The sequence below is a fragment of the Histomonas meleagridis genome (genome assembly GCF_020186115.1).
Source record: "Histomonas meleagridis strain 2922-C6/04-10x chromosome Unknown contig_4, whole genome shotgun sequence".
Classification (NCBI taxonomy): domain Eukaryota; phylum Parabasalia; order Tritrichomonadida; family Dientamoebidae; genus Histomonas; species Histomonas meleagridis.
Window position 1 is genome coordinate 597,439 of NW_027150883.1, and position 142,287 is coordinate 739,725.

At 28.6% G+C, this 142,287-nt stretch overlaps 32 protein-coding genes across 32 annotated transcripts in view; 19 read left to right on the forward strand and 13 right to left on the reverse strand.

Annotated features, from left to right (window-relative positions):
• GO595_005944 (uncharacterized protein) overlaps nt 1-274 on the reverse strand; it is a gene marked incomplete at both ends in the record, with an annotated part of 375 nt that extends 101 nt beyond the window's left edge. The window contains one exon of the mRNA XM_067919242.1: nt 1-274. This exon is cut by the window's left edge and continues 101 nt beyond it. Within this exon, the coding sequence (XP_067773980.1) occupies nt 1-274 (274 nt within the window).
• A 567-nt stretch (nt 275-841) lies between these two features.
• On the reverse strand, nt 842-1,570 carry GO595_005945 (60S ribosomal protein L7a; the record flags this gene model as incomplete). Its single annotated transcript, XM_067919243.1, has 1 exon — nt 842-1,570. The coding sequence occupies one exon, from the start codon at nt 1,568-1,570 to the stop codon at nt 842-844; it is 729 nt and encodes a 242-aa protein (XP_067773981.1).
• Nucleotides 1,571-8,159: 6,589 nt separating this feature from the next.
• Nucleotides 8,160-12,518, forward strand: GO595_005946 (XMAP215 family protein; the record flags this gene model as incomplete). Its single annotated transcript, XM_067919244.1, has 2 exons — nt 8,160-10,332; nt 10,465-12,518. The coding sequence occupies 2 exons, from the start codon at nt 8,160-8,162 to the stop codon at nt 12,516-12,518; spliced, it is 4,227 nt and encodes a 1,408-aa protein (XP_067773982.1).
• Nucleotides 12,519-20,558: 8,040 nt separating this feature from the next.
• On the forward strand, nt 20,559-22,688 carry GO595_005947 (Kinesin-like protein KIF6; the record flags this gene model as incomplete). Its single annotated transcript, XM_067919245.1, has 1 exon — nt 20,559-22,688. One exon carries the CDS (start codon nt 20,559-20,561, stop codon nt 22,686-22,688), a length of 2,130 nt encoding a protein of 709 aa, XP_067773983.1.
• Nucleotides 22,689-23,134: 446 nt separating this feature from the next.
• GO595_005948 (Adenylate and Guanylate cyclase catalytic domain containing protein) lies at nt 23,135-24,922 on the reverse strand (the record flags this gene model as incomplete). The annotated part of the gene is made up of 1 exon (XM_067919246.1): nt 23,135-24,922. The coding sequence occupies one exon, from the start codon at nt 24,920-24,922 to the stop codon at nt 23,135-23,137; it is 1,788 nt and encodes a 595-aa protein (XP_067773984.1).
• Nucleotides 24,923-30,578: 5,656 nt separating this feature from the next.
• GO595_005949 (Ras family protein) lies at nt 30,579-31,190 on the reverse strand (the record flags this gene model as incomplete). The annotated part of the gene is made up of 1 exon (XM_067919247.1): nt 30,579-31,190. The coding sequence occupies one exon, from the start codon at nt 31,188-31,190 to the stop codon at nt 30,579-30,581; it is 612 nt and encodes a 203-aa protein (XP_067773985.1).
• A 7,551-nt stretch (nt 31,191-38,741) lies between these two features.
• Nucleotides 38,742-39,998, reverse strand: GO595_005950 (uncharacterized protein; the record flags this gene model as incomplete). Its single annotated transcript, XM_067919248.1, has 1 exon — nt 38,742-39,998. One exon carries the CDS (start codon nt 39,996-39,998, stop codon nt 38,742-38,744), a length of 1,257 nt encoding a protein of 418 aa, XP_067773986.1.
• A 430-nt stretch (nt 39,999-40,428) lies between these two features.
• GO595_005951 (transcription initiation factor TFIID subunit 7) lies at nt 40,429-41,550 on the forward strand (the record flags this gene model as incomplete). Its single annotated transcript, XM_067919249.1, has 1 exon — nt 40,429-41,550. One exon carries the CDS (start codon nt 40,429-40,431, stop codon nt 41,548-41,550), a length of 1,122 nt encoding a protein of 373 aa, XP_067773987.1.
• A 1,940-nt stretch (nt 41,551-43,490) lies between these two features.
• Nucleotides 43,491-44,933, reverse strand: GO595_005952 (protein transporter Sec61 subunit alpha; the record flags this gene model as incomplete). Its single annotated transcript, XM_067919250.1, has 1 exon — nt 43,491-44,933. The coding sequence occupies one exon, from the start codon at nt 44,931-44,933 to the stop codon at nt 43,491-43,493; it is 1,443 nt and encodes a 480-aa protein (XP_067773988.1).
• A 4,843-nt stretch (nt 44,934-49,776) lies between these two features.
• GO595_005953 (uncharacterized protein) lies at nt 49,777-50,358 on the forward strand (the record flags this gene model as incomplete). The annotated part of the gene is made up of 1 exon (XM_067919252.1): nt 49,777-50,358. The coding sequence occupies one exon, from the start codon at nt 49,777-49,779 to the stop codon at nt 50,356-50,358; it is 582 nt and encodes a 193-aa protein (XP_067773989.1).
• A 123-nt stretch (nt 50,359-50,481) lies between these two features.
• On the forward strand, nt 50,482-51,654 carry GO595_005954 (eukaryotic translation initiation factor 3 subunit M; the record flags this gene model as incomplete). The annotated part of the gene is made up of 1 exon (XM_067919253.1): nt 50,482-51,654. The coding sequence occupies one exon, from the start codon at nt 50,482-50,484 to the stop codon at nt 51,652-51,654; it is 1,173 nt and encodes a 390-aa protein (XP_067773990.1).
• A 700-nt stretch (nt 51,655-52,354) lies between these two features.
• GO595_005955 (uncharacterized protein) lies at nt 52,355-52,606 on the reverse strand (the record flags this gene model as incomplete). Its single annotated transcript, XM_067919254.1, has 1 exon — nt 52,355-52,606. One exon carries the CDS (start codon nt 52,604-52,606, stop codon nt 52,355-52,357), a length of 252 nt encoding a protein of 83 aa, XP_067773991.1.
• A 157-nt stretch (nt 52,607-52,763) lies between these two features.
• GO595_005956 (uncharacterized protein) lies at nt 52,764-54,290 on the reverse strand (the record flags this gene model as incomplete). The annotated part of the gene is made up of 1 exon (XM_067919255.1): nt 52,764-54,290. The coding sequence occupies one exon, from the start codon at nt 54,288-54,290 to the stop codon at nt 52,764-52,766; it is 1,527 nt and encodes a 508-aa protein (XP_067773992.1).
• Nucleotides 54,291-54,591: 301 nt separating this feature from the next.
• On the reverse strand, nt 54,592-55,203 carry GO595_005957 (ras-related protein Rab-5B; the record flags this gene model as incomplete). The annotated part of the gene is made up of 1 exon (XM_067919256.1): nt 54,592-55,203. One exon carries the CDS (start codon nt 55,201-55,203, stop codon nt 54,592-54,594), a length of 612 nt encoding a protein of 203 aa, XP_067773993.1.
• A 122-nt stretch (nt 55,204-55,325) lies between these two features.
• Nucleotides 55,326-55,874, reverse strand: GO595_005958 (HMG box family protein; the record flags this gene model as incomplete). The annotated part of the gene is made up of 1 exon (XM_067919257.1): nt 55,326-55,874. The coding sequence occupies one exon, from the start codon at nt 55,872-55,874 to the stop codon at nt 55,326-55,328; it is 549 nt and encodes a 182-aa protein (XP_067773994.1).
• Nucleotides 55,875-57,440: 1,566 nt separating this feature from the next.
• GO595_005959 (uncharacterized protein) lies at nt 57,441-58,037 on the forward strand (the record flags this gene model as incomplete). Its single annotated transcript, XM_067919258.1, has 1 exon — nt 57,441-58,037. One exon carries the CDS (start codon nt 57,441-57,443, stop codon nt 58,035-58,037), a length of 597 nt encoding a protein of 198 aa, XP_067773995.1.
• A 9,481-nt stretch (nt 58,038-67,518) lies between these two features.
• On the forward strand, nt 67,519-68,799 carry GO595_005960 (CAMK family protein kinase; the record flags this gene model as incomplete). Its single annotated transcript, XM_067919259.1, has 1 exon — nt 67,519-68,799. The coding sequence occupies one exon, from the start codon at nt 67,519-67,521 to the stop codon at nt 68,797-68,799; it is 1,281 nt and encodes a 426-aa protein (XP_067773996.1).
• A 744-nt stretch (nt 68,800-69,543) lies between these two features.
• GO595_005961 (sel1 repeat family protein) lies at nt 69,544-71,922 on the forward strand (the record flags this gene model as incomplete). The annotated part of the gene is made up of 1 exon (XM_067919260.1): nt 69,544-71,922. One exon carries the CDS (start codon nt 69,544-69,546, stop codon nt 71,920-71,922), a length of 2,379 nt encoding a protein of 792 aa, XP_067773997.1.
• Nucleotides 71,923-74,673: 2,751 nt separating this feature from the next.
• GO595_005962 (60S ribosomal protein L30) lies at nt 74,674-75,012 on the forward strand (the record flags this gene model as incomplete). Its single annotated transcript, XM_067919261.1, has 1 exon — nt 74,674-75,012. The coding sequence occupies one exon, from the start codon at nt 74,674-74,676 to the stop codon at nt 75,010-75,012; it is 339 nt and encodes a 112-aa protein (XP_067773998.1).
• Nucleotides 75,013-76,412: 1,400 nt separating this feature from the next.
• On the forward strand, nt 76,413-76,886 carry GO595_005963 (actin; the record flags this gene model as incomplete). The annotated part of the gene is made up of 1 exon (XM_067919263.1): nt 76,413-76,886. One exon carries the CDS (start codon nt 76,413-76,415, stop codon nt 76,884-76,886), a length of 474 nt encoding a protein of 157 aa, XP_067773999.1.
• Nucleotides 76,887-76,941: 55 nt separating this feature from the next.
• Nucleotides 76,942-77,424, forward strand: GO595_005964 (actin; the record flags this gene model as incomplete). Its single annotated transcript, XM_067919264.1, has 1 exon — nt 76,942-77,424. One exon carries the CDS (start codon nt 76,942-76,944, stop codon nt 77,422-77,424), a length of 483 nt encoding a protein of 160 aa, XP_067774000.1.
• A 10,434-nt stretch (nt 77,425-87,858) lies between these two features.
• GO595_005965 (uncharacterized protein) lies at nt 87,859-88,971 on the forward strand (the record flags this gene model as incomplete). Its single annotated transcript, XM_067919265.1, has 1 exon — nt 87,859-88,971. One exon carries the CDS (start codon nt 87,859-87,861, stop codon nt 88,969-88,971), a length of 1,113 nt encoding a protein of 370 aa, XP_067774001.1.
• Nucleotides 88,972-102,887: 13,916 nt separating this feature from the next.
• GO595_005966 (uncharacterized protein) lies at nt 102,888-103,697 on the forward strand (the record flags this gene model as incomplete). The annotated part of the gene is made up of 1 exon (XM_067919266.1): nt 102,888-103,697. The coding sequence occupies one exon, from the start codon at nt 102,888-102,890 to the stop codon at nt 103,695-103,697; it is 810 nt and encodes a 269-aa protein (XP_067774002.1).
• A 592-nt stretch (nt 103,698-104,289) lies between these two features.
• On the forward strand, nt 104,290-104,757 carry GO595_005967 (Archaeal ribosomal protein S17P; the record flags this gene model as incomplete). Its single annotated transcript, XM_067919267.1, has 1 exon — nt 104,290-104,757. The coding sequence occupies one exon, from the start codon at nt 104,290-104,292 to the stop codon at nt 104,755-104,757; it is 468 nt and encodes a 155-aa protein (XP_067774003.1).
• A 105-nt stretch (nt 104,758-104,862) lies between these two features.
• GO595_005968 (mitochondrial processing peptidase beta subunit) lies at nt 104,863-106,146 on the forward strand (the record flags this gene model as incomplete). Its single annotated transcript, XM_067919268.1, has 1 exon — nt 104,863-106,146. The coding sequence occupies one exon, from the start codon at nt 104,863-104,865 to the stop codon at nt 106,144-106,146; it is 1,284 nt and encodes a 427-aa protein (XP_067774004.1).
• A 3,785-nt stretch (nt 106,147-109,931) lies between these two features.
• Nucleotides 109,932-111,407, reverse strand: GO595_005969 (DNA-directed RNA polymerase III subunit rpc3; the record flags this gene model as incomplete). Its single annotated transcript, XM_067919269.1, has 1 exon — nt 109,932-111,407. One exon carries the CDS (start codon nt 111,405-111,407, stop codon nt 109,932-109,934), a length of 1,476 nt encoding a protein of 491 aa, XP_067774005.1.
• A 114-nt stretch (nt 111,408-111,521) lies between these two features.
• On the forward strand, nt 111,522-112,118 carry GO595_005970 (uncharacterized protein; the record flags this gene model as incomplete). The annotated part of the gene is made up of 1 exon (XM_067919270.1): nt 111,522-112,118. The coding sequence occupies one exon, from the start codon at nt 111,522-111,524 to the stop codon at nt 112,116-112,118; it is 597 nt and encodes a 198-aa protein (XP_067774006.1).
• Nucleotides 112,119-112,253: 135 nt separating this feature from the next.
• On the reverse strand, nt 112,254-112,526 carry GO595_005971 (uncharacterized protein; the record flags this gene model as incomplete). The annotated part of the gene is made up of 1 exon (XM_067919271.1): nt 112,254-112,526. One exon carries the CDS (start codon nt 112,524-112,526, stop codon nt 112,254-112,256), a length of 273 nt encoding a protein of 90 aa, XP_067774007.1.
• An 8,416-nt stretch (nt 112,527-120,942) lies between these two features.
• Nucleotides 120,943-122,271, reverse strand: GO595_005972 (eukaryotic translation initiation factor 3 subunit D; the record flags this gene model as incomplete). The annotated part of the gene is made up of 1 exon (XM_067919272.1): nt 120,943-122,271. One exon carries the CDS (start codon nt 122,269-122,271, stop codon nt 120,943-120,945), a length of 1,329 nt encoding a protein of 442 aa, XP_067774008.1.
• Nucleotides 122,272-123,378: 1,107 nt separating this feature from the next.
• On the forward strand, nt 123,379-123,897 carry GO595_005973 (RNA polymerase II subunit A C-terminal domain phosphatase SSU72; the record flags this gene model as incomplete). Its single annotated transcript, XM_067919274.1, has 1 exon — nt 123,379-123,897. One exon carries the CDS (start codon nt 123,379-123,381, stop codon nt 123,895-123,897), a length of 519 nt encoding a protein of 172 aa, XP_067774009.1.
• Nucleotides 123,898-125,339: 1,442 nt separating this feature from the next.
• On the forward strand, nt 125,340-126,506 carry GO595_005974 (Dipeptidyl-peptidase III; the record flags this gene model as incomplete). Its single annotated transcript, XM_067919275.1, has 1 exon — nt 125,340-126,506. One exon carries the CDS (start codon nt 125,340-125,342, stop codon nt 126,504-126,506), a length of 1,167 nt encoding a protein of 388 aa, XP_067774010.1.
• Nucleotides 126,507-132,543: 6,037 nt separating this feature from the next.
• Nucleotides 132,544-132,972, forward strand: GO595_005975 (maltose O-acetyltransferase; the record flags this gene model as incomplete). The annotated part of the gene is made up of 1 exon (XM_067919276.1): nt 132,544-132,972. One exon carries the CDS (start codon nt 132,544-132,546, stop codon nt 132,970-132,972), a length of 429 nt encoding a protein of 142 aa, XP_067774011.1.
• Between the last annotated feature and the right edge of the window lie 9,315 nt (nt 132,973-142,287).

The following is a 142,287-nucleotide window of genomic DNA, read 5'->3' on the forward strand; positions in this document are numbered from 1 at the left end:
TAGAGCTATCCCAATCGTTGCGGTCCTGGTTCTCTTCGTCGACAATGTCAACAGCCTTCTGAACCTTTTTAATGATCTTTTTGAGCTTTAGCTTGTTCGCGCCAGTGGCCTCTGGATCTCTTTCAAGAACATAATATGTTTCCTCTTCTTCTTCATCATCATTTTGGAATAAAACTGGTTTGACTGGAGCGTCGGTTGGTTTTGTTGGCGTATAAATAACAATTGGCTTTGTCGGTACCCTAATAGAACGCAAAGCAATGAGCGCTAAGATCATATGTGGCAAATGACAAAAAATCATTAATAAATCTCTGAATGTTTGATCCCGGAAGCACGTTCATGTGGGCAAAAATTGCTTGGAGCGATTTTAATCGGTTTTAATAGAATCGCATTCAAAAAGTCAATGTGATAATAGTTTGTGAAAAAAACAAACACAAAGAATTTTCAGGAACAGACTACTTTCAATTTTGAGTACGTTTATTAATGTTCCAAAAGAAGATAATAACTGCAGAAACCAAAATGCAATTCCAAACTCCCAAGTCAATATCTGCTCTATGATGATTGCAACACAAAATTGAGTTTTTCTTGAAGCTCATCAATTGCACCACCCTAATAAGTAAACAATTCAAAAAAAATTTTGCACGATTTTGTCACTTTTATGTGAATTTTCAATTGTTTTGCCGGTTATCAAAGGTTACATAGTTATGCAAAAAGTGGGAATGTGCGTTGATACCTTTATTTGCTCAACCTCTGTTTTATACATGATGAATGGATAACAACAGATTGTCCTTGAAACCAATAAAGAAATTGTTTGAGTTGAGAAAAATATTGTGAAATTTCCTATTTACTCGTGCTTACCTTGAGCGCGAAGCTTTGCGATTGTCTTTTCGCTAAGTTCACCACCACCCCAATGGTGCATTTCTTCCTTGTACTTCATGAGGAAGTTAGCATTGACAGAATCAACAATTTGTGAAAGTGCCTTACGGTCTTCTGGACGAACATCAGAGAGAGCAATGCATGTGCATGTTTTCATGCCAACAACTTTGCCGAGACGGGCCTTTGACTTGACAATGACATATGGGATATCAAGTTTGCGGCAAAGAGCTGGAAGCCAAATGACAATTTCGATTGGATCAACATCATGAGCAATGACAACAAGGCTTGCTTTCTTTGCTTCGACAAGAGATGTTACGTCCTTGATACCATAAGCAAGGGCTTTCTTGGCTGAAACATCAGCTGGGGCAAGAGATTTTTCAGATTTCTCAGCAGCAGCTTTAAGACGGAGTTTCTTTTCAGCTTTTGTCTCTGGACGATACTTTTCAAGGAACTTGAAGATTTGAACAGCTGTAGCCTTATCAACAGCATGATTGAAATGGTTCACTGGAGGTGGTACCTTAAGACGCTTCATAAGAATACGGCGTTGGCGTTGGATGCGAACATACTTGGGGAAACGAACTCTGGATGTTGGGACAACCTTAGCTTGCTTCTTTTCTTGGGTGAATAAGAAGTCTTGGTTCTTGATATCAGCATCTAAGATAACTTTTTCTTGTGCACGGGCTGTTCTGCGTGACATCGGAAAGGTCGACCAAACCGGAGAAAAACCGTTTCATAAATTAAACGGTCATTGTTTGGTAAGTTTACATGATGACTTTTTGTATTTTATCGTGATTTTGTAAACCATTCATAGAGGAAAATGCTTCAAGAAGGAATTGCTTCAAATCTCGAGTCTATTATCGATTTAATGTACACATCAAACAATGAAACGTTGAATTTTTCAGATTCTAATAGATCATTGTCAGTTAAGGTAAACTTAAAGCAAGGATCAATGATGAATATAGAATTTTCACTAAACAAGGACAAGCAAATTTCATTCAAGACAGAAGATTTTCCTATTTTTTCCTATCATAATTCTATTGCGCGTTTAACCCCTATTTACAATCAATTATTATTCCTTGAAAAACATCCGAAACTTGCAAACTCAAACCTACTTTTATCATTTGCAGCAACAGTAAGCAACGTGATTCTAATGTTAAATGAACAATCTTTGATAAAAACAGAAAATCTGATTTCTGATTTTATACCTCAACAATACAGAAATGACATTATTATAGTTTCTGGTCCAATTGGTGAAAACTTTGTTTTCACTGTTCATTTTGTCAAATTGCTTGATCGATCATCATCTAAAGAAGTCGATGGACCAACATATTGGAAGCAATTTGCACAAGATACCATAATAAGTCATTGTGGAAATGATTATGTCGTACTTGACAGCTGTTTAATGAAATCTAAATCCAAAATACAGCCAAAAATTATCAATCAACTTCGGTCATTACAGATGCTTTTATCTTCAATTTCTACAAACATGAGTGTAGAAGAAGATGAAATTAATGCTGGTAGTACTTAACTCTTACTTTCAATAAATTTTTATGTTTTAAATAATAATCTTATTTTCTCTCAATAAATTTTCTTCATTCGTATTAATTTCTAATAGCTTGTATTTTTGATCAAAAATTATAATTTGCAATTCTTTTAAAAACTAATTTTGCTTAGAATTGTTCAAAATATATTTCAATACATATGCTGAGAAAGATTATGCTAAAAAAAAGTCCGAAATACCTATTGAAATCTAAATCGATAAATTAATTTCTGAATTTTAATTTATTGATTGAGATCGAAATCCCAAATTCAAAATTCGTTTACAAAAAATTCAATTCATTTTGATCACCTTGAAAATTGAAAGGATAATTGGTCGGATGTACAACGGCTTACGATTAAATGCAATTCAATTACAAACTTTTTCATAGCAAATTTTGACCTGTCAGGAGTTTTTCAATAGGGTAATTAGTTTGTGGAAATAGCGCTGACGGTTTGTTGTAACGATAATGTTGCTGCCATCATTCAAAAAGATTGGTGGAGCGAGGTTTTGTATTAGCTCATATAATTTATGATAAGAATGGTATTCAAAAAGTGAAGTTACTTGTTCCTACAGAAGTTTATACTTTTTTTCATGTTGCTCATAAGTTTCAACGATATTTTTGACTAACAAGAAAGCACTAAGTTCATTACGAACAAATTTTTATAGAGATTCAAAAAACAAACGTCATCACAAATTTGCAAATAATTGTGGACATGGTCTCATTCAAGATAAATCAAAAAATGGAAACGCAAAGTATTTAACCATCTGGAAAAAATAAAAAGATATGCTATCCACAACTATTCATACTTTTAATTTGCTGCTGTAAATTTTCTTATTTAAATAAGTCTACTTATTTAATGGTGAAATGGAAGTGACTTTATGTTGCAATTCAATTATGAGTCGACAAAACAATTTTATGCCACTTGACTCCGAACCTGACAAAATAATTAACGGTTTCCGACTGTAGTTCTTAATATCAGGACGGGCCTTAACGGATCCTTGACTTCACAAAAATTGATCGACTCTCTCACAAATTATTTGAGTTTTCAATGGAGCAATCTCAATTTTTGAATACTTAACATTTTGGCTGAGCAGCAAGGGGAACTTCCAGCTTCACACCCTTGTGTAAGTATCTTTAAGCTTGTTGTCTTATTCTTAGCCCCAATTATTTCATTTTTTATTTTCTATACATATCTATTTCAAAGTTCGTTTAATATTCAGTTTTCTTCAATCATTCAACATAAACAAGACAAAAGCACGAACAGAATGATGTTTATTATACTCACGATGCTGAACAGAAGCGCTGCCAAATATATGAATAAAAATAATATTTATCATATCAATAAAATGCCAGAATTTCAAGCAATTTACATCAATTACTCGACAATAAACACAACGAGACCCGCTAACTTAACCCAAATTACAGATGAAGACATGTTTAATCTTTATCCACCTCAATATTATAGTGATCTTGTGTCACAAAACAATCGCACACATCCCAAAAATGTTGAGCTTTTAGCCAAAAATTTTTTTGGCCTCAAGTATTTTTATTATGAAACAAATTATCGCTGGGTATTTCGAGCCTGTGATGACACATATATTAACTACAGTCTCTTACATAACTATACTGATGAGCTCGAGAGCAAATACGATCCATTAGAAGAAGCAGTTATTCTTGGCAATTGTATATTTAATGAGCATGGTAACTATTTGCAAGGCGGATCTGGTTTCCTATACTCGCGAAAGGCTGTTGAGCTGATGCTTCCACATTTCCCTGAAGCTATTTTAACTGTGAACAAATTTGAAGATATGTTTCACAATATGTTTCTCAAGAGATTAAACATTAGCTTCGCAAAAGCAACTTCAACACACTTCATTGGACATAACTTCCACAAAACGGAACTAAATAAAATCCAAAAGAATAACTTGACGGATCTTCCGGAATGTCCAACGCAACCGATTAATCAGCCGGAGGACAAATGCGCGCCGTTTCATGCGCCTCTTAATAAAGTTCTGTTCCTCCACATGTTGGGGCACGAGCCATCAAATGGAAAATTCCTTAAAATAGTAAACGCTGCGTTAAGAGTAAATGATACAATACACTTCTGCATGGAAAGCACATCGCAGCGGGTGCCTTATTTGTGTAGATATGTAAAATAAAATTATTGTTGTGAATGAAATATTTGGATTACTCGCTTAATGATGAATTGAACCGCTTCGCATAAAGTTCTTCAACAGTAAATATGTTATTGATTGCACAAAAAGAATTTATTCAGGTGTACATCTCCCTGTGTTCAATTTTTTATCAGATACTGAAAATTTGGTAAGTTAAAATACTTAAGCTGTTATACGTAGATAGAATAGACCACGGATTTTTGGAAATAACCGTAAAAATGAATGTATCGGTAATACAAAAACTCAAAAATACGATTAAATCCAATTCAAAATAAACATGTTGATCAACGTCATCTGATAAAAATTTAAAAACATTCACTTTCCTTAAAATTTAAAAAGGTAATACTATAGGGTACCTTACTTTAATAGTTAAATAAAACAACCTAAACATTATGACATATTTTCCAAAATGGGCATCCGCTGGCAGTTAAGCATTTAAGTATTTGAAGAGGTACCATTTCAATAACACATACATATCATAAAAATAAGTTTGTAACACAAGTTTACTTTGAGAAATTAAAAAATTTCTTTTTCTTCTTTTTCATATTTTGCTTTATGATGTCCTTAGCAAATTTTACAAATGGTTGTTTGATGTTTACGTCAGAAAAGGCAGATGTCTCAACAAAGCGACAACTTAAGCGCGCTGCTAATTCAATTCCTTTGGATTGCGGAATACTGCGTTTTTCTTCAAGGTCACATTTGTTCCCTGAGATGATAATTGGAACTTTTGTACTATTTTTTATTGATACTATTGTGTTATAAAATTTTTCGACAAATTCAAAAGATATCGGATCATCAATTGCATAACAAATGATGAAGAAATCATTTTTCTTTATCCAATTTGATAACAAGAGTTCGTAGTCATCAGTGCCACTGAAGTCCCATATCTTAAACTCAACATTTTCATTTTCAATTTGAATAGTATATTGGAAAGCATCATATATTGTTGGAACATAGGCATCAGTAAAATATCCTTCTACAAGCCGTCTTATTAATGATGTTTTACCAACACCACCCATTCCAACAATAAGAACATTGCAGATTGCGCTCTGCATGCAAAGCGGTTTTTCGTTCTATTTGGCGCATCCCGAAATTTCCGTTTAAAAACCGATACCAGAAAAAACCAAATTGGAAAAAAATAGTCAGAATGAACACACAAAAAACCAACTTGGAGTGTCTCTCATCTATACACAAATTGAATCGATTTTTTATTAAAAATTGGTTTAAAAATACTTTCTATTTTGGTTGAACCACAAGAGAAAGAACAACGCTCTTGTATATATAAAATTAAAATTATCTGCATACTTATTATCCCAACTGTATCATTATTTCTTTTTTATATAAATATATTTCAAGCTTTGTATAATATTCAATTTTCTTCAATCAAACCAAATAAAGACAAAAGCAAAAACAAAATATTATTTATTATGCTGACTATGCAAAACAGAAGCATTGCTAAATATATGAATAAAAATAATATTTATCATATCAATAAAATGCCAGAATTTCAAGCAATTTACATCAATTACTCCACAATAAACATAACAAGACCCGCTAATTTAACCCAATTTACAGATGAAGACATATTTAATCTTTATCCACCTCAATATTATGAAGATCTTGTATCACAAAACACACTTACAGACATCAAAAATCCGCAACTTTTTGCTAAATCATATTTTGGCCTCAAGTATTTTTATTATGAAACAAATTATCGTTGGGTATTTCGAGCCTGTGATGATACTGCTATTAATTATAATCTCTTATATAATTATACCAATGAACTTGAAAACAAATACGATCCATTAGAAGAAGCAGTTATTCTTGGTAATTGTGTATTTAATGAGTATGGTAATTATTTGCAAGGTGGATCTGGTTTCCTATACTCGCGAAAGGCTGTTGAGCTGATGCTTCCACATTTCCCTGAAGCTATTATAAAGACAAACATTGGAGAAGACATATTTCACAATATGTTTCTCGAGAGATTAAACATTAGCTTAGAAAAAGCAACTTCAACACACTTCATTGGACATAACTTCCACAATTATGACGTTGCTAGAATTATGAATAATGACTTCTCGAATATTCCAATATGCCAAAAGATAATGACTCATAAACGGGAAAACCATTGTGCGCCATTTCATGCGCCTCTTAATAAAGTTATGTTTTTCCACATGCTATACCATGACCCAACGAATGGTGAATTCCTTAAAATCGCAAATTCTTTGTTTAATGCAAATGATACAATTCACTTCACACTTGTGAGTACTGGGATATGTAACCCACATTTATGTAGAAATATATAATAAAATGATTATTTAGAATGATTTGTTGTTAACAAAATTTTGCATTTATTATTATATTGTTATTGGTGAAAATGTTAAATCTATTGGATCTTTAGCATTTCAATACAATACATTGTATTGTTTATTCCTTCAATATATAAAAGTATCAAATGATAATAATTATTGTGCTAATTATATTGAAGGTATTCTTTTTATAAAAATCTTATGATACTTATTTGTTATTCAATAAGAAATCAAAATACTATTTATAAAAATATATTCCAAATTTTGTTGTTGAAATTGAAGACAATGTATTTACTGGATGTGAAAAATTGGAAACAATTTTCATAATTAATTTAATAATTCTGGTTAACTTAATAATTTTAAACAATACGTATATTTATTGTGATCAGATGAAACCTTCCAAAGATATTCCATTAATTATGGAATTTGAACACTTTTAATATTTCATATGGAACCATGTAACTGCTAAAATATCATCAATATAATCAAATTAGTTATATATAACTAAAACTTATTTAGTTATTATTTTCATAAAAAATCATATAAAATTATTTAGAAACACTTACGATGAACAACTCTAGGACCTTCATCTTCATATTCATCCCTTATAATAACCATTTGTGGGAATGTCGAAAGCGATGCAAGTTTGCTACCCCCGATCCACTTCAGCTGAAACTGCATTGATCTTCATTGTTGACGGCGAAACATTCAGTAATTCATTTTCTATACGTTCTTGAAATCCTTCGATCAATGTGTTACCACCAAAAAGAAAAACATTAGCATAGAGATCTTTAGGAATATTAGTGTCACATTCCGTGATGGAATTAAAAAGAGTTTCATAAATACCTTCTAAACCATCTTATTGTGGCTTGAATAGAAGCTCTGCACATTTGAAGAGAGCAACAGCTCATTTCCAACTGGAACAGGTGGTGATGACATTGCCATCAGGAAGTGTGGATGAGATATTATATTCGTATGTTACCATATGGTAGGATTTGATGAGTAAAGCGAAAGAACGGATTGAATGCCAACATATAATGCTGGAACATGAGAAATTTAATGGTGATCATAAAAAACAACATTGGTTTTAATTTTCATTTCGTGGTGTTTCAAAATTAATGAAATTTATTTCCCAGGTATCTAATTAATTATTTATAAAAAACACAGTTTAAACAAAAATTCTATTTCGTTTTTTGTGGAACGTTTATCGGTAACGTTCCCTATTATAGAATTCGTTACTCGAATAAATAATAAACGTATAAATGATGCAAGCGAATGAAGTGAGTTCTGGCGATTGGAAAATACGACTAAAAGCATATGAAGATATTTTCCAATTAATGTCAGATCCATCAGAACAAATATTAAGTCAACTTCTTACAGAACTCCCAAATTATCTTGCTGATGAAAATCCAAACTGTCAAAAAGTTGCAATTATGATTTGCGAAAAGTATTTTAAAGTATCTCCATATGTTAATTATTCCTTAGTTTCAAAAGTACTAATTGAAAAATGCCTTCCAGCAAAACAACAGATTTCTGATATTGCAATTAATTTATTAACACAATGCTTAAAAAAAGAAACTGATGAAGTATTAGATCAACTTTTTGATGGTCTTACAGAGAAACCTTCACAAATTATTTTATCTGTAATTTCAATTATTGTTGCATTTCTAGCAACTTTAACAACAAAAGATTCAACTGTTGCTTCCAAGGTGATAGATAAACTCAAACCTCTTCTTGATCATCCCGATCCGAAAGTATCGAAAGAAGTTTCAGCTGCTATTGCATCAGCACGGATTGTTTCAGGTTTAGACCTCGACACACTTACATCTTCATTACCCAGTTCACCGGTATCTTCCACTAATTCACCTCGTCGAAAACGAACTAATGATAATTGGATCACACTTATTACCAGCCAAAATTGGAAAGATCGTAAAACTGGGTATGAAGAACTCTTAGATTCCATTAATGAAAGCAGCCAACTAAGCGTAATTGAGCATGACTTTCTTGTGCCTGCATCAACCGAAAAAAACGTTCTCTGCGAAGGTGTCATCATTCAAATCATTGACAAACTTGCTCGAACCTTCAAAGCACAACTCACAAAGAAACTACGTGAATACATAACACCGTTAATGAACATGTTTATGCAAAAGCGTCAATCGCGAATTACGACTCTTCAAAAAGCGTTTGATTCATTAGCCACAAATGTAGTTACATCGCCATATAAGCCTCCTTTTTTAGAGTTTTTACTTAAGATGATGAACTCACCGAACGCGCGCCTCAAAGAAGAAGCGTTAGCATTTATCACACGAAATAATAACAACAATGAAATTAGTGCACAAATTCAAGAAGCTTTAAAAAACCTCACAACAGATTCCAATCAAAATGTCCGTGAATTAGCATCGAAAATACTTGGGAACATCGGAAACAATGATTTAAGTAATATTAAACATGAACAACACCCAAAAAGTAGAGCTGTTTCACCTGATCATGTTCGGAGGCCATTACGAAGGAAAACGAATTTCTTTAACTTGAAAACTGGTTTCGAAAGTTGGGTCTCACCTGAAATATTAACGCAATTAAACTCTAATCAATGGTCTTCAATTACACAAGGATTAACATCACTACAAGAACAATTCGATGATGACCCTTCGCAGCCTTCATCTGTTATTGTTGGCCTTTCTTCGATATTTACTGGGAAAACATTTACTCCGAAAGTGATGATAAATATTATGCAAAGTTTAATATATTATATGAAATCAGATACCGAAAAAATTCATGATGAAGCTTTAACTTCTGCAATATCATTTGCAATTGATAATATTCAAGAAAAACGATTTGAACAACAAGTTTTCGAGATTTTGGATTTAGCATCTGAAATTAATTCAGCACAATTCGTGTTCCAACTTTTATATCCACAAATTACAGCAAAAAACCCAATTTTACCATTAAGAATTGGAAATTATTTTTCACATTATTTAAAGAAATATGGAATTGATCAAAGTATTAATGTCGAAGAATTTGCAACACAAATTAAACCATTGTTTACACATGGAGATTCAGCAGTACGAAAAATCGGTAAAGAATGTTATGAATCCATAAAATCTTATAACAAAGAAATCGCAGAAAATTATTTTTCATATGTTAAAACTAATAAATCGATAAAACCTAAAAAATCATCGCCCATAAAACAACAAAATAATAACATTAATAATCAAGAAAAAGATATTTCTTATTCAAGAGAACAAATAAAACCTAAAATTCGATCTGAAATTCCGATACCAAAAGGAATTCGATCATTTTCGCCATCGAAATCATCAAATAATCAAAACCAAAACCAAAACATTGATAAATCATTTATACCTTCTCGAATAATACAGCAAATATCTAAAACAGGTTCAATTCTTGATACCCGTCGTGCGCTGGATGAAACAGAAAGTATATTAACTAAACAACTAGAACAAAAAGGAATTTCGACAATACAAAGTTCGGAATTCAATGAATTGTTTTCACGTTTAAGACAATGGTTAAAAGATCCGAATTCAAGTATAGTATTATCTGTTACGAAAGTTATTGGATTATCATTTAAAGTGATTATCAAAGATCAAATTGTTAATGTGTCAACCGATTTCTTAATCGACGTTTGTTTGTTACTTAACTTTTCAAATAAAGCAATTCGTAACTCAACAATTTCAACATTGACTTATTTGGATTCCATTTATCCCGAATTTGTTGACAAAATATTTCTTCAAGCATTCCCAAAGTTTAACGTCGAAGGTAAAAAAGCAGCAATTTCATTTCTTAAGACTTTAAACTTCGAGATGAATATTCAACAATATAACTCATTAATTGTTGGATTCTTAAGTGATAAATCGGATAATTATAAAGAAGCTGCTAAGCCTTTGATAGAGAAATATTTGATGCTTCCAAATTCGGTTGAATCCATTCATCAATCTGTTGAACAATTTCCACCTGCCCAAAAGAATCTTGTCATTTCACGTTTGGCAACATTTGGTAAGAACTCGATAATACCATTCGCACATACATGGAAAGAAATCCCGAAGCCCTCAGATAAAGAACAACGAGAACAAATGCTCGATCCGTTTTTGCCGCTGAAAGTATTGAATTCTGAGGAGCAAACCGAAACTTTGATTGAAATTCTGTATCGTTACTCGGAGAAATATTTTGACAATCCCGAAGAAATTATATCAAATGATCCGAATGCGATCCAAAATGTATGTCAAGAATTTTTAGAGTTAATGAATAATGACTTTAATAATTTCTCATTAATAATCGATATTATCTTTCTTTGGTGGTCAACGCAAGCACTTTTAATACAAGTTCAAGATGGATTTAATCAAATTATACATTTTTTATCGAAATTACTGAATGAATTATATATTAAAAATAGGAAACTTTCGATTTATGAACATTCAATTATATTACCAATAGTATTCGAATGTTTGGGAAGAAATGAAAGTTTATGGGAACCGATTCGAGTCGAATTACTTAAAGTATGTAATGAAAAAGAAGTAATTACAACATTAGTCCATTTATTAACAATTGCTTCTGCGATATTTACAATTGTTGCGACATTTAAAACGTTAATGATCGTGTTACCAACTATAGGTAACGAAGGCTTAAAATATGTAACTGAACTTCAAAGTTCAACAAAACGAATTCGTGACATCATTGGTGACAACAAAGAAAAGAACAAAGAATTATATGAAACAGTTATCCAATTTACTGAATTTTTAGAGAAATATAAGAAATCGAATGAAAATATTCCAATCAACAAAAACAATAACAATAAGCAAACAAAAGTATCAAAATGCGAATTAAGTAATGAAATATTACAAATGATTGACGAACCATTGTTTGCAATATATCAATGGATTATAGATATTAACTCAGATGATACAAATGTTTCAGTGTTAGCACTCAAATCAATTTCCTCACAAATGAAAAAGGATCCGTCTGTGTTCAAGCCGCACGTCGACGGGTTAATCATTGCGCTCATTAAGAAAATGCATTTCCAATTCAGCATTAATCCATTACCAATTCGTTTATGCAAATATATATCGTTTTGTTTGTTGACGTTTTTTAATGAAACAAATTTGAAAAATATTATTAGAGTCGAATTCGTTCATCAAATTTTTTATGAATTGTTGACGCATTTGTCAAATGGAATCGTGGAACCTGTGTTAAATCAGGTGCTAAACGCAATAATAGTGAAACTAATGGAGGATTGCCCAATGAAGTCATTCGCTGCTTTGTTGGAGGCAATCGGAGAATATAATAATTTGCAACAATTTAACGAAAAATGGATTAGATTGTCCATTAAATGTTTCGACGCATGCGGTGTAAGAATTTGTGAAATAGGTGACGCGCATCATATCGCTGCTGCAATAATTCAAATCGACCAATTTTATCTGAAAAACCCTGTGCAAAAAATAGCACAGGCGCAGTTCGGTCATAAGGTTATAAAGGCTTTCAACTCGTTCTTGTCGTTGGCTTTCAGAGATTTCGGTGATGAATTAAAAGATACAAATTTGTTCGAAAAAATTTCAAAGAATTCGCCAATATTAGAGTTTGCAGGAAATAATCAAAATGATTCGTTTTGATATGTTTTATAAAGAGATTACTTTAGATTTCTTTTTTTTTTGCAACTAAACAAACATTGTGAAATGATTTAAACGTTTTCTCTGGCTGAAGATGGAAAACACCGAAATTACAGTTCAATTTCCTGATGAAGAAAGAGTAACTTATTCTTTACCAATGGATTCAACTGTCTCAGATTTAATTTCAGCAATTAAAAATGATTCAAGAATTTCTATTCCGGAAAATAGTCAAATAAGTATCATGTTCCTTGGACATTTTTTAAAGGAGTCAATGCTAATAAAGGAAATTGATAATGATTCAGAATTTGTTGTAAGTTGTATTTTTAGAGCTCAAAAAAAATTTTATAGCTCAATGGAAATCACAGAAGAGGAAGAAGAAAATTCTAATTCGAGCCCAAGTTACGGTGGTTTTGAGTACACGGATGAAAATGAATTAGTATCTTATGAGATTAGTGATGATGAAGATGAAGAAGATCATGAAGAATCCCCAAAAGGATGGAGTCCTTTTATAGTTGGCACCATAATAGGCATGCTTTTTGGGTATCATTGGCTAATGTTTCTTTTATTAATTTATCCAAATATATTATTATTCATAGGTTATGCTTTTGGTGCTGGGCTAGTGATTTCAGTCAAAAACTGCATGTTTTTGTGATATTACTTAAGCCAAACTTTAAAATATTTTATTTGTTTAAAAATCAGAATTTATTTCATTTATATATTCAACTCGTAATGGAAAAAATTGTATTCACCTCCCATTTTCTTTAACAGGTTGCACTATCTTCTTAAAGAAAATAATGGATACTACTGCAATTCATTATACTGAACGAGAGTATTTTTTCAATGTTTTACACAGACGATCAAAACACAGTGAATTCCAAAAACCAAATTATATTTGATCACCAAAAAACAAAATTTCTAGGGTCTTTAGTGCCAAAATTTTAATTTTTTTTAAGCGAAAAATTGTTTTTTCAATAAAAAAAAAAGATTCGCAAAGTTTTTTATGAAAACCTTCTTCATATGAACAACACATATGTTTATGTATTAATGTTGTATAATTGCAAAATAAATTAAATTCCTCCATGTTCAAGAAGTAATAAAGCAATTTCTCCATAATTATTTTTTGTTGCCAAGAGGAGTGCTGTTTTAAAAGTTTTTAATAAGTGCCAAATATTATTTTGGAACTAAAAATCATTTTAATAAACATAATGTAAAAAGAAAAAACATTTTCTAGCTTTGTATTAGCTCCTAATTTAAGTAGTAATTCAACTATTTCCTTGTAACCATTTCTTGATGCGTACATGAGAGATGTGCAAAATATTTTTTATTTATTCCAAATGTTATATTTAAACCCAAAATGAATTAAAGAAATTTTAAATAAATTCAAAAAATATCTTGTTCATTGATATTAATAATATAATGATTTAAAAGATATTGCATTACTTCTATATTTCCAAATCTCGAAGCATATATAAATGCTGAGTCAAATACTTTAAAGAATTTCCGGAAATTGTTTTGAAATATTAAATAACGTTAATGAATATTTAATAGAATATATTAACATCAATGTTTTTAATATTAATTCCTTTTTCATTTAGAAGAATTTCTGCTATTATTGTATGACCATATTCAATTGCAATTTTTAATACTGTTTGAAATAATGTAAATAAATTCCAAATTTTATTGTGAAATTGCAAATTATTTAAATATACATTAAATATAATGATTAAATATCTCTTGCACCCAAATCATTGTTTGTAAATTTAAGTAATAACTTAACAATATCTGTATAGCCTTTTTCTGTTGCAAAGAAAAGTGCTGTATAAAATATTATTAATAAATTCCAAATATTATTTTGAAATTAAAAATTATTTCAAAAAACTCTGAACAATTTTAAAAAACAGATATAATTTCAGTGTTAACATTATGATCAAGTAATATTTTAACAATTTCCGTATAACCTTTAGTAACAGCGATTCGAAATGGTGTAAAAAACAATTTATTAAAACTCCAAATAAAATTTTGAAATACGAAATTATAAAAACAAACGAAAAAACAAATGAATTAATATCAATATTATTTATATTAACTCCTTTTTGATGAATTAATAGTTTAACAATTTCTGTGTTACCATTTTCTACAGCTACTGAAAACGCTGACTGAAATAATCTTAACATACACCAAATGAAATTTTGAAACAATAAATTATTAAAATAAACATGAAATCAAATAAATTAATGTCTTTATAATTGATGTCAATATCTTTTTGTTCAAGAAGTAATTTAACAACATCAATATTACCGTTTTTTGCTGCAGTCATTAGAGCAGTTTGAAATATTTTGAAGAAATCTCAAGTAATATTTTGATATACGAAATCATTGAAATATATATTAAAAATTATATATGAATATCTGTTTCATTAATGTCAACAATTTTTTGATCAATAATATACTTAACAAGTTCAACATTACCTGATTTTGAAGCTATAATTAAAATGTCATTTGGAATATAATTAATTTTGTAAAGGAATTCCTTAACAATATACAAATTACCAATTTCCACACATTCTTCGATAATAGGTAAAGTAATTTTTATTTTTTCCTCTAAATAGAAAAGAATTTCGTAATTGTGATATGAAATACATTTTAATATTAATTTTTCCAAATCATTAACTTCCACAATATCATTTTCATAAAGATATTTAAAGATATCATTTCTATGAAATTTCATTGCTGCTTCATATGCACCTTCAAATGATGAATGATTTTGTTCACACAAATAAATAATTTCTTCATTTCCACCTGCAACTGCATATTTGCCTGTTTTATTTACATTAGCATTATTCATAAGTAAATATTTAAAACATTTAACTGATCCAAAAAATGCTGCATAATCAATTAATGTAACATCATCTTGATTAATAAATGAATATCTTTCATAAGGTGATGGCTCAATTTTTTGATTAAAATCAAAATTTGTTTGTGATGATATTTCTTGAAATTTTTCTATTTCATCATTTCGAATTATTTTTGCAATTTCATTTGGATTATGTCCTTCTTTAATATATTTCTTATGAAGTTCCCAATCATTATTTGATAGTTCTTTGAGATTATTCGAAAAAAAACCAAAAGTGTAATCATAATCACCCTTTTCTATGTAATGCATAAAAAATTGTGATTTCATTTTTTTAATATTAGTTATATCAACCAAATTTCGTTCAAACATATGGTTAATTATATAAAGTGTTTCTTGGGATCTATTATTTGTTATGAATTTAGTAAAAATTTCCATGATTTTGGGAAGATTATTATTAATTCTTTCCTCTTCTATTTGAATAGATTCTAAATATTTCATATATTTATCAATTCCATTCATATGGGAGCAGATTGCATAATAAACTAGATTTTTAATGGTAAAATTAAATGAATGAGGATAATTTGGATCAAATAATTTCATTGATTGCGAAATTGACATATCAAGGTTTTCATCGTTCATGTTAAATATTATTTTTTCAAGCTTTAAAAGAAGTTTTTTAGTACTGGATATAGCTGAAGAAGACATCAATAAAAATGCCTTTGACAAAAATAGACAAAATAAGATTTTCAATGATTCCATATTTTGACAATATTGTTTGGTATTTTGAATACTTTTTGAATAGAATTTCTTTTTGATATTACATATATGTAAGAATCAACAAAAATTGTCAAATTTGCAAAGCACTTTTTTTTTTTGCAAAGAATGCCTTTGAATTTGAATTTCATAAACTTTCAGTATTAGAAAAAATAATATAGTATCAAATTAACATTAATGTGAATTAGAATTTTATTTAACATATGTTATATGATATTTCTAGATAATATAAAATTAAACAAGATATACGTTCATTTAGAAATGATCCATTAATCAAGCAAGTGATATCACATGTCATTTAAAGGAATTTAATTTTACATGTTGGTTAACAAATTATGTTATTTCAAGCCATTTTATACACAACATTTGTTTTAAAAAATGTTGGATACTTATTGTTTTATTTAAATAGATTTCTTTTTGTATTTAATCTATTGCACCCTTCTCACGAAGTAATTCAATTATTTCAGTATAATCATTATCCTCTGCACATGTAAGTGCTGTTTCAAATATTTTACACAAATTCCAAACATAAATTTCAAACATAAAATTTTATCAACAAATTTTAAACAAAATATTTAAATATCTTTTGCATTGATGTCAATTTGTTTTTGTTTAATGAGTAATTTAGCTATTTCAAGTTGACCATTTTCTAATGCAATCATAAGTGCTGTTTCAAATACTTCGAAAGTTCCCCATTTATTGTTTTGAAATATCAATTTGTTGGAATAAATATTAAATTAATCTAAAAAAGGTTTTTAATATTAACATCAATTCTATTTTCTTCAAGAAGTAATTTAACTATTTGTGTATTACCACTTTCACATGCAGACATTAGTACTGTAAAAAATATTTTACACAAATTCCAAACATAAATTTAAAACATAAAATTTTATCAACAAATTTTAAACAAAATATTTAAATATCTTTAGCATTGATGTCAATTTGTTTTTGTTGAATGAGTAATTTAACTAATTCAAGTTGACCATTTTCTAGTAAAGTAATGAGAGCTGTTTTAAAAATTATGTTTAATTTCCAAATATTGTTTTGATATTTTAAGTTTTTATAATAAATAACAAATAAAATAAACAAATATATCCAATGTTAACATCAATTTTTTCATTTTTGAGAAGTACTTTGACTATTTCAAAATGTTCAATTTCTAATGCACAGAAAAGTGCTGTTTTAAATAATTTTAATAATTTCCAAATATTATTTTGAATTAGCAAATCATGAGAATAAAGATTATATAAAACTTATTAATATTTTTAACATTAACATCAATTCCTTCTTGTTCGAGTAGTAATTTAACGAATTCCAATTAATTATTTGAAGATGATATAATAAGTGCTGTGTTAAATGGTATGAAAAATTTCCGAATATTACATTGAAATATCAAATTGTTGGAATAAATATTAGAATAACCTAAAAAAGATTTTTAATATTAACATCAATTTCATTTTTTTCAAGAAGTAATTTAACTATTTCATTTAGATCATTTTCAAATGTCATAATATTTGATGTATTAAATAATTCGAAAAAATTCCAAATATTATTTCGAGATATTATATTTATCTATTACATTGTACTTGATTTCTATCGCAATCATAAGTGTTGTTTTAAATAATTTAAATAATTTCCAAATATTATTTTGGAATATAAAATTATTAAAATAATTTTTAAATAAAACAAATAAATATTTTTAGCATTAATATCAATTCCTTCTTGTTCAAGAAGTAATTTAACTATTTCTGTATGACCACGATAAGATGCCAAAATAAGTGCTGTATTAAATAATTTAAATAATTTCCAAATATTATTTCTAAATATCAAATTATTAAAATAAATTTTGTTTTTAGCATTAATATCAATTCCTTCTTGCTCAAGAAGTAATTTAACTATTTCTGTATTACCACGATAAGATGCCAAAATAATTGCTGTTCTAAATTATTTAAATAATTTCCAAATTTTATTTTGAAATATAAAATTATTAAAATAAATTTTAAATAAAACAAATAAATATCTTTAACATTAATATCAATTCCTTCATACTCAAGAAGTAATTCAACTATTTCTGTATGACCATTTTCAGATGAAAATATAAGTGCTGTATTAAATAATTTAAATCATTTCCAAATATTATTTTGAAATAAGAAATTATTATAATAAATCTTAATTAAAATAAATAAATATCTTTAGCATTAATATCAATTTTTTCTTGTTCAAGAAGTAATTTAACGATTTCTTTATGGTCATTATAAGATGCGATCATAAGTGCTGTCCAAAATAATTTAAATAATTTCCAAATATTATTTAGAAATATCAAATTATTAAAATAAATTTTATATAAAACAAATAAATATTTTGAGCATTAATATCAATTCTTTTTGTTCAAGAAGATATATAACTATTTCTGTATAACCATTTGAAGATGAAAATATAAGTGCTGTATTAAATAATTTAAATAATTTTCAAATATTATTTAGAAATATCAAATTATTAAAATAAATTTTAAGTAAAACAAATAAATATCATTAACATCAATATTAATTCCTTTTTGTTCAAAAAGTAATTTAACTATTTCATTACCATTTTGATATGCTCTCATAAGTGAAGTCCAAAATAATTTAAATAATTATCAAATATTATTTAGAAATATCAAATTATTAAAATAAATATAAAATAAAACAAATAAATATCTGTAACATTAATGTTAATTTCTTTTTGTTTCAGTAAAAATAATAATAGTTTGACACTTATAATGTCTTTTTGGACAAACAAATACGAATTGTTAAGATTTTTGGTAAAGAAATAAAATGATATTCGAAATTTTTCGAATTTATTTTCATATAAATAATGAAAGATATCATTTCTATGAAATTTCATTGCTGCTTCATATGCACCTTCAAATGATGAATGATTTTGTTCACACAAATAAATAATTTCTTCATTTCCACCTGCAACTGCATATTTGCCTGTTTTATTTACATTAGCATTATTCATAAGCAAATATTTAAAACATTTAACTGATCCAAAAAATGCTGCATAATCAATTAATGTAACATCATCTTGATTAATAAATGAATATCTTTCATAAAGTGATGGTTCAATTTTCTGATTAAAATCAAAATTTGTTTGTGATGATATTTCTTGAAATTTTTCTATTTCATCATTTCGAATTATTTTTGCAATTTCATTTGGATTATGTCCTTCTTTAATATATTTCTTATGAAGTTCCCAATCATTATTTGATAGTTCTTTTATATTTTGAATGAAGTAAAGAAAAAATGGCATGGATTTTCCATCTACCCACATTGAATGGTTTAATTCTTCATCCGATAAATAATGTGCAAAATATAAAGTTTTCATGTTTAAGATAAATTCGATATTAATCATATTTAATTCAATCATTTTTCCTAGTAAAAATAAAGATCCTTCATTATTCAAGTATCGAAGATACTTAGAAAATGTATTCATTATTTCGTTTTTTTCGTTGAATTCTTTATCTTTATTCTCAAGTTTTTCCAGGAATTTAAAATATAGATGAAAATCTTTCATCTGTGATTGAAATAATGAATAAGTAAATTTACATATAACTATATTTAAATCCCGGGAAATAGTGTTATGAGATAAATCAATGATCGATTTAATTGTTTCTTGTATATTGTCTTCTCTTAGATTGAAAATAATTTCTTCAAGTGATTCATAGAATGTTCCAAAGTCAACATTAGGACAATTAAAATGTTCTATTGTATTGTTATTATCCATTTAAAACGACCTAATTAAAAAATGCCAATGATGTTTTGAATGGTGCAAAAACGGTTTATTTGCTTTTTGCCCATAATTTTCAATACATTATAATCGTCATCAATTAATAATTGTCATCTTCCCCTTCTTCTTATTCTAAAGCACAGAACAGGCGAAAGATATTGGAGATAACTAGGCTCTTTCATTGCCACCTGAAATTCTAAAAATATAGCGCTTATGCAAAGGCCAAATGCCATGGCAACACATTTTTTGAAAAGTGACTTCAAAAAACCCTATCGGAGCGGTTATCAACAAGATTAATTTGAGAAAGTGTGCTTGAATTTTGATATAAACAAGTAATATCACTTTTTGATGAATAATTACATGTTTGTTTTTATTAACTTAGAAAAAACAATAATTAATAAAATAATATTATTAACTCATAAAACATAAATATTATAACTATTTAACATATGTCTAATATCTGTGAGAGATAAAATAAATAATGAGGAAGAAATGTTCAGACGTGTATAAAGACAAATCAAAAATAACATTTATAATTAATATTTTGTCATCAATTTAAAAGTATTGGAAGATCAATTAACAGGAAAATCATTGTATTAATGAAAATTTTAAACGTTCATTTATATATAACGTTTTTTTCTGAATCAAATGACTGAGGATGAAAAAAACAAAACAGATCAAAATGAATCAAAAGTAAGTCGTAAAAATAGTTGGGCAATCCAAGTTGTTGCAAGGGTTCGCCCATGTTTTGATGAAATTGCTGATTATCAAGATTTTCAACCAAATGAATTAGTTGAAAATGGTATTCGGATTGAAGTTAAGCCTGGTACCAAGTTAGGCTGGATGACTAATCCTAAGCCTCACTATGAATATGGCTTCAACAAATTATTTTGGAAAGATTCCAATCAAGAGAACATTTTTAATACAGTTGCCAAGCCACTTATTGATCATGCACTTCAAGGGTACAATGCCACTCTTTTTGCTTATGGTCAAACCGGTTCTGGGAAGACCTATACATTATCTGGTGGTGATTCCTTTGAAGATCGCGGTATTATTCCACGCTCCATCTCTTATATTTATCAACAAGTACGTGAAAGCCGCGAATTCCAATATGATATTCGAGTCTCATACATTGAAATTTATAATAGTTTTATATATGATCTATTAACATCATCTGTACCATCACGGGAGAAAATCCTTGAAGGACTTTCCAAAGTTCGTCTCCATGATTCACCACAAGGCATTCAAATGGTCATTGATGGTCCCAAAGTTTCATATCCACTTGTTCCATGTCCAAATGATGAAACTGCTTTTTCGAATCTATTCTTAGGCGAAACAAATCGCGCGATTGCAGCCACAGCATCGAATGATGTCTCCTCACGTTCACATTGTATCTTTACGTTTTACTTAGAAGCGAAAAATGTCCAAACAGGCGAACTACGAACATCGAAAATGAATTTTGTCGATCTCGCAGGTTCCGAACGAATGGACAACTTAGACTCAAATGATCGAGTACAAGAAGCGCGTTTTATTAATCAATCATTGTTTTATCTTCATCGAGTCATTGAAGCGTTACGTGATCATAGTGACTTTATACCTTATCGCGACTCGAAGTTAACAATGATTTTAAAGGATTCTTTAGGCGGTAATTGCATGACAACTATGATTGCGACATTATCATCAAAGCTAAATCATATCCCAGAAACTATAGCTACTTGTAAATTCGCAAGAAGTGTTATGACGATTAAAAATAACGCAGTAGAAAACATATCAATGGACCCTAAAATATTAATAGAAAAACTTAGAGCCGAAATTTTAAGATTAAGAAAAGAATTGGCAGTCGCTAGAGGAGAAGAAGAAGATAAACCTATGACAGAAGAAGAAAAAGATCAGTTAAAAGATGCAATTAATGATTTCATGAAAGGAGTTTCTGATTTGCCAACAATTTCCCCATCAAAAATACCCTTTTGTCTGGAGTACGTTAGAGATAACGGTCTCGGTGGGGGTGCCTCAAAATCCGAGGCTCCCCAAATCGTGGGTGATAAAGAACTTAGAAAAGCTGTGAGCAAACTTGGAAAAAAACTACAAAGTAGAGAAAATGAAATATCTGTTCTTGTTAATATGTTGAACCAACGTAAAAATAGATCTGTTGCTTGGGTTCAAACAAATATGGATGGAAATGGAGGTGAAGCTATAGAAACAAAACCTCTTGATAAAAAAGAAGCCTTCAAACAATTCGTTCAAAATCATCCAAGATATCGTTCAATTGAACAAAATACAAATCTAATGAAGAAAAAATTAATTGAAGCAAAATCTTTGGCTGAAGAAGCCCATAAACTTAAAAACCAAGCGAGCGAACTCAAACAAACTCTTAAACAACGTTCAGAACAACTAAGTGATGAGGAACTTGTATCTGATGCACAAATGAGCGAACTAAAATCATCCATTTCAAAGTGTGCCGACAGCTACATGAAGATATGTGCTGATATGCAAGCTCGGAAGCGCGAAGTTGAGACAATTAAAACTATGGTCGAATCATATAAAAAACAGATCAAACGCGACTTTGCATCTTTTTGGCTTGGGCAGACGGAGTCTAGTGGCAGCACAGTGCCAGAAGGTGCGCGCGATGAGGAAGTTGGAGTTTTGATAAAATCAAATGAGTTTGAAGCAACCGGAGATGCACTGGCTGATGAAGCAATGAGAAGATTCAGGAAGTCAAAGGAATTGTTCATGAAAAAGGCGGAAGAAGTGCAAAGGAGACAGAATGCGAATGTTTAATAAATTGTGTGTTTGTTTTTGAAATGGCTGAGATAATAAATGTGTTGTGTTTAAATCAGCTGAAAAACGTTTTCTACTAATTTTTCCCTAAATAATAATTAATTGCTATGATCATAGTCATGATACACTTTGGTTATCCTTAAGCACTTAATAGAAATATTACAAATCTTTGCAATATAAAAAGACCTATGGACAAACAATTGAGCAATATAAAAGCAATGTACGAATTAATCTAATTGAAATAAGAAAATAAACAAAACACTAACACACTTATATGATCTATTCAAATATTCATAAACACATGTTGAAACAATTAAACATTGAGAAAGCCATTAAATAACAGAGACCATTTACAACATTTTAATATTTGCTATTCTCAAAATACGTTTCATCGATTTGGACTCCATATTTTCATTCAAACATTTGATATTATATATAACAAAATTTTATTCATTTGAATATCCGGTCACCACATACGTGTGATACATTTTCCCTTTAATTTCCACGTCTCCTCTTTCCTTAATTCTAAATATTGTGCCGAACACCAAATCATAACAATGCTGTGGGATATGCACATTCATTGGTACTCCGTGATGTTCCATCATTGCCGCCAAGCAAATTGCAGAGCCCAAAATATCGAATGTTGGCTTTTCGATACCTAAAACTCCAGCAACAATTGGCCCACCAGTGTTTACACCTACTCTAATTCTTAATGATTCATTTAATTCGATATCCAACAATTGTATTGCTTTAATTATATCAATACCGAATGAAATTGTTTGTTTTGTATGTTCTGCAGGTTGATTAATTTCATCGAATATACCTCCAGCGCACATATAACAATCGCCAATACATTTGATCTTCATCATTCGATCATATTTCTTAAGGATTCGATCGAATTCCAAAAACAATCGATTTAATGTTTTCATTACATAAGAAGCTGGATGTGAACCACACCATGGAGTGAAACTAACTATATCGACAAACATTATCGAAGCAGATTTAACAGAGAACGAAATATTTTTCTCTCCATTTTGTAATTTGGTGACAATTGAAGGCGGTAATATCATCGATAAAAGTTTTTCACTTTTAATACTTTCTTCTGTTAATAATTTATTTGCAATGATAGTCGAAGTCATATCTTTAATTAATAATGCAAAGAATGCAATCGAATCAATGTTTGTAGTTTTGTTTAACACATAACCATTAGATGATATTGCTGTTAATGATAATTCTAATGTGACTTCTTTTTGTTTGTTCATTACTTCGATTTGGATGACTAATGATGGAGTTCTTTGACTTTTAGAAATTCCGGAAATTGCTAAATAAAATGCAGATAATGAACTATCTTTACCATAAGGTGCTTCAAATATTTCATTAATGTTTTTACCAATTAATGATTGAGGATCTTTACCAATTATTGCTTCTATTGATCGATTACAACTAATAATATCAAAAGTATTTGTTAAAAAGATTACTCCATCAAGTAAATTCGAGACAACTGTTTCATAAAATGTTGAAGTTTCTTGTAAATTATTTATATCTTTATTCTTTGTAAAGTTATTCATTATAATTCGCATTATAGGTTTAGATTGCATTACAATATTTGGATCACAAAATAATAATAATCGTAAGATCCAACATGCGACATTAGCAGTAGCTATAAATTGTGGTATTAAACATGAACAACATAAAATGACATTAAGTGCTAATACTATAATTGGTATTACCATATTATATATTGTCCAATTACTTGAATATTGTTCAAATACACCATCTAAGATTTGAATTGCTGGTGTAAGAAATTCATTTTTAGCTCGTCCTAATAACCATACTATCATAAAGTTTAGTTTATCATCATCAAATGTTATAGTATTTACATTATATTCATTAAATGAAAATTCTTCAATAATTTGGAACCAAATATATGATATAATATTTTCATAACTTTCACAATTAAAAACTTGATAATCTTTTTCGATTTCATATGATGTAATTTCACATGTATTCTCTGTTAAATATCGTATCATTTCTTCGCCGCCAATTTCTAATCCTTGTGAATGCATATCTGTTGATCCTAATCTTAAATTATTAACTTTTTCGACAGCTTGTGATAATATCATTTTTAATTCATCTGTTACAACTTCATAATTTTCTTGTGAATTTATTGGTAATAAAACTTCTTCTTTTTCAAACTCCGATTTAGCTGATAAACGTAATGAATTAAATAACATGAAATTAAAGACTATTGCTGTACGAGGAGTTTCTGCATATAATGGTATAATTTGTTTAAATCGATTTATAGCACTATTAGTTTGTAATAAAAATATTAATACAATTATTATCATACAAACAGAAAATATTATAATTAATAATATAATTTTCCAAAATTGATTTGATAAATTAGTTTTGTTACTAACAGATGTCGATAATATTCGATATGCATTATCTTCTAAATCATTTTGTACTTTATTATTCGAATTAGCATCAAGTTCATCTTCTTCTTTATTTTGTTTCTTCTTATTTAAATTACTTACAATTGTTGAAATTACTGATTTAGGTAATGATTTAAATGATTCATAAATCATATTCTTTTCAGAGTTTAATGAAATTATTAAATATATTATATAAATAATAAATGCTATAAATATTAACAAAATTAAACATGTAGTAAATATATAAATTTTGTTTTGCGTCGAATTTAATTCTTCAAATATTCCTTCAATTGCTTCAATTTCAAATGTTTCACTATGAATAATCATATTATAAGTATTCTTTATCATTGTCCAAAACTCAAAATCTTCTAAAATCTTTAATGGGTCATTTGAATTAACAGCTATAATAGCAATATTCATTATATAAGTTATCATATATTCTAAAGAATAATTTTCGACGACATAATCATTTTGATTTAAATATGTATTCATTGTTAAATTATTAGAATATAATACATTAATTGTATTTAAGAAATTCGAATTTGTCGAAAAGTCTTGAATACGTTCATTAATTTCACTTAATAAACTAGAGACTTGTTTTACCATATTTAATGTTGCATTAGTATCAGTATCCCAACTATCAGGTAAATCATCAAATGTTTGATATATAATTTGCCAACGATCTTTTAATGATATCATATTAGTTAAACCAGTATTATGAAATACTGTATGATAAGTAAGTATCGGTAATTCTGATATATAATATGTTAATTCCGAAATCTTTCGTATTATAAAACTAACATCATTAATTGATGAAACTTCAGAAAATATAAATGCAAATACTCCAATAATACATGCACAAATACATATTATAAATAACACTATAATTAATGGGCCATATTTCATCGATGGTATTTGGATACTATTAATCATTGATTCAATATAACGATATTGTAATATATCTTCACTTTCATTAAGAAATGTTGAAGTAATTTCATTAGATGATGAATCTGATGAACCTAAACCAGAAGAACTATGTGATTTAATTGAACTTTCATGCGTCTTTTCTTCAATTAAATTATGTTTAGAATCTTTCTTTTGTATCATATTCTTTAACGCTATATGTTGTTCTTCATTAGGTATATTCGGATAATATTTAGATGCAAAGACATATCGTTTCTCGATCATTATCCTTGAGCCTTGTCGAAGTCGTTGATATACATAACCCATTTCTGTTACACGTGCTTGATCTTTAACAAATTCCTTTAAATATGCAAAATATCCTTGTGCTATATATGAGTTATTTGGATATATTAATCGAAGTTGTTCATAATCTCTTTCAACTGATTCTTGTAATATCTTTAGACGTGATCCTAATGTTTCTAATTCTTGTAAATTCCCTCGAATAATACATTCCCATATATATTTATTTTGGCCTCGACATTTATCAACTTTTTTGGATAATTTGGATAATGATTTCTTAATTGTGACTGATAATGCAACTTCTCTTTGTTGTAAGATTGAACGTATTTGAAATAGACAATGTTTAATAACAATCGAATGTTGTTTATGTTTAATTAGTTCTTGACATGAAATTTCTAATTCTCCTGCTTCATCTGGATATATAATCGCATAACGAGCAAATAAAATACGTAACTCTTTGTTGTTTGGATAACGATCTAATGCTTTATGAAATAAAACCCATTGATGTGCTATAGGTTTACCTTCTTCAAATGATATTTTACAGACTAACATTGTTTGAATGAATGTTAATGTATCAAAATAATTATCATCATGTTCAATCTCTTCAACCATTTGATGTAATTTATTAATAAAATATTTCATATAAAAATGTATTGTTAAATATATCGCAAATATTATTGCTGCAAATATAAATAACATAAATTCACGACCTTTAATGCCAATGATATTTAAGATAGAAACAATTAATGAATTTAAAAAAGCAGTGAAATATAATGAAATAAGTGACTTATAGATCGAAAAATTGGCTGTTACATATGGTCGGAAAAAAAATACTAATCCAATAACTAAATAGAAAAGTGAACTGATGAAACAGAGCACTTTTCCTATAATGCCAGGAAACCCGGCGCCTAAAAGCTGGAATGCACTTGCTAAGAATGTGAATATGTAATGGACACATGTGGCAAACGTAAACGTAAAGAGAAATGGTTGTGGCCGTAATGATAATGTAGGTGATACAAAAAATAATTGGATGAGAAAGAAAATTACAAAAAAGATGATGGAAAAAACAAATACAATACTGGAAATAGCAACTTGTGAACCTAGAAATAAACATATGATTGACTTACCAAAATAGACACCGAGTAAATTACTGAAATATTTTAATGTGCCATTAATAAAAAAAGAGGTAAAGGTGGTGCTTAAACTTGAAGTCTTAAGGCCACGTTTAAATCGGATATATTCAAAAACAATAGTAATAAATGCAATTAATATTATTGCTAAAACAATAAGTTCAACAATATTAAACGCAAAATCATTGACGCTGCCCGGAACAATTGCAGAAATAAACCCTCCAATGTTAATAATAATATGTGATAAAAATGAATCATTTGGCCAAAAAGATGTTAAATATGGCATAAATGAATTGGATATTATTTGTAATAATATTACAACTTGAATTACCTTCATTGGAAATGTAAATATTGGAGACATTGTATTGACATAATCCACAAAACGAAAAAGGTCATCACGAATATTCTTTCGAAAAGGCCTTGTTAATAAGCCTTTATACTTTCTTTGGCGAGAAATAAAAGTGCTTGAATTCCCTTGTACGTTGAAAGTGTATCCCCCCATCAAAAGTTTTTGAAAAAACGTTTTTTCTATCCCCTCAAAATTCCTTCGTTAATTGGTTTGGTTCATTGAAATTAGGACCAACAACAGAAATTTCAAATGAACTGGTTATTTTACACAAACACAAAAAATTCAAATTCCTCATGCAAAAAACCTCGTAAACTCATTTTTGGCTTTAAACAACATGAGAATTAATGCGTTTTTTAAAACTCGAAAATATTAAAAGTCGAACCAAAAATTAATTTTTAATTATTTCACAATTTTGGATTTTGTAAGAAATACAATACATCTCTAATAACTACATACAAAGTTAATCTTTCCTTATTATATATTTTGATATATCTTTAACGAGTATATTTATGGTTATAGATGAGGGGTTTTTTGTAAAAATTTGTTTTGAACTTTTGAATACATTCGATAAAATTTGGCTGAACCACCAAGAAAAACCGATTTAAACAATCTTTTCCTTTCAAAAAGTTTTGGATGATAAACCCATACGAAATCTTTGATACGATAAGCTTTATTCGGTCGGGCAGCTTATGGTCGTGTTTTTCAATAGTTTATGTCAACGCCAGAATTTAACTTTTTCCTTATGATAAATTTTGCCAAGTATCGTTCATTCCTGAAACCCACACAAAATTGGGAACTTTTTTTGTCAGCGATACATGAAGATTTATCTAGCGGTTTTTGGCCCCCTGCAAAAGTGTTTTTTGAAAAAAAAACGGCTGTGAAAAATGCCAGTTTCCGTTTCTGCAATTTTATGGAGAATTCCTTTTTCAATGAAACAGATCAAGAAATACAAAGGCTAAAGGCCAAAATCATCGAACTTACAATGGCCAACCTTTCCCTTTCTAACAATGTTTGTCAACGTTTAAACCGAATTAAATCAGATATAGACATAAACCAATCGCAGAAATCTCAGGCACCAATTCGTGAGCAGGAAAAAATAAGTAAAGATCTTGGTGAATTCGATTATAAAAAATCAAACGCTTGGAAAGAAATTGAAGCTCATAATTGGGGAAACCTTTCAAAATGCGAACTTCTACTTATTGCTCGTGTAATATCTGCTTACACACATATTCAGATTGACCGTGAGTCAAAGAGAAGAAAACCTGTATTGGTTAAATGGTTTGATGATCATCTGGATCAGATTAAGGACTGTTTTAATCTTATAACAATTCAGTAACTTCAGAGCTGAATCTTAATAAGATTTGATCAAATTTGAAAAGTATTAAATAATCATTTTATTTTCTCAATTTGTTGATTCATAAACTAAAAGTTTAATCTTTAGCATATTTTAAAAATATAATTTATTATTAAAAATTATTTTTTTTTGTAAAATTCTTTTAAACGTTGTTTTAAAAAATATTCTTAAACGCCATGAGTAAAAGCAAACTTCCAAAATCGAATCTATGTGCAAGTTGTTTGAAATTTGTTTACTATTATTAGTATGTAAAAGTATTTAAAATTAAATATGTTTTCATCAAATTACAATCTAGATTGAAATTAGCTCAATATTTTTCTCTAAAAATATTTTTTCACAAAAACAAAAATGAAGAAAAATTAATTATCATCCAATGTTTAAATCAAAAAGAAAGGAAAGTATTCATTTGTTTTGTAACTAGGTTATAAAAAAGATATTCAATCCAAAACAATGTCAAGAAAGGTCATAGTAAAGAAATTCCAACCAACTTTTAAATTTCTCTTTCCAAGTGTCATGATCTTATACGATTCTGCACATCTTATTCCAAATTTTATAGTAGCACGAATGCCAATATATCCTACATCATTGGTAGCACCTCACAGTTTCTTAATCTTTCTCAAAGGACTCTTAATTTGAAGAAGAATGATCCATCTGTTATTGAACATCATGGTAAGTGCTGTCTTTTTACAGCTGACTTCATTAATACACAACTTATTCTTAAGTCCTTTATTAATTCAGCCAGATGCGCCTCCTTATTAATATCATCAAAAGCCCAACGCTGAATCCATTTCTAAACAAGATTTCACCACAGCTGAAACGCACATTACAGAAAGTATTTCAAATGTTGAAAACTAGGATATAATGATACACTATTTTTAAAGTTATAACTTATGATAAAAAAGAAGAAGTCATTTGTTATATGAATGATTTTGTAAAAGGCCTCACCCACTAAAGCATGGCTCCAGCATGAATGATGCTTATAGGAAATGTGTATTTAAATGGAATCTTTATAAGTGGATCTTAAGAAACCAGAAATGAATTGAATTAATAGAATTATTGATCATAAATAATTTATAATCTTTACTCAGGTGGAATGAGAAGTGAATATTTCTATTTCACTGTTGAGAGAAAAATGTAGACTTTGGTAGTAAAGGAGGACAATAATAATTGAAGAAGAAGAACAAATAATAATTCCCGAAGAAGAAAATAAAAAAAGATTTGAATTCCTCATGATTTATTTTCTAGAAAAAAGATGTTTCAAATGAATTTGATATCATTCATATCACTTAAAAAAATCTTTTTAGTTAAAAGATTCATTACTTAAAGTAAAATAAAGTAAATTTTAATTCTTCAAAAGCAGAATTATTTGTAAGCATATAAAATAGATTGAAATAAATTTCCAATTAAAATTGTTTATAATCAGCAACATTTCTCCTTTTCTTGAACATAAAATTCACTTTCTCTAAATGGTGAAGGTTTTGCCAGAAGCGGAGGTTCAATTTGACCATTTGCGATTCTTTTAGAAATTCCAGCAGCAAGTCTGATGAATGTCTCATTAATATTTTCGCCAGAAAATGCCGAAGTTTCAATATACTCCATGAAATGTTGCATAGCAAAGTTCTTTGCTTCATATTCTCCGATTGATCTCTGTTTCAAGTCTGACTTATTACCTACAAGTAAAACATAAGCATTTGGATGACTTAGTTGCTGTAAATCATGCAGCCAACTTTCCAAACTTTCAAAAGATGCTTCATCCGTCACATCATAAACAAGGATTGCGCCTATTGCATTCCTAAAATATGCTTTAGAAACTGAACGAAAGCGCTCTTGGCCAGCTGTATCCCATATTTGTAATTTCACAGTTTCATTAATTAATGGACAAATATATGTTTTAAACTCAACACCAACAGTGCTTTGAGATTCTTCTCGAAAAATTCCTTCTGTTAAACGTTGGACTATTGCCGTTTTCCCAACACCCGATGAACCAAGAACAACAATCTTATAGACATTAATTAGCCTCTTTTGATTCATATTTTTTAAGTATTTTTATGGGATTTATGTAACCGTTCTATTCATGAAAAAAGATGAAAAGCAAAAGAAAATCATGTTTTTAAACATATGCATTAAATTTTTATTATAACATATGAAAAATCATGAAAACCTTAATTAGTTAAAAATTATATTTAATATTTAAATAATATTAACAATAATCATTATTTGTGTTGGAGAAAAGCTAAAGTATATAAAAATAGAACAGACGACTTATTGTTGTGGCTTTTAAATATATTAATTTAATTATGATAACAAAACAAACATTAAGGAATGAAATAGAATTTAAATTCATTGTTCATGAAAAACTCACTAAATCAAAAGTACTTTTAGAAAACTATAATATCATTTAATATTATAATTATTTAGTAAAATATCAAAAATTTAATGTGTTATTTGCAATGTAAAAGGAAGATCTTTCTAAGGAAAGATTTAATTTTTGAAAGTTGTTAAAAAGATCAAATAACCACAATAACATAAAACAATTCATTTAAGTAGCAATATAATACATACTATAAACATGGAAATTGCCAATTTTCGAAAATTAAAATGGTGAACAATTTATGTAAACTTGTATCTCCAACAGGAAATAAAAAGACAATATCCTACTGTAAAAAATGTATAGCGATCTGGAAAATAAGTTAAGTTGTTTACTATGTTTTTTTAGCTTTTGATGAATTAATAAACGTTTAAATTTAAAAGGCTTGATGACTGAAGAAGAAAAGGAAGCTATTAATCCACAATTGACATATGCAAGCCTTGCAGCAAGCCTTCTAGATGAAATACATTCGTTAACAGCAAATAATAATATACCAAAAATTTTAGAACAAGAAAAATCGATTTCAATTCAAAATGCATTAAAAGCTCAACAAGAGGAAATTGAAAATTTAAGAAAAGAAGCAATGTTTAATGCAAATAATGAAACATTTATAATCAATCGTATCCAACTTTTTTCACAAAATTTTCTCAAAAAATTTACCGAATTTGTTGATATAGAAATGAATACATTTAACAATATGCAAAATCAAATTCAAGAAAGTTTTGGAAGGATTTCTTCATTTAGACCAAAACAAAATAATTCAGAAGTTCTAAAATATCAGGAAACAATTTCTATTTTAAGGGCAGAGATTGAAAATATGCGAATGAACAATAAATCTGATGATATTGATATTCTAATGAAACAAAATAGGAATTTGCAAAATGAAAATAATTCTTTGAAAACACAGTTACAAGACATCCAAAACACATTAGAAGCTCTCCAAAATGAAAACAACCAATTGAGGAACAATAATAACGATCAAAAAATTCAACAATTAACAAATGAAATAGAAAAATGCCATCAAGTAATAAAGGATTTACAGACACAAAACGAGGAAAAATCGCGAATTACATCTTCCATTAATGAAGAAGTGCAAAATCTTCATCGATCAATCAATGAGCTTCAATCTGAGAATGAACAACTTAAAGCACAACAATCGATCTCAAACTCCAACTTTTCTTCTGACCTTGATTTAAAAGATTCCATTATCCGTTCTAAAGAAGCTCAAATTAATCAACTTCAACAACAAATAGATCAATTAAAAAATTCTTCTAAGGATTCTGAGATTAAAGAACTTACCCAAAAGGTTCAATCTCTTATTAGCGAAAACAGTCAAATGTCAATTTCTCGTCATGAGCTTTTAATTGAACTTGAAAATGTTAAAAACAAGCTTAAAGAATCAGAAGAATCCAAGTCCATTGTCAACGCAATGAACCTTGAAATGATTGCCAAAATCGAAGACCTTGAGCTTGAAATGGGGCACAAAAAGTCCGATCAAGATTCACAAGGACGATTAAATGAAATTCAACTTGAATTGAATAATGCTAAGGAAAGTATTAACGTTCTCCAGACGTCACTTTCCAAAAACCGTCAACAATATGATCAGCAAATTCAAATATATCAACAACAGATTCAAAGTGCACTAGAACATGCTGATTCATTCCGACAAAAATTCATTGCCTTATCAACAGAACATTCTAACTTAAAATTAGAATTCAAAATTTGTGATTCCGAGAAATCATCAATTCAACGGAATTTAGCTTCATCACAAAACAAAATTCATGAACTTGAGACAGAAATTAATATCAAAGATTTAATGATACAACAAATTCAACAACAAAAAGAAGAAATTGAAGAAGATTATGAAAACTTATTACAAGAAATAAACCAAAGGAAATCAAAAAACGAAATTTTCATTACATCAATTTCACATATTCTTCAATGTGATGATGAACAAATCTCCGAAAAAATCACAAAACTATTTGAACAGATTATATACTTAAAAGATAAATGTAGTAGTTATGAAACGAAAATGATCGAAAGCGAGTTCTATAAATCGAAATCGAAATCATTGGAAAAACAAATCGAAGTTTTTGATAAGTTTACAAAATCTGAACTTGAAAAGTCGATTTTAGTAAAAGAAGGCGAAGAATCAAAGATTGTTAATGGAATTCGAAATGATTTTAAGCAATTATATGAAGCTCATTCACAATTAATTCATGATCATAATGAATTACAAACGAATTTCTATGAGAATTCTGCAAAATTACAAAATTTAGAACAAAAATTAAAAAACGAAAAAAATTTAAACGAAGAAATTAATATAAAAATGAAAAAATTCGATGATTATCAATTTATGTATGATAAGATTATTCAAATGTTATCTAATTTGTCACAAAATTTAATTGCTAATTTGTCTTATGATGATAATCAACATATGAAAATCGAAATCATCGACAATTTATTAATCGAATTAAAGAAAAAAAATTTGTCAAAAAGTGAAATGTCAGAAAAGTTCGATTTCTTTGAAAAAGTGGTTTTGAATGAGTTGTCAAATGACGGTTTTGACAGGCTCGAAAGAAATGCAAATTCGATTATACAAAAGTTTAATAATAACTTTAAATTGATTTTAAAAAAAATAGAAAACGTAGAAAATAAAACAGATTTGATACAGACAAAATTAATGGGAAAGAGATCAATAACTCAAAATTTGACACCTACAAAAATGAAAGGAATTTCATATATGAAAAGAAGTCCAATGACACCAGCAACAACAAGAAGCAGAAAAGGTGGTGGGGTTAATTTAACACCAAGATTGAATCCACCAATGAGATATAAATAATATTGTTTAACTATAGTAATTGTATTAAAGCATTTGTTATGTTAATTTTTTTTTGTTTTATAATGTTAATTATAATGTTTTTGTATAAATTTTATTCTAAAATTGTTTAAATTTGTTTGATCGATTTTTAAGGTGCCCCAAATTAAATAAACGTGTTCTAATTGAAATCATTTTCTCCGATTTACATCTATCGTAATTATGAATTTGAGCGGTTAGATCACAATGAGCAATAAAAAATGGTCACGTACTTTGGAATCACTTGAAAATATCATTTTTGACTTAAATGAAACTAATGTTGATGATAGCGTTGAGGCAACAATAAAACTATTAGGTGATAATTTTTCGAATTGTTTGAATATGACAATCGTTCGACTGATATATTCATCATTTCTTTCACAAATGAAAGATTTTGATATCTATTTTGATTTCATGAAGAAACTTGAAATAAAAAAGCGCAACAAAAATAATTCGGAAATAATCAATTCATTTTCAAATTTTCTTCTTGACTTAAAAACACAAGAATCTTATTATCTTTTAGAAAGATTGATTAATTTAAATGTAATCTCATCAAATTTAATTGATAACACGAAAAATTTGTATTTTGCACATGAAATTCCAAGTGAATCAATAAGTGCAGTAATGTTCAACAGAATTCGATTTTCTAAATATTTCTCTAAAAACTTTAATGAACTATCGAAGAATGATTGGGAACTTCATAAAAAATATGTTAAAGAAGGACATAATCCAAGTGAAATTGCGAAAATACTTCGAAATGATGAAATAGAAAAACTTCAAGAAATATCATCACAAAATGATTTTGGTTTTAATCAAACAATCAAACCATCACTTTATGAAAGATGTTCATTTGTTAATGATTATCTTTCATTAATTGATTATGCAGCATTTTTTGGATCCATTAAATGTTTTAAATATTTACTTATGAACGGCGCAAACATTGAAGATACAGGTAAGTATGCAATTGCAGGAGGAAATCTTGAAATTGTTCATTTATGTGAACAGAATCATTGTTCATTTTATTTGGGATATGAAGCTGCTATTAAATATCATCGAAATGATATTTTTTATTATCTTTATGAAAATGAAATTATTGATCATTCCAACAAACAACTTTTTGAAATTATTTTATCTTCATCAAATGATTTTATAAATATTAAAATACTTAACTTTTTACTTGAAAAAGAAGAACTGAATATTGGATATGTTTAATTATTTTATTTTATATATATTTTTACGATTTGAAGTTTTAAAATAATATTCGGAATTTATTTAAGTTATTTTTACCATTACTAATATTTGTATACAATAAATGTTCGACAGAAATAATCCAAATACTGCTTGAACAAGAAGGAATAGATTTTAATGCTACAAATATACATTTTTTTTATATGATATTAATTTCAACTCTTTAAAATTTTAAAATAATATTTGGAATTTATATAAAATATTTTATACACCACTTTTATTTGCATCTAAATATGGCCATACTGAAGTTGCTGAATCTCTTCTTGAAAAAGATGGAATCATTTTCAATAATAAAGATATTGGTTTGAATTATTTTTGTATTTTTGTAATAATGTTTTGATGTTTCAAAGTTAATTTTAGAAATTCTTCATAAAATTTCAAACACCACTTATTTTGGCATCTAAAAATGGATATATTGATATAGTTAAGTTACTTCTTGCAAAGGAAGGAATTGATATCAATGCAAAAGATATTAATTTGTTTTATTAAGAATTTGTTATATGAATTATTAATTTCAAAATGATATTTGGAATTTATTTAAATTATTTTGTAATGCATTTATGTGGGCAGCAAAGAATGGTCATATTGACATAGTTAAGATATTTCTTGATCAAGGAATAAATGTTAATATGAAAGATATTTCTTTGCTTTATTATTTGTATATTTTAATAATTCTATATTTCAAAATAATTGTTGGAATTTAATCAAAATATTTGAAACAGCTCTAATGAAAACAATTGCAAATGGTTATATAGAAATTGTCAAATTATTTTTGAGTCAAAAAGGAACTGATGTTAATGACAGCGATGAAGTTAATATTTAATAATAATGATTGGAAATCCAAAATTTTATTTTATACTTCAATTATTTGGGCAGTAAACTATAATCACATCGAAATAGTTAAATTACTTCTTGAACAAGAAGAAATTGATATTAATGCTAAAGATATTTATTTGTTTTATTTAATGTATATTTTAACAATTTACAATTTAAAAACAATATTTGGAAATTATATAAATTATTTAACACAGCACTTATAATTGCAAGTAAAAAAGGTTATATTGAAATAGTTAAATTACTTCTTCAACAAGAAGAAATTGATATTAATGCTAAAGATATTTGTTTGTTTTATTTAATGTATATTTTAACAATTTACAATTTAAAAGCAATATTTGGAAATTATTTAAATTATATAAAACAGCACTTATGAATTCAATTTATTGTGAACATTTAGAAATAACTAAGTTACTTCTTGAACAAAAAGGATTTGATATTAATACTAAAGATATTTATTTACTTTATTTATATTTTATATTTATAACTTTCCATTCTAAAATAATATTTGGAAATTGTTCAAATAATTTGAAACATTGCTTACATATGCATCTGTTAAAGGATATACAGAGATAGTTAAACTACTTCTTGAAAAAGATTTAATTGATATCAATGCAAAAAATATTAATTAGTTTAATTTGAAATTTATTCCAATCTTAGTTTAATGTTTAAAAATAATATTTTCAAATTATTATATTTGTTTAAAACTGCACTTATTTATGCATCTGAAAAAGGTTATACAGAAATAGTACAATTGCTTCTTTCAAAAGAAAGAGTTGATATTAATGCGAAGGATATTTAATTATTATATTTGAAAATTGTTTCTATAAGTTGATGATTCAAAGTCTTATTGAGAAATATTACAAATTATTTAATACAGCACTTATTTGTGCATCTTCAAATGGTCATACAGAAATAGTTAAATTACTTCTTGAACAAGAAGGAATTGATATTAATGCTAAAGATATTTATTTGTTATTTTCAATATTTATTTTAATAATTTTATATTTCAAAATAATATTTGGAAATTATTTAAATTATTTGAAACATCACTTATTAGAGCATCTCAAAATGGTCATACAGAAATATTTAAATTACTTCTTGAACAAGAAGGTATTGATGTTATTACTAAAGATAAAATTTATTTGTTTTATTTAATATTTATTTTTATAATTTGATATTACAAAATAATATTTGGAAATTATTTAAATTATTTTGGACAGTACTTATGAATGCATCTGATGAAGGTTATACAGAAATGGTTAAATTACTTCTTGAACAAGAAGGAATTGATATTAATGCCAAAAATATTTATTTGTTTTGTTTAAAAATTATTTTAATAATTTGATATTTAGAAATAATATTTGGAAATTATTTAAATTATTTGAAACAGCACTTATTTTGGCATCTTATCGTGGTCATACAGAAATAGTTAAATTACTTCTTGAACAAGAAGGAATTGATATTAATGCTAAAAATATTTATTTGTTTTATTTGATATTTATTTTAATAATTTGGAAATTATTCAAAATATTTGGAACAGCACTAATGCTGGCATCTAAAATTGGTAATGTAGAAATTACTAAATTACTTCTTAAACATGAAGGGATTAACATTAATGATAAAAATATTTATTCGTTTTATTTAAAATTTATTTTGAAAATATAATAATTAATAATTATTTTTGGGAATCATTCAAATTATTTTCTACAGCACTTATGTGCGCAATTCAAAATTTCAACACAGAAATTGCCAAATTACTTATTGAACAAAAAGGAATTGATATTAATGCCAAAGATATTAATATATTTTATTTAATATTTGTATACATGTTTTAAAATTCTTTGATTATATTTGGTATTTCTGTAAAACATACAATACTGCACTTATGGTGGCAGCTAAAAGATGTAATAAAGAAATTATTAAATTGCTTCTTGAGCAAAAAGGAATTGATACTAATGCTAAAGATATTAATATGTTTTATATAATATTTATTTAAATATTATAAAATTCCTAAAAAATATTTGGTCATTGTTCAATATATTTAGAACTGCATCTGTGATGCTTTATAGTCGAAATCATGTATTATTTAAACAGGTTTTTGGACGTTTTTAAAAGCATCTAATTTTTTATGCGATATTGTTTATTATACTGTTATTTATTTATAAATAAACTAATGAAAATTTGTATATAAAATTGATTCTATACATTATATTATTATAATATTTTTCACATTTCTTGAATAAATATTACCAAAAATTTCTTTTAAATTAAATTAATTTTTATTATTCTTTTTTTCTTTTAATATTTCCACGAATTCTTCGATTGTCTTCTTTCTATCCATATTAACCAAAGCGTAATCCATTAACGAGAGCAAATTCCTCATTACATCGGAAGATATTCCTGTTAACCTATGAATCAAATGGTTATGCAGCACATTCTCATTACCATTATCCACACTATAACTCATTAAAACAATACTCGGCTGTGGCCCGACTGCCTGATGCACATTCAGCATTACATCTTTTATCATTTCGTTATGGACTTTAAATCTTCCAATGTTCGTTAGATACAATCCAAGTCCGCGCGGCGCTATATTAACAAATCGTTTATCATCAGGATGCAAAAGAGGCAACAAAAGATAACGCGTGTGCCCAATAAAAGCTTTAGTTTGAAGTTCATCTTTAAGACATTTATCAAGTGAGTCAATTAACTCACCAATCGTTCGAGGTTTAGTATCACCACAGTTTATTAATATGTTTCCAGATTGGTACCCGAAGCTAATCGAAGAGCAAAGAGGCTCAGAGAGATATGGACGAGCGTTAATCGCCGCTTGTAAGCCATAGCCATCATCAGAAAAGCCACTAAACGCTTTCACGGAAAGAACAAAGGACGAAACAAGCATGGCCGTGAGTTGATGGATATGTGAATTGGAACGATCATAACCTGGAAGTGTGGAAATGGGTATTGTTGAATAGACATAAGACGTGTCATCACCGTTGTACGATGAATCAGTTCGGAATTGTGTCATCGTGGAGTGAAAAGGTGATATGAATAAAGGTTCAGAGGATTCGATTTGGCGTTTGAAGGTGGTCTCACCAAAGAGTGAGGGAGGCATTGTAAGGGTTGGGATTGTAAAGTCGGGCTTTTGGATTTCTTCAACTATTCGTTGCCATTGACCACCATCAGACCAGGCATGATTGGAATTGTAGACAATAAAACGATCATTAGCAGAAAGGGTGGCAACTTGAGTAGTTTCATTAGGTTTGGCGTTTTCTATTGACCATTGAATTGCTTCTTCGAGTTTTGTAATAGTATTTGGCATAGAGAAAACAGTGTTATGATGGTGATCTAAATGAACAATTTTATTTTCTACATCAACAGTAATATGAAAAGAAACAGTGATTGCAAAAATACGATTACATATTTCTTCGATCTTTGAAGGATCAGAGATTTCAAGCGCAAGTTGAATATAACATGGTGCAACTGTTGAATATGGTGTCTCCATAATACACAGAGGACGTTCTGTCATGGTGGAAAAAGAACGAATTCGACCAGATTTAAATTGAAAAAAATTTGTATAAACAATAAACCTTTCAATAAATAAATACTTTACAGTTAAACAAAAGTGCTTTTATGCCAGTTTTTTTAGTCAGAAAAAAAAAATAAGCATATAATTTCCCAAAACCTGCTTCATTTATGCAAACATTGAATCTCGTCCATCACTTAAGGATGGAATTGATATTTTGTGGCATTAAAAGAAGCAAAAAATAAAATTGGAAACGATAGACAAATGATTAAGTACTGAATTAAAATTTGAGAAATAACATTAAATAAACAAAATATTACTGAAAAGCATTCATAAAAATCATTGTAATGTTTAAATGAATTTGTTCTAATGATAAAGTGAACAAGTAACGGTCGCCAACAATTGTCAATGTCTGTTCGTTTAAATCTTCTAAATGTCTAAATCTAAAGCAAAATCAAAGCCAAGCACAGCCGATGATAATGAGCCATATTACCATCCAGTTCTTGAAGAACAAATGATTATACGTTTTCCAAAGGATATTGCAGCAAGTCTTACTGCACTTATGGAAGATGATGAACCATTTAAAGATTTCACAATAAAATTCGTAGACGAACACCACGCAGTTGTTAAAATTTTTGACCAAACATTAAAAGCTGTTTTAGTATCACTTCCAACTATTGTTGAAACACACCGAACAGTTGATGGTTCACATTTATTTAAATCAGCCGACATTGGAGAAATGCTTATAGTTTATCACCCAAATTCAGAACCTGAAGATATTAATGAGGGTTATCTTTACGAACATGGACTAACACCTCCAACAAAGGACATTGTTTCCAAACGTAAAGCCAAACAAGAGACAGCTCGTGCTAACCAACCCGACAGCAGTTCTCTTGAAGGAATTGATTATTGGGAGATGGTTGAAATACAACTTTCTGCCTTATTATCCAAAGACAAAAGCACCAAGCCATATTGCCGACATGAATTTCTTGAAGAACCCGATATAGATGCCGTTGAACTTGAGAAAATATTACGTCGAGATGGGCATGAAGAATTCAAAGGATATTCAGGCATTGATATTCCTGAAGAAGAAATCCAATCAATATCACCCGAGAACGAACCTATAGTCCACATCCCGCAAGAAATCATCGACGAGATTGCGCCGAAAGAAGAAACAGAAGAAGAAACCGAAGCCGAAATAACGAAAAGTGACGAAGATGAAGTGATCCAAGATCAGCCTAAAACAGAAGCTACATCATCAACAGAGCTTGAGCCACAATCGGAAGTCTCTGAATCTTCATCGTATTATGAAGAAGAAGAGGAGGAAGAAGATATTCCCGAAATGAAAACTTATAAAGACCTTTTAAGACAATACGAAGTGATACAAAATGATATAAAGACAATGGAAAATAACTTGTTTAAGAATAAAGATAACGAGAGAGTGAAAAATATTATCGAAAATTCTCTGGAAGATAAGAAAAGGAAAATGGCTGACATAGAGGCACAGCTTCATGAAGCGGAAAGAGCTTTAAATGAGAGGAAGAACAAAAATTAGATGATAATAAAATATTTTTATATTTATAAAATCCAAAACTTAACAAAAAGAAACGATCAAAATAATTGAATGATTTACATATAGTTAATAGAAATTTGAAAGAGAATTGTTCGTTTTTTGTTGTTGGTTCAGATCCTCCTAATGAGTTATTGGAATAAGTTTCTTTTAATAACATGTTTACTATAATTAAAAGAGGGGGAATTTATTCAATCATAATATGAATAAAATTGAAAAAACTCAAAGCCTTTTTGTTACATTTTTATTTATTCTCTTTTTTTCGTATTCATTTGAAGCTTATGATCCATCAACTTTTACACTTACTATTTCAAATTATAGTGACTATATTAATAGAAGTGAGTATAAAACCAATACACAACATCTTATTTTTGATGTTGTTGCATTCAAGGGACTTGATTTCTATGGATGGCCTTCGCTAGTATCTGTTGCAATTGGTAATTCAGTCACTTCAATTGGGGATTTTATTTATACTCAAATCTTAAAACAGTAACAATTGGAGACAATGTGAAAACACTTGAAAATCTAGTATTTAGAGGATGTTTTAATTTAACAACATTTAATATTGGTAAAAATCTGGAAGTGATTGGAGATATGGTATTCAGTCAATGTAATTCACTAAAAGAAATTATTATACCTAACAAAGTCACTTCATTTGGGGATAGTACATTTTTACAATGTACAAGTTTGAAAACATTAGTCATTGGTAAAAATGTTACAACAATCGGAAATTACGTATTTCAATTTTGTACGTCATTAACAGAAATTACAATACCAGACTCAGTTACAACAATTGTATCAAACGTTTTCATGGATTTGTACAAATCTTCAATTTATTGAAGTATCTGATGGAAACAAATATTTTTCAGGAAGAAACGGAATTTTATCTAGTAAAAATGATACAGAGATTATATGTTATCCAGCTGGAATCTTTAATGAAACATTTGCAATACCAAATTCAACTTTAACAATTGGAAATTATTCATTTTATCAGTGCGTTTCATTAATAAGTATTACAATTCCGTATTCGGTCAATACAATCGGAAATAGTGCATTTCAAAACTGTGTCAATCTCAATTGCATTTATTTTACAGGTTATGAATCACCAACTATCGGCAATAATGCATTCGATGGTAAAATAAAATTCATTATGACATCGGATTTATATAAAAATGAAACATTTGGTACAATTGATGTATCTAAAGAATCTTCAATTGATGAATGCGGTCAATATCCTTGGGCAACACACACGTTCACAAATAGTTATTCTTTCTTAAATACATTTACTAAATCAAATACATATTCACAAAGTAATTTATTTACTAAATCAAATACATTTTCTAATTCGAATACATTTACTGTTTCACTTTTAACTAATTTAACATATGTTAGTACAGTTATTGGATGTTCATTATATATTTCATACCATTTCGGATTTTATACAATTTTTTATCAAAACGTTAACGAACAAAATGATAAATTTAATGAAATTATAATTATTGTTATTTGTGTTTGTATTGTAATAATTATTGGTATTTTAATTATTGTTACATTAATTCCTTATAAACGTAAGAAAAAGCAAAATAAAATATTTAAATTTCAATTATACTAATAATCATTAAAACGAATTTAGTTAGTGATATTTTTGCAGAACATAAAACGCGATATGTTTATTATTCTTAGTTTGATTTGATATTAAATTAACTTATTTTAATTATCAAGTTTGATTTCGAATTCCGATATCGTTCATCGGTTAGGATATGTGGTTTTCATCCACGGGAGCGGGGTTCGACTCCCCGTATCGGAATAAATTTTTGTTTTTTTTCTTTTTTTCCAAACATCAGCAAACAAATCACAACTTAAATCTTTGTGTGAGAACAAATACAAATAAATCTGTTAGAATTTACTTATGGAGTGGAACTAAATTAGAAAAGGAATGGGAGCGCTCCTCCTGTCTTAACGAATTCTTTGCTGACCTCTTCAGCGAACTGATAAAGGATTGATACGGCCAAAATGATACCCGTTCCAGAGCCGAATGCGCCAAGGAAGTCGGCGACGAATGAGAGAAGTCCAGTGAGGATACCGCCGAGTGCTGCCGCTGTTGGGATGTAATAGTTAAGTTTCTTAGCAATGGCATTCTTATCTTCACGATGTCCTTGGATTGTAAGGTGTTGTGCCTTAAGACTATTAGCGACATCTTTAGCAGATTGGCCACTAACGTTAATGTAATAATAAGCAATGATACCAGCAGAGCTCAAAATGATGATCAAATAAATGAGTGTATGTAATGGATCATTAAGTGTATGTTTGATTGATGTTGGCGCTTGAAGATAATATGCTAAGCCACTGATTGGTACTGCATATTCATCACCTAAACCTTGTTCTGGTGATCTCCAGACACCAAGAATACGTGTAACAATTGATTCGGGCCAACGTGAACAAATGATTCTTGAGAATGAGCAGATTTGTGAAATAACTGTGGATTGAACAATGATTGGTGTAGTGGATGCATAGAAAAGCTTAATCTCGAACGGTTTTGGATCGGCACGGTTAACGGTCGTCATTAAACGGACGTCAATTTTGATGTGCTCAAAGAAAATGACTGCGATGAAGACGAGAAGCGTCGAGAAGACATTGGAAAGGTTGGGAAGGTGTGAGCGGAACATAGCTTCGCGAATGGCTCTGAGCTTATCTTTACGTGTGATGATAAGATGGAAGAATGCAACAATTGCACCTTCATATTCTTTGCCACGGCCATAAGTGAAGGATTGGAATGAGAAAAGACGCCAAATGATTTGTTCACAGATATTTGTAGCAATGAATAATGAAATACCGGAGCCAATACCATAGCCATTTTGAAGCATTTCATCAAGAAGAATAACAACGATGGCTGCAACAAACAATTGAGCGATGATTGCAATTGATCCGAAAACACCAATATCTTTAAGAACGCCATACTGACCTGTGAAAAGAGCTGTGCATGCTTGGAATAATGTCATTACTAAACCAGCAAGTTTTTGAGCTGCATCGAAAAGTGCTGTTGATTCTTGATTTGTTTGATCGCGGTTGATAAGTCCGAAACCAGAAAGAAGTTGAAGAATCATGCCTGAGCTGACGATTGGGGAAATACCAAGTTCCATAAGTGTGTACTTGGATGAAGCAGTAAGAAGACGAAGGTGATACATTGGGTCTTGGTGAGCAACCTTACGAACGCCATAAAGTGGAGTTAATGTACAAACAAGATATAAAGCAAGTGCTGCAAATGTGTACATTAATCTCCTCTTAATGTCAATTTCGTTCTTTGGCTTGGGGACCGTAGGAACAAAGTTAAGAACTGGCTGAAGGAAGTGAAGGAGATCAAATCCCATTTCTTAAATGGCTCGTATTGGCGGTTATTTATTTTTAGTTTATTTCAAAATGGTAGTCAATTTTGTGTAATAACCGCCACATCAGCATGTTGTACTGTAAGAAAAATTATCAGCATGAGCTACGAATGTGAAATATTTGATTTTAGAATTCATTTGTATTAAAACTTATGTTCTATTTGAATCTTTTTAATAATGCATTCAACAAATTTTGTTGTTTTCTGATTTTGGAAATATTTTGGAGTTATGAAAGTGAAATAATTTTTGAAGTTTTAATGTAATTTCATTATTAATTTTTGTATAAAAAGAAATTTTATATATTATAAGCAATGATGAATTCACAGTAGGAAAATTTATATAAATTGCTTAAGTAAAACAAAAAGATTAAAATTTTATTAGTTGTTAATACTTTTTTGTTTCTTTGCTTCTTTTCCTTTCATCAATAACAAAATCAATGTCAGTAAAGTAACCAACGAAATGAACACATTTGCAACCTTAAATATTACTATCACGTCAGCATCTTTTAATAACATCAAAATTATCGAAACACATGCAGAAGTTGGTACTCTCAATAATCCCAAGATATAACCACGCACATCTTTAGGGTAAGTATTAGCTCGAAGTATACGCATGAAAGTTCCTGCGCCCCCATCACTTATCGCAGCGATTACATAACATGTGAAAACAACATTTTTTATTATCGAAAAAAATCACAATTCCATACATACAAAACGTATAAAAAAGATAACAAATAAATAAAACATTTTTCTGTGAAAACATGTTTGAAAAAGCGCCGAATATCTGTGCTCCATTCATAAGCGCTAAACTACTTGTAGTATTCATTTGTGACAACGGAAGTTTTTCCTTTTTATCAACTTGATGAATTCGTAACCAACGCGGTGTATATAATAAAACAAATGTATTATAAAGAAAATCAATAAGTAAAACAAGCGTCAATTCTTTCGATTGTTGGATATGATGGAAAATAAGTTTAACCGCTTGTAAGTAACTTTGTTTACGTGTTTTGATTTCTTTGTTTTTAGTTTCAGGTAAAAAGAAATAAATTATTATCGAAGAAATGAAAAACATTAACGAACTGATGAAAAAGACGCCTGATGTGCCATAATGCTTGGTGATGGATGTGGACATTGGTGTACATAAAAGAGTAAGAATTAACTTGATTAAAGCCGAGTTTTCTTGAATGGTGATTTGGGAATTTTCGGGTGCTTCCTTGTTTTGGAGTTGTTGAATAAGCCAATCTTCAAAAACAACTTTGTTGGATGCAGTCGAAACGCCCATAAGAGCAGAAGCAAAAACAAATTTCCAAAAACCCCCAATGCTTCGAAGCAACGCATGAAAGCCAAGAAAAATGGCTGAAATTATAATCAGCCTTTTGTGACCAAGAAGCTCAGTGAAATGGCCCACAAGAAATCCCCACATTGATGATATAATATTAAATGTTGACATCACAATGCTAATTTGAGAACTCTTGAGACCACAATCTAAGTACCTTTGATATACATATGGACCTTGAAATGTGAGTCCAAGAAGAAAAGAATAGTAACAAACAAAATATCTGATCTGGAAATTATTGAGCCATGTTGATTTTTGCCTTTTAGATTTAAACCATTTAACTAACTTGAAAATAACAGCAATCGAGGATGATGTGAGAAAGGCATAAAACACAACATTTGGGTTCAATGGAATCATTTTGAAATTCTCTTCATTTAATTTTCAATTTCTGTTGTTATTTGGTCGATATCACTTCACTTTGACCAAACAATTTTGGGGCACCTTATTTTCGATTTTGGGGTACCCTATTTATCGATTTTAACGAATGATAGGCTCAGCATGGGAAGCTTCAATAATTCCTAATCAAAAGTTTAAAATCCCCACATGTGATCGTGGTTATGTTACAGTTTCGAATGCCTGTATTTCAGATTTTGATAATGAATTTTTAAAAAATCCTTCCCGACTTTTGGCTCATATGAAGAGATCAAATAATCAAATAGAAACATTTGTAGTAGCTACATTGATTCCATTTGAAATGGAACATTCTGTAACATCTCTAAAAATATCACCATTTGAAAGCTGCGAACTTGAAATAAAAGGACCGCACAAAGTCGACGTTATTGGATACACAACGGTTCTACCATTTGAAGAAGAAGAAAGCAAATCAGAGGAAGAGGAAGAAGAAGAAAAATAAAAAAGGTTAAGATAATTAACTCACAAACTCGTTTGACGCTGACTTAAAAATGTTATTAAATAAGGTAAATCCGAATTTTGATATCTTGTTCATCGGAATAAGGTTAACTTATAAAAATTATATTCAAATAATTTTTTCTAAATATATAGTATCATAGATTTTTGTAAATAGAATCACAATGATGAATTCACAGTAGGAAAATTTATATAAATTGCTTAAGTAAAACAAAAAGATTAAAATTTTATTAGTTGTTAATACTTTTTTGTTTCTTTGCTTCTTTTCCTTTCATCAATAACAAAATCAATGTCAGTAAAGTAACCAACGAAATGAACACATTTGCAACCTTAAATATTACTATCACGTCAGCATCTTTTAATAACATCAAAATTATCGAAACACATGCAGAAGTTGGTACTCTCAATAATCCCAAGATATAACCACGCACATCTTTAGGGTAAGTATTAGCTCGAAGTATACGCATGAAAGTTCCTGCGCCCCCATCACTTATCGCAGCGATTACATAACATGTGAAAAACAACATTTTTATTATCGAAAAAAATCACAATTCCATACATACAAAACGTATAAAAAAGATAACAAATAAATAAAACATTTTTCTGTGAAAACATGTTTGAAAAAGCGCCGAATATCTGTGCTCCATTCATAAGCGCTAAACTACTTGTAGTATTCATTTGTGACAACGGAAGTTTTTCCTTTTTATCAACTTGATGAATTCGTAACCAACGCGGTGTATATAATAAAACAAATGTATTATAAAGAAAATCAATAAGTAAAACAAGCGTCAATTCTTTCGATTGTTGGATATGATGGAAAATAAGTTTAACCGCTTGTAAGTAACTTTGTTTACGTGTTTTGATTTCTTTGTTTTTAGTTTCAGGTAAAAAGAAATAAATTATTATCGAAGAAATGAAAAACATACATGTTGGCATCACAACGCTAATTTGAGAACTCTTGAAACCAAATCTAAGTATCTTTGATATACATATGAACCTTGAAATGTAAGTCCAAGAATAGTAACAAACAAAATGTCGGATCTGGAAATTATTGAGCTATGTTGATTTTTGCCTTTTAGATTTAAACCACTTAACTAACTTCATGATAAATAATTTTTATTATTCCAGAAATAATCTCATATACTACCAAACTCATGAGTACTTATATGACTTTACGTTTTTATCTCTTTCTTTCTCAATTTTTTAGTCTTCGACAATACATTATAACAAACTCACTAAAAAATAATTAAAGCTATAAGAGTGTTCCAATAGTTACTATGGTGAGAATTAAAATATATCTTTGCTTGTCATTATTCTAGATGTTTTTGTGAAATTTTTTTGATATCTTAGGATTTGATTTTGTTTTGAAGAAAAATAAAACCAAAATCAGAATATGAAAAATGTAAACTGCTTAAAAATGATCTTTCAGGAGTACGATACATATCGTTTATTTGAAATCAAAAAAGTTACATTTTAATGACTGAAAGCACACAAACACTTGAATCAGAAAATGAAGCGAATAATACATCAATTAATAACCAATCTGTACATATGCAAAATTTGATTTCTTTAGAACAGGTTATATTTAATCTTACAGAAAAAAAACCTTGAAATTTCTGTTGCAAAAACAATGAATTTATTTGATAAAGATTTTCCTTTTACATTTAATTATTGTATAATTGTTTTAATTTATTCAGCATTTTCATCTCAAAGAGAATCAATCCAAACATATTTCAATTTTTTCAAGAAATTTAAACACAAGAAGAAGCAATTGTTCACAACAATCCAAAAATTATTGAAATTTTTACTAATTATATATCAGAATTTAATACACAAGAGACATATTATATCATTGAAAAAATGATTGAAAATGAATTAATTAATATAAATATTACCAATAACTTTCATACCAATTATTTTTCACATTATAAAACTGAAGAAGATTCTCTCTATTCATTTTAAGTTTCATTTTTTTATAATTGAATTGTTGTTAATCGTTTTGTATTCAATACATTCGGAAACGTACCATAAGTTTAATCAAAATATCACACATTGCGTATAAACACATAAATAAATAATATTATATTTAATATAAGTATATTTTAGAATACCAATTAAAATGATGAAATATTGTATTTTTAATAAATATTTTTAACAGATCATGTAATCCTAAAAAATGTGATAGAGAGATTCTTCAACTTTTTAATTTAAAGCGAAATTGATTATCTATCATAAAAAATTAAAATTAAAATTCTTTAGTATTTAACAAAGAGCATTATTTTTAAATGTTTACAAATTAAAATTATAAATGTGTATTTGACTTTTTCACAAAACAATATTTTTCGGTGGCGACCGTTTGGAGTACAAACTTAAATGCTACTTTGTTGAAGTAATAAAAAATGATTTTGTGCCAATAAATTTTTTTTATATTAGAGCTATACGCATGTGCTTAAACTTATATTTAATAAAACTTTATCAACCAAAATGAGGTGTCTTAACATATTAAATCGATTCGTAAGTTGATTTAATGGAGCTTCAAGTCTTGGACAAATCAACCGTTATATCCTTAGAAATTTCCCGGTTTTCTGTACGTTAATATCAGTACGTTTAACATTCATTTTCTTTCATGGATTGCCTTCTTTTAGCAGAAAAGTTAGCTTCTAAGAATAACACCAAGCATACATCAATTGCACCAACTCCAAAAACAAGAATTGCACCAAAGAAACCTACCCAAACAAGAAAAAACAAAGAAAATGTAAATTCCAATAACCAAACTTCTGTTATTATGAAACCTATGATACGTCTTGATGAAATGAAACATGATTACATTCCGCCATTTACTCGTATTTTTACGGATAAAAATCTTTACCATTATTTTAAAAGATACATTGAGGAAAAGAAATTGTCTTCTATCCTCAAATTTTTAGAGACAGTTAAAAAATTCAAGGATCAATTCTATTCACATGAAGAACGTCGTTATTCACGTCATCAAAAAATTATTCAAAGACTTCAAAATTTACCAAAAGAATACCTTAAATCTGTTCCAGTAGAATCCCTCCAAAAACAAACAGCAATTACGCCGAGCTTTTTTGATAGATGCGTCGATAATGTTATGAAAGTCCTCCAAGAAAGAGAATTTGCATCATTTATTGATTCTGATCATTACATTAAATGGACATTGAAGTACCATAACACAGAAATATATTAAAAATCATTATTTCTTTGTTGAATATATATATTTTTTATTTGAGTGTGCAAAATTTTGTATTGGAGCATTTTTGGGGCGGCCCAAAATCGGTTTGAGATAAATGGTTTTGACGGCCATTTCAAAATGAGCGATGAAACCGAAATTATCAAAGAACAAATTAATATTGCAAGAAAAAAGAGTGGAATACCGGATACTCCAATCAAAGATCTTGCTTTTGTTCTTCAAACCGAAATTCCACAATACATTGATAAATTAAATCCAAAAGAATTTTACCAATGGTTTTGTCCTGTATGGCAAGCTTATGAGTACATGTATGAGAGTTCATCTACATCTTCAGATAAATATGTTGTCAGTGAATCAGAATGGTCCATTCTTGTTGGTAAAATAGCCAGTGCTTTAACAGAGCGCAAAGATGAATCAATTGAATTTACCCATCCAAGCCTCAGAGCTATGTGCATGTCTTTCATGATGTCTTCCTTAACAAATCATCTTGAAGCACAAGCATATGCACTTCGTATGCTTCTTCTTTTTGCTATTCGCTCTAACCTTGCTAAGAATTCTGATTTTGTTCATTGGCTTCTTCAATTCATGAAACGTCATATTGAAAATACAATCACAATTAAGCAAAACAGAGAACTTTTCATTGATACATGCGTTGACTTCTTTGAGTCTGTTCCAGTTTTCGATTCACTTTGTGTTATTTCTATTCTTCATTTCTATCGCAGTCCAATATTCGAAAAACATCTTAAAAAATCCAACGCCAAAAATGAAGCTTTATCTAATGTAGCCACCAAAGCCTTCAATGTAACACTTTGCGATGACTCCTTTTTTGTTTTTGAAGTTATGCGCGATACAAAATTAATATATGATTATCTAAATCAACAGCAAAAAGATTTGCTCCAAATTTTCGTTGATGGAAACTTACAACAATATGATAAGTTCATTGAGGTTAACAAAGATTTTATTTCCAAAAATAATTTGGACCAATCAAAATTGCGAACAAAGATTATGGTTCTAACATTTGTCAGCATTGCTGAGGATAAAACAGAAGTTGGTTTCAAGGAGATCATGGATCAGCTCCAGATCAGCTCATTAGAATTGAAGAAGTTGGCCATACACATAAACTCTACAGGAGTCGCTTCGGTTAAAATAGATTCGGCTTCGCAAAAGATTTTAGTGGAACAGTCACCTTCGAGATTGTTTGGTGAAAAGAATTGGAAAGAAATGAGTCAACAAATTTCTGCACTTATTGCTTCATTAGAGAAAGAAGCAAATTCTATTGACAAAAATGAATAAAAACTAATTTTTTAAAGATTGACATTTTCTAATTTTGAAATTTCTCAAAAAAATTTATTGGATTAAATTACAAAAATAACACAAAAATGTTGATCTGATTCTTCTTTTCTTTTTGAATTCTACAATTTTCATTAAAAGAAAATTTTCAAAAAAATCTTATTCCAAAGTTAAGAATTACCATACATAAAACTGATTTTATCTTAGTGTGCTTATTACCATAGAAATGATTGTGAACAGATTTTTTACTTAGCCCCAAATGATGCCACTTATTAGAACAATTACATTAAGAATCAGTAGCGGGAATTTAAGTGTGCTCTGTACCCCATATATTACATGTGCGATCTTCGATTTTACTGAACTTTGAGGAGATTCTGGAGAATAATTTAAACCAACTGAAGATTAAAATAAAAACATACAATTCATGAGAAACCTTTCTTGGTTCAGAATGCATATAGCATTTGCAAAAAGAATCAAGCCATAAATTAATGAAAACTGGAGTTAAAAAGAAAGCATACTAGACCCATGTTTAATATGTTGCCACTTTTAGATTTCTGTGAGTTACACAATAATTTTGATTTGTGTGAAAAATAGATTTTACTTGAATTAGTTCCAACGAATATAGATATAAATATATTTTTATTTATTATCATAATAAAAATAACAAATTTAATTATAGTGTGTGAAAGTAACATCGCAATGCTTAACCAACTTGGTCACTATTAATTTGCTCGCCATTTTGAGCATTTGTTTGACCATAGTCAACTTGTTCAGTAGATGGAGCATAATTAACTTGATCACTAACTTGAGCATTTGTTTGACCATAGTCAACTTGTTCGATATCTTGTTGGCCATAATTAGCCTGCTCAGTATCACCTAGGGCATAAGGTTGCCGAGCATAAATGGCTTGGGAACCATTCGTAGGATTGTTAAATTGAGCGTTGTTTGGTGGCATAAATAGGTTGAGAGCCAGCGGCGGGAAATTGATATTGGCTTTCTATTTATATCATGTTTCTCTTCGATGGAATTAAAGTTTGGCGGAGGTAAACCATTAAACTGGATATTGGGTGTAGAATGTTTTTGCTGGAATTGCTTATTAATTTCGATAATATTCATTGCAATTTTTCTAAATGGCTGTTGAGTTGAATGTCATCAATATATTTATTTGCATGTGAATCATTATCTTGTTCAAAATCTTGTTCAATATCTTGATCATCAGTTTGGTCATTATCTTGTTCAATATCATCATTTTCATTTGGATTAGCATTATCTTGATTTTGAGCTACAACGTGCGTGTCGATTAAGAAATTTCCTGTTGCTTGTGACTTTTGTGGTTTTCCTAACATCTTTAACAAGCAATCAGATATGTTATATCTGGCTTCTTGGTTTAAACTATTCATACTTTCATAATAAAAAAATGATTCCATTTCTTTTTCTTCTTTGTTTGTGTCAGAATATAAAAGTTCTTCCCAAATAAATGGAGCACCACATGTTGGACATTTTGCACTGCCTGTATTTTCAATATGTTCAATAATTGCTTTCAAATCAAACCTACAACCAATGCATCTTTTTGTATAGACGTAGTTTCTGAGTTGAACATCAGCACTTTCAGGGATTTTATTTTCTGCTTTTAGAGTGTCAAAAACAATATCAATCGGTTTTCTTTGCGCAAAAGTAATTACAAACCAGCAAAGCTTTGATACAAGTAAAGGGCCAATTCGAATAATAGCCCGTTTAATTTTTGAGCCAAACGGTTTCACAACGTAATAATAAACGTTCTCCTCGCCAAAAGTGACACATTCGACGTCTTGGGAACCAACTATAATAGGTTCGTGAGGTGTATCATTGCAGGGTATAAATGAACCTATTGCCATGACATCTTCTGTTTGAAAGCCTTTGGGAATTTGGATTTCAAAACCTTGATGTTCAGTATGATACGGTGTGAACCGATAAATTATTGTTTTACTGGTGTTGAAAATAACTGGAACCCGAGGGTGAAGAAGTATTTGATAGAGCTCGCCTTCACCACAAAATTCTTCAACTAAATAGAGAAAAAAATTATAACTATTGTCGTTAGACTTTATAAAACTAGTTGCAATTGATATGAAAGTGGATATCCTATCATTTTCATGAAGTTTAGATGGAGTTTCAAATATTGATAAAAAGAAATCAAGTTTATCTTTTGGAATCTTTTCGATAGCTTCTCGAACCTCAGTTGTTCTATCTTCAATTTGTGGTGGGGATGGCACGTAATCTTTGATTTTAGGTTTAGGAATTGTTGGGGTTTTTTTATTTTTGCTTTTTGGTTTCCTTCCACGCCTTCGAGGAGTAGGAGTTTGGGAATCTAGTATTGGCATTACAGGCACAATGAATTCTGAAGGTTGAACTTGAAGTGGATCAAGTTGAACTTCAATTTGATCAACTTGTTGGTTTTCAAGTTGGCTTTCAGTTATATTAACATTTTGGCTTTCAAGTTGATTTTGTGTTTGGTCTATTGAATAATAAGAAAATGTTGTCAAACCATAATCTTGTTGTTCTGAATCTGATGAATTATCTTTTTCGCCTAGCCCCATTGGATCAAATGGGTGCATATTAAAATCATCATTGTGGTCTGAAAAATCGGAAAAATGTCCTTTCATTTTGGCGGAATCGATCAATTTTAATTGAATTTATATATCGATATATAACACAGATGGACTTTAAGCGGCCGTTTAAATAAAGGAGCTTCGAAAGCTCAAAAGGGACATAAAAACAAGGAAAATATTACAAAAATTAACTACTAAAGGAAGGAATTGTAAAATGCCTTTCGTATAATTTTCTGAAATCTTGAATAATTCGATCAAATTACGTATATTTTCTTACAAGTTCCCGACAGAGAAATTTTGTTTAAGGTCGAAGTGAAAAATCAAACACTACATTGAAAGAATTTTAGGTATAAATTCAATTACAACATTTTTTCTCCTTCTGTTGACTTTGTCTCTCTGCAATCTCTATCTTAGGAATATCTTGTTCGTTAGGTACTCCTTTCGCGAGAATCCTTGCAATTTCAATAAATAATTGTTCAATATTTTCTCCCGTTAATGCTGACGTTTCTTTAAATATGCGCAGCCCATGGCTGTTTGCATACTTAACCACATTTTCATATGAAACAGCGCGCATTTGTGAAAGATCCGATTTATTTCCTGCTAAACAGATTACTATGTTTTCTGGCCCTTTCTCCCGCAATTCTTTGAGCCAAGTTTCGACGTCAGAAAAAGATTCTGAAGATGTGATGTCGTATACAATTATTGCTGCATCTGCATTTTGAAAATACATAGGGGCCATTGCTCTATATCTTTCAGACCCACCAGTATCCCATATTTGAAATTTTATTTGCATATCATCAACAGGGATTGTTTTTGATAGAAATGCTGTGCCTATTGTTGATGTTGACTGTCCATTGAAAATTTCTTTTGTCAAACGGGTTACAATGGATGTTTTCCCGACAGTGGTGGAGCCAAGCATTACTAACTTGACTTCCTTGATCTGACTCATTTCGCTGCTCAGCAGCATTGAATGTCACTTTTTCGAAATTCAATGTCAAAAGCGGTTATGACTTCACGGTTTTCTGGCGCCAATTTCAGAAAAAAGAAAAATCAAATACCAGATCAAAATTAACTGAAAAAGCATTTATTTCACTGTTGGAGAGAATAACCTTGTGGTATATTCTGTTGTGGATATGGAATTTGTTGTTGATATCCAAGGTTATGTTGTGCTTGAATTTGACCACTTTGATCACCTACTTGTGGAATTTGTTGGGTCTGCAAATAGTTTGGCATCAATCCTTGCTGATAGTATGCCATCATAGGGTTATAAGCAAAAGAAGGATCAATTGTATTATATCCATTCTTTGTAAGAATTTCGTTCAATGCCTTCTTCCTCCTAGCTTTTCGGTACGTGTAACCTGGATGATTCTTCTTAAAATCTTCTTGGAGTTGTTGTGCTTTTTGCTTATATTGAAGCTTTGTTTCGCTTGGTACTTCTTTCCACATTTTACCAAGGATACGAGAAACTTCAATATTTGAGAGAGATGGGTTTTCTTGACGAACTGAATCTCTCATTGCTTGTGAATAGAGGATGAAAGCATTTGGTGGCCTTTTTGCATTGTCATCACTTTCCACATTAGAATCATAGTTGCCAAAGGTTTGCTGTTGATTCCTGTTCATCTGATTCAGGTAATCCATATGAATTTTTGTTTTTGGCGCGGAAATTAACCGGTAAAATTTGTGCGGTTTATGGTAACAAAGTAAAATACGTTATTTTTTTGCCGCTTTAAAATATTTTGGGTAATCGTAACTGGCATGTTCATACAGAAATACTTAAATTACTTCTTGAACTAGAAGGAATTGATGTTAATGATAAAAATATTTATTTGTTTTATTTAAAATTCTCTAGTTTATTGGGGCTGGTTTGTTTCCCCAAAATGTTATTTTACAACAATTCAATCCGTTCCTTGTGCTTCAAGTGAAGCTGTACATAAACTGATTCGGTTTTTGATTCCATTGAAAATAACCGTATAATTTACCAAATAAGACTATCAATTTTGAAACGAAAACGATCGCAACTATCAATGATGAGGAAGAGCAAGAAAAAAAAATCTGAATTCGTTGGCTATCATTTGGAAACAATATATAACTAATTAATTAGCACAACATACACGATTAGATCAGATAAAAAAAATAAATTTTAATTTTCTTTTGCTACATTAATTAGCTATATATAGCTAGATGAAGTTCAAAATACCATATATGTTTGAATGCATTCTAATTGTATTAAATTAAAAAATAGAGATGATAATGTGGTATATTTTAGGAGTCTAATCATTTTTTTTTTGATGGGGAATCGTTTTTTGCTACAGACAAACCTTGTCAATTTTAGTAGCAAAAAAATTGTGTAAAAAAGGCGGGGAATTCCCCGGGTTTTTTGGAAATGTGATATAAAAAATTGTTCTGACCATTCATCACAAAGATTGAAGCAACAAATGTTGAATACCCCGGGGTGTTATATATTTTCGTTTTTAGTCTCAACTTTCAGTGCAGCTCATTAAATCATTTGGTCTCTCTCATTTGTGATTTAGTACACCTAATTTATTAATATATATTTTATCATTTTATCCATCACATTTAGGCTTTCAATATACAAATATAGTTTCGTATCTCATTTAATCATTGCTATCTCATTTAATCATTTTTTGCATTTTTGTCTATTTTGTTTAATTTTTTAGTATTTTAAAAAAGTTTTTGTGTTTTTGAATCTTTAGTTATATGTTTGTGGTTTAACTTTCTAGGTTTATTTTTTCAGTTTTTGAATATAAATCCGATGATTTTTCATTCATTTGATTCTATCGTTGGAAATCTGCATCCAGTTTATTAAAAATATCCTTAAGCTTCTCATATCATAATTTTTCATCATAATCCGATGTTTTGCTCCATCTATTTTTTATCTAACTGTAATTACAGCAAAATGACATCAAATTTTTTTTTGCTACGAAAATTGACAAGGTTTGTCTGTAGCAAAAAACGATTGCCCGATTTATTCAATACCTTTATGGGATTTGCTAGGTTATTTTATTGATTTTTATTTTAAAATATTTTATTTCAAGAAAAATAAAGGTGGATCCACCTTGGATATATTAATTCTTTTATTTATAATTTTTTATCTGAATAATTTTTTTTACTTAAAGGCTTTAAAAGAAGATAAAAATATTTAAATAGTTTATTCTTGTTAACGTTTTCAAGGCAACAAAGGGGATGGAAAACCCTTTTCACTTTGGACTCAAAGTTGCAGTAATTGGTCAATCCGTCGAGCTTGTTCGTAAGTTTGTTGAATCCGTTCCTGGAGTTGAGATGGATCCATCTGAAACATTCCATTTTCTTAAAGTTTTTACATTTCCTCTATACATTTCAGATAGTATTATTCTTCGTATCGACTTGTGGGCTCTCCCAGAAGATGTAAAACAAAAAGGTGATGCTCAACTTCTTTGTTGTGATGCTTCTATTGTTTTTTATATTGCTTCAACAGAAAGTGATATGCTTTCACTTCTTTCAGTTTTCCATCGTGATGTAAGGGCAGCAAATAGTCAGTGTCTTTATATTTGTTGTGGAAATCTTTCAGAAGGTTCATTAAATGCTTTAGGAAAAGCAAGCGGATTTGAGGTTCAAAAGGTTGAAAACATGGATCCCGAAAACATTGCACATGTGTTTAAATCGGCTATTGTCTCAATTATAAATCAAATTCCAAATCCACCAGATCCTGTTTTTTTCTTACACAAAAACATAAAACTTGGTTCACTACTTATACAAGATCCTTTATATCTCAAATCACTACGACCCAATTTTCCTCAATAAACATGTTAAATTCCAAATTTACATATGTAAATTTCTTTTTCTTTAAGCTTAAGATTTTTCTAAGATCCTTCGCCACATGATCGTGAATAATAGCATACTTCAAAAAAATTTTGCATTATTTTAAGAATATAAGAATGTACATCAAAACATTAAAGAGATTTACTTTTACTTCACGGACATTAGGCTTTGCATACTGTTTGTGACCTTCTCAATTTAAGATATTTTATTTAAACTTAGTGTTAATCGCAATTTGCAATAATTTCCTACATAAAATCGTACGACATAACTTTTTAAATGCTGATAATAAACTATAGAATACATGATAAAGCATCGAAAACACATGACAGTTTTTGATCGGTATATATTGAAAAAGAGAACAATAATTATTAAAAAGTCATTTTAATGACCAACTCAGAAATATTTTGGAAAAATTCATAACCACTTTTTCAATATACTAGTGATTATTGAAGTCACAGTTCGAGAACTGGATACATTATGAGAATTAATCAATGAGACAATTTCATCATATCCTTTTTGTGAAGCATACATAAGTGCTGTCATAAATAATTTCTGTAATTTCCATATATTATTTTAGAATCATAAAAAACAAAAAATTACATCAAATGAAATAAACAAATATTTGTAGCATTGATATCAATTCCTTCCTTTTGAAGAATTAATGTTACGATATTTGTATAACCATAATTAGCTGCCATTATAAGAGCTGTATAAAATAATGTTTATAATTTCCAAATATTATTGTGAAATACCAAATTATTTTATGTAATTATATATAAAATAAATTAATTGATTTAGCATTAATATTAATTCTTTTATGATTAATAAGTAATTCAGCAATATCTAGATGACGATTCTCAAGTGCTAAGAAAAGCGCAGATTTAAATAATGTAAACAACCTCTAAATAATCATTTAAAACCCTAAATAATTGGAAAAAAATTTAAATAAAATAAATTAACATTTTCAACATTGACATCAATTCCTTCTTTTTGAAGAAGTAATTCAACAATTTTTGTATGACCTTGAAATGCTGCAAAAGTAAGTGCCGAATTACGAAATTTAAATTATTTCCAAATTTTTGTATGAAATTCCATATTTTAATGACAAATGTTATATAAAATAAAAAAACTGCTGTAGCATTAAAGTCAATTCCGTCTTGAGTAAGAAGTAATTCAACAATTTGAGTGTTACCATTCCAAGATGCTGACATAAGTGCAGTTCCAAATAATTTGAATAATTTCCAAATATTATTTTGGAATATAAAATTATTAAAATAAATAATAAATAAAATAAATAAATATCATTAGCATTAATATCAATTCCTTTTTGTTCAAGAAGTATTTGAACTATTTCTGTATGACCATTTTCTGATGCATACATAAGTGCTGTATAAAATAATTTAAATAATTTCCAAATATTATTTTGAAGTTTTGTATGACTAAAATATATATCAAATGAAGTGTATAAATATTTTGTGCATTAATGTCAATTCCTTCTTGTTCAAGAAGTAATTTGACTATTTCTATATGACCATTTTTAGATGCAAGCATAAGTGCTGTCCAAAATATTTTGAATAATTTCCAAATATTATTTTGAATTTTCAAATTATTGAGAAAAGTTTCATATATAAAAAATATGTGTTTTTAGCATTGATATTAATATTATCATGATTGAGAATTCTTTTAACAAGTTCAAAAATTCCATCTCGAGATGCATTAAAAAGCATTTTATTATTCGCATATATTATTTTGATACTTCAAAATAATGAATTAAGTTTCGAATTAAACAAGATAACATTTTCATCAATAATTTCAATGCCTTCTTGTGTAGAGAATAAATTTGTAATTTTTGTATGTCTTCTATTAGATGCCCACGTAAGTGCTGTAAAGTATGGTTTGAATAATCTCCAAATATTATTTTGAAATATTAAATTATTAAAATAAATATTGAAAATAACAAATAAACATCTTTAGCATTAATATCAATTCCTTCTTGCTCAAGAAGTAATTGAACTATTTCTGTATGACCTTTTTCAGATGCTAAAATAAGTGCTGTTTTAAATAATTTGAATAATTTCCAAATTTTATTTTGAAACATCAAATTATTAAAATAAATATTAAAAATAACAAATAAACATCTTTAACATTAATATCAATTCCTTCTTGTTCAAGAAGTAATTGAACTATTTCTGTCTGACCTTTTTCAGATGCTAAAATAAGTGCTGTTTTAAATATTTTAAATAATTTCCAAATATTATTTAGAAATTTTAAATTATTAAAATAAATTTTAAACAAAATAAATAAACATCTTTAACATTAATATCAATTCCTTCTTGTTCAAGAAGTAATTTAGCTATTTCTGTACGACCATTTTGGGATTCATGCATAAGTGCTGTTTGGAATAATTCAAATAACTTCCAAATATTTTTTTGAATTATTAAAATATTAAAACATATTTTAAATGAAACGAATAAACATCTTTAACATTAATATCATTTTCTTCTTGTTCAAGGAGTAATTTAACTATTTCTGTATGACCATTTTTAGATGCTAACATAAGTGCTGTCCAAAATATTTTCAATAATTTCCAAATATTATTTTGAATTATTTAATTACACAAACAAACATCAAATAAAATAAGTAAAAATCTTTAGCATTGATATTAATTCTTTCTTGTTCAAGGAGCAATTTGACGATTTTAATATGATCATTTTTTGATGCAATTATTAACGCTGTTTGGAACAATATAAATAATTTCCAAATATTATTTTGAAACATAAAATTATTAAAATAAATATTAAATAAAACAAATAAATATTTTCAGCATTAACATCAATTCTTTCTTGTTCAAGAAGTAATTTAACTATTTCTGTATGACCATTTGAAGATGCAATTATAAGTGCTGTTTTAAATATTTTAAATAATTTCCAAATATTATTTTGAAATATCAAATTTTTAAAATAAATGAAAAACAAAATAATAAAATATCAAGTTCATCAACATTAGTTCTTTCATCTTCAAGAAGTAATTTAACGATTTCAAAATTGCCATTCCGAGCCGCATAAAACAATAATGTTCGAATTAACAAAAATATTTTCCAAATATTTTATTATATGATAAAATTATTAAAATATATGTTAAATAAAATTAATTAACATTCTCCATATCAACATCAATTCCTTTTTGCTCAAAAAGTAATTTAAAGATATCCACAAAGCCATTTTTAGCTGCAAACATAATTGCTGTTTCTAATAATTTGATCAATTTCCAAATATTATTTTGAAATATCAAATTATTAAAATAAATTTTGTTTTTAGTATTAATATCAATTCCTTCTTGCTCAATAAGTAAATTGATTGTTTCAAAATAACCATTTTTAGTTGCCATTATCAGTGCTGTTTCTAATAATTTGATTAATTTCCAAATATTATTTTGAAATATCAAATTATTAAAATAAATTTTGTTTTTAGCATTAATATAAATTCCTTCTTGCTCAAGAAGTAATTTAACTGTTTCTGTATGACCACGATAAGATGCTTCAATAAGTGCTGTATAAAATAATTTAAATAATTTCCAAATATTATTTCTAAATATCAAATTATTAAAATAAATTTTGTTTTTAGCATTAATATCAATTCCTTCTTGCTCAAGAAGTAATTTAACTGTTTCTGTATGACCACGATAAGATGCTAAAATAAGTGCTGTATAAAATAATTTAAATAATTTCCAAATATTATTTCTAAATATCAAATTATTAAAATAAATATTATCTTTAGCATTTATATCAATTCCTTCTTTCTCAAGAATTAATTCAACTAATTGTTTATTATTATATTCAGATGCAATCATTAAAATTGTTCGAAATAACTTGATTAATTTCCAATAATTATTAAAAAATACTATAATATTCAAATAAATTTTAGGAAAAACAACAAAACACTTTTGGTATTAATATCGATTCCTTCTTGTTTAATAAGCAACTTCACTATTTCAAAATTATAATTTTCATATGCAATAAAAAGAGCTGTTATAAATTAATATAATATTTTCCTTAAACTATGTTGGAATACGAAATTAATAAAATTAACTTTGAATTAATTGAAATAATATTTTTAGTATTGATATCAATACCTTCTTGTTCAAGAAGTAATTTTACTATTTCTGTATGACCATTATAAGATGCATCTATTAATGCTGTATTAAATAATTTGTATAATTTCCAAATATTATCATATTACATAAAATTATTGAAAAATGCATCAGAACAAGAAAATAAATATTTTTAAAATTGATATCAATTCCGTCTTGCTCAAGAAGTAATTTCGCTATTTCAGTGCAACCATTTTCAGCTGCTAAAATTAGAGGTGTTCTAAATATTCCAAATAATTTTTATATATTTTAATGAAATAGTAAATAATAATAAGAAATACGGAATTTTATGCATAAATAGTTTGAATATTAATATCAACTCCATCTTGTTCAAGAAAGAATGAGGCGATTTCAGCATTATTATTTCGACATGCATATAAAAATGATATTTCATATATTTTTATTGATTTCCAAATATTATTTTGAAATAGAAAATCGTTAAGATAAATATAAAATAAAATTAATATATATCTTTAGCATTAATATCAATTCCTTTTTGTTCAAAAAGTAATTTAAATATTTCTATATCACCTCTTGAAGATGCAATCATAAGTGCTGTTTTAAATAATTGAAATAATTACCAAATATTATTTTGAAACTGAAAATCGTTAAGATAAATATAAAATAAAATTAATATATATCTTTAGCATTAATATCAATTCCTTTTTGTTCAAGAAGTAATTTAACTACTTCATATGTACTATTTTTAACTGCATACATAAGTATTGTTTCAAATAATTTAAAATTTCTCCGAAAATAAAAGCAAAACTTTAAAGTATTTAAAGAAAATTTAAATAATTTAAAATTATATCACTGTTATTGATGTTAAATATTTTTTGTTCTAATATATATTTAACAAGTTCATGATTCCCTGATTCGATAGCTTTTAATAAAATATCATTTGGCATTTGATTATTTTCAAGAAAATATTTAACGAGATATAAATTCCCATCTTTTGCTGCTTGATTAATAATAATTTCATTGGCTTTTAATCCTTCTTTTTCTAGAAATGAAAATATTTCAAAGTTTCCATTGTTAATACATAAAATTCCTAAATTATTGAGATCTTTAGTATTTTCATCTGATTTGTTTTCATAAATGTATTTAAATGCATCATTTCTATGAAATTCTATTGCTGCTTCAAATACACCTTCAAAGGGAATATTACTTTGTTCACATAAATGAATTATTTCCACATTTCCACCTGCAATTGCATGCTTCATTGTATGCGTCAAATCAGCATTATTCATAAGCAAAAATCTAAAACATTTAATAGCTCCAAAAAATGCTGCGTAATCAATAATGGTAACATCATGTTTATTAAGAAATGAGCAGGTTTCATAAATTGAAGGTTTAATTATTTTATTAAAATTGAAATTTGCTTCTGATGTTATTTCCTGAAGTTTTTCATTATCATCATTTCGAATTATTTTTGCAATTGCATCTGGATTATGTCCTTCTTCTATTAACCGCTTGTGAAGTTCCCAATCATTTCTTTTGATTTCATCAAAATTTTCACTGAAAGAAAATTGGTCATTGAAACGATTGCGTTCATAATAATGTAAAAAATATCTCGTGGGAATATTCTTAATAACATTTTTATCGACCATATTTTGTTGAATCATTTTCTCTATGATATAATATGATTCGTATGTTTTAATTTTTAATATGTATCTTAGAAAATTTGTTATAACACTCGGATTATTGATATCAATTTCTTCTTCTTTTATTTGAATTAAATTTAAATAATTTAAATATATTTCAATCTTGTTTTTTTGTGAATGAAACGCAGAAAAAATAAATTTGCTTATGATTAAATTAAATGAATTTGGGAAAAGTTCATCAAATATTTCCATTGTTTTTACAACAGAAAAATCAAGGTTATCATTCTTTAAATTAAATATGATTTCTTTAAGTGAGGCAAAGACCTTAACATTATCAAGGCAACCCTCAAATTCAATTTTTCCACTATCATCCATTTTTAAAAAAAATGTCAAAATTGACAGCTTTGTCAGCTTTTAAAAAAAGGACGTTAACCTCCTTAAAAAATGCTCTTAACGAACTCCCAAAAATATCAGTCATTGGGTTCAATATATCATCATTTCTTTAAATGCTTATATCCTAATTGAACGCAAATCAAATATATTCAATAATATGAGAGACACTAAAATACAAATTAAATTTTTTAAATCAAAAAAAGCTCTCTATAGAATTATTAAGCACCCCTTATGTACCTTAACTTCTCGTTTCAATTACACATTGAGTTATTTTTGTTGGATGGATCCATATATGATAATGTATATCTTAACATTTATATTTTTTCTATAACCTTTTCTTAACTTAGAATATAAATTCCTTAACGTTTGGAAGTATTTATATTCGAAAATAATAGTATATAAGATAAATCACAAATGATCACTGATATGAAAATCATTTATTTTATTAAGTAAATTGTATTAAAATATTTGATATGTAAGTTTTTCATGTCTTTAATTTTTCGAAAAAGAAGTTTAAAATGCTATGTTTAATTAAATCGTGGAAGGATAAAAATGAATTGCTATTTTGAATCTTTTTAATAATGCATTCAACAAATTTTGTTGTTTTCTGATTTTGGAAATATTTTGGAGTTATGAAAGTGAAATAATTTTTAAAGTTTTAATGTAATTTCATTATTAATTTTTGTATAAAAAGAAATTTTATATATTATAAGCAATGATGAATTCACAGTCGGAAAATTTATATAAATTGCTTAAGTAAAACAAAAAGATTAAATTTTTATTAGTTGTTAATACTTTTTTGTTTCTTTGCTTCTTTTCCTTTCATCAATAACAAAATCAATGTCAGTAAAGTAACCAACGAAATGAACACATTTGCAACCTTAAATATTACTATCACGTCAGCATCTTTTAATAACATCAAAATTATCGAAACACATGCAGAAGTTGGTACTCTCAATAATCCCAAGATATAACCACGCACATCTTTAGGGTAAGTATTAGCTCGAAGTATACGCATGAAAGTTCCTGCGCCCCCATCACTTATCGCAGCGATTACATAACATGTGAAAACAACATTTTTATTATCGAAAAAAATCACAATTCCATACATACAAAACGTATAAAAAAGATAACAAATAAATAAAACATTTTTCTGTGAAAACATGTTTGAAAAAGCGCCGAATATCTGTGCTCCATTCATAAGCGCTAAACTACTTGTAGTATTCATTTGTGACAACGGAAGTTTTTCCTTTTTATCAACTTGATGAATTCGTAACCAACGCGGTGTATATAATAAAACAAATGTATTATAAAGAAAATCAATAAGTAAAACAAGCGTCAATTCTTTCGATTGTTGGATATGATGGAAAATAAGTTTAACCGCTTGTAAGTAACTTTGTTTACGTGTTTTGATTTCTTTGTTTTTAGTTTCAGGTAAAAAGAAATAAATTATTATCGAAGAAATGAAAAACATACATGTTGGCATCACAACGCTAATTTGAGAACTCTTGAAACCAAATCTAAGTATCTTTGATATACATATGAACCTTGAAATGTAAATCCAAGAATAGTAAACAAACAAAATGTCGGATCTGGAAATTATTGAGCTATGTTGATTTTTGCCTTTTAGATTTAAACCACTTAACTAACTTCATGATAAATAATTTTTATTATTCCAGAAATAATCTCATATACTACCAAACTCATGAGTACTTATATGACTTTACGTTTTTATCTCTTTCTTTCTCAATTTTTTAGTCTTCGACAATACATTATAACAAACTCACTAAAAATAATTAAAGCTATAAGAGTGTTCCAATAGTTACTATGGTGAGAATTAAAATATATCTTTGCTTGTCATTATTCTAGATGTTTTTGTGAAATTTTTTTGATATCTTAGGATTTGATTTTGTTTTGAAGAAAAATAAAACCAAAATCAGAATATGAAAAATGTAAACTGCTTAAAAATGATCTTTCAGGAGTACGATACATATCGTTCATTTGAAATCAAAAAAGTTACATTTTAATGACTGAAAGCACACAAACACTTGAATCAGAAAATGAAGCGAATAATACATCAACTAATAACCAATCTGTACATATGCAAAATTTGATTTCTTTAGAACAGGTTATATTTAATCTTACAGAAAAAAACCTTGAAATTTCTGTTGCAAAAACAATGAATTTATTTGATAAAGATTTTCCTTTTACATTTAATTATTGTATAATTGTTTTAATTTATTCAGCATTTTCATCTCAAAGAGAATCAATCCAAACATATTTCAATTTTTTCAAGAAATTTAAACACAAGAAGAAGCAATTGTTCACAACAATCCAAAAATTATTGAAATTTTTACTAATTATATATCAGAATTTAATACACAAGAGACATATTATATCATTGAAAAAATGATTGAAAATGAATTAATTAATATAAATATTACCAATAACTTTCATACCAATTATTTTTCACATTATAAAACTGAAGAAGAAAATAAGAAAAACGATTCTAAAGATTTATTCAATGAAAAATTTAAAAATAATTATGAAAAATTATCAAAGAATGATTGGGAACTTCATAAGCAATTAGTTAAAGAAGGAGTTAATCCGAATGAAATATCAAAAATCATTCGAAATGATGATATAGAGAAACTTCAAGAAATATCAACACAAGAAGATTTTGATTTTAATCAAATCATTAAACCATCACTTTATGAACGATATTCATTTATTAACAAAGAAAATGTTACATTAATTGATTTTGCAGCATTTTTTGGAGCAATTCAATGTTTTAAATATTTATTAATGAATAATGCAAAAGTCGAAAACACAGGTAAATATGCAATTGCAGGTGGAAATCTTGAAATTATTTATTTATGTGAACAAAATCACAATATTACAAAAATCAACATCCAAGTTATGAAACAATTTCAAATTTTATCTTTGTTTGTTGTTCATTTCAAAGAATTTGTACATCTACAATTATTTGAAAAACAGGTATTCTATTGGAACACGCCCAAAGCTATGAACCAAGGGTATGATTTTAATTCTTAAATATAACAACTGGTCACCAAGATCTGGTTCACATTTGGTCGTTGTATAATCGTTATTGATAATTCAAATGAAACCGTTTTTTGCACAGAAAATATTTTCTCTATTCAATTCGCAATTTATACAAAACTATGAACTCTTTGCAGGGGAAAAATATCAACAGAATTACATTTGTTGAAAAATCTTTCGAAACAAAAGAGGCCACTATGTGGACAGGAATACTAGATGAAACAAAAGGTAAAGTTTCAATTAAAGTGATTCCAAAAATGACATCGAAAAAGGCACACCTTCAATTAAATAGTGTCAAACAGGAAATATCTGTTCTCCAGGAATCAACACATCCATTAATTTCAACCTTTATAACAAGTTTTGAAGATGAACAAAATTATTACATATGCCAAGAACACCTTCCAACTAAAACTCTAACACAACATATACAAGAAAAAGGAACTCTTGCGGAAACAGACGCCCGTCACTTCTTTTGTGAGTTATTTGTTATCATTGAATATCTACATAAAAACAGAAAAATTTTCTTAAGAAGCTTAAGCACAGATAGTATTGTCATAGACGCAAACGACAACATTAGAATTTTTGACTTTAGTGATTCTATAAAAATCGAAAAAGATTCTGAAATTTATCATGACGTATGCGGTCAAATTGAATACTCACCACCCGAAATGCTCAAAGACCTAGGCTATTCCAAAGAAATTGATTTATGGTATTTAGCCGTCATCTTATATAAGATGGTAACTGGCTCACCACCATTCACAGGCAAAACTAACACCGAAATTTCTGAACACATTAAGTACAAAGAAGCTCGCTTTCCACCAAATTTAAGTAATAGTCTAGTTGATCTTCTCAACCAAATGCTTCAAAAAAGCCCACTATCACGGCCTTCCATTGATAACATCAAGAAGCATTCGTGGTTTTCCCTCACAGAGTATTTCCTAATTTCGCGCCTGAGCAAGGAGAAGCTAAGTTGGTCATCTGACATACTAACCGCCTATATCGGCGGCGGTTATCAAGAAAAACCGCTTCGAGACCAAATCGAAAGAAACGAATACGGATTTGAGCGAATTATCTATCAAAGCATCAAATCATCGCAAAAAGAGAAGTTTATCAAGGACACTCTTACAGGTGCAATACCAGTATCAACCAATAGTAATGTTATCAAGCGTCGTGCATCATTAATCACTAAATCTCCAACAAACTTAAATGCGCGTGAAGCATTTCCTAAAAGAGTTGTCGCACGACCAAAGGAACCGACAGAAAAAGAGCCATTTCCATCATTTGCCAATAACAACAATAATAATAATAACGTTAATAAAGCACAAAATATTACTTTCACACACTCGGAGTCGGAACAGCCTTTGGCGGCTTTTCCAAAATTCGCCGAAACAGCCCTAACACATGTGAAATCTTCTGGAAGATTTAACATGAAACCAAGAACGACTGTGCAAATCGGCGCAAGGAGGACTTCGATTTCGCCTTTGTCACCAAAGCAAACACTGATTAAGGGCGTAATGTTTGCTCCAAATGAAAGATAATTAAAAGAAAAAAAACGGAACTGTTTAAATGTGATAATAAATAAACTAATTCCGAAAAGTTGTTTTTTTCCCGCTTATGAATAAGAAAACACTATTTTAATATAAACATTTTTATAAAAACATGTTCGTTTGATTTATGTGAATATGAAATAATGTAAATAACAATGAGCATATAAAAATAAAATAATTAGAATAAACTATAAAAATGTTAATATATTCCAAATGCATTTTTGAAAAATACACTCACGAATCATAACTTATATGAAAGAATTGTTTTGTTTATTAAATAGATTATAATTTTTTATGATTTCTAAAGCATTGAAGTAATTACATAATTAAACTACAATTTCTTGTCATCCTAATTACTAGTTTTATTCATTTAATCTACGATCAATCATTAATTTTAATAAATACATCGACAAAATCTTATTTATTAATATTAATATTAATAAAAATCTTGGAGATAAAATCAGAAATTTTTAATACTTTTTACAGATCGGACAAAATAAAATAAATACTTTGTAATATTTTTAGATATGTTTCCGAAAGAACCACGTGTTTTTATTTTTATTCAAGACAATTTTTTCCTTCAACATCATGAAGAAAATGTTGCCGATAAGAACAAAACGCCTTCTAACGATAAAAAAACCGAAATAATGATCACAAAAACTCGAAGGTGCTTTGTGTCGAGTTTTTGAATGGCAACGATAAATTCAAATTCAAAAAGCCGATAAAAACCAAATAATGCTTGGCGAGAAGATTGTCGATTTAAGCCAATTTCAAAAAGAAGAAGAAATAGAAAACACACCATTCATTCACGTTTACAAAGGAATCGATACAAAGACAAATGAACCAGTTGCGTTAAATGAATATTCAGCCGATAAATTTAACTCACAAATACAAATGAAATTTTTAAATAGAATTCAAACTCTTTCTAAGATAGCTTATCCAACTGTTGAACAACTTGTAGGATTCACTTTACCGACAGCATCAAAATCCGAACCACCAACAATTGTTACGAAATTTATGAACAACGGTACCCTTAAATCCGTTGCAACCGGACAATATTTCAGATTTACACCATCACAACAAATGAAATTAATGTATGGAATTGCATCAGGACTTAAATATTTACATAACCAGGGTATTGTTCATGGTAGCCTTGACATATCAAAGATTTCTATTAATGATAAATTTGAACCATTAATTATTGGTGTATCTTCATATGAGAATGACAACGATCAATTTGACATATACAAAGCACCTGAAATGTACACTCCTGGCAATACCATTACAGAGAAAGCTGATATTTATTCATTTGCGTTCATATGTTATTTCATTCTTTTTGGTGATTCATCACTTCAAAACTCATTTAATTCGATCCAAAGTGTTCTCCAAGGCCAACGACCACCAGTTCCATCCAATCTTCCATATCATTATCAACAATTTTTCCAGTCATGTTGGTCCACAGATCCTTCCCAACGTCCCAGCATTGACACGGTACTTGAGAAATTATCTCAACCCGAATTTGACATCTCATCTGGTGATGTTACATATGTTCAATTTCTCGAAAAACTTCGTCTTGTACCAGTTGGTGCACCACAAGATGCGAATACGTATCTTTTATTAGGAAAACAATACTATACAGGCACTGGCGGTACTAAAAACGAACATAAAGCAGCCAAATACTTCAAAAAAGCAGCGGACTTAGGTAATTCATGTGGCCAATTTCGATATGGCTTTTGTTTATTATATGGCAAAGGTGTTAATACTGATTTCCGCGAAGCAGCACGATTCTTTAAGTTATCAGCGGACCAAAACTATTCATATGGACAATTATACTATGGCTTATGTCTTAAATCAGGCGATGGCGTTGAACGTAATCCACAATTAGCCATGAATTACTTTAGTATGGCTGCCAACAATCATAACTTAGAAGCCATTATCGAAATAGGCAAATGTTACATGAAAGGAATTGGAGTAGAGAAAGATCAATCGAAAGGTGCTCAATGTTATTACCAAGCAGCGCAAGAAGGAAGTGTTAAAGCTATCCGTAAGTTTGGCTTATGTTGGATCAAAGGCATTGGCGTTGAAGCTAATCAAGAAAGTGGACAAGAGTTTGTTTGTAAGGCGGCGTTATATGGCGATGTTAAAGCGCAAATATTCATTGCAGATAACTTATTGAAGCATAAGATGTACAATGATGCGTATAAGTTCTATTTATTAGGAGCGCAACAAAACAATGCACATTGTGAATATAAATATGCGCAAGGCATTATGAAGAAACGTATTAAAGATGACGTATCAGTTGCACGTGAATATTATCGATTAGCATCTGAACAAAAACATACAAAAGCTATGATGAAGTTTGCTGGTTCATATTTACCAGAAGACTCCGAAAAGCGTAAAGAGATTATACAAGCAGCAGCAGAGAATGGTAATACAAAAGCCCAATTATTAATGGCACAGAACTTACAATCATCAAACAAAGCACAATCAATAGCATACTTAGAAAAGGCGGCAGAGAATGGAGATCCAAACGCGCAGTTACAATATGGTATTAAGTTGTTGAATGGCGATGGAGTACAAACAGATAAAATAATCGGATTCGAATACATTCGAATGAGTGCACAAGCAGGTAATGTGAATGCAACTGCACAATTAGGATTATGTTTCATGAATGGAAATGGATGTAAGAAGAACCCAAAGGCTGGAGCGAAGTTATTAGGAAAAGCTGCTGAAGCGGGTAATGTCGTAGGTATCATTGGATATGCACATTGTCTCGATCAAGGAATTGGAGTGAAGAAGAACGTGAATTTGGCATTGAACTATTGGAGTAAATTAGTGGACTTGGGGCACCCCGAGGGATACTATATGTACGGAATGTACTTGAAAAATGGTACCGGAATAGCAAAGAATAAGGAAAACGCAAGAACAAATTTGATAAAGGCAGCCGAAATGGGGCACCCCGCGGCATGCTTGGAATATGGAAAGTACCTGGAAAGAGGCGATGGAGTGAAGGTCGACATGGAGAAGGCTAAGCAAATGTACCAGTTCGCAATAGACCATAACGTGGCACAGGCAAAGGAATGCATGGCGAAGCTGATGAAGAAGATGAAGTGAATAAAGTGAAATTAATTCATTTGTATCAAATCAAAATGTGTTAATGAAACGAATGTGTAATCAATGAAATAGCAATGTATCGAATGAATGTGTAATCAATGAAATGGCAATGTATCGAATGAATGTGTAATCAATGAAATGGCAATGTATCGAATGAATGTGTAATCAATGAAATAGCAATGTATCGAATGAATGTGTAATCAATGAAATGGCAATGTATCGAATGAATGTGTAATCAATGAAATGGCAATGTATCGAATGAATGTGTAATCAATGAAATGGCAATGTATCGAATGAATGTGTAATCAATGAAATAGCAATGTATCGAATGAATGTGTAATCAATGAAATGGCAATGTATCGAATGAATGTGTAATCAATGAAATAGCAATGTATCAAAATGAATGAATAATTGATGTGCGATATATTGCATAGTTTCATTTGGAATAAGCCAAAATGTGTTAATGAAATGAATAAAGGAATTAATGAAAGTGCATTAATGCATCAAATGAATAAAATGAATGAGTAAAGTTATTGTATATTCAAATGAGTAATCATTAATTTATTATTTAATTTGTAATATGAAATGTTAGCAAAAAATATAACATATTAAGAATGGTACAGAATTATATTGAAATAAATAAAATGATTGATTAATTTTTATTTATGATCATCTTTTTCGTTGAATCAGCCACATAATTTAAAGAGGTAAATTTCGAAATTCATATAAAAGAGATAAAGTTGTTTAAAAACGGATTTCAAAAATTTAAATTTTACAAATCAAAAAGTGAATTTCATATATCCACCAAATAATTATAAAATTTCTAAAAAAAGTATTTTTTATTACTCAACATATTATATTTAACGATTTTTTTTTTATTTTTTTTATTTTATGAGATATATTATTTTTTTTTCATTACGTAGCGAACAAGTTAATAATGTCATTTTTATCATCAGAAGGGAAAATTACAAATATTATTTTGAAACATAAATTTCATGAAACAAACAGTTTTATTTCTGAACTCATCGATTTCTTTTTCAAGTAATAATTTTGCGATTTCATCATGGTTTTTTACAGCAGCAGCAAAAATTGGAGATTGAAACCATTTAAACAAATTTTAAATATTATTTTTACACACCACATCAACAAAACAAACATCTTTACAATTAAAATCAATATCTCCTTGTTCAAGAAGTAATTTCACGATATCTAAATAACCATAATTCGATGCCAAAAAAATTGCAGTTTGAAACAACTTGAATAATTTCCAAATATTATTTTGAATTTTTAAATTCTTAAAATGAATTTTAAATAATTTTTATGTATATTTGCAACATTTATATCAATTCCTCCAAGTCCAAGAACATATTTAACAAGTTCAATGTTTCCTGCTTGTGTTGAATACGAAAAAATATCTTTTGGAGGTTGGTGATTATTAAGATAATGTTGAACAAGATATAAATTCCCAAAATATGCTGCTTCATTAATAATTTGATCATCAATTTTTATTCCTTCTTCTTCCAAAAACAAAAGAATTTCAATGTTTCCGCACATGTTACAAAGATTTGTATATTTCGATGCTATCTTAGTTATAGTATTTGTTGTTTCATTATTTTGATTTTCATTGTTTGGTTGTTGATTACGTTGATTTCTATATTGTTGAAATGAAGTAATGTTTTGTTTTTCACTTTCAGCTAAATTTTCTAATTCATTTTCATATATATAACGAAAGATATCATTTCGATGATATTTAATCGCTGCTTCATAAGCACCATTAAATGATGAACCATTTTGTTCACATAGATGTACAATTTCAGTATTTCCTCCTGCAACTGCATATTTGCCTGCGTTTTGGAAATTAGAACCATTTACAAGTAAATACTTAAAACATTTAACTGCAGAGAAAAATGCTGCATAATCAATTAATGTAACATTTCTTTGATTAATAAATGAACATCTTTCATAAAGTGATGGTTCAATTGTTTGATTAAAATCGAAATTTTGTTGTGATGAAATTTCTTGAAGTTTTTCGATTTCATCATTTCGAAGTAATTTCGCAATTTCATTTGGGTTATGTCCTTCTTTAATATATTTCTTATGAAGTTCCCAATCATTCTTTTGAATTTCTTCCTTAATTGTCGAATAAAAACTATCATCAACATATTCTTTCATATAATGTGCGAAATAATTCGTTTGAAAGTTTGTGATAATTTCTTTATCAACTAAATTCTGTTCAATCATTTGTTCAACAATATAATACGTTTCCTGTGATTTTATTTTGTATATATAGTCGATAAAAATTTCAATGATTTTGGGATTGATTTCATTAATTTCTTCTTCTTTTTGTTGTAATACTTGTAAATACTTTAAATATACATCAGTTTCGCCCTGTAAATAATATGCAGAATAAATTAAAATACTGGTATATAAATTAAATGAATAAGGAAAATTTGAGTCAAATAATTTTATTGTTTGTTGGATAGACTCCTCAAAATTATCTTCATTTAATTTAAATACAATTTGATGAAGTATTCTTAATAATTGAATTTTGTCATCACAGCTATTAGGAAACATTAAATTTTCACCAGGACCATCCATTGGAGAGTTTAAATCTGGTGTATCTGTTTCTTTTTTTTGGCTTTGCTGAAATCAGTGCCACTTGATCGTCTGACGATAAGAAAGCAAACAATTTTGAAATGTTTATTTAAAAGTGAATGAAAACCGGTTTTGACATGGTCACGTCTAAAACAAATGGGAAGAAAAAATATTACAAAAGCTCGTGAATCAATTATCAGCAGCCTTAGTCTTGTTACAAAGTCAGGTAAATATTGCCTTGGTATTGAACAGACTTTAAGGACTCTTCGTTCAGGAAATGCAAAACTCGTTATTTTCGCTTCAAACATTTCTCCATCACAGAAATCACTTATCGAATATTATGCAATGCTAAGTCAATGTGATATTCTTCCATTTGATGGTGATAACGTTGATCTTGGAACAGCATGTGGAAAATACTTCCGCTCATCAGTTATCACAATTGTTGATGCTGGTGAATCCGAAATCCTCAAAATGATCAAAGAAAAACAAGAATAAATAATACCGTTTTTTTATCATAAGTTTTTCCAATTACCAATTTATATTTCGTCAATTAAAAATTCAAAATTCTTTAAAAAAATGTTCATTTATTTGATCATATATTTTATAAATAAATTTTCAATTATCATATTTCAATTTTTTTTTAACTCTTAACTCATACTTACCAGAAAGTTCATTAAATTATTTTAGAATGTTAACTTTGATGTTATTTGATCTATTTTTAGTTATAAATTTGGAATGTTCGTTCTTAACGTACATTAATGATACATCCTGGAATCAAATATTTGCATCCAGACAAAAAAGGAATAGCAATATTCACACAAAAAGATTATAATACAGCAAACTTTAACCTAAAGAATTTAATAAATCAAGTCGGTCTTGCATCTTCAAAAGCACAAGCATTGAATCAGATAATAACTACTTTTTCTTCATTTGAAGGATCAAATCAAACAATTTACTTTCTCATAAGCGAAGACCTAAAAACTGTTTATGGATTTGTGAAGGTTGGAATTCGAAATTTATTTTTATGGGATCCAAATGGATGTCAACATCAGATGAAAATCCTTTGCCTTCTGGATTTCTTCACATATCCTTCATGTCAAAGAAAAGGGTATGGAAAAAAATTGATAGATGCAATGCTTGAACATCAAAATTTGGAAATGAAACAAATCCCTATTGACCGCCCGTCAAAGCTGTGTTTAAACTTCATGAGAAAGCACTTTGGATTGACAAACTTTGTTCCACAATTCAACAATTTTGTTGTTTTTGATCAATTTTGGGAAAGCACCAAAAAAGAAACATTACCGCCAATTGGAATTCCAAAACAAAAGGTAACTTTTCTTGGAAGTGCAAGAAAAGAGAATGCTTCTCCGAGAGTGAATGTCATTGCCAACCAAATATTGAAAAACACATTTGGTAATCCATTGCGTCGCCCCCATTTTAATCCAATTACATGGTCGATCCACCAATGAAATGGATATGAGGATTTATGCCAAACGAAATTATAATTGTAAAAGTTCCAGTTTTTATATTTAAAATGATCGTTTTGTTTAATTTCTAAATGAAAATATCTTCTCGAATGATCAGCTTATTTCCCAAATTACTTGTGAAAGAGCACTAACTTTGAATATTGCTTTTAGTTTCACAATATCATTTCCTAAAATTAGTTAATGTTTTATGCAAACTTTAATTATTTTGTGAAATACAATGAATTATACTTTGAAATTTAAAAATTTTTTAATGAAAAGAATAACGTTAACACCAAAATTTGATATCAAGTCATATGCAGTTTATTGATAAAATTAGCAGAAATATTTTAACGGCTGCCTTGTAGGGGAAGAATTGTCCCGAAATTTCAATGAAAAGTGAGATGCGCCATGTCACATCACTTTCATCTAATGGCTGAAGACGAAGTTCAAACATTAGTTATCGATAATGGTTCCGGTATGTGCAAGGCTGGTTTTGCTGGTGATGAAGCACCACGCTCAGTTTTCCCATCCATTGTTGGTCGTCCAAAGTATGTCCAAACAATCGCAGGTGGTCAAAACAAGGATACATATGTTGGTGATGAAGCATGTGCTAAGGCAGGTATCCTTATCCTTAAGTACCCAATTGAACACGGTATCGTTACCAACTGGGACGATATGGAAAAGATCTGGCACCACACATTCTACAACGAATTACGTGTTGATCCAGCTGAACACCCAGTTCTTCTTACAGAAGCCCCAATGAACCCAAAGGCCAACCGTGAAAAGATGATCCAACTCCAATTCGAAACATTCAACGTTCCAGCATTCTATGTTGGTATCCAAGCCGTTCTTTCCCTTTACTCATCAGGTCGTACAACCGGTATCGTTTTCGATGCAGGGTGATGGTGTTTCCCACACAGTTCCAATCTACGAAGGTTACTCCCTTCCACACGCCATCATGCGTATCAACCTCGCCGGTCGTGATCTTACAGCCTACCTCCAAAAGATCCTCAACGAACGTGGTTACACCTTCACAACATCCGCCGAAAAGGAAATTGTTCGTGATATCAAGGAGAAGCACGCATATGTTGCACTTGATTTCGACGAAGAAATGAACAAGGCCGCCACAACATCCGAATGCGACATCTCATACACACTTCCAGATGGCAACGTCATCACCATCGCCAACGAGCGCTTCAGGTGCCCAGAACTTCTTTTCAAGCCACACTTCAACGGCTTCGAATTCGAAGGTATTGACCAAACCCTCTTCAACTCCATCATGGCATGCGATATCGATGTCCGTAAGGATCTCTACGCTAACATTGTTCTCTCTGGTGGTACCACAATGTTCGAAGGTCTCCCAGAACGTATGGAGAAGGAAATGGTCCGCCTCGCACCACCAACTATGAAGATCAAAGTCGTCGCCCCCACCAGAACGTAAGTACGCAGTTTGGATCGGTGGCTCCATCCTCGCATCACTCGCTACATTCCCACAAATGGTTATCACACGTGACGAATACAACGAAGCTGGTCCAGGAATTGTCCACCGCAAGTGCTTCTAAACAATTAGCAATTGTTATTTTTGATTTTTTTATCTCAAACTTAACGATAAGTTTTTAATATGAAATATCGAATTTACACGAAACTTTTGGAGTTTGCACACGTTTGTTGCAATATGGAAATACTGTCACAAATTAAATTGAATGCAGATGCAATCTATAGCGCATCATATGATTTGTGAATACATTTAAAATTTACAGCAGTAACTGAACTTGAACATAAAGTTTCCAATGAAGAAAGGGCTGTTATATCTTTCGTTGTATTCGTGTTGGTCTTATTTTGAATCATTTGCGTGTTTTCGCTTTGATCACTTATTGTCGTTTCTTGACAACTTTTGAACTTTATTGATCGTTATGTTGTTTTGTCAAGTTCTTGTATTTTTTTGATATTCTTCAAGCAAATTCATAATTTGTATGTGACTGCTATTGTGAGCGCAATCTAATGGCACAATTAAAATAGGTTTTTTAATAATTTTTAGAAAATTCCATTTTAAATATTATTAAAAAATCCGATATCAATAATGCATCAACAACAATTCCTTTTTGTTCTAAAAGTAATGTTATAACCTCAATATGATAACACATATGTGCAAAAAGAATTACTTCTAGAAGAAAAAATAAAAGTGAAAATTTATTAAAAAAAACTCACCTTCGACGGGATTTGTTTATTCATTACCGTATGTTATTAGTGATATTATCTTTAATTATAGACGCGTCCGCCTTGTTCTACTTCATTTTGACTCTTGTTTTATTCATAAACCAAATCTCATCGGTTTTTTTAAGAACTTTATTGATCGTCATGTTGGGGATGCCCTAACCCATCCTCAACATTTTCGTCAACAAGTTCTTCTTGATTTACACCAACATCTTCTTGTAAATCATCGATTGAATCTTCTTCATTTGATGATGTTGGCTGAATGTTGATAGTAGTATCATTATTATTTTGTAGTACGTTATACTCTTTAAAACTCTTATATAATAACAACATAGATTCTCTTAAAGCAGCTACTGAACATCTTTTTGCTACTAATCTCGCTGTTCTTTCATTATTATATAATAATTTTAATTCATGAATTGTTTCTTCAGGAATTGCACCTAACGAGGATACTACTATAACATAAAATTCTTCTCAACTCTGAAGTTGATTTTCTTTCATTACTATTTGGGTCGTCAGTTAATTGACCATATGGTGACGTTACTTCAATAATTTTAAAATTTTGATAATTATTAGAAAACCACCATACATCCGGTTTAAGATTTCTGGAGTTTCCTTCTAATCTTATATTTCTTTTACTGATTGGCCTATCATAATTAAATATAATATTATTATTTGGTTTAATTTTTTTTAATACTTCTTTAATGATTACATTATGTCGAATAGTATATTTATTTCTTAAATTATTGCAACCATTTAATCTGTGCATGAGGGAATCATTGTAATTGTTATTACATTTATGACAAATTCCATCGCCGATTCCATTTTTATACAAAATTTCGCCTGTAGGCAAATTATTTGTTCTTGAAACTACGGCGAAATGTATAATAGAGTCAGCAGTTGGAGCTTTGTAATTTCCAATGAAGAAATTGGATAACGGAGAATTTTGTAACGTGTTAAATGTGTGACCTTTGATAGGTTTTGCTCTTAATCTTTCTTCATGTCTGTTTTTAATAATATTATTTAATTCTTTTAATATATTTGTTTCATCAACTATTATTTTATTAATATCATTTGAATTGTTGTTTCATATTGTAGCAGTTTCTTCATTAAAGTTCATCTTCATACCAATTTTTAATTTGGCTAAAGATTTAATTGTTCTTGAGAATAAACAATTTGTTCTGTTTTGACTAATTTGTGTAATTATATTATTCTCATCAACTGGAATATTCCCTAATTATTTAAATAGGGTGAATTGTAATCTTTTTCGATCTTTCTATAAGCTATTTCATTAATAAAAGATTGTCTGAATAATTTCCTAGAATTTGGATCAAAAGATTTTATAATATTTAGGAAGTTCTTAATTTGTAAAGTTTTAGCTCTTTCCCATAATTTTGGTAATCCTAAACCTCCATCATTCCATTTAGTATAAAATAATTCTTTAGGTAAACTATTAGTTTTACAATCCTTCATAATTAATTTCTTAATCATTGTATCAATATTATTTAATTCTTTCTCTGAACAATAATAATTTAATAATTCGAAATCTATTTCAGGAATAATCATTCTTTTAATCGCATTCATCTTTTGATTAAATTTTAATGGGAATTTCATAATTTTAATGATTTCATTTTTGATTTTATTTAATCTAATATTAGCATGATCAAAACTACCTTTTCTTTTAATTACTGCAGATGAACCTAAATATTCTAAAGCTTCTAATAATGGTAAATTAGGAATATTTTCATTCTGAATTTGTAAGTTATAATTTAATGTAACTCTTCGATTATTTTCTTTAATATAACTTAAAGTATTACATTTTTGTGGAGCCATTGACATATCATTCTTCTTACAGAACTTTTCTACTGTATTTAACATGTTTTGCATACCTTCAGGGGTTTGAGAAATCAAGACTATATCATCAGCATAAGCTTGAATATTAAAATATATTACCTCATTATCATTTGTATTAATTGTAACACCATCCAGTTTATGCTTAATCTGGATTTTCTTTAATAAAGGTTCTAAGCATAAATTAAATAATAAAGGTGATAAAGGACATCCTTGTCTTACACCTCTATTTATTTTAATTTGTTCAGTTCTTTTATTTCCAACTTTGATAGTAGTATAAGAATTATCATATAAGTCTTTAATTGCTTCTATAAATTTCGTTGGGAATCCTCTTTTCTTTAAACTCCATAAAATAGCTTTATGAGGAACAGACCCAAAAGCATTAGTAAAATCTAGTGTAGTAATAATGATTGAAGAATTATTTCTTTTAGCTTCAGAAATTAATTCATTTATAGTTGCTATATGTTCTGAAATACCATTAATACCAGCTTTAAATCCTTTTTGTACATGATTAATGAAGTTACAATTTTGATTTATAATTTGGATAATCTTTTAAATCTGACACATTACAATTCTATACAATGTATTTGATATTGATATAGGTCTCCAAGATTTAATTTCTTTTGGATCACCTTTGTTATATAATAATATTGTTTTCGAATTTTTTGAAGTTTGTGGAAATTTTCCGAATTTAATTATTTGTTTTATTAATCATTTTAATAATTTTAGTAGTTGATTTAATATCTATTTTCCAATTCCATCTGGGCCATTAGCAGCCATATTTGATCTTGATCTTATTGAATTTCTAATTAAATCCTTATCTAATAGATTATTTAATAAAGAATCTTTATTTTCTTCGTCAATCATAGTTTTTAAGTCCCATAAACTATTTTGTTTTGGTTCTTCAAAATTCGCAATTTTATCAAATTGTATTTTATAATAATTTCCAACTTCTTCTATATTAAAATCACATTCTGGTATAGGATCATTTAATATATACCATCTAATAGCTCTAACTGGATCTTCTCGATACATGTTTTGAGTTATATTTTTATATTTTCTTGATATAATATTCATATTATCTTGTTGAATATTTTCTAATGTAGCTGAAATATAATTTGATATATTTTCTCTATGTTATGGATTATCATTTATAATGTTTCGAATATGTTCAATGTTATTTCCCTAAATTATTATATTTAATATATCATTATTAGTATTCTTTGAAATATTTTCTATTTCTATTTCAATACTTGAAATAGTATTTAATATAGTTTGTGTAGGTGTTTTATCTTTTAATTCTATAATCCTTTTAATATGACTAGTAATTTCTGATAAATTTCTAATTATATTGTTTTGTCTTCTAATTGTATCTTTTTCTCTATCTGTGATTTTATTTTTCTTAACAGATTTACCTAACATCTTTTCTAAAGACATATGTAAAGTTTTTCTAATAATTTTTCTAATTAATAAATTCATTTTGGCTAATCCTCCTTCAAAGATTATCCATTCTGTTTCACTTTCATTTATTGGTAAACATTTCTTAAATATTGGAATTATTTTATTTTTCATACATTCTTTAATTGGAATAATAAGTTTTTGTCTAAAGTTTTTAGTAAGTTTAGGTAAATGAATCTCATTTTGTTTTTCTATTTCTACCCTATTTAACCATTTTCTACATTTTATTAGTAAATAGTTTCTTTCTTCTATAATAATTTGTTGTTCTTTCTGAGTCATTCCTATATTTTTTACTTGTTGTTGTTCCTGATTTTTTTTTGTTGTTCTTCTTGATTATTATTTAGTTGTTCTTCTCGTTGTTGTTCTAGATTATTATTTTGTTGTACCTCTTGATTATTCGGTTGTTCTTGTTGAATGACTCTTTGATCTTGATTTTGTATAATAATATTATTATTTCTATTAATTTCTCCATTAATTTGTTGATTAATAATAATATTTCTATCATTGAAGTGATTATTATTGTTATCATCTGTTGATTGTTCTTGAACTTCAATTTCATTTTCAATCTCATCAATTTGTTCTTGTAACAGGATTTTAAATATTGTGGATTTAATTTTAATCTTTTGTTTTGGGATAATTGTTCCTTTTATTCTTGTATCACTATGCATTGAAGATGCATGTAATTTTAAGTTTCCTTTATTAGCTGTAATTGTCTTTTTACAATAACCACATAATAAACCATTTCTTTCTTTCATTAATTCTTTAATATTTGGTGTTCTATTAACTTGATTTATCCAATATTTAATAGTCGCCCAAATCCATCCTATTTCTGATTTTTTATCAACTATATATTTGTGTTTGGTATTCATATGTGAAGAAAATGAACCCTGATTAATAGTAAAATAATCACAATTTGGACGAAAGCAAAAATAAAGATTCTTATGATAACTCTGATGTTGGTCTTGTAAATTAACTTGTTCCCAATAATTTTCTCTTATACTTAAAAAGTTTAAAAATTCTAACATTGTACAACCTGGAAATGTTTTATTATGTATTTGTTTCTCATGATATTTCAAATGACATACACATGTAAATGCTTCTCCATCTCCTTGTGTACATACAAAAGGTCCTAAACCTGGCCAAATTTTTTCGAATGCTATAATATTTAAAATTGGTATTTCGAATCTATTATTATTGCACATGAACGAGTTCTCGTATAAATCTTTATTTTTCCATTTATTGATTACTGATTTAATTATTTCTTTAGTATTCGCATTTCTAATATCATTTAATAAATTTTCTGGTGTTAAATCTTCTTCATCATTAATATTATTATTATTATTATTTCCATTATTGTGATTATTATTATTATTATTATTATTTGAATTGATGTTATTGATTTGATTTTGAATTTGATTTTCTTGTGGTATATTATTGTTATTGAATCCTGAGGATGTAATATTCGAGTTTAGTTGATTTTGATTATCATTGTTATTTTGATTTTGAGTTTTGTTATTATTTAGATTCATATTGATATTAATATTTGGTAAATTATAGTTTGGCATTGAAAAATTGATATCTTTTTCTACAAATTTAATTTTTGGTATTATTATAATTTGTTCATTAATTTTAATCTGTGGAATATTAACTGGTACAATTTCTTTATTGTAATACGGAATAGGAATATTAATATTTCGTACTTGATTATGATAGTTTGGTATTGGAATATTAATGTTTTGTATTTGATTTTGATAATTTGGAATATTAACTAAAAAATTTTCTTGAATTGTATTGAGGTATTGGTATTATATAATTTTGTAAATTTTGTTGGTAATTTGGTATGTCTATTTTGAAATCTTCTTGTTGATAATTAGGTATTGGAATTATAAAATTTTCTGTTTGTTTCTCATACTCTGGTATTTTAATAGGTACCAATTTTTTCTTAAATTTAAAAATTGGTATTAAATAATTTTCTTTATTAATTTTAAAATCAGGAATTGTAATTAACTTGTCTTCTTAATCGTAATAAGGTATAACGACATTAATTTCTTCATTATTGATTTTGAAGTCTGGAATATCAATAATTTTTTATTCAACTTTTACTACTGGTAAATCACAATTTATGTTTTTCTGTGTAATTAAGAAATTAGGAACATTAATTGGATATTGTTTAACTTGTGTAACATGAGAAATGTTATTATTTGGTCTAATTTTATTATTTAAGTATTGTAATGTGTCAGGTCTGATTGATAATGTTTTATTTATAATTCGAAAAGTATCTGGTGGTAAAATTAAACCTCAATAAGAACATATATTCGGGATCTCAATATTGATGTTATTTTGTTCGATGATTAATATCCAATATGGTAAATCAATTTCAGTAAAATCTTTGTTTTCATAATGTTCATTAATCATATAAATTTCTTTCCAAGCATCTGGATTAATATTATTGAATATTCCAAAATCAACTTGTGTTTTTAATAAATTTAATGCTGTCGGTAATTTTCCGTAAGTTTTTGTCCATGAAAAGATTAACGTCCAAAAAAACCCGACGGTTTGTAAAGAATTTATAATTATTTCTGAACTGTGGTCTTGATTTATATGGTTGATTAATTCAAAATTGTCAGAAATAATTTTATAACAATTTGGAAACGGACAGAATCTTTCATAATTTTTTGATTTTATAATATATTTGTTTTTAGTCAATAATCTATGTATGATTCTTTCGTGAAAGAGTAATTCTTGATTATAGTCAATATCATGTTCTTCTGCTGATAAATGTTTTGATAGTATTTGAAAATCTTTTGTGAAAAAATTACATTCTGGAACTAATGAACAACAAAATTGTTCGGGTAATGGAATTTCACGAAACTCATTTAATTTGAATAATTGATAAATTGGGAAATTTAAAAAATTATAAATTAATAAATTTTGTTGTAACCAAATGTTAGGCTTTGGTATTCGTTTCTTGATTGCTTTGCTAATAATTCTTTTAATTTCTTCTTTGTTGGGAAAATCTTCATTAAAAATATAATTTTGTAAAAAGTTTTGTAATGTTCGATCTGTAATAATTTCTTTGTTATCTCTGTGATAATTTTCATTAATATCCCATATATTAGTCTTATCTTGTAGTACATGGTCGAACTTTAAAATATAAATATCTTCATAATTATTCGTAATTAAAGATTCGTTTTCTGTTGATCGTAATCTAGAGGTATGATCCTCTATTCCTGTAAAATTGTTAGTCTGAAGTTTTGAATTTCCAAATAATCTATCTGATGAAAATTCGAATTTTGAGAAATATATATCATTCGATTTCTCTCCCTGTAACGGAGCTAAAGACGAATTCTCAGCAAAAATAGAACCATCCATCAAAAAACGAAAAAAATTCACCTTCGACGGGATTCGAACCCGCAACCCCAGGATTAAAAGTCCTATGCTCTAACCGTTGAGCTACGAAGGTTCACGTTTCCTTTTTAAATTTTGATCCTATAATACAAACACGGGTAATACGAAACCAATCAATTTTGAATGTCAAACAACGATAGCCTCAAAAAGGATTTTTGTAAGAAAAATTGTTAACAAATGAGAAGAAATCCTAAAAAATGGTAGAGGTGCAGTCAAAATAAATTTCACAATGGAAATTTCTCGAAATTTCTACTATAGATAGAGGAATATACCTATATATCTATAAACACCTATTTTTGGGATTTCTTCTGTACGTTTTGGAGAAAAAGTGATATTACGAAAAATGGAGCTGGTAAGAGTTTTTATAAAAATATTAGCACCTTTACAAAGTACATATATATGTGATAAAAAGTTAATTTGAACGTATCTCGATATATCCTATTTATAATGATAAGCATCAATTTATAACCAACGTCAATTTCCTTAATTATAAAATCTGAAATAAAAAGATGCGATACTCTTGTTTTTTATATATTTTTATTATTTATGATCTGAAAAATTATTTATCTGCAATGGTGTTGTTATGCCATATGAAGATTTTGGCTTTTATCAGGTGATGGTCAAGGGTAAAAGCAAGAAGTTCTTTATGCTATTAAAGCTGGGCAAATTTTAATGTCGTATTCAGTTATCTTTAGTGAAAGAAACAAAATCTCCATTTATAAATTTTAATTAAATGAAAGTTTTTGTACCTGAAAATTAAAGCTGATGTGTGGTGTGTACGCTAATTAATTTGTTGTGGATTTTTAAAGTTCAGTTTTTTAAAAAGCTCTAAAAAGTTGCTAATGCTTGTTAAGGTTTCTTTTTCCAAAGCTTCACAAAGACCTTTTGCACGATCGCAGCCGCTTTGATAACGATCCCATTTTTCATCTAATTCTTTTTGTTTGTTAATAAACTTTTCAACTTCATCATTTTGTTTTTCGTCCAGCAATGCGACCTTATGAGCATTTTCTTTCAATAACTTGTAAAGGTCATCCGATAAACCAAACCATTCATCTTGGAAATGAGTATAAAATTTTATATTTTCATCTTCGCACGAGCGAAGTTTAATTTTTAAACCTCGTTGACATTCTGGATGAATTACAGACACTTTTATCTGATAAAATTTAGGTCTGATATCAGATGAATCGTCAGAAGAAAGAGATTCCGTTTCCGCAGAAAAAATTTTATTTGGTCAATTCACCGGAAATTTCGACCGTTAAAGATCATCTGGTGGTGTAAACAATACGATAATACGCAGATGTTTTTCTTGTTTCTTTTCAGATGTCTCTCAACATATCCAACATATTTTTTAGGAAACTATACGGCACCAATTCCAAATTATACAATCAACGAGTATAATCATAATTTTATTCAGATTAAATTTTTACCAGATGAAAAAATCAGCAATGGTTACAATGAAACTTGTCCACTCAATGTAACTTCTGTTGCATTTGTTGTTACTTCTAAAATTTATTTTAAAAGGAATCCAATTCGTTTATATGGATTTCAACTTAATGATACATTTTATTTTTTCAACTTTTTTTCAGATATTGTTACAGATAGTTCATATTTTGCTAACTATGTATGTAAGCTCTCTCGTCAATCCAACTTTACTCAAGAAACTTTTCATGAAATAATGCATAATAAATTTCCAAGATTTTCAACTCTAACCACTCTTTCTTTCACACTTTTCCCTGACACCCCACCATCACGTCATATTTTTTATTTACCTATTGGTTTTAATGGTTCATTAAAATTCCATAATTCTTCTACACTTCTTCTTGTTGATGGATTCAAATATAATTATCTCGACTTCATCTCCAAAGCCAAACTGTTTGGAGTTGTTTCTTCATTTTTTGTTGTCATCGGATTTTATGGTTGGAAATCAATTGCCACTGTTGAATCCTTAACTGTTCTCCAACAACTTTCTGTTGAATCCTACATCATGCACATGAGTTTTGAGTTCAGTTGGGCCATGTTTATTTTTGAGTATGGACTTCGATTTATCCAAATCCAAAGTCTATATCTTGTATTAACTCTTACATTTATGGTTGTCTACTTTGCCTTTCAAATGACCCTAGTTTCCAAGATATGGCGTGCGATGATCAGTGATGACATTGCAGAATTTGACATCGCTCATTTCCGGAATATGTTATTTAGTTTCTTATCCAAACTCACATTGATCACAACGATCAGTTTGTTTGCGTTTGTGTATGTTTTTGACCATCCATTAATTCCATTATTTTTATTATATTCCGAATTTATACCACAAATAATAAAATCGGCAAAAGAAAACGCACACAAAACAGCAGACACAAAATTCATTTTATCGATTGCAGCAAGTCGAATAAGTTTTTTGATATATTTCTTCTTGAATCGAATGAACATATCAAGCTCATATTCGATTTGGTCGATTTTTGTTTTGGTTTATTTCTTGTTACAAATTGTCATTTTGCTTTTGCAAAACAAATTCGGTGGATCATTCTTTTTGCCTCAAAAATTCCATCCGCAATATTTCGATTATTATTCGGGTGTTGTTGAGCCGAACACCGAATGCGCAATTTGTATGCTGGAAATAGAAAACGGAGAAAGCACAATGTTAACTCCTTGTAAACATGCATTTCATAAAGATTGTTTATTAAGGTGGATGCAAGAACAAATGGTTTGCCCTATTTGTAGAACGAGATTACCACCTTTAGAACATTAAAAAGTAATGTATTAAAGCACAATGTATTTATATATAAATAAAAGATGAAAATTTTTGTTAGCGGTTTTTTTATGCGTTCAAAAAGAGATTTTTCAATGTGATCGGCGTGTTTTGGTTTTTGATTGGTTTATGCATGTCGGCGTTGCTTTTTAATTTGGAAAACTTAATAAATGAAACCGTTTATGCCGAGTTTTAGAGATGAGTAATGGTAAAAATGTTTTTCTGCAAGTTAAAACAATAGTGAAACTTATACCAGAAGATATTGGCGAAGGAAAGATTTTTATAGCTTTCAGTGTATTTGGATCTAAAGAAAATTACAGTTATTCAAATTTACATGACCCATATGATCCAAATTTTATCTGCGAAGTTCTTTCGACTCGTATTAAATCCGAATCAGATGTTTTAATTGTTTTGTTATGTGCTGAACAAGAAACAAATGATAAAGTTATTATATTAGCACTTGTATTAATACCTGTTGCTGCTTTAGAAAAAGATTGCATCTGTGACAAGGGGTTAATTTCATGGCTTCCTAAGGATACTATTCTTCACAATACACCTTCATTTAAATTACGAATACATTTAGATACAAAAAAAGCAGAACCTTTTGTTGCTCCTTCAGGCGAATTCAAAAGCGAAATCTTTTCACGTATGAAAAGTGATTATGTTGATTCGAATTCTAAACTCAAAAAATCACTTAAATCTCTTAAAATCAAAACACCACCAAAAGATCATTCGACTAATGGATTAATTCTTTTATCTCCACCTCCAAGTCCTCCAGTAAAGAAAAGTCTAACCATTTTACCCTCATCACAACCAAGAAGTAATACAATAACAAGATCACGCCGAGTTAAACGAGCTGCAGCACTTATTATGGAACAAACTAATCCACGCTTTTGGCCTATTCTTGGTAACGATGATTTTATTAGGGCATGTGTTGAGCTTATGGTTGAAGAAAGCGGAGGAATCGAAAATCAATCGCAAAATGTCATCAATTATTTAAACGGTGGTTTGGGGCACCCCGAAGTCAAGCACACCACAAAACGAAGGTCAGCGTCACATCGGAACAATGCACCAAATGTATTCTCTAATGACTTTGATATCGATACATTACCGAGATTACCCGAAGCGCCTTTTAAATTCAAGATAACATCTGATATGCCAGATGTGTTTAATCCATTTGAAGATGTTAAACATAATGATAATAATAATACTGAAAGTTTATACTCAAATCCAAACGCATTTTATAAGTCCACGCCAAAACATAGGAAAGTAAGGTCAATTTCGGATATGAATGTTTTTGTTTCTAATTAACGAGGTGAAGTGAATAAATTTATTTATAAATAATTTGAATTTATTTTATTGAAGAAATTCAATTTTTTATGTCATTAAATGAAATTACATTTTTTTTTTTTTTTTCAGTTAAAATATTGTTTGTGAAGCAATTCATCAGTTATTTATCCAGATTTAGAAATACTTTAACATTAAATCATTAAATTTATATTTTATTATTATTCTCAATTTTTTATTTCGTTGAATAGGTGTTCAAAATAATTGATTACATTTATCTTAGAAACTAATTCTAATATTATGATGTCACTTAATTAGAATGATTCTTTTCTTAATTACATATACCAATTATTCTTCAAGTGAACATTTGGATAGTCTTTTATGTAAGCTTGTTGATTTTCTTGCATTAAGCAAAAACAATGTTGAACTAAAAGATTATATAAATAAAACAATTCATCATTGTATAAAAAGCAAAAACAAAGAATTATGCGAATCATTAATCAAAGGTTATTTAGATGGTACAAAATGTAAAGGAAAATTGCTTGAAGTGTCAGATGATATACCATGTGAGTTATGCAAAGACTTGATGATTTTCATTAAAGACTTTGGTATATCTTTTGTTAATAGTACTGTCTTTAGTTTAATTATAGGTAATTTTGGTAATGGATTTGGTCCTATAATTGAAATAGCATTTAAAGAAATAGTTTATAAAGCATTATATAATCTTCCTCAGGTATGTCACATACTTCCAATATGTGAAGGTTCATATCCAAGAAAATCAATTAAAAACGACTGGAATGCTCATTATCCGAAAAGGATTCCAATAAAAAAACCTAAATAAAAACCAAATGGTTTTAATTATTTATATTTAATTTTAAACAGATAAAGTTCGCATTGTATACAAATTTTATGAGTCATCAAACCAAAATTCATGTACATTTTATTGTTTAAGCCTCTTCTTCTTTTATGTTATTCTCTTTTATCATTGTTGGTGGTATTTCCCACATTTTCCTGGGTGTCACTTCTACAATCCTTATTTAATACATTAGTAGATAAATCAGACTGGAGATGATTTACATATTACATTAGATAAAAGAATTGTTCTTTTAACTTTTCTCAATGTTTTTGCTGATAATGAAACCAAATTTAATCTTTCCAGGGTGAATAATACAAATGGCTATTTACTAAAAAGCTATTTACATGTTCCATTCTAATGAATTCTCTTTGTTCATTAGATCTATTAATTAATTGTTATATTTTATATTCATTTTGCTGTGAAATTCTTTGATAATTACTAATGTTTTGTTGAGTTGTTGGATGAATTTCAATTGCCATCTCAATAAATAAATAAAAACTTATGTCCAGCGGATATATGATATTTTTATTTTAAAACCCAATTTAAAACAATTTAAATAAAGAATGATTTAAAGAACCAATATGGAATTAATTTATTAAAGCTTTAAAATATCATACTATCATCATCACAAAGAAGATCTTTCACGGCACTAACATCATGTGTCAATAGCGTTAATAAAATGAAACGCGCCAGACCATCCGATGAAAAATCACTTCACAAAGATTCATCGGATTCACTTCACAAACAGTAAAAAGTGAGAAACGATCAGATTGCATTCAATTAATATTCAAAAAGTTAATGGATAACTCAAACACCAATTCAAAAAGTCAACAGTCAACCAAAATTCATAACCCACATTTTCCCTTGTGTTCATATCCTTGCATCTAATGCTATTTGTTATATATCTGATGAAAGCATATGATTTTAATATAAAGTCATGTTTATGTCCGAAAATTTTCATTCAAAATTACAAATTTAAAAGAAGTATTTCTCATAATAGCCCACATCAAAATGTCAACATCAGCAATTTGTTTATTGTTCTACCTAATGCTTGTTTCCATTTATCTCAACAAATGACCAATTTTACATTGCCTTTAAAGACTGCATATCAAATTGGAATTTTGGAACAACAAAAGTTCATAAGACCAGAAAACGAAAAAATCAACATTTATCATATCTTTAAATGTTTAAATCAGGTTTCGTTCTTCAAAAACATTATTTTATACATACCTATTATTCTTATGTTTTTTGTTGAAATTAAAAAAACATTTTTAAATAATTACATAACCTGTAAATGTGTAAAGGCAAATAATAAATGTGAGTTAATGGCATTAACTTTTAATATATTTTTAATAATTACGAATGAATCATTTGTTAATGAAACCGAAACACTTGAAATATCTACTTCAGCTGATTTCACACAAGATTATAAAAGTGTGACGAAACATATTATAATTGAAGAAGGTATAACGGAAGTTCCTTCGAATGCATTTTCTTCTTGGAGTTTATTAGAATCTGTTGAAATTGCAGATTCGGTTCTTTATTTAAGAGATTATTCATTTTATTATTGCAGTCAACTGCAGACAGTTAATTTTGGTAAAAATATAATCGAAATTGGAGATAGGGTATTTATGTATTGTTCTAGTATAAAAGAAATTATAATTCCAAACTCAGTAATTTCAATTGGTGAAGCATCTTTCGTTCAATGCACAAGCTTAGAAACTGCTATTTTAGGAGAAAATGTCGTCACGTTGGGAAGATGGATTTTTGAAGAGTGTAATTTGTTAAAGAATATAACAATTCCAAAGTCTGTAACAACAATTGGATGGAGACCATTTATTGGTTGTACAAGTCTTATGTTTATTAATGTTTCCAAAGATAATGAATATTTCTCTAATTTAAATGACGATGGAATTCTATATAATAAGAATATTACTGAATTAATTTGTTATCCAGCAGGACTTCCAAATGAAACTTTTGAGATTGCGCCCACAATTACTTCAATCGCAACTTCTGGTATTCGCTCATGTTATAATATTTTTATATTTGGTTATTCCAAATTCAGTGACTATTCTTAATGATTATTCGTTAAAACTAAATATAAATATGGAAATAATTTATATTGGAGAAAACGTTCAAACTTTAGGTACATGTGTATTTTACTCTTGTACTAGTCTTAAATGCATATATTTTTATGGTAAGACAGGACCAACTTATGGGACACAGCTTTTTTATGATGTCCCTGCAACGACAGTGATGACATTAGATTTATATGAAGAAGAAACATTTGGAGGGCTAACTGTATCAAAGGGAACTACAATTGAAGAATGTGGTCCATGGAAAACAGATACATTTAGTCACTCATATACATTTACACAATCAAATACATTTAGTAAGTCAAATACATATACTGAATCAAATACATTTAGTAAGTCAAATACATATACTGAATCAAATGCATTTACTAATTCAAATACGTTTTCAGGTTCATTTTATTTTGATGTTACATTATCACATTCTATGATTCTAACACATTCTGTTTTTAATACAGAAACAATTGCTTTAAACAGCATTACCATAAATACTTTTACGTTATCTTTTATAAATTCCACATTAGCAATTATTAATACATTATTAATATATTATGAATATACTGTTGTTCAATATTCTGCTTATGTATCATATTATTCTGATTTTTTCACATTATTAAATCAAAATGAAAATAACAATGAAACAAATAATAACAATACAATTATTATTGTTGGTGTTTGTGTTGCAATTGTTGTGATTTTAATTATTTCTTTGGTTGTCGTTTTCCTTATTAGAAGGAAAAAGCATAATAGTTTAGATGAAGAAGGTGATGTAGAAGAAATGAATTGGAATAATGGAGACGTTTCCATGAATAACTTTACAATTAGTACAAATACTAATAATATTGATGAAGACCCATTTGCAGATGACTTCAAAGAAGAAAATAATATATTTTCAAATTTATAATTTTCATATATGCAAACTTTGAGTGCGATGTATTTTTACTTTGAAAATGCCATAAGGATTTCATAACCATTCATTGGGTGATTGATTAGTGTTTAAAGATAAATTAAATAACTGGGATAGTTGTGACCAAATCAGAAAATCAATTTTTTCCACTGAACTAAATTTAAAGAAATAATAATACATAGATATACATATTCTATTCAATAAAATTATCTTAACCAAATTTTGTTATCTTATTTTTTATGAGAAATCTCCAAAATTTCAAAATGCTTTTTTGGGCTTTAGAATTAAATACAAAAGTTCAAATTCAATAAATATATAGAACTAATAATAGTCAATATTAATTTATATTATTTTTTTTTAGTTTTCATTCTGTTTTTAAGTTATAAAAGATTTTCAATATCTATAGACCAGAGCAAAAATTCGAGAATCTGTGTTTGCAATTTTTTATAATTTATTTGTTCTATGCATAGGATAATTCTTGAAACAATTTATTCATTAATGGAGGCTCTGGACAAAGAAGAAAAAATGACTTTTTGAATTGATTTTGCGGTTACAAATCCATCAAGATTCGTTCCTCCACGAGTGAGCGATACTCACAAAAAAGAATCACAAAATTAAACAGAAGATAAAAATATTTTAAACATTTTTTCAGCAATACTTGGATATACTGGTTTAGATGTTAATTGGTACTTCCAGTCTTTGCTTAGATGACCGTTTGTGTATTGTATCGTATACGAATTTAAATGGAAAGTGACTAAATTCAAAGAAAATTTCCAAAAAAGAATTATCTTCATAAAAATTTGTCTACTGTCCTTATATGTTAAAATCTGAAATGTATTAAATACATTACAAATAATTTTAAAATTAAAAAGAAATCTATAAGAGGGAAAGTTGGTTGACAGTGTCTTGCACAGAGCCATTAGGTGCTTTAAAGCATTCTATAAAAAAGCATTTCGAACTTCATTATGGAATTTTAAATACAAAATTCCAACTGATGATAAAATATTAAATTTCTAATTAAAAAAAATTAAACAGAAGTTTTTTATGTTAAAAATTATTTGAGTCCTTCAATTATGAAATGCGCAATGTACTTTTTCTTCTTTAATACTTTTAGTTCGCCTAAATATTTACTTAAATCAATTTGATCGTTTTGGAATTGATTATCTAATTGTGAAATTTGCTGATCCAGTATACTTTCTTCGGCTTTCAACTGATCTATTTTTGCGTTTTTTGAAGAGAGAGCATTTTTCTGGTTTAATAAATTATAATATTTTTCTTTCAATGTAAATAAATATTGAACATCCGAATAGAATTCATTTCGTTTTTGATTTAAAAATGGCTCTGTTTTGCTACCTTCTTGTTGTATTGCATCGGCGTACTTTACTGCTTCTTGGTATGTTGGTAAAGATCGGATAATTGAGAGTCTTCCTTGCTCTGTTTGTAAATCTTGTGGAGAAGATGAGTTAACTGCTTCTGTTATTTCTTCGTTTCGAAATGAAAATTGTTGAACAGATGGAAACGATGAATACTTTTGTAAATTATCGACAACATGAAATAATCGAAAGAAAGAAACCCATTTCTCTATGATAGGAAGAACCATTGGTTGCCCATTAACTGAGAGAATTGGTGGTGATTCTGGGAAAAATTGTGTTAACGTGATCCGATATACAGCATTTGGATTTGTTGGGAATGAAATTTGAAACTCAAAAGGAGATAGTTGAATTAAGTTTGGGAATGCTTTTCTTGCATCAAGAAATTGCTCATTGATTGGCCCTAACATTACTATAAATTTGTTATATCAAAACCGTTCTATCGTTCGAATAAACCTTGTCAATTGATTCATGCCAAAACTGTCAAATATTCTCATGATTTTTCTAATATATATTTTAGAAAATCATATAATATTATATATTGAACAATAATATTGCAACAAAAATTCCTGAAAAAATTGAAAATAAGGATTTTCTTCAAGCATTATAAAAGATTGAAAAAATAATTTTTGATTTAAACAAACATAATATAATTAGTTTGGTTGAATCTACATTAAAATACATTGATAAAGAATTTATGGATTCATTTAATTTCATAATTTGTCGAATTATTTATGCATATTATGTTTCATAATTCAATTATAATTCAGGTTTTATCTTTTTAGTACTTCTTGAATCAAGAGAAAATAAAAATTCTGATCAAAATATTTTGTTTGTTTTAATAGAAATTCTCTTTTCGATTAATTCAGTTGAAGCTGTTTATATTCTTAGAGAAATTTATAAAAGCATCAATGTAAAATCATCAAGTAGTGTTTAAATTCTTTTCGAACAAAAAGGGATTGATATTAATATTAAAGATAATAGATTATGTTATTTAATATTTTATTTCATTATATAATATTTATAAATCATCAATGGAAATTAAATAAATTAAATGATACAGCATTTAAGAAAGCATCAGAGTTTAGTCACACAGAAATCATCAAATTATTTCAAGAATATGAACAAAATAATAATGTTAATAACAATGATAAGGCAAATGTAACATTACTTAGAAGGTGTTCAAATGAATAATTTTTTTTTTCTTAATTTTCACAAGTTTCTCTGTAAGTCGTGAGTAAAAATAACACAAAGAATTGATAAAACATTATAATATTCATTTTAGCTTGAAATGATCAATAACATTCATATTCTCGAATTTATTTGATTCGCAAACATAAACATTTTTAGATAATTTTTAACATTTAAAGCCAAAAATCAGTTTTATTTTGATTTTATTTAAAATTCATTTCGATTGAGATGTTCGGAGTCACTTTTTCAAACTTCGGCAACAAAATTTTGCATTTTGCATCAAACGAACCGAATTGTTTCCTTAGTGACAAATATGTACTCCCAGATGCACCTGTTTTGAACATTGCATCAATTGATTTATAATTTGTAGCAACACCAAAATTGATATCGAAATTACCTTTAAGTACCTTTTTTGCATTGACTGCAAAACGGAAATCACCAAGCTTAGTTTCCGCTTTTGCTTGAATAGTTTTGTTTTTCAAATTGTCAATTTTGAATTGACCAGTTAATTTGTCATGATTTGTTTCCATAAAAGCACCAATAGTATTAGAGTGTTGCTCAAATTGCCTGGAAAAGCGATAAAATGCAAAAATATTTGAGGTTCCGATTGATGTTATTGAAGAAATTTCATCAGTTGTAAAGGAAAATATTTGTCTTAAGTATGGAAGAGTTATATCTAACTTAGCTGATATTGTTTTACCATATTTTAAATCAATATTTGTGTTTAATCGAGGAATCCTAAATTGTGAAGCAAGAGAAAAAATGTTTTTCCCTCTGAAATAGTGTGACTCGAAAACAAATTTATGACCTGAAATATAAAACGGATGTGTGAATTCAAAGTTAGGATGTAATGTTCCACTTGGTATGAATTTATCTAATGAAATTACTAATTTTGATTCTCCCATTTGTGGTAGGAAAGAAAAAATTGGGCTTTCACTACTTTCACCAAATGAACAAGTAAAAATACCATAAGGTGAATTACAAATTGAATTCATTGAGTAATGATCTCCATTTTTATTTAACAGTATTGAATTTTCATCTTTAGAAACCTTTAGTGTTTGACCTTCCGGTATTTCATTTTTTAATATTTCCTTACCAATTTGATTTACTTTCTCGCTGTTCATTGATCAATTAAACGTTCGTTTTTTATGAAAACGGTTATTATAAACTTTTCAAAATCACATCACACCTTCATTTAAATAGTTTACATTATAATTTAATAATAATTAAAAAAAAATAAAAAATACGCTTTTATTACTGCAATTTATTTCTGTTTATAATTATTGACCACTAATTTTGGAAAGAACATTTTTACCATAATCATAATTCATTAGCTCTGCATATTGGTGTGGTGTACAATTAATAAGAAAATAACTCCACGAAAACAAAATAACAAACAACACATTTCAAATTCACATCGATTCCTTCTTTTGCTAATAACAAGTCAACGATTTCATCATTTTTTTCAACGACAGCCCAATGTAAAGGTGTTCTTCCAATTATATCCTGTATATTAACATTTATATTCTTTTCATTCAATAGTACTTTAGCGCATTCGAATTTTCTATTTTTTAAAGCGATATGCAAAGGAGTTCTTTCGAAATTATCCTGAGCATTAACATCAGCTCCATCGATTGTTAGTAATTTTTCTAAAACCTCTTTATAACCATAATAAGCAGATGTATGTAATTGAGTTTTAAATAAAAAGAACAAACATTCAACAAATAAAAAAAACAGAGAAACAAACAAAAAAATTATCCTATATTTTGTAATTTCGAAACCTTTTTTCGAAAGAATTGCTAAAGCGATTTTTATTGATCCTGAATATAATGCGAAATCGATTGGTGTATGAAAAGAAAAAAAAGAAATTCCATAAACATCAAACAAATACAACTACATTTTTGATTTAAATTAATGTTTTTTTGTTCGACAAGAAGTCTAACAATATCATAATGACCATATAAAGAAGCATAATGAAGAGGCGTTTCAAAAACGCCGTTCCTAAAGTTAATATCAGCTCCATTTTGAATGCACCATAAAGTCATATGAATATTATTAGTTCCAATTGCTTGATGAAGTATAGTGCCGACTTTAGTATTCGGATCAATTAAAGTCGATTTACTTTCCAAATATTTAATTAAATTGTTTCGATGATGACTTGCAGCGATCAAAAAACAATTTTCGAACTTAAAGTCTTCTATTAAAGGAAAAATTTTATCGCTTGAACCTGATGTAGCAAACATTTCAATAGTTCGTTTAGCTTCATCCATTCCATTTGTTTTTGCACCTTTCCCAAGTAAAAATTTAAAACATTTTGGAGCATTAAAATATGCAGCTAAATGAATTAAACTTGGTTTCCGTTCAAGAACATAAAAGCGATCATAACATGATGGTTCAAGCGTATAATATAAAAAACAATTTTGAAGACCATTTGGATCATCTTTAAGAAAGCATTCAATACATGGATCATCATTCAAACCTTTAGAACGTAAGGTTTTAAGCAATGAAAAGTCATTCGCAAAAAGCGAATCTTTGCGTTTCCAAAATGATTCAATGTCAGGTGTTGTGAAGCTTGAAGGAGGTTGGGTGATCGAATTAAAGAGATCAGGATCAATCTCTTTGATTTCTGGGGCAAACCAGACAAAAAGAAGTGAATATTCATAAATGGAACTGGTAGAAATAAAGTATCTGAATCTTGACATGATATCATCAATGGAAAAAAAGTGGCTTTCATATAAACAAAAATAAAAATATGGCCTAAAGCATTGGTTTTCTTTTTGAAAATCTAGTTCTTCAAAAAGAACTGTTTTGAAATTGGGAATTATTGATGATATATCTATGCATAATTTAACATATAATGGAATAGAAAACGGACGAAAGCTTGATGCATAGTTTAGTATGTGAGCAAGCGATTCAACTCCATCATCTGTTCTGAGATATTGATTGGAAACTATGGTTTCTTTTACCGTTTCATAATTTTCTTCACTAATGCTTTCAATGCTTTCTTGTATAGCTTCCAAGTTTTTTAAAATACTTAAAGGATCCATTTCTTCAGAATTTTGTAATTTTTTGGTATCACATAAAGTTGGCAAAAAACAAGTACGATAGGTTTTCTGAAGTTTACAATATCACAAGAGTATTTTATCACGCCCAACATGTAGTTATGGCTTATTTCAGATTGGAATAAGTTTCAAAATCTAGATTTCAAAAAAAAATTCTTAAATTCTCTCATAAATTCCCTCCATTTTTTAAGAGTGCTTAAAAAATAGCCATTGGCAAGTAACTTTAGCTTCATTTAACAAATATTGAGTAAAATTTCATTTATTTATTTCAACGCGTTTTCTCTCAGCATTTTTTGTATATATGGGATTTTCCATGCATTTCTGGAACTTTTCCCCAGTCACTTTTACAATTAAGGAAATATAAAAAAAGTATACATTACGAAATAAACTATTCAATAAAATCAAATATAAAATATATTTATCTCATCAAGCAGCCAATTACTTATAAATTTCTAAATTATTTATAAATATTAAGTATCATAAAAAATTTATGTTAAACTCTCTGCCAATATAGTGTATATTCAAATTTGAATTGGTATATCGGCTAGCCGAAATAGTTCATTTTTCCACACGAAACCAAAAGAACATTGCGAATGGGAAATACTTCTATCAATAAATCAAGTAATTTTTGGTTTGAATGATAAAATTTCTCTAAGTATTTAGGTTTAATAATCAACAAATTTGATGAAATCCATCCTTTATCTTATGATTTAATTATTATTCAAATGATATATTATTCCTTTGTGATTAAAAATAATAATGTAGATTTATTTTTGAATTTTATAAAAAAAATATGAGCATTATGATATTAATACAAATGAATCATCTTATCTTCTTGAAGCTATGATTGAACATAATTTTCTTGAACCAAAGATGTAAAAAACAACCAGAGTGCTTATTTTGTACATTATATACCTAACAACAAATTAGCAATCCATTTAAGGGAATATGGTTTAGTAAATTATGAAGAACATTCAAAGAATGATTGGGAATTATCTTTATGAAAGTAAAATTGAAGAAATTAATAATTTAGAAGAACTTGGAAAGTTGTGTATTTCATATCATAATTATGAAATATTTTCATTTTTACTTAAAGAAGGAATGAAAATCAATGATGATATTATTAATGAATCAGCAATTATTAGAAACATTTTTTTAGTTGAATATTTTCTTAAAGAGCATGCAATTCCGCATGATATTTTGGTACTATCAGTTGGATCAGGAAATATTGAACTTACGTTCTTGAACAAGAAGGGATTGATATTAATGCCGAAGTTATTTATATGTTTTATTTAATTTTTATTTTAATCATTTGGAAATTCAAAATATTATTAGGAAATTATTTAAATTCTTTAATACAGCACTTATGAAAGCATCTTCAAATGGTCATACAGAAATTGTTAAATTACTTCTTGAACAAGAAGGAATTGATATTAAAGCTAAAAATATTTATTTGTTTTATTTAAGATTTATTTTCATAATTTGGAAATTATTCAAAATATTTGGAACAGCACTAATGCTGGCATCTAAAATTGGTAATGTAGAAATTACTAAATTACTTCTTAAACATGAAGGGATTAACATTAATGATAAAAATATTTATTCGTTTTATTTAAAATTTATTTTGAAAATATAATAATTAATAATTATTTTTGGGAATCATTCAAATTATTTTCTACAGCACTTATGTGCGCAATTCAAAATTTCAACACAGAAATTTTACATTTCAAAATAATATTTGGAATTACTTATTAACATTTGAAACCGCGCTAATGATAGCATCAGAAAAGAAAAATACATATACTATTCAATTGTTTGCAGACAAAATTCAACATCAGAAATGTGGCCACATTCTAAAATAAAAAGATTCGAAAGGATAAAATGAAAAACTTAATTATTGAAATAAACCTTTTATAAATTCACTTTGTTTTAACAGATTTTTATTAACTCATGAAATTTGATTAATATTATTATAAACTTCATATAATAATTTTGCTTCAAAATTTGATATATTGAATATTTTATTAGGGTGGATTTTTGTGATCAAAACCGATTTTTTTGAGCTAATCTTTTGCTATCTAGTTGGCAATATTTTTAATTTTCTTATGGCGAAATGGGATAATTTGATTTTATTATAAAAATATAATTGAAAGTTATTGAAAACACACTCAAAAATCGTTATGTGATCAAAATAAATTCAAAATTTAAATTTGCCTTCACCCTTGGGGACAAGCTTGATATATATGTATATTTCATTGAAGAATTTTTCAAATGAGCATTTTGACATCACCTGTATCATATAAGAAACTTTGAATAAACTACAATCATTTCTAAAATGTGATCATGGCGTCCTCAAAAACGTTATCATTCAAAAATTTTCACTCAAAAAGTCACTATAAAATCTTGTATTCTAGCAAAACGGCATTTTTGGTAAAATTTTATTCATATACATGGATGAAAATGAAATTTTTCAGGCTGATGTACAATTAGGAATCACTGAAGAAACATATTGCAGTGGAACTTTCTTTTTATATCTAAACAATGGATATGCATATTTTGAATGGAAGCCTTCTAATCAAATTTCCGATTATTTAAGAAATTTTTATATTCCAAGCCTTATTGTTATTCCGTTTTATCAAATAGATGAGCTTAAAAGAATTGATCTTTCAACTCTCATTTTTATTATGAAAGATTCTCAAAAATTAGAATTCAGGTTCACTGGAGAATGTGATGTAGTCATTACTTCTTTACAAGAAAAATTATGGAACTATAAACTTGTAACCAGCTACAATAACAAATCCATCAATTTAAATCCTGCAAATATGAAAAATCCACCCATAGATGCCATTCCTACCAATCCAATTTCATCTAGCAATGCGCACAATCTTGAAATCCACAATAAAATTATTAAAAAATTAATTTCTTCCTCAGAAAACAAACATGAAATTCCTGTATCGATAGAAGACTTTAATAACTTTGATAAACTTGATAAACTCAGGAACGAAATTTTTCATCGTGGTATTGATCATAAATCTCGAGCATTTATATGGCCTTATCTTTTAGATGTCATTCCAACCAATTCTAATGGTGCTAAAGTCGAAGAACATCTTCAACGCCTCCAGAAAGTGTACGAATCCATATTTAACCAAGCAAGACAGTTCACAAATTTTCAAAAGTCTACACGCGGCAAAATTAAAAACATTACAACGGTTATACACAACGATGTGGCACGCAACGATAGGAATATGCCTGCGTTTCATGATAACGATTCACCTAACCTTGAGCTTTTGAAAAATGTTTTAACAACATACGCATTATATAATCGTGATTCAGGATATGTTCAAGGAATGAATGATATCGTAACTCCATTTATTCTATTGTATATTAAATATTGGGAAAATGGAGAAGCAATTTTTTATGATGACTCAAGGAAAAGCCAAAAAGAAGCAGAAAGTTTTATTTTTTGGAACTTCGTTAACTTCATGAGCATTACTCAACAATATATAATTTTTAATGATTTTTCTGTTAACCATGAAATTGCATTAAAAAAAATTCGGAAAATTGTTCAAATTATTCATCGTCCCCTGTCAAATTTACTTGATGAGTCTGGAGTAACTTACATGTTCTTCTTAATTAGACCTTTTATGCTGTTCCTGAAAAGAGATTTAAAAGAAGAAGACGTCTTCAGGCTGTGGGATTCAATAATAACCGCAAAATCTTTGGGTTTTCCGATGTTTACAACGACGGTTTTGTTTATGCTGGGGTACCCCGACTTTTTGATGTCAAAAGATGGAAAAACAGAAAAATTTGGATTGTTCATGGGTAACATTGGAAAAGAAATAAATGTCGAATACATAATTAAAATGGCGGATAAATTAGAGCAAGAAATTAATGATTTGGAAGATATGGAATTGAAAAATGAAATTATACAACCAATTCAGGAAAATACGGAATTGCTTGACTACCAGCCTAAGTATTTGAAGTTAAGTAAAATTGTTGAAAAAAAATATATTTAAACATAAATTTAAATTATTATTTTGAATTATATCTTTGTTTTTCTTAAGATATTTTTAATTCTAATTGGGTTTTGTGATGTGTTTGTTTAAACAAGGCTTTGCATATTACAACTCTAGATTTTTGTCGAGCAAACAAAAAAGTTTTGCAAATGTGATGTGACTTTTGTCACTTTTATTTGATAAAATCGGTTTTGTGAAATCGATAGATATTTAAGTTATGTTTTTACTGTTCTGTTTTGCTGCTTCAAAAAAATTTGAGCTAACTGATGAAAATGTCATAAAGGCCATAGAAGATTCATACAAGTCTCCAATGTTTCTCTTCTTTTATAAGCCAAATTGTCCAAGATGCAAAAATCTTCCTGAATTATTTAATGAGTTAACCAACAAGACAGAAAACGAAAACATTCTTCTAGCTGCTATTGATTGCTCGAATAGCCAACTGGGGATGGCATTAGGAGTAACTGCTCTTCCACATTTCATATTTATTTCTTCACCAAATCCAAATTATTGGTTTCATTCACGCTCAATGACTCTCCCTAAAATGGAGGACCTTATACATAGGTATGTTACACCTAATGTTACCAAAATCACAAGTTCTTCACAAACCACAGATTTCATCAAACGAGTCAGGAAAGGAGGTTCTGTTTTCCAACTCACCGTTCCAGAAGAAGGTCATCCACTTATCCAACAATTTACTGATATATCCATAAAATATCTCGGATTATATTGCACCTTCATTTACGATATAAATCCCGAAGTTACAAGCCCAACACTTACTGTATACCGCTCTACTGAATGTTCTCTTTCATTTTCTATAAGCGATGAATCTCAACTCGAACAAATAATTGAACAATATCGATTTTCACACTATCGTTCTCTTAACTGGTACGAATGGAACCGATTCTTCCTTCAATCTCCATCAATTGTTTTCCTTAATAATCGAAATACGGTAGAAAAATCTGGTGCTCATGATTTATTCAAAAATATATCGAAAGAATACTGCAATAAAATGGAAATTGGAATAAATGACGTTGGCAAAGAAGTAACAATTTTGACCAATACTCATCAGCCAGCAATTGAGGAAACAAATGTATTGTATGCATATCCAAAGAAACAATGCTCACTAATGAAGAGTTATAAAGAAGGATTTGAAGGAATAAAGGCGATGATAGAAGGCGCTGAGAATGATGAGAAATGTATGAAATTTGAATCGAATACATTCCCAATGAAAGAGGAGACAAATCAAGAACTATGAGTGACATTGAAGACTTTTATAAACATAGCCTTTTTTGCCGTAAGATTATCTTTTTTGCTATTTGATTATGATCCAAACTTTGGGGTGGTTCATGTTTGAAAACGTTCAAAAAAAATTATTTTAAAGATTTTAATTTAGTCAAATATATTCATTAAGAGCAATTTCTCTGATATTTCAGAAGACGACTTGGCCGAGTGGTTAAGGCGAGGGATTGCTAATCCCTTGTGCTTGCACGCGTGGGTTCGAATCCCATGGTCGTCGTTTTTTGTTTTTTTTTGAACTAATATTAAAAACACTGATCACAACACCTTAAGCAATTATGGCCTAGCCATACCACATATTCAACAATAATTAATTTCATATTGGCTATTGTTAGATATGATTAATTTTTTTTTTTAAATATCAAGAAAAAATGGTAAAATTTTGATTACTTGCTTTAATAGTGTATGGAAATCATTATTTGACGAAATATCGCATCAAATAAATTTACAATTGGTCGTTTTGATTGATTTAAAAATTAAAAAGTGACATATTTTCTTGTTTTTCACATCACATATCGCTTGCTCAACGGTTTGGCCCATCCTTTCGAGCGATGTCTGATATCCAAACAGAGCGCGCATTCCAAAAGCAAAAGCAAATTTGCCTTGCTTCAAAGAAATACCGTGGATCCGATAAGAAACCACGTTACACAAAGAACATTGGCCTTGGAATTACAACACCAAAGTCTGCTATAGAAGGAAATTATATTGACCATAAATGCCCATTCACAAGCGATGTTTCAATCCGTGGACGCGTTATGCGCGGAGTCGTTGTTTCAACAAAGATGAAGAGAACAGTTATTGTTCGTCGTGATTATCTCCAATACATCCGTAAATACAAGCGTTTCGAAAAACGCCATACAAAGATCCCAGCTCATTGCAGCCCATGCTTCATTGTTAAGGAAGGAGATATTGTTCAAATTGGTGAATGCCGTCCACTTTCAAAGACAGTTCACTTCAATGTTATTTCTGTTAAGCCTTGCGCTGTTGGTGCTGACAAGAAGCAATTCAGAGTCTTCTAAACAAGGAGAAATTTTCTTTTCTTTTTTTCGGTATTTTGGGGCGCCCCAAAACGTTAGCTTTAACGGTTTTAACCAAACAGAACAAATTTTTTTGAGTTTGCAGCAATGTCTATTCTTGCCTCGAATGCTGTTCCAAAGATAACTCACCTGTCAAATGGTATAAAAGTTGCCACCATTCCTGTTTTATCTGAACTTTCTACTGTTGGAATATGGGTAAAATCAGGTTCAATTTACGAAAATAAAGAAAATAATGGTGTTGCTCACTTCTTAGAACATGTTATTTTCCATGGAAATGAAAAATATCCGCAAGAACAACTTGAAAAATTGGCGGACCAAAAAGGAATAAATCTTAAAGCAGCAACATCTAGAACCACAACATCATTTTTTGCTCTTACAGAACAGAAGCAAATTCCACAAGCTGTTGACATTCTTTCTCAAATTGTTTTTAATCCCTCAATCACAGACAAAGTTGTTAATCTAGAAAAACCGACAATTCTCGAAGAAGAATTTGAAGTTGCGCATGACTTCAACGAAGTTCTTTGGGACCGTCTTCACGAAGTCTCATTTCCAGACAGCTCAGTTGGAAGACCAATTCTTGGAACCAAACCCACAATCACATCGATCACCCCCAAGATGCTTGTTGAACACCACAGCAAATTCTTTAACCCACATAATTGTTACTTCATCTGTGCTTCAAAGCTCCCACATGAACAGATCGTCGAAGCTGTTCATAAAGCAACAGAATTCATCAAGCAATGTAAACCATTCAATATAGAAACGGTCGACAAAATCACAAAAGTGCACTTTTCGCCAAGAGCGCAACTATTTACATCGAAAGCATTAGATCGCTCATGGTGCGGAATTGGTATTTCTGGTCCATCTCTTTCTGCACCTCTTTACCCTGCTTGTCAACTTGTTCGCTCCATTATTGGAGATGTTGATCCTGCTTCTCTTCAACGCCCACCTCTTCTCGAATCCAGTTCAATTAAGCGCCTTAGCATTCAGTATGTTCCTTACAATGCAACCGGTTTACTTGCATTTATTGGTGATACTGATTTTGGGCGCGAACAACAATGGATTGATACAGTTGTCAAAGGTATACAACGAGCAACCGTAGATTTAACCGATGATGACCTGAAAATGGGAAAACTACAATTAGTAGATAAACTTTCAAAGAATCTTACATCAACTGTGGCCGTTGCTGACGACCTCGGCCTGAATCTTCTGCTAGCGAAGAGTTGGAGGTCACCAGATCAGTGGAAGGAGATAGTAAGCAAAATCACAAAAGAACATATGCAACAATTTGCGATGACATACTTGAACAAAAAGCCGTTTTCTGCTGTAATGTTCATGCCAACCAACCAAGAGGAGGAAAAGAAACAAAAATAGAGTAAAATTTAAATTTTTTATTATTACATTTAAAATGCTTTCATAGCTTTTGATGTATATTTATTATATGCAAACGAAATTCATTTATTCGTTGTGTATCCCATTATGTTTGCACTGTTAAGATTAAATTAGCGATTTTTTATAATTAATGCAAGTATAGTAACATTTGTTATATTCTGAAAAATAAAGTATATTTATTAAATTAAGTGTCTGATAAAATCATTAAGATTTTTTTGTTGTTTGTATATGATAAATTTAGAATTTTGTAGAAAAGAAAATTTTAAAAATTGATTCTACATATAAAAGATCAATTTGATAATAAAAGCATGGATCAAATATATCGCTCCTTCAATAATTTGTTGAATTTTTTGATAAAAAACAAAATTCTCTTGAAATAAAGTTAATTAAAATCTTAGATAATTAAAACATCTTCATTATTATTTTATATTTATTATATATTCGAAATTACTTTTTCTAAATTTAAGTATCAGCAAATTTATAAATTCGATGGGATTTTATTATCTTCTTTGAAGTCATCTGCAAATGGATCTTCATCTATATATTGAGCATTTGTACTTACAGTTCAGTTATTCATAGAAATATCTTTGTTGTTCCAATTCATTTCTTCGATATTACTTTCTTCATCTAAACTCATATTCTTTTGTCTTTTAACAATGAAAACAACAATTAAAGTAATAATTAAAATTACCACAATTCCTACACAAACACCAACAATAATGATAGTTGTGTTATTATTTCTTGTTTCATCATTATTATTCTCATTTTGCTTTAATAATGTGAAAAAATCAGAATAATATGATAAATAAGCAGAATATTGAATTACAATATATTCATAGTATATTAGTAATGTATTAATCATTGCAAATGTTGAATTTACAAAAGATACTGTAACAGTGTTTGAGGTAATGTTGTTTAATGCAATTGTTTCTGTGATAAAAACAAAATGTGTTAAAATCATAGAACGTGATATTGTCATTTCAAAGTTAAAAGAACTTGTAAATGTATTTGATTGTGTGAATTTATTTGATTTTGTATATGTATTTGATTTTGTAAATATATTTGATTTTGTAAATGTCTTTGATTTAGTATATGTATTTGATTTTGTAAATGTATTTGTACCAGGAATACAAATATCAATCGTCGTTCCCTTTGTTACAATTAACCCACCAAATGTTTCTTCTTCATATAAATCTAATGTCATCACTGTCGTTGCAGGGACATCATAAAAAAGCTGTGTCCCATAAGTTGGTCCTGTCTTACCATAAAAATATATGCATTTAAGACTAGTACAAGAGTAAAATACACATGTACCTAAAGTTTGAACGTTTTCTCCAATATAAATTATTTCCATATTTATATTTAGTTTTAACGAATAATCATTAAGAATAGTCACTGAATTTGGAATAACCAAATATAAAATATTATAACATGAGCGAATACCAGAAGTTGCGATTGAAGTAATTGTGGGCGCAATCTCAAAAGTTTCATTTGGAAGTCCTGCTGGATAACAAATTAATTCAGTAATATTCTTATTATATAGAATTCCATCGTCATTTAAATTAGAGAAATATTCATTATCTTTGGAAACATTAATAAACATAAGACTTGTACAACCAATAAATGGTCTCCATCCAATTGTTGTTACAGACTTTGGAATTGTTATATTCTTTAACAAATTACACTCTTCAAAAATCCATCTTCCCAACGTGACGACATTTTTCTCCTAAAATAGCAGTTTCTAAGCTTGTGCATTGAACGAAAGATGATTCACCAATTGAAATTACTGAGTTTGGAATTATAATTTCTTTTATACTAGAACAATACATAAATACCCTATCTCCAATTTCGATTATATTTTTACCAAAATTAACTGTCTGCAATTGACTGCAATAATAAAATGAATAATCTCTTAAATAAAGAACCGAATCTGCAATTTCAACAGATTCTAATAAACTCCAAGAAGAAAATGCATTCGAAGGAACTTCCGTTATACCTTCTCCAATTATAATATGTTTTGTCACACTTTTATAATCTTGTGTGAAATCAGCTGAAGTAGATATTTCAAGTGTTTCAGTTTCATTAACAAAAGTTTCACATGAAATCATTAAAAATATATTAAAAGTTAATAGTGTTAACCCATATTTATTAATATCTTTTACGCACACACAGGGTGTATGAGTTTCTAGCAATATTTTTTTAATTTGATCGAATAGTAGTAAAATAATAACAATGAATAAAATAATGTTTTTTAATAAAGATGTGAATTTACTTGATTTGTTACTTAGATGGAAACTAAGATCAGGTATGCTAATAAATAATTTGAAAGTATTGATCCTTTGATACATGTTAAAAAATGAAATACTTTTATCACATTTGTAATTTTGAATTAAAATTTCAGGATATGAACTTGACTCTTCATTAAAGTTATGTGTATAACATGAGCATAAAACAAGTAATATGAAATTCATACTTTGGCTTACCATACAGATAAAAGGCTACGCAGGGATTTCTGAATTCAGAAAATTGAATCAATTTATTATTAGAATAAAATAACTTTTTTAAGTGAAATTTGAACCAAACGTTTTTACACATTTGCTTATGAAATCAGCGCAACGACACATTCCCTATCGTTTAGGAATTTGGTCACTTTTCGTCTTTGCTACGTGCATTATAATCTTGAATTCAAAGGAACCTAACCAAGGCTTAGAACAAATCCAGCCCATATACAAGCTCGACTTTTTATAATATTTTATTTTCTGAATCATATATAACACAAAGAAATGAAGTTGGAATCAAAAAAAATCAACAAGCTGAAAAAAGCATTCAATTTACGATAAATAAAATGCATACTGAAGATTTAAAGAAACTAAAACACTTAGAAGAAACATATATACCATGTCAAACAGATGCCCTTCAATCAAATATTGTTAAAGTGCGTGATGAAGCAACTCAACAGAAGGAGCGAACAAAATTTACCGAAATACCAATTCTTGAAAATGATATTGCTGATAATATGTTATGGTTTCAAATGCGAGAAGTCGAAGCTCGGAAAGATGAGATCGAAAAGTTGGAAAAGAAAAAGAAAAGAACTCGAGCCACTAAAGCAAAGAATCGAAGAAATACAGAGACAATTACAAGAACAACAAACACAATGATATCGAAATTATTTGTTCATGAAAAAAACTTCAACACGCGAAAAGATAAGGTATTTGAAAGAGCATTTTCACAATTTAATGGAACCAATTAGTATAAAAAATTTTAATTGGCACCTTCTTTTTCATTTAGTAATTTAATTATTTCCGTATAACCTTTTTTAGAATCTGCAATAATACTTGCTGTACAAATATTTTAAATAATTTCCAAATATTATTTTGGAATTCTAAATTATGAAAATAAACATTAAATAAAATAAATATCTTTCATATTAATATATCCCTTTTTGTTTATGAGGTAATTGAATTTCAGATGCATCCATTTGCGTTTAGTGTTTTCGTATTTAATAATTTTTTGAAACAATGATTAGAACATATTTTTGTTTATTTTTAGAATCAAAATGTTTTAGATGTTTTAAGTACCATATGAACAAATCAATAAATGTTTTCTTTTTATGAAGGCACCAAAATAATTTCAAGTTATTTTATGAACAATATGGAATTAATTCTTATTCAATACGTAGATAATCATTGCTTTGAAAGGTAAGAAAAATTTAAATGCACGTTTAAAGAATTTCAACACTTTCATTCAACTTTAATTTATTTAGAAAATCACATTTCAGAAAACAGAATGAACACACGTAGCGCGTCGATATATGCAACGTTGTAGCAGCACAGATACTTTTCCTTCTTTTCGTTTGCTTTTGTCGCTGTTAAGTTTCCCACTGCGGCTTGTTCGTTCGCTTCATACTCCTCATGCAGTGCCATTATCTTTGCCAAGAATTTCCTTGCGTGTTCACCAATGATCGTTGTGTATGCTTTGATCACTGCAGATTCATCATATCTCCAAACGAAGATACTCTTGGTGTTGATTGTCTTGTCAGCGCTGTTTCTTGGTACCATTTGCATCTGTGCAAATCCGAGTCTTGCAAGTGTAAACATTGAACTTCTTGCATCTTTTTCTGATAATAACGCACCTGTCTCAACCTGATGTGTATCAGCGACTCCTAATGACCTTAAGTAGTTGAAACACCTTCGATGATAAGGTGAGATGCATTGTTCAAGAAATGCTTCAACATATAACAATTGTGCATTACGAATAGATTTGGCAGTGGTAACATCCCAATATGATCCATCACCTGGCTTTAATAAATAGAGTTGAGATGCAGCAATCTCATCTAAATCGTCAAAAAGTTGCTCTCTTTTATCAACAGAAATAACGGCCATTAACCGTTGATATTCGAGTCGGGGTACCCCAACGATTTCTCCTCTCAAATCGTCATCGTTCTTTTTCATAGACCTTTGAAATTGCGAGTAATCAGATGCATTAGTTACATCAAGAATTCCTTCAACAAGCTCTGTGTGGTTGTTTTTGAAAATGGATTGAGATAGTTGAACAATATATCGACCTCGAAGAAACGAACAAACAGATCCCCAGTTTAATGTAAGAGTATATGCTTGTTCAAGAGGAGCAGAAACACTGGCTCCTGATGCATTAGGATCAACAGTAGGTGTGGTTTTCTTCTTGGAGAGATTGATGTTTTCAATTCTTCGATGTAATGAAAAAACATCATCTGTATTAAATGTAGAACTTTCAATAACACGACGCATGAGAAGCCCTCTCTTGAATAGCTCATTAGAAGCTTCAATAAATTCGGGTGTGGCATTGATTTGAATTGGTGTTAAATGATGTCTATTCTTTCTTGATCGTAATTCTTCATTCGGTATAATTTCGATAATTCCATTTAGTAAAACAGTTTTTACAACATCGTTGTATTCTGGTTTCTTATAAACTGCATCGATTTGCTCTAGTAAAATAGATGGAGCTGAAAGAATAAGAGCTGGTAACGAATTGATTGATATATATTGACGAGGACCGTCTTGACTTACTGTAACAATCCCATGAACATACAAAGATAAGATTATTGTTTTTGTATCAACAAGAGGAATTTTTGTAACTTTAGATATAAAACCTAGAGGACATGGCCCAAACTCTGAGATTGAACTTGCAATGATGGAGGCTGGTTCACCAAATAACATTTTAATAACATCTATTATAAGTCTGTGTTTTGCCCCGGCTAAAGACATTTGAGGAACGCTTGAAAACGTTAAGAATACCCGTTTATTTAAGGGCACCCCAATTATATTTCTGTCTTTGTACGTTTATGATTATCAAATCTTTAACGTACATATCATTTGTAAATGTGCTCCAACTCTAACATTGAAAATGATATTGAGCAGCACCTGAACTGGATGCAATCTCTTCTTAATGGTCCAGCTCCAGGGTCCTCACAAGATGTCAATTCATCATACGAATCACAAATTGATGACTTGATTGCATCAATTCAAGCACCTGTTGAATCACGTCAACCACGTTTTAGTGAAGTATGCCAACAGTATACTAATCTTGCAAAGCAAGCATATCAGCAAAATGAAGATCAATCTCATCTTGCTGAAGTTCAGGAAGATACTCGTCAATATAGAATCTCTGATCCAATAGACGATAGTGAGGATGAAAGCGATTGTGAAGAGTACTACGTAGAAGATGCAGAAAAAATTCGTGGTCAAGAAATCCCAGATTGGGCAAGAGCTGCTAACCTCCTTGTGGAACTTCAAAAGCAGCAATCTGTTGACCCAGATAAAATATTTACTAATTTTGATAATACATGTGATTTATCTGCAATGTTTGAAAAGAAGAAGAGAACATTTAAAGTCCGTGGCGATAGCGGTTGGTGGGCAGCCGATGGACTTACACGTGCCGAGGAAATAAACTATAAGAAGGCAGTAGGTTTAGCCTAAGATAGGTAATTTATTATTATTCCAAAACAATAATAATGATAATACTTAAAAAGAATTTACGATCTAATTTTGATTTCAACAAACAATAATGGTTAAAAAAAAAATCTTCATTTAAAAATCAATTTATTTTAAAAATTATTTTAATGGGATTTCTACATTTTGATACATTTTTTGTATTTGAACTTGACGTTTCAAAGCATCAATTTCGGAGTTCCTTTCTGCAGCGTATTTTTCCAATTGCTTTTGATCAGTGATCTTTGATCCTTCCTCATATATATGGTCACTCCATCTTGTGAAGAATTGTTTTGTTCCATTATCAATGAACTCTGCAGCTACATTCTTTGCAGCGTCGCGAATTGATCCCATTATTGTTTGACTGCTGAGTGCTCTTGTGATAGAAGATAGCATTATAAGGTGAACTGACCGCTAATTCAAGGGTGCCCTAAAATTTCGATCACCCTTTTTGAGAAACGAAACTCAATTGACTCAATATAAAGCTAAGAAAATAATCAGATGAAGGAAAACGTGTCCAAGGGTAGAAAAGTTTTAGAAAATATTTTTAATAAGATAAGTAATAGTGCATGGATTATCGCAACAACAGCATTGATGGTCGTTTACCCGATTGCGCTATCAATTCTTGATGACAGATTTATTGAAGAACCTCATTTGGATGATACCGAATAATTTCAGCCTATTGTGAAAAGGATTATGTGGGCCATTGTTCATGATTGTATTTTTGTTTATAATAAAATTTCAAAAAATCTATTTGCCATTGAAATTTTAGCAATTCTTGAACATTTCATTAAATCTCCATTACACTATTAAGATTTGTTCTTGGGTTTTAAGCAAAATTCTAAAATTTTGATATCTTAAAAGAAACATCAATTTCCATTTTTTTAATACTTATCACTTTGCTTACGTCATTCTTTTTTTCATGTCACACTAATGAATTAAATGAGTAAGGTAATTATTTTAAATTCCATCAATTTAATTTATAAAAAATGCAATTTTTAGAGAACTTAGAAGAACGCTTCCAAAACAAATACAAAAGAACACATTTTAAAAAGTTTATTGATGAAAAATTTTCAGCAAAAGCAAATGCGCATAAAATAAATAATTGTTAAAGTATTTGAAAAGAGCATAAACCCAAGGAACACCCAAAACAAAATGTGCGGGGTTGTGCACCTTGTATTCATGTAATCATCAAGCTGTTCATTAAATTCTTTGCTTGGATATGTTAAATTTAAGAAATTTGTAAGTTCAGTAAAATATTCTATATTGGTTTGACTTGTGTTTGTTAGAAGAATCTTATAAGATTCGCATTTTGATGGTTTTGTATCATCAAGCAAAATCGACGTAGTTACAAAACTTCCAAACGGAACGCATAAGCAAAATACCCATTGAAGGAGTGCACGTTTTTGAATTGTTTTCAGAGGATTTGGCGAGCGATCATCATTCCATTTTGGAGAACTTTTATTTAACTTCCCCCAATAAACACCTCCATAAATCAAGCGACAAATACATGATGTAGCGAAGAAAAATATTGATAAAAATAAAAGGATCTTGCCTGGAGGGGTAGTGTTGAACGCCCTCATTTTGGACCCCTCCAATAAACTATACAAAATAAAAAAAAGCAAAACGGTCGATACGATACTTTTTCGATTGAGTTGTTTGAATAGTAATTACTATTCAAACATTCTAATTTCAACATGATCACCCAAATAAAATTTATTGCCTCTTACATAATTCATTTGAAGTATGACAGAATGTAAAATTATATAATATTTGAGCGTAAACCACTTGATTTTAAAAAAGTTTCAAGTAAAAATAAAGCAGTTTTATTAATTGCGATATTTTTATTATTGTTTTATATATATAATTATTTATAATTAAAAAACTGAAATTTTTACAGTATGAGTTTATCTTTAGATATAGAAATTATATTTTATTTGCCAAATATCTAATATATCTAAATTACTTTTGGATAGCTGGAGAAAGAAAAATATTTCATTCTGGCAATCAAAGTTTTTAGGCAACAAATTACAAGCTAAAAAAAGGATTTCATATGTGACAAATGTAATGTTCGCTTCTGATGTATCAAAACTTGAATTATTAAAAATGAAAAAATCGAAAATTTCTTTATTCTATTATAATAAATTACAAAACATTTTCAACATCGTTACCAATTTCGCAAGCTCCTTCTGCCAACTGATGGAATTCCATCAAAGACTTTCTACAAAAAGGCGAAATCTCGAAAATCCGGTCCATTTTTAGCAAAATGTATCCGAAGAATTCCTTGTCGAACTTTGTCAACACGTTTTTATGGTTTTCAGCGTTTATTTTCGTATCGTTCACTTCATTATTTAGTTCATTTAAATTCTTTTCCATTTCGTTCATTTTTGTTTCCAATTGATTTAATTCGTTTTGTGATTGATTTAGTTTTTCTTGTAACACTTTAATTTGTTTTGATATTTGTTGTGCTGATTTAAAGTTCTTTGCTTTCACTGCATTTTTCTTAGTTATTTCTAATTCAGGAATTTGTTTTTCAGTTGTTTCGATGAAATCGGAAATTTTATTTTTATTATTTTTGATTTCAGCGATTTCAACTGATCGATTTAACTTTAATGAATTTAATTCCAAATATTTTTTCTCTTCTTTTTCATAATTTAATATAATTTTTGTTTTATCATGTAAATAATCATTACATTTCGTATTAATTTTACGTAATTTAGTGATTATCTTTGTGGAATGTTGTGAGTCATATTCTGCTTCATGAATATTTTTGATGATTTCATTCATTGTGATATTTAACGTTTGAATTTCTTCATCATTCTTGATGATTGTGTTTTGTAAACATGTTAATGGCATTTCAATTGTTCGAATTTGATTTTCGATTTTTTGCGTTTCTGCTAAAAACATTTCTTCACTTTGTTGTAATTGTTTTTGTGCATCCGAAAATTTTTGGAGTTCAATATCTTTATTTTTTTCTTCAATATTAATTTGATTGGTTATGTTTTTTATCATCATTCGATGTTGTTCAATTTCATTCTGTAGTGAAATAATTGACTGCATATGTGAATTTTTCTCAGATTGAAGTTTGGCAATTTTTTCGTTAAACGGTCGTTGACATTGGTCAATTTCAGAAGATATTTGGCTGCATTTGGTGTAATGCTCTTTTCGAAGTTGTTCTAACGGGGCACGTAAATTGGTGACTTCTTCTTCAATGGACTTTTGTTTGGATGTTAATAACTCTTTGTCGTTTTTTTGTTGGTTTTCTAAATTCGAAATTTGTTTGATGATTGAAGATTTCTTGGCAAGAAGTTGTGGAATGTTTCGAACAAGATCATGTGATTTCTTCTCATAGAGTTTGGGTACATCTGCTACAAGATCAAGCGCTTGGGCAATACTTGATGACATATCAACTGTTGATATGAATATTTTTTCTTGAGCTTCGCTTATTTCTGTGTTGAGTTGTTTGGCTGTCGTAAACTGATTGTTGGAAATTGCTTTTATTTGATTTTCAATAAGGGATTCTAACGTATTTTGAAGTTTAGAAACATTTTTCTTGATTGCGCTGGTTTGGGAATTATAAAAATGCATTTGCTTCGTGAAATTATAAATGTCACTTGAAATTAAATTTTGTTCATCTTCATTGGTTAACATAGAGTTATGACCAGTATCATCAACTTCTTGGTTAGAAGCAATTATAGACTTAATTTGTGAAATATCACTATTTTCGCTCATATTTGAAAAATAAAAAAACGATGAAGATTGAACATTCCCATCTGTTTTAGATTTGGAAAGGGGTATATTTGGTTGGTATGGTGGACTTGATGATTCTGTTGAAATAAATGTATCAAAATCAATTTTTTGTTTGTCACAAAGATCTTCTTTGTACAAATCAATAGAAATATCCCTCGCGAAACCAGAAGGATCCGTATAAGCAAATGTATTTTTTCCTTTTGAAAATTCTTCCCCAAATGATATATCAGAAGAGAATTGTGATTGATCTGCAGGTTCATCATCATAAATTGGTATTGCTTCGTTAGAATTCTTTGTTTCACTTGGGATTTGATTTGGTTCCATTTCCAAGGTTTAACAAGGATTTCTTCTAAAATCAGTTATTTTATTATCATACTTTTCATAGCACTTTTTATAAAAATCATATGGCCAAAGAAACTTAATAGTAAATGATTAATAATAACAACAAATTATTTAATACCCGTTTTCAAGTTTTAATTTTTTTTGGAAATTTTCTTTGAATCTCTTCAAAAATTTAATTTCAAATTTCTTTATTAATGTTTTGGATAACAATATTAAAATATAATAAAGAAAAATGATGCTTACTTTTAAAGATTTTACACGATATTTTTTTCTCATTATTGATATCATTCCCTTTTTTTTAAAAAAAAATAATTAACAATTTCTAAATAACCACATTTAAATGTAACTATGTGTTTAGATACTGAACTTCAGTAATAACTGTTATTAGTATTTTTAAATTTTGTTTGGATTTAATAACTTATTAAAAATATTTTTATATAAATTTGTTTATAAACCATATCCTCCACATGCTGAATATTAATATTCTTTTATTCTGAAGAGCAATTTAATCACACAATGTTATCTTTAATTAACGCTGTCAATAGTTGTTGAACAAAGGAATTAATTCCTAATTTATTGGAAAAAATTGTTTGTAGAGTTTTGGAAGTAAGCCGATAGAAAATTCAGTAGATAAAAGATCGTTCTTGTCAGAAAAAAAATCATCGTTGTATAGAAATTCCATCGTATGTCTCCTGATTTTGTTTGAAATTGTGATGTCATTTTTACCCAGAATTGACTATCTTTGTTTGCTTCTTATGAGTTGTCCTTTGTCGGATTCGTAGTCTTCTATATCAAAAAAAATTTCCAATATATGTATTTTAAATTTTTCTATTCATGGCTTTTTCATTCTTGATGGTTTATTTAAAGCATTGGCATATTTCTTTCTTATTTCATTTTCTTCATCCTCGAAAGAGGGTGACTTTTTGAAAGAATTTACCCACGATTCGCTTTTGAATAGTTTACTAAAATCCCAACCTTCGGCTTCTAAATGAGCTCAACCCAGGAGAGGGTCGGTTTACTTCAGCATTTTGTTGATCAAATGTATAACCCTAATGCAACAGGTACTTCCGTCAAAGAAGGAGATGAATGGATTCATAATTGGAGGGAAACAAATGCTATTTTAACAGATTACCAATTTATTTTTGATCTATTTCCCACAAATTTTCAAAACATGTCATATATGCGAGTTTTATTTGTTACTTTAAAAGTTCTTCAAGAACGAATTCGATTAGGTTTCAATACTTTAAATCCAGAAATTATATCAGCAATATTTAATTCCACTCGTGATCTAAGCCAGAAGCTATATTCCTTTCCTCTTCATTTACAATTGACATTTTTAATCATCTGCGATATCTTTAGTTTACTACGAAAAGTCGACGAAACTTTTATAGAACAAATACCCCCAGATTTTCGTATGTCATTTTTTGCTCTTTTTTTCGAAGATGGGAAAGAAAATTTTTTGAAAAATATTGAAAACTCTATCCAATTCCAAAGCATCATGTTTGGTATTAACCTTTTATTGAACTCCGAGATGTCAATAGAATGGTTACGTATCGCCTATGCCCTTTTACCTGGCATGGGTAACAATATTTTTTTGAATGAATTTCCTAAACTTATTCCACGTTTTTATGAAACGTTACGTGACATTGAATATATTAAACTGATGACGAACATCATCATCACACTTTTTTCCTATCAATACGAGTCAGAATCTGAATTAGTTTTACTCTTAGCATTATTTCGCTTTGGGATTGATTATTCATCCAGTTTACGACAACTTATAATCCAAATGTCATCATGTGAAGCTGAAGCATTAATGAATTTTTTATTTTGTGTTTGGGAAGGCTATTTCCAAATTGATTGTTATATGATAACAATTGATCCGATGTTTTATGAGATAATGATTAATTTTTTACAAGAAGCATTTAATGTCTGTAGTATTTATCCCCCTTGTTCCGAAAACTTTGAGATCATATCAGCGGAAATTGTTAAGTTCTTTGATACTTTCGAAGATCGGAATCATCCAGTTTGTAACTTATATCCCATGTTATATCAATTGTTTATCACTGCTATAGATTCTGGTGCATCCATTAATGAATCATTAATTAAGTCGATTGATACATTCACTAAATTTTCTGAGGACGCAGATGGAACAAGTAATGATCTTCTAAATCAAATATTAAGTTCTATTAACCCTAAAACGCCCGGAGCATTAATAATTGCTGCATTAAAATGGAAATCATTATCAAAAGAATTAACAAATGAGTTTTCGAATTTAATACTTTCTACAAATAATATGCCTCCTTATATTATCATAGAATTCATTAAAAACGCTTTCGAAGATGTGCCTGAACATATATCGAAATTCTTGTTTTTATTACATCAATTTTTCCCAGAATTGCCACAACCGTCATCTGCCGCCTTCTTTCAAATTTGTGTTAAAAAGCACACAGAAATAATGAAAGAAAACCCAGAAACATTGAATGCCTTCTCTCAATTTCTGGTGGTTAACGATAGGCAGACGTTATTATCTTTAATTCCTGGTTTATTATATTTATCATCAGATATTAATTCAGATAAAACATTTGAAGTTTGTCAAAAGATAGGGGCACAAATAATCGCGCAATGTACGGAAGTAATTACACCTAATATTGATATCAAAGAGATCTGTGATTTTATGGAATTTATAGCTGATCTTGTTGAAAGTTTTCCCTCGAAAAAAGACATACCGAAAGATTCATTATTACATTTATTTTATCAATTTTTTGCGGAGAACTTATTACAACATCTTAAATCGATATATTTATTAAACGAATGTATTTTTCAAGAATATTTATGTCGATTATTCATACCAATAATTGATGAACAATATATTACAGATCAAACATATTTCATTGAATGGATTAATTTAATAGCACAAACAAATGAAGTTACATCATATCATTTCATATTATTAAGAAGTTTACCATTAGGTACATATCCAACAATGATCCAATTAATACAATCATTAAATAGTGATTATTTAAACACACGTCCGAATTTATTATCTGGATTAGCATTCTATATGGAATTCATAGCTCATAATCATATGAATGTCTTTAATGAAATATTTTCATTACAATTGGTGTTGTTCATTGCAAATAAAGTCGAATCTTTCGAACCTATAATTAGAACAATACCAAAACTTTTGCAACAAGAATTACCAATGGAATTCGTGGTGAACTTACTCGTTTGCGTATTAAAAAGATGTTTCAAAAATGAAAATAATACAAATATTAACTTGTCAGATGTAACAAGAAATATGTTATGTCAATGGTTACCAGAATTGTTAATCATTTTCGCAAAATTAATTCCTTTCGAAACATACGCACAAGTATTCGCTGAAGTTTTTAAGGAAAACCCAAACGTGGCGTTGCAATACGCAAAGGTTTTGGCTGAGAAAAACCAATGCGACCAACAAATTCAAGATGTAACAAAACAGTTTTTCGAAATCTTGAAAAATGAAGGAAGAAGAATGAATGGATGAGAATGTGTGATATAATAATGTGTAAAATGTAAAATGAAATAATAGAAAGTGTCAAAACTAATAATTTAAAAATAAAGATTCAAATATTTGGTTGTCTTTTGGTGATTGTGCATTTGGTTTTATTTCAGTATTTGGTATATAGCAATGTTTTGGTTGGTAATTTGAACATTTCTGAATCATTGTAGTTTTTGGTTTTATTTCAGTATTCGATATATAGCAATGCTTTGGTTGGTAGTTTTAACATTTCTGAATCATTGTAGTTTTTGGTTTTATTTCAGTATTCGATATATAGCAATGCTTTGGTTGGTAATTTGAACATTTCTGAATCATTGTAGTTTTTGGTTTTATTTCAGTATTCGATATATAGCAATGCTTTGGTTGGTAATTTGAACATTTCTGAATCATTGTAGTTTTTGGTTTTATTTCAGTATTCGATATATAGCAATGCTTTGGTTGGTAATTTGAACATTTCTGAATCATTGTAGTTTTTGGTTTTATTTCAGTATTCGATATATAGCAATGCTTTGGTTGGTAGTTTTAACATTTCTGAATCATTGTAGTTTTTGGTTTTATTTCAGTATTCGATATATAGCAATGCTTTGGTTGGTAATTTGAACATTTCTGAATCATTGTAGTTTTTGTATTATTCTTCTATACAATATCTACTTACAAATTTTTTATAGAAAGACATGGTGTTAAACAACCTTCAAATGTTCATCTCATGAGATAGACTTCAATAATTGGAATTATTTTTGGATTAATTGCTTTTGTTCTTATTGTTATTGCATTGGCTATTTTCATTAATCAATTTAATAAAAAAGAAATCTAATCCACTGAAAATAAAACATTCCACAAAAATTTATCATTAACAGATGAAAAACATACAGACATTGATGGAAATGGATTTAAAGTTATTACAAATTTTCTACAATTTCTTTATATACTTTCATCATAAAAAAATTGTTTTGTATGAAGTATATACGATTACGATTATAATCAATATCCCAGTTTTGTGAGATTTTGGATAATTATTATGATAAATTTTTTGAATTTTTATCAGTTTTGATTAAAATATTATTATGAAATATAAAACATTAATTATTATATAAAAATTTCTTTATTATCATTTTACATTTTGTTTTAGATGAAAAATATTTTTATTTACAATAAATTTTATTATATCAATTCTATCTTCTAAATCTGATATAAACTGTACGTTTTCCTTTGTTTCGAGTCTCTAATGAAAAGATATTTTCCATCATCCGAATCCTTCAATCTTCCAAATATTGTTGTCAACACTCCGTAAACATTTCCTTGTGTTAGTGATATTTCTTGTGAGAACTTATCTACTCCATGTTGTTCCACTCCAAGTAATATATGTGGCTCTTTTAAATTTGAAGTTTTCCTAATTGCATATCCGATCATACATTTTTCAGCACCGATTAAACGACTAAGTGTTACCCATCTAGCTACTTTAGCTGAGTTAGCGTTAACTTCATTGATAAAAATGGTTCCACGCCTATCTTCTAAGTTCATCCATGGGTCCTTTCGTATCGGCGTTGGTATATCATTGAAAACGCGGCAAACCGCCAATTTGAGGGGTTTGTTTGGTTTTGGCGCATCAAGAAGTGCATCGATTCGACTGCGGATGATGAACTCAATTCCGCCAATAACAATGCTACGGTAAAGCAGGGGAAGAGGAGACTCGTCACCAAGTTTAATTGGATCTTGGCCTTCAGTAGAAAGCTGAATAAATGACTCATTGACTTTGCATGTCTCATTGATATTCTCAATGAAATCGGATGTCATGCGATCTTTTTGAACTGACATTTGAGTGGTAATGGTCTCAAGTGTAGTCTCCACAATAGCTGGTGAGTTATTACTTGTGATTACATATATATCATTTCCTTTTTTCTTAAATTGAATATCAAGTGGAAAGACAGAGCGCTGACATACAGCTATAGAAGCAAGTGCTTTGGCAGTGGAGAAAACACGTAGTGATTGCTCAGATGGAGTGGAAGATATTTCTTTGATAATTGGATCTTCTTCAATTGGAACAAAATCTGGTACGCTAACTGATGGAAGTGGATACCTGATTGATCTACGTATGCCAATGAGTTTTTTATTGAAAAGAGCTGTTGTTCCAATAATTTTAATATCTTTGATTTGTGGAATTTCTTTTAGATTAGCTGTTTGAAGTTGAGTATCGTATGAGCCAATTGGTTTCCTGTTGATTGGAATTTCGTATGATTGTTTAAAATCATATGGTGAACAAGCAACTGTTTGAACCTTCTTTTTGACAATTTGACGAGTTGTATTTGGAGTTTCAACCACGTCTTCGATTTCTTTTAGAATTGGTAATTGAGCATTTGTTCTATTAATAGGACTTTGAGATGGTGGTACAGAATATGTGAGCTTACTAGTAACATCAGCAGGTAGATTTATTTTATAAAAATTAGGAGATGCATTGTCTTGTTTTGGAAGATATTCGAAGATTTTGGAAAGGTCAATTGGATGGGACATTTTTCGTATTCCACTTTTTCTGATATTGAGTTCAGAAAAATTTTAGAGAACACAACACGAAAAAACATGTTTTGAAAACAGATGGAATGCCAAACACAAACATAGAATAAGATCCATTTGTAACTGTGATTAAAAATGATAAATTGCTAAAAAAATCCACAAGTATACTTTTCCTCTTACACAAATTGCCAGGTAATATTTCCGCAAAATTTTGAATCCAAAAAGATTGCTTTACAGGGAAATGAATTTGATCAAATTTATTGTTGACCAATTTTTTGAAATCATTGAAATGAATAAATTTTTGAAACTAGGGTTTTAAATGCAAGGTTCAAAAACATGTGTTTTGCATAAGATTTTTTTTATTTTACTTTGTGCTTAATAACCTACAAATTTAACTTTATCTTTAAATTTGTTTTTAACGAAAAGATTTATTCATAAAAGTACATATTTCTCTGCAAAAGGAATCCAAATCTTCATAATCGAAAATTACTGTTTCAATAATAAACTTAGGTGGATTAAATCTTGTGTTTGGATATTTGATTGGTGTAGATCTAAACTGTGAACCATCTTCGCGAATTAGCTCAAAAATTAAATCATTATTTTGGCCAAGAGTAATCTTATATTGGTTTCTAGCCAAACAATTAACTTTAATTTCTGGATAATTCAATATCACACGTACCGTTGGATCCATTTTCTTAATTTGACTCCGAAGCAACTCGTTTGATCTTCTTAATGATTTTATTGAATCTTTAGCAGTTTCTATTTCTTGAATTAAAGTTTTTAATTGATCGTTTTGTTTCTTTAATTCATTGACAGCAATTTGATGAACCTTATAATGTTCTTCAATTTTATCTCTAAGATCTTTTGAATCAGTAATAACAGATTCAATTCTGAGGTTGTGGAGCTCTTTGTACCTTTTGTTTAGCGCGTGATATTTTTCTTCTAGTGCAGCTTCTTCGTTGAATTTAGACATTAGATTCCAAATTATAAACGTCTTCGATTCAAACATTTTTAGTAAGTTTGTTCGATTTAATGTCTTCTCAACTTCGCTTTGCTTGTGTTTGTGCGTCTAATGTCAATCGTTCAATGGCAGCACATCAATCTTTAATGAACAAAAAATTTAATGTGTCATCATATGGGACGAATACATTGATTTCCATTCCTGGTCCAACTGGTGCTAATAATTATGATTTTGGTACTACCTACGCAGAAATTGTTGCAAACCTGAAAGAACAAAATCATCCATATTATACAGAACGTGGTATCTTAGAAATGATGGAACGAGATGCAACAATCAAAGAAAAGCCTGAAAAATTTAGTAGTACATTCGACCCTAAATCAAGAAGATACTTTGATGTTATATTTACATACAGTCGAACTATCATGGATAAAGTGATTTCTGAATTCCATTCACATGGAAGTTCATCATTCGAACTATGCACAGTCATTAATATTGAAACTGTCGATGACCATCAAAATGCGCTTGTTGGTGCTCACCGTACGCTTGAAATTGCGAAGAAGCTCCATGCAAATAAAGATGATCTAATACAAGTTATCGATTCATTAATGGACAAATTTGTTAATGAAGATCAGCTTCCTTTATCTTATCACGTTGTAGCTTACTAATAAAGAATTTTTGTTTAAGTTCTTTTAATATTCATTAATATTCAAAAAAAGAAATATTAGAATTCTATTTATAAAATAAATTCTTTTCTTCGAATTATTTTTATTTACAATTAAAGATGCCTCCAAAGAAATCATCTCAAAATTATAAAGGCATTTCCATGCTTTATTTTCTTTTTCAGATTGTTTTAATTCTTCTTCTGTCACAAATTCTCATTAGTTTTTTTGTAACTCATGAAGGATTGCAAAAAGTCTTATTATTTTATCATATGAACTTAACTTTTGAACAGCTTCACCTATAAACTTTTAGCAATTTGGATTAATCCAAAGATGGCGTTTATCCTTTGTCCAAAAGTAGTTAGATTGTACTCATCCAAAAGTTGATCAATAGTAATTGGGAGTTTTACAGCGACTTATTGAGTCTCATCAAATCAAAAATTAATGTGCTCAAGACATAATATCACATAAGCTTTATCAAAGGGTGGTAAAAGCTTCCACAATTTTCCAAGAGGTCAATTTCTTAAACAATACTTTCATTTTAAGACTTTTACCTTGTAATGACTTCCACAGAGAAACTACCATGAGTAGAAGAAATTTCCTGTTGAATAAGTAGAATTCAAAAAATTAACAAATTACGGGAAATAATTTCCAAAATTATCTGAAGAACAACCAATGACTCGTGAACTCATTGTTAATGTACATGGTTTCTTTGTTGTGACATAAAAAATACGTATTAACCGAACAATCATTGAGAATTATTAATAATAATTTATTAAAAATCGTGAATCTTCTATCAAACGTACTCTAGAAGAAACTGGTGGCCCACGCGTTCATGATTATCTCCTTGGATTAGTAGCAGTTTCGGAATTATTGGTGAGTAAACACAAACTAAACATGTTTTATATCACATGTCATATGGGGTATTCAAATGCTCAGTTGCGGTTGGGAACAACAAGATTGAATGAAATCCTCTCAACGCTGTATTTATTATTTTTATTTTCTTTCCAATTCTCTTATTTCAGAAGATTAGAGACATACAAGTTGTATGATACAACTTGTTCTTTCCCGCCTATGAGTTATAAGTAAGGATGGTATCGATAAATTTCGATAAAACCGTTTATTTATCAGGATAAATCGGATTTCATCCAACTGGTGTTAATACATATTATGAGCCATCTGATTTTACAGAAGAAGAAGCCAAAGGTATTGATTCTGTTCTCACGTCAAACAAGATCAAACTCGAAACCACAAAAATTATACGTCATGTTGATCGTTATGAAGTTCAACTTCCATCAATTGAAATTGATACCACAGGTAAACAAATTGGCGAATACAAAGGAAAACCAATTTATATAACCAAAGGCCGCTATTCGTCCATACTGAAATGTGTTGTCTATTGGCTTAATGAATCATTAAAACATTGCAGTAACAACGAAGAAAAACTAATGCTTGAATCACTGATTCTTCACTACCAAAAGGGTGATTGCGATTATCATGTTCGTTATAGCGAACATTGGGTTCGTGATCTTAATCCTAATGTTGAAACGTATTCCGGCTTTATCGAATCATATCGCGATCCCGATGGTGTCCGAGCTGAATTTGAAAGTTTTGTTGCATGTGTTGATAAAGAAGAGAGTTCGATACTTCATGAATTTGTTAATAGTTCTGCACTTGTATTACCATTATTACCATATCCCAAAGAATATGAACGAAAGACATTTAATCCTCCATCATACAATGCCATTAACATCTTAACATTTGTCTGTAGTGGATATCCAATTGAAATTAACATTCCGAATTATGATGAAATTCGATTAAATGTCGGATTTAAGAATGTTTCATTAACTAATGTAATGACTGCATCATTACGCCAAGTTACATCATTTCCATTTTTATATGAAGATGACGCGAAACTTTTATGTGACTTCTTTGATGAAATGGATAACTTTGCAACGGCAGCACATGAATTATATGGCCATGGCTCTGGCACATTATTTAAAGAAGAAGATGTCAAAGGCAAAAACATTCCTGATATGTTTAATGAAGGCAAATTCATTGACACATATTACGAAGAAAATCAAACAGCAGAACAAACGTTTGGTTCTATTTATTCATCATTCGAAGAATGTCGCGCAGAAACAACATCTGTTTCCTTAGCGTTTTTCCCTGAGATATTAAACATCTTCAAGATTAACCCCGAAAATGAATATCGCAAAAACTTCGAATATACTTCTGTTCTATCAATGTTACATGCTGGCGCGAAAACTTTAATATGTTATAGCCCCGAATCAAAACAATGGAAACAAGCGCATGCACGAGCGCGCTTTGCGATATTAAAGGCAGCAATCAAATGGAGTAATGGCGCTGTTGTAATCGAAGAAGTGAATGACGAAAAATGTAAATATAAAATTAAAATCGATAAGTCGAGACTCAACTTGGTAAAAGACGCAATGGAAATATTACTGAAACATTTGAACTACTATCGAACTACAAACAAGGCGGAGTTGGGCTGTAAGTTCTTCGAAGAGTTGACTGAAGTGGACGAATTCTGGCTGAAGGTGAGAGAGGTGGCACAAAGCAGAAGCAAAACAGACCGGTCTATGTGGGCGTGAGAGTGGTGAAGAATGGAAACGAATATAACATAGAGCAACCATGCGAAAATGCACCAAATGTCGTGGACGCATTAATTACATCGGTTGAAAACCTCAGTCTTTCATTGGTTAATGAGTAAATTCGAACTTTGATAAAATTTTTAAAAATTCACTAAATAAATAAAAGTTATCAACAGAAAATGTATACCAAAAAATTCGTTTCGGAATCTGTTGGATGATAGTGGAGAGAAAATCCGTTCCAATCATTTATTTTCTTGAAGATTCGTATTTAAGTATTAAAAGTCAAATTCATTGTTTGGATTGATATTTGAACTAAGAAATACATTGTTTTTGTGACTTGATATTTTCTTTTAACTAAACTTGGTAGTATTTCTAGAAATATTTCATTCTCTTTAATAATTAATAAAATGATTAACATTATAAATGAACAAGATTTATATGGATGCATTCTTCAATATTTTATATGAGATTTCGCAATTTTACTTATCGTGTTTCTCAATGCTAAGTATTGAATCAGACATAACATTTATTGCGTCATATCTTTTTCTTTCCTTTTTCTTGCTACCACGAAAGCAATTACAGAAACGATTATTATAACACCGAAATAACATGTTATACGAATTGAATTTTTTTCTTTTTCGACATTAAATAAATTTATTCAATAAGTTTTTAGAATGATGCCAATTATTTACCAAAATGGAAAGAATTCCATTTGATCATTTGCTTTATCTGTTATCTCATCTTGGATTCCTTCTTTTTTACGAAACATTTCAATTATTTCAGTATAATCATTTTCTTTTGCATACATGTATGCTGTCCAAAATACTTTATATAATTTTCAAATATGATATTTAAATCCAAAAAAATTTGAACGAACATTAAGCTTTATATGCAAACATCTTTAGCATTAATATCAATTCCTTCTTGTTCAAGTAATATCTTTACTATTTCTATGTGTCCATTTTCAGATGCACATATAAGTGCTGTTTTAAATATATATAATAATTTCCAAATATTTTTTTGATATATAAAATTATTAAAACAAATATTAAAATAAATATATAACCATTTTTGGTATTTATATCAACACATTTTTGTGTAAGAAGTAATTTAACTATTTCTGTATGTCCACTTTGAGATGCTAATATAAGAGGTGTCTTAAATATCAAAAATAATTTCCATAAAAAAATTTAAAACATCAAATTATTTGTGGAAATGTTTTATAAAATTAATAAATACTTTTAGTATTAATATCAATTCCACCTTGTTTAAATAATATTTTGATTATTTTCTTGAAACCATTATAAGTTGCATACATAAATGCGTTCCAAAGTAATTTGAATTAGTTCCAAATATTATTTTAAATTATCAAATAAATGAAATGTTTATTTTCTATATTGAATAAATATTTTTAATATTGATATCAATTCCTTTTTGCTCGAGTAGTAATTTAACTATTTCTGTATGACCATTTAAAGATGCTAAAATAAGTGCTGTATTAAATATTTTAAATAATTTCCAAATATTATTTTGAAATATAAAATTATTAAAATAAATTTGAAATAAAACAAATAAATATTTTTAGCATTAACGTCAATTCCTTCTTGTTCAAGAAGTAATTTAACTATTTCTGTATGACCATTCCAAGATGCTCTAATAAGTGCTGTTTTAAATATTTCAAATAATTTCCAAATATTATTTTGAAATATCATCTTATTAAAATAAATATGAAATAAAACAAATAAATATCTTTAGCATTAATATCAATTCCTTCTTGTTCGAGAAGTAATTTAACTATTTCTATCTGTTCATTTTCAGATGCATAAATAAGTGCTGAATAAAATAATTCAAATAATTTCCTAATATTATTTTGAAATATTAAATTATAATAATAAATATTATCTTTTGCATTAATATCAATTCCTTCTTGTTTAAGAAATAATTTAACTATTTCTGCATATCCTATATTTGATGCTAATATAAGTGATGTTTTAAATATTTCAAATAATTTCCAAATATTATTTTGAAATATTAAAGTATTAAAATAAATATTAAATAAAACAAATAAATATCTTTAGCATTAATATCAATTCCTTCTCGTTCGAGAAGTAATTTAACTATTTCTATCTGTTCATTTAAAAATGCATAAATAAGCGCTGTATAAAATAATTCAAATAATTTCCAAATATTATTTTGAAATATCAAATTATTAAAATAAATTTTAAATAAAACAAATAAATATCTTTAGCATTAATATCGATTCTTTCTTGTTCAAGAAGTAATTTAACGATTTCTATATGACCACATTGAGATGCTTTAATAAGTGCTGTTCCAAATAATTTAAATAATTTTCAAATATTATTTTGAAATATAAAATTATTAAAATAAATATCAAATAAAACAAATAAATATCTTTAGCATTAATATCAATTCCTTCTTGTTCAAGAAGTAATATAACTATTTCTATATAACCATAATAAGATGCTTCTATAAGTGCTGTATAAAATAATTTCAATAATTTCCTAATGTTATTTTTGAAATATAAAATTATAATAATAAATATTATCTTTAGCATTAATATCGATTCTTTCTTGTTCAAGAAGTAATTTAACGATTTCTATATGACCATTTGAAGATGCTAAAATAAGTACTGTTTTAAATATTTTAAATAATTTCCAAATATTATTTTGAAATATAAAATTATTAAAATAAAAATTATCTTTAGCATTAATATCAATTCCTTCTTGTTCAAGAAGTAATTTAACTATTTCTGTATGACCATTCCAAGATGCTCTAATAAGTGCTGTTTTAAATATTTCAAATAATTTCCAAATATTATTTTGAAATATCATCTTATTAAAATAAATATTAGATAAAACAAATAAATATCTTTAGCATTAATATCAATTCCTTCTTGTTCAAGAAGTAATTTAACTATTTCTATATGACCATTTGAAGATGCTAAAATAAGTACTGTTTTAAATATTTTAAATAATTTCCAAATATTATTTTGAAATATAAAATTATTAAAATAAAAATTATCTTTAGCATTAATATCGATTCTTTCTTGTTCAAGAAGTAATTTAACGATTTCTATATGACCACATTGAGATGCTTTAATAAGTGCTGTTCCAAATAATTTAAATAATTTTCAAATATTATTTTGAAATATAAAATTATTAAAATAAATATCAAATAAAACAAATAAATATCTTTAGCATTAATATCAATTCCTTCTTGTTCAAGAAGTAATATAACTATTTCTATATAACCATAATAAGATGCTTCTATAAGTGCTGTATAAAATAATTTCAATAATTTCCTAATGTTATTTTGAAATATAAAATTATAATAATAAATATTATCTTTAGCATTAATATCGATTCTTTCTTGTTCAAGAAGTAATTTAACGATTTCTATATGACCATTTGAAGATGCTAAAATAAGTACTGTTTTAAATATTTTAAATAATTTCCAAATATTATTTTTGAAATATAAAATTATTAAAATAAAAATTATCTTTAGCATTAATATCAATTCCTTCTTGTTCAAGAAGTAATTTAACTATTTCTGTATGACCATTCCAAGATGCTCTAATAAGTGCTGTTTTAAATATTTCAAATAATTTCCAAATATTATTTTGAAATATCATCTTATTAAAATAAATATTAGATAAAACAAATAAATATCTTTAGCATTAATATCAATTCCTTCTTGTTCAAGAAGTAATTTAACGATTTCTATATGACCATTTGAAGATGCTAAAATAAGTACTGTTTTAAATATTTTAAATAATTTCCAAATATTATTTTGAAATATAAAATTATTAAAATAAAAATTATCTTTAGCATTAATATCAATTCCTTCTTGTTCAAGAAGTAATTTAACTATTTCTGTATGACCATTCCAAGATGCTCTAATAAGTGCTGTTTTAAATATTTCAAATAATTTCCAAATATTATTTTGAAATATCATCTTATTAAAATAAATTTCAAATAAAACAAATAAATATCTTTAGCATTAATATCAATTCCTTCTTGTATTAAAATATATTTAACAAGTTCAATATTTCCTGACTCTGATGAATATATTAATATATTTTTCGGAATTTGATTACTTTCAAGAAAATGTTTAATGAGAAATATGTTTCCAATTATTGCTGCTTCATTAATAATGTTTTCGCTAATTGGCATCAATTCTTTGTGTAAAAATATAAAAATTTCATAATTATGAGATGAAATACACTTCTTTCCTAAATCTTCTAATTTTTTAATATGACATATTTTATTTTCATATATATATTTAAAGATATCATTTCGATGGAACATAATTGCTGTTTCATATGCACCTTCAAATGATGAATGATTTTGTTCACATAAATGAATGATTTCTTCATTTCCACCTGCAACTGCATATTTACCTGTATTTTCTACATTTGTATTGTTCATAAGTAAATATTTAAAACATTTTACTGATGAAAAAAATGCTGCATAATCAATTAATGTAACATATTTTTGATTAATAAATGAACATCTTTCATATAATGATGGTTCAATTTCTTGATTAAAATCAAAATTATTTTGTGATGATATTTCTTGAAGTTTTTCGATTTCATCTTTTCGAATTATTTTTGTAATTTCATTCGGATTATGTCCTTCTTTAATTAATTGTTTATGAAGTTCCCAATCATTCTTTGATAGTTCTTCAATGTTTACCATTTTTCGTTTCAAATATTCATTTTCTTCTAGAAATTTTTTGGACATGTAATGAATAAAATATGGCTCTTCTCTTACCTGTTCAACTATGCTTGATTCGCATAAATTTTCTTGAATCATTCTCTCAAGAAAATAATTTGATTCTTGAGAATGTATATTTAAAATCATTTTTAAAAAAACTTTATGTATTTTACTTTGAATTTGTTTGTTATCTTCAATTTTTTGTGTTTCTTTAATGAAACTCACATAGACTCCTAAATCGTTCATTCTTGCTATGAATGATGAATAAATTATTTGACTAATAAGTAAGTTAAATGAATACTGGTAATTATTATCAAATACACCAAATATTGAAAGAGCTGATTGAAGAACATTTTCTTTATTTAATGAAAATATTATTTCTTGAATAAACTGAATTGTTTCCCAATTGTTCATTTTGGTTTTATCACTTTGTTTCATCATTTATGAAAAAATGGTCGGGTTTTAAACGGTCAAAAACATGTACGTTAAGTGAATAATTTTTTTTGTGTACTCAGTCGATATTATCGGTGCTCTTGGGTGACGGTGAAGGCGTTTTTTCCCATGTATTTCCCAAGGAATATTCTTGATTCCGACCATTCTCTAACAGTAGATGGTGTCAACACAATAATAAACATTTATGCTAGCAATGAAAGCATGGAACCGGTGCAGTTTATTCACTTTTTAATAAGGAGAAATGATGGGTTTATTGTTATGCATTCAATTAATGACATAAATCTTTCGAAATTGCTGAACAATGGTGCGCAGAAATAGACAGTACATTAGGTCAGATGAAAAAACCTATTGTTGTTTGTGGAAATAAATGTGATCTCAATGATGATCGTGTTGTCAGTCAATCCGAAGGAGAAGAACTTGCAACAAAATATGGTGCAAAATTCTTTGAAACCTCATTAAAGAATAATATTAACATCACTGAAACATTTTCCGAACTTATCCGGATGATGAGAAGTATGAAAATCTCAAATGAAAAAAACAAAAAGAACAAAACAATAAAAAGAAAGACAGCTCACATAAAGAAGTAGGTACAATATGTTAGTTTTTTCTAGCCAATAAACTGTTAACTTGTAAATGTTAATTTATGCACACGGTGAAGCCTATTTAAAATTGACAATTTAAAATTCAACAAGAATCTCTCTTGTTGTACAACAGTACTTAAAGTTGTTTTTAAGAATTTAAAGATGAAGCATTTTGCTGTCTTCTTTCAAAACTCCTCAAGAAACAATGTAGCCAAAACATTGAATATTCAATAAGTCAAGTGTTAATGATATGGAGGAAAGAAAGCAATGGCAAAATTAATCGGAAAATACTATCCAGATTTATATATTGAACCACCGTTTTATTGTGACTATGGTATAAATATCAAGCCCAAAGGTAATGTTTACTTTAACTATAACTGTATCCTTCTTGATGTATGTCCAATTACAATTGGTAATAATACAATGTTTGCACGCAATGTTGAAGTTTACACTGCAACTCGCCCATCTGATGCCAAAACAAGAAATTCCCGGAGAGAATATGCTAAGCCTATCGCAATCAGTGAGAATTGTTGGATTGGAGGAAGTGCCACAATATGTCCTGGAGTAACAATTGGTGATAACATCGTCGTTGCGGATGGAGCTGTTGTCGTTAAAGATGTTCCGCCAAACTGCAGAGTAGCTGGAGTTCCTGCTAAAATCATAAAAAGATTACTGCTTCTTGAGGCAGACAAATAAAAATAAAATAACGGTAAAATAATGGTGGATAGGAAAAAGTTGTATATTTAAGCATAATGATATTTTTAATAAACTGGATGCAGATCAAATCGAATAAATTAAAAAATCATCGGATTTATATTAAAAAACTGAAGTAATAAACCAAGAAAGTAAACGCAAATAACAAGACACTGTCAACCAACTTTCCCTCTTATAGATTTCTTTTTAATTTTAAAATTATTTGTAATAAAATATTAAAATTAAAATGGTGTGTTGTAAAATTTTGATATCTATGCATAAATCATATATTTCATATATTCTCAAATCTATTTAATAAACATGTTCTTTCCTTCAGTGAAATAGGTTGGCTAAATATCATATTTTTTGTAAAATGGATAATATCCTGATAAATATTTATAAGAACATTCAAACCGTTGGAGATTCAGTGCATTGTTATTGTAAAGTATTCAAAAAACGAAATTTTTTTGTTTCAATGAGCAGAGCAGGTTTTTATTTTATCGGTGATAAAACAGTTGGGAAGACAACAATATGCCATGGCATACGTGCATGCATGTACAAACCAGAGGAAGATCTCTTGTTACTAAAAGAAACAATTTTTTATGGAAACAATTATGTGACTAATCTTCCTGATAACAAAAGTAATGTTAGACATCTTTTTGTAGGAGAAGTGTGTGGATGTGTGCCTAACAATATCCGAGAATTAACATATTTTGCATATTCGCCAAAATCAATATCAATATGTTTTGTTTGTTATAGTGTTGTTGATCAAACTTCGTTTTTAAATGTAACGAATCTTTGGGTAAAAGAAATTAAACAACATGAGCTTAATCCGAAAATAATCCTTGTCGGTACTAAAACAGATCTCCGTGAAGATGAAGAGACTCTTGATGAGCTCTTTAAAAATGGGAAAAGTCCAATTACCACAAAACAAGGAAAAGTTTTAGCAGAAACAATTGGCGCAATTGATTATTTTGAATGCACAGCCACAAACATTGAAACCATTAAAAGAATATACAATAAGGGGCTTGATTTAATTTATAATGCTAACGATGATAAGATTACAAAAGGTAGCCAATCTTTTTGTTCAATTCAATAAATTTTATTCAAATTTTATTCATTTGCAAATGCACTTTTTCCCATATTTTATTATGATCCTTCAGGGTGTATGACATTTAATTGAAATTTTGGCATGAGAGACCTCATAGAATTTTTTGAATTGACTTTTGCTCTGTTGGCGGGTAGCCGAAGTTTAGGCGCCATTTTCATTTTTGATGTTTGCAATCATCATTCACTTCCTCATCTAATCAACAATATATGTTCCAACTTACTGATGATAAAATTGAAGAAGTAATAAAGAACATTTAATAAGAAACAAATTACAAATTCTTTTTTATAAAACAACTGAGAAAAAAACAAACAATAATTGAGATACAAACAAACAATAACTGAGACACAAATAAGAATAAAAACATCAAATTAAAATCATGAAATGTAAAGTATAGAAAAAGATATATATGTATAAAAAAATGACAAAAAATACATATGATATGAAAAACAGCACATTAACAAAACATGAAATAAGAATAAAGTATAAAATGACACATATAAATACACACAATTACGAAAATACATTATGTAGTCAACCTAAAAATAAATTTCCAGGTACCTGACACTTTTTGAGTTGGTGACGGTTATGTTCCATCACACTTCCATTCAACCTTGAACCATACTACATTACGTTTTTCTTTGTAATTATACCTGATATCATGATCAATTATCCTGTTTATTTCGTATTCCATCTAATTAAATGACACTATTGTTCTCTTCTTTGGTCATTCGACTTTTTGAAATATTTAAATTTCATAATTATACTTTTGTGGCAATATTATGATGTGTTCCATTCAATGTTATACGCCATTTGGCATCATATTATCTTACCCACTTTTTCAATGATGATTATATTGTCACTTTCCTCGTAAACCATTCAATTGATATTAGTAAATATGATGTTTTTCATATCATATGTTTTTTTTGTCACTTTTCTATTTTGATTTGACTAAGTCTGTTTAACATTTGTAATTTTTTTATATAAGTATAAAGTATCCAAAGAATGGAATCAGTAAACAATCTAGGCTCTGATAAATGATGGTTTGACAGTTACCTTAACCTAGTTATCTGACATATTTTTTTTATTCTTAATACTAATTGACATATTTATAAATTTTAATTGTATTGTGACATTTGTGATTTTTATTCAATTTTTATCGTAGGTAATTGAATTTATTTTGATGTGTTTTTGACATTCTTTCAATTAATTTTTTAATTTGATGTTTAGTCAGTTGTAAAAACATTTATTTTTTTTTTCGGTTTTTTCGATATAATTTTTTTTCTTTTTGACTATGCACATTAGTGATAATAACAAAGTTTGTTCACTCAATGGGCTATTAAATTTCTTTTTTTCTTTTTCTTTATTTTATAAAATTTAATCCCCCTCCCCCAAAGAGAGCCCTAATGGCGAATGAGTGCATTTATCACAAACCTGCAGTAGCCCGACTCCGCGGAGCACTTTTTTATAAAAGGGCGTAGACAGGTGATCAGTATAAAGTGTACTAGAGGTGGGGGTCAGGTTTGATTCTATTTTTGAAAGGAGACCGTTATTTTAGGACGTTCATAAATAAAAAGATTTTCACACTCCCCCTCATTCCAAGGGGACGTTAAACGGCTGGTACCTTGCGAATGATATAAACTGGTACGAATAAATCGAGAGTACGATAGATCGAAAATTAAAAGGATGTTTTGTCTACTTATCAAAATTGAATAGGGGATTATTTCCGATTTTTTAGCAAAAGTCTCTTTTTAATTCAAATTATTCATTAAATTTTCTAATCTTTCTTCTCTAAGTTTATTTTCGTCGAATCTTAATTTACAGAACCATCGACTTTTACATTGTACAGGACTTCTGTTTTGCAAACATATGGAAATATATTTTTATTGATGACCAAATTTGCAATTCATATCGTATGAAACTTTATCTTCTTCTTCTGACCAAGGACAGTATGTTCTCATGTTAGAAATAATTTCTTTAAATTCCTTTTCTAAACCTAAAAACCTTGAAATTGTACCTCCATTCATTTCAAGACAAAGCCGTAAACGGTCTCCAAAACCCAAACAAAGATTGTTAATTAATGAAATGTCCAAATTGTCCCATGTCTGTTCCAAGATCAATTTCAACTTATCCAGATCTTTTGGGGACCTCTTGTAAATTATTTGCTTCATTATAGCCCAGAGCAACTCGATTGGGTTTAGGTCAGGTGAGTTGGCCGGCCAATCATCTATTACATCGACACGATCCTCAAGCCACTCCATAGATTGTACTGAAGTATGGCACCGAGCCCCATCCTGAACATAAATCCAATCAAGCTTACATGGGTTTTGTTTATATCCTCAATAAAATTGGAAGCTTCCATGTTTTGTATATATTGTCCTGAGTCAATTAATTTATCTACAATTACTAATTCGCTCTTGTACCCAAATAATATCACACCATAGATCATTACAGATTTTGAAAATTTGGCCTTTTTTATAATTGTTTCTTCGACATACTCGCCTTTTCTCATCCACATCCATTCATAATCTTTTCCCGAGACAAATCGCGATTCATCAGAGAAAGCGATCTTGTCAAGATATGATTTTTGTGTGAGTATCTTTTTGCAAATTCGATTCTTGCTTCTATTTGTTGAGGCGTTAAATCTTGTTCTATTTTACAAGGTCTATAACGAAATTTCATTTCGTTTCTGACCTTTGTAACAGATTGATGAAAAATCGATAAATGAAAACATTCTTCAATTTTATCCGCTAATTCTTTTGAATATAATGTTGGTTCAAGAAGGGTCTTTAATTCTATAAATTCTTTAATTTTATTTGTAATAACAACTGGTCTTCCTCTTTTTGTTGCATCAGGTACTTGACCAGTATTGGTGTATGCTTTAATTGTACTGCTTATCCTGTTAGTACCTACATGAAGGGTATTTGCTATTGTTTGATAGTTGTGCCCTAATTTGTACATTTCTATTATTGACTGTTCTTTGTTCCACGGAGTCATCTGATCTAAATTTACAAACGGTGTTTATTGAAAAAATTCAATATGTTCTCTCGAGCTCGGATTATTTGTACCAGTTTATTACGTGTAAAAATCTATCATTTTTTCTCATAACGGTCGCCTATCGTTCGGAATTGAATACTTTATTTTATAAATTCAATTCGTTTTGATCGGCACGGGACGATACGCATTTTTCTCATAACGGTCGCCAACTCAAAAAGTTAAGGTACCTTAAATACAATTATAGGTAAACTTTATTGTATCAAATGAATTATTAATTCATTTGAGTTTAATTCAGATTGATAGAATAAGTCATCTGGAGACTTAATTTCTATTTCGTTAGATCTTCTTTTTAAAGCATTTATATCTTCATCAGATATTCCTTCGAAGCACTGTTCTATGCTATGATTTGAAGTAATTATAAATTTAGAGCAACCATGGTACATTACAATTGAACTTCCTTCAATTTCACAAAGGAATGGATAACGATCTCCCCAAATTTTCATGTGTTGAATTAGATATTTTTCATCAGATGGGAAATCATCTAGTATCACAACTTTGTGATCACCGATAATGTAACCATCCCACCATTTGTTAAATGCCTTTGGGTATACTAGATGTCCTGGTACCTTATGTGCCCATCTAGATTTTCCTATTCCAGGAAGTCCCCAAATCCGGTAGTTTATATTAAGCAACTCTCCTTGATATGTTCCACTATTTTGCATATTTCTTAACATATGTGCTCTTTTTACTGTTAATATTTGGTTACGATGAATGATCATTTCACGTGGGTATTTACTCTCCAATTCTTCAATATTCAATTCCTTGATATCATTCATCAACATTGCATAATATCTATCTTCTTCCAATCTTCTGCAACAATTTTTGCTTAATTCTCCAAATTCCCAATATTTATCTCCTTTTTTACAATATCTTATATTAACATCTTCAGCAGATCTTGAAGGTTCTAAATAAAATCCTCCTATTCCTACTTTACTTATTAATGTATTTTTTATTGACTTCTTCTTTTCATGAAAATATATTTGCAAATGTTGAGTTCCTGTTGTTGGTGCCACTTCTTTACCAATAATACCATATTTACAATTTGTACTAATAAATAATTTGAAAGCTGAATATGATTCCTCTGTATAATTATTTACTGTTGCTTTAGGGTTGACTTCTGATACTCTTCTTTGCTGTTCCAAAGTTCTTCTTGCTTGTTGCGCCTCTACACTTCTTCTAGCCATAATTAACAAATGGTTCTGCCAAATTTATTTATGCCACCACTTTTTCAAATAAAGTATTCAATTGACATAATGTAATATTCAAAGATATTTCATATCATGTGTCAAAAGCAAGTTCCTAACTTGACACTTTGTGGGAATATTCATTTTTATTTTTAGATCTATGGAATATAAAGAATCTTTTGATAATTTTAACTTCAGTGATAATGATTTTAATGATTTCAATAATGTTTATCCTGAAACCTTACGTTCGGAATACGAAGAAAAACCTTATCAAATAATTCTGTACCTTTCTAACGGTGATATTACAACATGATTTCTTTCGTAAGTGAAAACAAATGATTTGTCATAACTATTTATCTGTAATGTACATATACCATTTGATTATGTATCAGATGTTTTTGATTGATTACTGTATACAACACTGTTTTTTTTCATTAATGCTCTAACTATATTTTCGATTTTTTCAAACTGTGAATTTGACATTTTTAATAAGATAAAAATGTATAAAAGGTAGGTATATAATGCGGTCGGGAATGATCACGAGGACCCTAGGGGCCCCGCCGGGGGCGGGGCCCCTAGGGTCCTCGTGATCATTCCCGACCTTAAGTTTTCACTGGGGGGATTGGAGGCCTCAGACCCCTCCAATCCCCCGAGTGTGCTCGCTCCGCTAATCATAATGATTTTTGTGAGCCATACAATTCGTCTGAAAATTTGAATGCGCATTCAATTTTGAGAGAACTCGAAACTTTTTGATAGGAACGATAGCACTTTTAGCACCACTTTTCGCATAAATATATCAAAAACCTCACATAACCAACACGAATTGTCCCCGGTTATCTTTGGTCGGACATTTATCCTATTCAAAATCCTAGATATATAGTAGTACAACAATGTAAGTGTAAATTTATAGAATATTTAGTATTTGATGTTTCAATGCATGCTGATTTCATTGAACGTGATCATTATGAAGATTATTTTTGTATTTATACGAATGAAAATAGAACTAAATATAAGAAATATGGATATAAAAGTAGAAAACCAAATTTTAAAATATGGTTTAAAGAAATGAATGGTAAAGAAATTGAACCAGAATATTTTATGTTAGAATTATTATTAATTTATTAAATAAAAATCATTTTTTATCGATGTTTAGTATTGAGAATGCTACGAAAGAATATTATTAAAATAAAATATTATTTATATATATTGTTTTGAAACTATTCCAAATCCCAGGCGTCCTTAAAGAACACCTGTGTTCCATTTGTCATAGTTTAGTTTCAAAAATTCATTATAATTTAATAAATTTTTCATTTTTTCGAATGATTTGACATGAATATTGCATGTTTCTTCGGTTACTGAAAGGTTAACTTTTTGTGATTTTGTAACCCTTGAATTTTTTATATATGTTTTGCATGAATTTTTATAATATATAAAATTTATAACGCAGTAATTGATTATACGATTACTTTTTACGATGCTGAACATTACAATAGAATTGACGTAAACTTACCGTCACCGCCAACACGTCAAGCAAAAATGATTGTAACATCGTTAACGATCAAATGTTCTATTGTTGTTATTGAGAAAGATGATTTTATACAGATTAACGGTAAAAAATACTATTTCAATAATGATTACACTGACTTAAACTCACAAACGTTTATATTACTGTTGAATTCTTTAATTCAAGAATCAGGTGTTACGTCTGAAGTCGACGAAGCAGGAAGAATTGTATTTACTTCTTCAAATGCCTTTACAATAAATAATGCTTCATATAATATAATTCAAATTTCAGGGTTATACTCACAAATTTATCTTATACCATCAACATTTAATGGTACAGATACATTTGATATATTCGCTGAATCAGTCGGAAATACTTTATCAACTCCAGTATTATATCTTTTGTCGAATGTTGGAAAAAGTTCTTATATAAATTTAAACGAAACCATTAACATCTCAAAAATTGTTCTTATAATTAATAACTCTTTTTCGGCAGATTTTCCAATTATTGTATCAAACGCTGATTTTGAAATTAACATAAATTCTAATGATTTGTCACATATTCAATTAACACTCGTTGACGCAAACCTTCACGAAGTACATTTACTGAATTCAATGTATATAACTATTTCTGTTCAAGGAATGCCAGATGAAGATTTATTTGTTGGTGAGATTCAAAATCAAAAATAATTTTTATTTCATTTTTTTATTTTAGCTTTATCGGCAATTATTACTCTTCGTGCTTTAATGTGAATGCTAAAGGTTGCGTGTAAACTTTGAAGTTTAGAATAAACGGACCATGAATTATTTACGTCAAATATTGATGCAGGACTTTCTTTTATTAAGTCATAAAAATCATCTTTTGAAATTCCATCAAACAGAACAATATCTGACAAAGTTCTTTTTATATCTTTTTATATACTTTTTGTTGTTTGCACACATATGATGACGTTAATATTAAAGTGTCTGAGTTTTTTGAGTAATCTTGACATCTCCGTTTCTTTTCATTCACCATATACCGAAGAATTTTCGCGATAAATATTAATAGAATGGTATTCTTTTGGTGAACATCAACATGATTCAGTGACTACTGTAGATGATACATTAAAATATTATCAATATGTAGTTTTAATAAGAAATTTTATTCATTAATCAAAAAATTACCAGATAATATTAGAAATAAATATCTTAATATATATTCTGAAAATTCTATAGATTATATTATAAATATTAATAATAGTGATTATACATATGAAAATATCATAAGAAATCAATACGAAAAATATGATTATTATAAATTAATAAATGTGTCAAGAGGTGTCATTGGTATCGTTAAATCTAGGGTATATATCATAGAAATCAAAAATGAACAAATACATATTAGAGAATCATCTATCAAAAATATTCGTGAAGAATTTTCATTATACAAATTATCCAAAAATAATACAAAAAATAACATTATATAATATATGAACATTCTAATTGGTTTTAAGATGAATGATGCAAAAATAATGATCAAATATAATAATGACGATAATATTATTATTAATGTATTTCAAGGATTTAAATAAATCTGACAGTGATGATTTCACGATATTAGATTCATTATTAAATCATATAAAAATCATAGTATGTAATAATGATCAAAAATATCATCATATCATGAAATGGTGGGCAAATATATTTCATAAAATAACTTTCAAAAATAGAACTATGCCAATTATCTATGGTGCTCGAGGTTCTGATAATTTTAGACGATATTCCATATAGATGGTGGAAAAACTCCAATAAAAAATCAGTTACTCCAAATAATATCCAAGCACTCCAACAGATGAATCCAGCAAACATAAAAAAAAATAAGCTTCGAATAATGATTGGTCATTTAATGGATGCATTGATGATGAGTTTGAGAAGTACTTTAGTAATGCAAACGGATCGAATCGAAAGCACCGCCTCGGATGATAAACGGTCGTTTCAAAAACATGAAATCCGTTTTTCTTTTTAGTAAATATTTCCGATCTATCTATATGATGATAGTAATATATTTTAATGGTACGGCATTATTTTCAAAAAATCATTCTGAGTATCACATATTGGAGACCCAATTTCACATACAAATTTAAAAACAAATTTTTAAGTTCACACTCGCTTAAAATCAACAAAGAATAAAATAATTTATGATCAAGAGAGATCTATGAGATGTTTTTGAAATATGGAATCATTGTGATTACATTTGATATGAGCAAAATTTCGAAAATCTGTCAAATCTGACAAAATCTTTAAAATTCGATAAATTTTGGATACAAGTATATAATTTTAAATAATATATAATATTCATTTCATTAATTAATTTCCAAAATTCGAGAGCTTCCATCTGTAATTAAATAGGTCACTCGGTGTCAGATAGGTAAAAAATTGAAAACTTTTGTCACTTTTCATTCAATTAATATCAAAAATTTGGTCCAC